Here is a 130,621-nt window from a genome sequence, read left to right as displayed (position 1 = left end):
ATTCGAATAAACTGCGTAGTAGAAATTTACGTTACAATTCAAATTCTTAAATTAACGGATTTCATCTAAATTAACTTAAATCTAAATTCGTAACATTGCCCCCCGCTTAAGCCTGTTCGTCCCGAATAGGCACAGTTCCCGTTCCGTAGGGGGTCAGCCGCTCCAAATGTACAACTTTCATCTTCGACCTGGGACTGTCGCTCCTCTCAATGCGATAAACCACATCATTTATTTTCGTGACAATCTTGTAGGGTCCTTCCCAGTGCGTTTGCAATTTGGGGCATAGTCCTTTCTTTCGTTGTGGGTTAAACAATAGTACCAGTTGCCCTTCTTGAAACCCATCGGTATTTGCCGCTCGATCGTACCTTGCCTTCATGCGGTTGCTAACCATTTTTATTCGATGGCGAACTGCATCGTGGACTTTACTAAAAGAGTTTTCACTGTCTTCTTCTTGGTTCACATCGTCGTTTGGGGTAGCACCGAATATCAAATCGCCAGGTAGCTTTAATTCATTTCCGAACAGAACTTTGGCTGGGGTCCGGGATGTGGAATCATGAATGGCCGATCTATAAGCCAGTAAAAACTTTGGAATATGCTCATCCCAGTCTCGTTGGCCACTGTCCACCACTTTCCGTAGATGTTCTTCCAGGGTGCGATTGAATCTTTCCACCATGCCATCTGATTGCGGATGTAGGGGCGTCGTTCTGGTTTTCTTGATTCCGTAGGAGTCACACATTTCCTTCAAGATCGCTGATTCAAAATTGCCATCTGATTGTGGATGTAGGGGCGTCGTTCTGGTTTTCTTCATTCCGTAGGAGTCACACATTTCCTTGAAGATCGCTGATTCAAAATCGGAATGAACCTCCGATGGAACACCATAGCGACAAATCCAATTTTTGCTGAACACATCCACAATTGTCCTGGCTTCTTGATTTGGGATAGCATAGACATACCGGTTCCCAGAGTCGCTTGTTGGGAACGGTCCAGCTACATCCATTGCGATTCTTTCAAAAGGGGCTCCTGAATTATACTGCTGCATGTAGCCTCGACTCTTCCGTCTTGGACCTTTAGCTCTTATGCACCTTTCACAATTGGCGATCCAGTCGGCAATGGATTTTTGACAGCCGACCCAGTAGAATCTCTGCTTTACCTTTTCAGCGGTTTTTGGTAAAGCTGAAATTTAAATGAAAGAAATTTACGTTACAATTCAAATTCTTAAATTAACGGAATTCATCTAAATTAACTTAAATCTAAATTCGTAACAGTATAATATGGAAGGTAGTCTCGTGCACTCATATGTTCAATTTTTTTTCTTATTGCACTTTCATTCTCAAAAATTATAATTTTGATTTCCTCCTTAGTTAGGTAAAAAATGTATAAGTGAAAATGTATAAAAGATCGAAAAAGCGGAAAATTAATTATATGGGGTGTTGGTATTTGTTAAGACCCAGGAGGGAAACCGATCATGACTAAATCGTAGTTGTGGATTATGCTAATATTAAATAAATGATGGACATTAAATCGGAATGACACGATTTACATATCCAGAATCTTCAATCGGTGGCTTGACGTGAAAAGGCAAGAAGTCCACCTTTTCTAAACATTGAAATTTTCTTATAGACATTTTCAGTAAATAAAAATACACGATTTAATTATTGCTGTTATTTAGTTGTGATGACCCGAATTTTTGTTCGCTAAGTCGAATTTATTATATGTCTCTCCTATAAAATTATAAAATATGGTCTTATTGCATTGACATGTTAAGTCAGTGATATGGGTTCATACTTAAAATTATTACCTTTTTTACCTCCTGGGAACAATATCCCCAACAAAAACTAAGGGAGCTGATGAGGATTAGTGGCGAAATCCGAATCCCTGCCTTACCCCTTGGTGGACAATGACATTTTTCCCCAGTAATAATTATTTTTTTTTTTTATATAAAAACACCATACTGGGATGCAAAACCAAAATACGAAGTTAATGAATAACATTAACTTTCCTGCCTCTCAATGAAAACTTCAAAAAGAACAGAGGCAAATTACCAAATATAAAGAAAGGGTTATTTAGAATAAGACTTTATATGAATATTCAAATATGCCACTCGTCGTACGTAAATGGTTACGATTTCAAATACAAATTTTATTTGAAAATTACAAAATCAAGTATAGAGTTTTTGGGGTTGCCATCATCGATTTAGCAAATGAGATTACCTTTAATAATTATACCATACCGCACTTAATTTTTCAGATATTTTATAATATCGATAGTATGAACATGTGAGACAAGTTTTTCATATAAGAAAAAATCTCATATAAGAAACAATCACATATAAGAAAGATTATCAAAAACTCCGAGTTTATACTTTCTTATATGCTATAATTCCATATAAGAAAAAACGCATATAAGAAAGAAATCTCCCGTTTTTTTCTTTTTGAGTTTCTTATATCCGATATCCACTGTAGTTTGTGTTTTTGGGAATAAGAAAAAAGTCCTTAAAATCTGATTCGTATTTCTTTCCCAACATTAAATCGACATAACTCAAATATTTAATGAATGGCAAATTTGTTCGACATTTCTGGTAATTTAATACAATTGTAAAAAATAAAACTTGTTTATTTTTAATAATTTTTCATGTTTTTGTAAATGTGTGACTTATTTGAAATGAAAATATCATATGTCTATTATAAATAAGTTTATTAGCATTTCCAAGAACATGTTGCGTACAATTATACCTGTGAAGGATACAATTAAGTGTTAATCTATCATTAAACAAAAGATTAACAAACAACAAAGCACACAAACTAAATAAAAATCACATAAAACGAAAAAAACAAATATTTTCTCCTTGGTAGATAAGAAAATTCAATAAAAATGCCGAAAAGAAACTTAAATAACTTCTTCTATAAAAACTGACAAATTTTATGCGTTATAATCATTCGTCACAAGAAATCGGAGATACTAAATCACATTGACGTGTGGACTTCTTGGGTGTTAACATTATGACACAATTATATAAAATTTTGGTAAGTAAATTAAATAGTTTTTTACGAATAATATTCATACATGTCCCCCTTAGCCTTTGATGGCAGTGTTGGCCTTTGTCCTGATTGCCCAACAGATTGATGCCAAATGTGATACATGTGGCAGCAACGGTATTGCCTGTATCAATGAAACATCGTTCCACATGTGTTATGGCTCTCTTCCGGATACCAGTAGTGTTCTAACTTGCCCCGAAGGACGCATCTGCGTACGTAACGGCTTGAAGTGTGTTGTACCTGGTACTGGTGCCGAGCCTGATTGCATTCGTGAGAAGAGCTGTGGGGAATGCGATGGCTCAAAGTTATTTACCTGTACTAGTCGCAGGACATACGCCATGTGCAATGGAACGAAAATTGTCGAAAACGGAGGTGGAGTATGCCCGAAAAATTTAATTTGCAATTCGTCCGGTAGAGAAATGTGCGTTACTGAATGTGATTTAAATGGAGCAATTGAATGTGATCGTGATCCATAGAAGTTTAAGTTTTGTTTTATTCTTCTGAATGTAAAATTGGCAATAAAACTCGGAAGAACTAAAGTAAGAAATGGCTTTAAATAATGCAAGTCAAAATAAAAGTATTTTGGATCTGACGTAATTGTATGAATAATTGTACAATTTATATACAGGATTTTCATCATTGTTATAAGTAATCTCTATGAAAAATTAACTGTCGTGTATTTCGAGGATGTATTGAGACATTGAGAACACAAAATGTCATTTACTACCAATTCGGTTGAACAAATTAGTCGTTCATAATAAATATCATCGGTATTAGATGCTTATATACATATATTTGTGTGTATATGTATAAACAAATCGAAAAATTTCAACGCGATCAGCACAAGTACATGCTCAGGCATGTGGTGTGAACTAGGAATATTTACTTCGTACGAAAAGACAAAGGGATAGAAAAACCTTTACTTGATTATTTGAAATTAGTCCTAGGAATAGGTTGATTATTAGTGGGTTTTAATATATATATATATATATATATATACATATATGTTAAAATCATCTCAGTCATTTATTTTGAACAATCTGCATTTGTTTTAGATGACAATTGGCTGCTCGATACCAAACGGGCGATGCATATGTAAGACAAGGCCTGATAACGCATTTGAAAATCAAATTTTTATTTTGCAAGCTTAAAAATTGAGCGCGTGTTCAGGAAAGCGATTTCATAGTTTTCTCGCAGGTTGTTTGAATGAGTTTTTGGTCTAGTATTACTCCGAAATATTTGACATCTTTTTCATAATATTTTTTCCAAATTTAGCTCAAGTTCGAAGATGGGGATTATCGTTCCACTCCCTCTGGTACTTCCCCCACAAAATGGTCAAAATTTTGCTTAAATTAATTTTATAATATCATGTGAAAAGACTATCCGATTTAAACCAAATATTAGACAACCAATTATTATGTTTACCAAGCCTAGATCAAGTCCATTCTTCTGGTACCACCCACACAAATGGTCAACATTTTCAATATAATTAAATCCAATATCAAGCCAATGGAATATCCGAGTAGAACCAAATATTGCACAACTTATTATCAAATATTTGGTCAGGAGCGAATAATCTTGGAACATATCAGAAGTAGACCTACGTCGACTATGTTTTCCAAGGATATTTTACAAGCTATAGGCCACGAGGAATAGTAAATTACAGCCATTTATAAAGACAAATTTTGGGGCAACAAGAAACATAGAACCTAAAATATCAAATTGCAGCCAATGTAATAATTGATAATTTTTCAGGGTTTAGAAAATAAATATAAAACAGATAATTCGGTTGGAAAATATGTCAAAAAATCCTGAAAATACCTAAAATGTGGGCAGTATATGGTTTTTCCTGCTAAAATTCGGACCTGTTTTTTAAATATTTCACTGAAATTTCACAAATATTCATTTATTAATTTACAAATATTAATATTGACCAAGGTTTAAAATATATAGATGACAATGATGACAGATTATAGAAATAGATGACAAATAGAGGGCACATGTCAGTTAGTTAAAATAGATGATTATTCTCTTAAAAAGGGGTCACCTTATGATAGGACACACATGTCTAGATCGACTCAGCTAGTCGAGATATTATGTGATATGATCGATATACTAAAAGGTAGATCTAGGATTTTGCGGGGTTACAAACTCTTGGGGCCACACAAAACTATAATACCCTGACAAAATAGTTATGTAGAGTGTAATTAGAAAATGGAAAGTAGAGGATGTAAAGAAAGCTGGGAAAACAAAATATATATTATATGTTTCTGCATCACTGATGGATGAAATGGTAAAACATTTAATTGAAATGCCGTACTACATTGTATACTTAATCTAATAATTTCTTTTATTCTACGTTCACCTAAATACACAAAAGTAAGGACCAAATGTACCACCAATTCAAAAACTTCTAAAAAACAATAAATATTTCATAAAACATATGAAAATTTGAAATGAAAACTCCAAAGTTGGAAATTCGCCTAAAAAACGTTTCGATTTCAAAAGGCTTTAATAAAGAGATCCAGTATTTCTGCCGTTTTTGAGGTAAGATCGATTTATATGGAATCTATAAAATCAGCTGTTTAAACTAGTATTGTCAACAATATTACTTAGCTGGCTTGTGACAGAACTTTTGTTCCATAAGCCGAGCTTAAAAAGGATTTCCAGGCTCGTCCGTCTTTTGCGCAGACTCTCCAGTTTGAAAGATCACATTCGTCCTCCACTTGTTCTTTCCATCTTATTCGCGGCCTTCCACTTCTGCGTGAGCCATCAGCTGGTTCGCCTTTATATGCCTTTTGGGCTGGGTCATCTTCATCCATTCCCACAACAAGACCTAACCAAAGTAGTCGCTGCAGCTCAATACGTCTAACAATGCTGATGTCCGAGAATAGCTGGTACAGCTCATGGTTCATTCGACGGCGATATTCACCGTCAACGCATATCGGCCCATAGATCTTTCGGAGAATTTTTCTCTCAAACACTCCAAGAGCTGCCTCATCTGCTTGCGTAAGTACCCATGCTTCAGATCCATATAATATCACGGGTAGTATCAGCGTCTTGTAGAGTGTGAGTTTGGTCTAGCGGCAGGTGGCCTTGCTTTTGAGTTGCTTACTCAGACCATAGTAGCATCTGTTGGCCAACACTATTCTTCTCCGAATTTCAAAACTGTTGTTATTAGTTTTATTTATTGCGGTACCAAGGTATATAAAATCCTTGACTACCTCGAAGCTGTAGTTCTCAAGTTCCACTGTTGGTACGAGTCTACTGGACGTCATGCGCGTTGATACCATCAGCTTGGTCTTCTCGCCGTTTACTGCCAGACCCACTTTAGCAGACTCCTTCTTGATTTATTCAAAGGTGGCTGCTACCGCTCTCAGTGTTCGACCCATTATTTCGATGTCATCGGCGTAGGCGAGTAACATGTGTTGTTTGGTGTACAAATTGTCATTTCTGTTCACCTTTGCCACTCGTATGACCTTTTCCAGCAGGATGTTAAAAAGGTCACACGACAAACTGTCATCTTGTCTGAATCCTCGTTAGGTATTAAAGGGCTCCGAGAGGTCCTGTCCGACTTTAACTGCTGATCTTGCGCCAGTTAAAGTTATCCTGTATAGCCGAATTAATTTTGCAGAAATGCCAAAAGCAGACATGGCTTTAAACACCTCTGAACGAATGCGGCTTTATAGTCGACGAATTGGTGGAATGTGTCGATGTGTTTTTTGCGCAGAGTGAAAATCTGGTCAATGGTGGACTTGCCAGTTCTGAAGCCGCATTGGTATGGTCCAATAATGTCATTGACCATTGATTTCAGTCGTTCACACATCACGCTGGATAGCACTTTATATGCGATGGAAAGGATACTTATTCCTCTATAATTGGCACATATAGTCTTGTCTCCTTTTTTATGCACGAGATACAGGTTGCTGAGGTTCCAATCATTGGGCATGCATTCCTCTAGGAAAATTGTACTAATCAGCTGGTGCATGCTCCTTACTAGCATCTGACCACCAGTCTTGAATAGTTCGGCTCCTGCTGCTTTATTATTCCTCAGCCTATTGAGTGCTATTCTGACCTCATCTTGGCTAGGTGGTATACACTCTATACCGTCCTCTTTTATTGTTTCTGGGGTATATTCTTCATCGCCACTACTTGATACCAGAAGCTTTTCAAAATGCTCCTTCCAGATCCTCAACACGCTGTCTGTATCTGTCACCAGATTTCCTTCTTCATCTCTACAGGAGGATGTGCCTGCAACAAAGCCTTCGGTTTTGTGTTTTACTCGTTGGTAAAATTTCCCGACTTCATTCTGACTCCTGTACATCTCGATTTGCTCACGTTTAGGTTTTTTTCTGTCTTCTCTTTTCTGAAAATACGTTTCTCCTCTTTCCTTTTCTCCCGATAATTCTCCATCGCATTACGTGATGCTACTGTCAGCAGGGTTGCTCTATACGCTGCGTTTTTCACATCAGTAGCATTACGACACTCCTGATCGTACCATGGGTTTCTTGGTGGTGGTTTTTGGTACTGCTTTTGCTGCAGTATGTAGGGAGTGGGCAATTCTTTGCCATTGTGCTTCTATACTATTATCGGGACAAGAAGTGCTTTCGTCAAGCAGGTGGGTAAGTTTATCGGTGTAGGTGTCTGCTACCTGTTGTGTTTGCAACTTTTCAACGTCAAGTTTCCGTGTTACATTATAGGAGGTGATGCAAATGTGGTATACCCATTTGTGTTTAGATTGCCAAATTTTTATTTTTTATGCTAAATGTGTTGTCTTTCCATGTATCAATTTGAAAATAATATTATTCTAACAATTTAAGAGATATTTGAGAAAATATTTGAAATCCCATAAAAAGTGATTTTAAAAAAAAGTGCAGGTAATGTGGTATACCACATGATGTTAATGTGGTATAGTATAATTTTCACTTCCAATTGATATCTTATATAATTTATTGTTTTTAATGAATGCGAATTAGCTCGAGATTTATGTCTGTTAAGATTTTTAACGGATACGTTGAGTGCAACTTTAATCTTTATTAATTAATAATGTCTACACATGGCAATATTTAATTTTTGTATGGAGAAGTTGTTAAAACTCATAGCCTTTGTTTTTCATCCTTGTGATTCATGGTAGACTCTCGTAGAGTACAAATGTTTCACATAGTAATGAGATTTTGTCTAGTGCTGGCCTTTTTTCATGCAGAATCAAGGTATACCACATTACCTACACTTGTGTTTACTGAAGAAATGTCTAGTTTTTTTCAAATTGGTGATTATGTGGTGCAATCGCGCATATTATTAGATTTTTAGTTCATACTGATTATTTTAATGCTTTAGTAATAAAGATTAAAGTACATCCGTAAAACAAAAAAATATTTTTAAACTTCAACCGAAAAAAGTCAAATTCATGAAAAATTTTATTTTTGGTACTGATTCTCAACGTGATTTAAAAAAATTATACAGGTCATTGCTATCTTATTTTTTTGAGAACAGCAAACTATAGAACATGTCTGAGTTATTCTAAAATTTTCAGTTTACAAAAAAAGTGACTATACCACATTTCCAACCTGTACCACATTTGCATCATTTCCACTATATCGTACCTTTGCTGCTACATTAAGACGGGTGCGAAACTTGGCTGCCACAAGGTAAAATATATCTATGAGCTATATCCAAATTTTATACGATATCGAAAAAATCTAAACCACAATGCGCTATGCAAAATTAAATCGAACAAACATAGGGCCATTTACATGAAATCGGACTCAGAAATTGGGTAACGGGCGTATTATTTCTGTTTCAATAAGACGAAGAACGTGCCCTATTATAAATTTTAATAAGCCTGACTAAATTTGTACTTTTTTACATTCTGAAATATGCTATTTTAATTAATATATCATTAATAATCATGTAACCGATTAAAAGGCCTTGTAACTCCTATTAAAATAAATGATACGCAACTTTAGAAAAAAATCATTTCACAATTTATTGTAATTGATGTTATTTTCATTCCCGTGAACAGGTAACCTTAACCTAGTTACAAACAATTCTGTGCCTCATTACAGGTTAGTTTGGGGAGATTTGACGACAAAATAGTTGGTATAAATGTCATGCGTACATTAACGATGTGTTGACATATCTGAATTAACCAATTTGTACGTAATTATGGCTATTCAACAACATTAAATATAAACAAAATTCCCCCGTGCTGGAGTTAATGAAATGATTTAAAAATGAGTTTAGCAAATATTATCTAACGCCTGAATTATTTCCAACAGATTTGTCACCAGATTTCTCACTTTTTGTGTTTATTGTTTGTTTTCTGTTTTTTGCAGATTTTACATTTGATATTGTTACTCGTAGTTTAAAGTTGGTTGTACTCTTGAAATAATTATTCATGTAATGTTGTGTTTAGCAGCCATGTGCACCAGGAAGTCACTTGTCACCCAGAATCACCCACGATGATGTTGGCGGTGCTTGCAAATATTTATTTATAACTCGACTTTTGTGTGGCCGAAAAGTTTTTTGTTTTTATTTTTAATGAACATTTCAGAGTTAAAAATGTGAAAGTCGCATGCAAAATAATTCAATGAGAAATGCATTTTTAGATGTTATCTTGTATTAATATTTTGTCGAGTTTATAAATCTCACAAAGAGTTTTATGGTCGCAGCGATTTTTTGAAAGTACACAAGTCGATTTAAAATTTTATGAAACACAATAAAAATTTAATGTTTTTTTTTTTTTTTTTTTTTTTTTTGATACTATGGATATGTAGGAATAAGAACCTAAATACCATGGATCGGTTTGTGAAATCGGCAATATGCATTCAATAGAGAAAGAATTATAAGGGATGATCTGAAAAGACGACAAGCAACCATTGGTTAACAAGAAAATAACAAGTGATTTAATTTATTTGTCTATTAAACGGATTCTTTAATTACTGTCACTTGTAGACAACCAGTTTAGATTTTAACGATTCCTTTATGTTGTTGGCTTTGTTTCGGAGTTTAGGGTTTCAGATCTTTTACCAATTTGTTTTAATTTTGCACAACTTTTAAAACATCCTTCATGACCACAATTTTACATAAAACCAACTCCCTACCTCGAACAATTAAGACAAAAAAAATACACCACCACCACCAACACACTTCACGCATTTAATTGTTCGTTTGGAGCTGAACTAATTGCTGTCGACATTGTTAACACCCTGAACACTGTGTTGGAGCCATATGCAAGACACTGGGGTGGAATGCATGAAATGTAAGTAAAATAAACCTATTTACGAAAATATATATATATATATATATATATAGATTCCATGGTTTTTTAAAGAAAGTATTACGGATTTCTTCTCTCCTCAAAGATAATAAAAATCAATTTTATACCCTACGAAATTAACTTTGTATTCTATTTTGAACTACTTGGCATGATAATATTAGACCCATAGTATATATATATATATATAAATCGTTATTGTTTTGCTTATAGTCCCCTACAATGTCACGTCCTTATTTTGAAGGTAGTATTACCAAAAATTCTAAATATTTCTTTATGTTTCGGTGTAGCCCCCATATTACGGACTTTTTGAGGATTTTAAAAATATTTTTTTCAAAGCATGTTTTCAACATTACTCCGTGGAAACCGTAAAGACTCTACAAAATGAATTTTGTCAAAATAGTGTATGAAAACATATCCAGGGGGAATCAGGCATAACAGAGGCATGTTAAGAATAAAAACGCCAATACGCGAAAATGTCTGTATAAGATGTAAATAAAATCACAGGTCTGCACTCAAAATATATGTTTTCATTTTATAAGCTTAAGATATAGCACTAAAAACGTTTAACAGTGATCGCTCTGTTGTTATGATGAGGAAAAACCATCTGTTGGGAATTGTTTACGTATCGAGTGTTCTATCATTATACTTTTATGTCTTTGCATTACTGTCCCTATTATTAGGTTGGGGAAAAATAAATCCATTATTTTTATATGAACTATAGGACTTTATTTAACATGCCTCCGAATGTCCGATTTGTCCAAATATGCACCGCTTTGTTGTATGATTTGTTGCCATTTAAAGGTAACTAGTAGTCGATTTTCACAATGTTCCCTTGATACCAATTTTTTATCATGAAAGAAGTTTGCAATACATGGAAAAGATGATAATTTATTGGTGCCAAGTTCGGACTGTATGGCGGATACATTAAAAATTCCTAACCAAGCTCCAGAAGTTTCTGACAAATCACTGTAGATGTGTATGGCATAGCGTTGTCCTGGTGGAACACGACACCTCTCCTGTTTGCCGTTTCTGGTCAATTGTAAATGGTTTAAAACAGTTTTATGGTCGATTTTTAGCACCTGGGCGATGTTACGACTTATCGACATTTTTGACGACCGGCCTAGCTGTGCGAGGTGCATCTTTAACATGAACGGAATCTAAGAAACCAAAATTGCACATAATTGGCTGTTACAGTATCGGAACCACAAACACCATTCACAATTTTAGCCGCTTGGCTTGCGTTTTCGCCTTTGTCAAAGAAAAACGGTAAAATGTACCGATTTTTCTCTTTGTTCATTTCCATTTTTAACACCCTTTAACTCACATCTGAATGTACCAAACAAAAAACAGCAAATTATTTTTTTTACTGCGAAATGTCACCCTTCCAGTGAGCATTAATCTGAAATTGTTTGATCGATACTTTACGAGAAATCTATAAGTACAGCCATTTGCCGAAAAATAATTGATTTCTTTTACCCCAACCTATTATTGTCCTATCCTATTATATTTTCGATAATTTTGGATTTGTGTAAATACATACAGGTTTCACGTTTAGTTCTTTTCAGCATTTTTGAAAAGGTAAGTACACATTTTCAAGACTACCTGGATATCTCAATTCTATGCTCCAACAGCAATCAATATTGCAAATTTTAGGTTTCAAGCTCTATACGTAAAATCCAAATTGTACTAAATTTAGTATAACATAAGTACGAAATTCTTAAACTATCGCAATCCTGCACTCTAGCTCCAACAGGAGTCCAGCTCTATCTGTTCATATAAAATCTAATTGTATCAAACATTAGTGCACATAAGTACTATACTTCCATACCCCAATTCTACTCTCCAACAGCAACCGTTTTCCCAAATTTGTTGGCTTCCAGCTATCTCTCCGTTCGCCCACATAAATAAAAACGAATTTCAACAGTAATCTGAATTCCAAATTGCTCTATGCTTTAATCAAAATACAAATTGTTCTAAAATTAGTACCATTTAGTACATTTCGTACCCATAAGTACGAATTTCATTTTAGTTCCCAAATTCAAGACTCCATCTCTATCTAAATCCAACTTTTAGCAAATTTAATACCATTTAGTACTTCTTGTACACATAATTACGATTTTTACAACTACCTCAATCCTGTACTCCAATAGTAATTCAAATTCCAATTAGAATTAAATTTAGTAATGTTTAGTACTTTTCCTACACATTTAGGTCAAAATATCAAGCGTCAGCCATTTGGTCTGGGCGATCTCAAAGAGGTCTTCATCAAATTGCTTATTCAATTCGCTTCAGATTAAATGTACAATTTTAAAAAAATATTGACCCTTTGTGGGGTAGCTACCAGAAGGCGCCAATCTTCCAACTTGTTCTAGGATTGGTAAAGATAATCCATTCGCCAGATATGGGATTTATAAATATTGAAAACGCTGACCCTTTGTGAGGAAGGTACCAGAAGGATTGGACCGCTCGGTCCTCAGAGTTGATCTAATTAAGATAATAAGCTGTGCAAAGTTTGGTTAAAATCGGATTCGCCTGATACTGGAGTTATAAATATTGGCATTGTAAACCCTTTGTACGGGAGGTACCAGAAGGAGTGGACCGATGGGTCCCATCTGTATACTTGATGTAGCATTTTTAAAGATAATAGTTTGTACAAAGTTTGGATCAAATAGGATAGTCCGTTCGCATATTTTAAATTAATTTTCTGCAAAATGTTTATCATTTTGTCGGGGAGGTACCAGAAGGTGTGGACCTATATTCCCCACTTTCGAACTTGAACTAAATTTGGAAGAAATATTATGATGTGCAAAGTTTGGATGAAATAGGTTATTTCTTTCGAGATTTATCGTGAGCACCAGACAGACGGACATTTGTAAATCGACTCCAAATTGTCTGAAACAGATAAAATGAAGCATTAGGTCCAAAAAATATTTCGATGAGGCACATGTTTGCGATATGAATATGTATATACACTCATGAGCCATAAAAATGAGGGTATAAACATCATTACTATCGTTTTTCGGATAGCTCTCATATAACGTTACCCTCACACACTATGGTCAGATTTGAATGTATATATAATGTATATGCTTTATCAAAGTGTTGTCCAACAGGAGAAGTTACTCTTTAGACCCTATCTTAGGATTAATGTAGATGGTAAATTTTGAATAGAATTTTCACAAAATAAATAATTTTTACCAAACAATAAAAATCCTGGTTCAATAATGGCCGCCGTGTACTCATCGAAGTGAGTCATAATGTATATATTCCAATGGGTCCGAAAGAAAACTGCAATCGCCGGGCCTGTAATGAACAATCTGATCAACTGGAAGTTTCCCAGCGAGGGTAGGGGAAATTCCGGTCACATTAGAAATCGATTTCTGCACCTCACAAGGACTGGGAGCCATAATGAGCTAGCTTCAGTCAGTTGGGGGGTTGGTGTCCCTGGAGGTCACAGCCACTACTCTCAACATAAACAAAATTTTTATATAGACTCCAGTTTAACATATTTCAAGAAAAATTAGATCCTTACTACAATTGCAAAAACAAAAAAAATCTTATTGTACCCCAACTGGTCTAGAAAAAAACCAAATTATCTATCGTTATTCCTCATACTGATAATTTCGGATTCCTGGTGTTCTGGAATCGATAGCCTCATAACCCATCCCATCCATGGACTTACTGGCTTACAGTTTATTTATAAGTCCCCTATTTCTGATTATTGTCGTCTACTCTCACATCCCGGCCGTAAAATCAGGAATAATTAAGCATTCATTGTGAATTATAGTGATTCAAAAACAAAATAAATTCATTTATTCAACAACATGTCAACAAATTAAATAAAATGGAGAAATCGAACTTCAAAAAAAAAATTTTTTGATGGTTTTTAGTGTTTAGAAAAGAATCTGCAATTTAGGAATACAGAGCAGAATAAATTTATGAAAATATAATTTAATTACTAATAATTTTAATTCTTAGAAAAATAGAGTAGGAGTATATTGTTTCATTATTAGATTATTGCAAAACTAGGATGTTTAAATATTATTTCATTACTAGGTGTGTACAAAAGAAAAGGGAAAACCGTAGGCATTTGGGTATATCTGACGGAATTCTGTTTTAAATGATTTTGAGGTGCACAAATTACAATACCGTTTGGCATAGATATAGCAAAATTTGATTATAAATTGAAACATAATATATTGTGAACTTACCACGGTAATGTATCGTCTTTTAACAGCACGTCGAGGCCTCGAAGAACTTGTTGGTGACGTCAGTGGCTAGATTAATTTAATATACAAATTTGCTGTATATACGCCATGTTAATAGATAATTGCTTTATGTAACACCTGATTTTACCAATATACTCCTGCTTTACTTATTCTAATCCCGGAATATGAGAATCCTTAGGGTTAAATCCGGGAGGGTGTTTTATATCAGGAATTGTTGCGGATATAAACAGGTCAAGGTATAGTGCTTGCTCGTGTGATGTAATACGGCTAATAATAGCATGTGGTTTCTTCTATATATTTTTCAGTCAAGGTTATGTCACTTGTATAAATGTTAGGTCACGTACAAAATAGCTGGAATGCGGCTGATTTGTACAGCCCTCCAGGAATAGTTACACAGAGCACGGGTTTTCCTTGAAATGTGGATTTTCGTAGGCAAGTGCTCTGAATATAAAAATAATAATCCAATTACTCCGACTATCGACGGAACTATATATTTATATATAAATTACCTGTGTATAACTTTCTAAAAAGCTTAGACGGTGGTATACGATTCGATCGGGAGATATAATTTACAAGGATTGTTCACAAATGGAAACTGTGATTTATTTATACCAGACCCTGCTGACAAAAATCCTTGTTCCACGACAAAAATCGAAAATTGATCAAAATAAGGGTACAATTTGATGGGTATTGTTGGGCTTATTAGCTGATTTAAATTGTTATTTTATTTGAAATCTGATGTTTCAGAAAAATATTGATGTAATTTTACACTTGATCCCTTGATCAGTATCACTCCACGTTGTTAAAATTTATTCAATCGTAATTAGAAATTGCTTAAGCCAAAAACTTGTTGATTGATCCAGTACAGCAGACAGAAAGATCGATCAGTATTTGCAGAGAAACCACTTAGGCTTTCTGTTAATCATGTAAAAAAAATAAAATTCACCACCCTACTGACTTACAAAACTGCAAGATTTTGCTTTGCATACCGTATATAATTTACAGACCTACCGTAAGGCAAGGGGGGTGGAGGTGTAGCGGATCGACCTGCGCTACAATGAAGAATAAAAGAACAAAGAGTATGTTGAAAGAGAGGGTAGTGCGAAATAACATCCGAGAACTAGAAAGATGTGGTGTGGGGCGAGGGTGTGTGTGTGCGAGTACTTAAATACTGTTGTTGTGTACTGCACGTAAATGTAAAAATAAAGAGTAACAATGAAAGAGGGAAGGTTAAAGCATAACAGCGAAATTGAGTGAGTTGATGATCTGTATATTACCCAGCAAACTATTGCAGCAAGTAAAAACAAACAACTTATTTGGGGGTTCTGTATGTATGTCCATCATTACAGGCCAAACCCAATGAAAGTTCTTTGTTGAAAAACACTTCAAGCAATGGATTCCGAATAACCAACATATTACGGTCATTTCTATGTCGTACACCACTATTTGTTTGCCTGATATCTTCCCAGATTATACACCATGACTATACGAGCTCTCACACATCAGTTCAAATCACCTTTGTACAAAGGTCAGGTCGTGTTATACTTTTATAGAGTGTAAAATATCAGATCTATATCAAAACACACATCTGTATTGACAGTTTTTAGCAATAACAGTATCTATTGATAAACAACAATCAATGCGGTAGCAAGTATACATATTTTTAAACATCACACCCCAATACACCCATATGTGTATTTTTATTATGAATTTGAAAATGTAAACAGACAACAAAATGCTTCAGTACACCCACACATATATGTGTTGTTGTATCTTAATTTGTCACAGCGAGCTGGCATTGCATGTAATAACCATTCTTTTTTTCTGCTATTATTTGTGTGTGTCTAAAAATGTTTAAATATTCGTGTTGATAACGGTCATTAAACTCTATTTTTCAAATGAAATTTTCATTAAAACAAATTTTTAACTCTTGGATAATATCGCACATTTTGCTGTGTAATTTCTCCTCATTGTATAAAAATATTTGTTTTATTGCGCAGGCCTAACAGTTTGTCGCGTTACGTCGTCGGTTGCTCATCGTACTTGAAAAAACGGATCGGTTCGTTGGATTACATTTTGTTATATAAACCGTGCTATTCATATCCTGTTGAGGATGTTTCTGGCCAAGAGTACCGTATTTTTATTTTATATGACATTATTTGCATTCAGTGCTGCCTCAAAAGTGGAAAATACTTCGTGGAAAGATTTCCTATTCGGTACAAAATGGAAATCATCATCAAGCCCTTCATCGAGAGATTCAAGATGTATGTGTGAATTTAAAGGATTGTGTTTTTTTATTTTAAGCATATTGCTAAAAAAAGTTTATCTAAATGAAAATTGAGATAACACGAAATTTTATAATAATAAATTAACGAACAAATGATAAGATGTTGTTGTGGAATTGTGAAATTTATAAGCAAATTATAACGAATTGCACTAAATAAATCTGTCAAAATGGACTGAAACCGTAAATGAATGGAACATTCAAAGCATACACTAAACTCAAAAGTAACTGAAATATACAGTGGTTATCACCTACACCTGAAGGAGATAAGTGTTTTGATTAACCCTCGATTCGATTGGAATATTTTGAAATAATTTTTATATTCAAAACATTTATGTGTACTGTACTATAGCGATTAAGTGTGAAAATATAAAAATAATCACGAGAAATTTGTAACATAAAACGGTATTTAGAAAACAAGTCAGGTTTTGGAAGGGACACGTTATTGGCACACCGTTGATATTAAACAAAAAACTTCGTGCAATGCAAGCGATTAAAAATGTGAATGGTATTTTTGGTTCCGATAATGTAACAGCCGTTTAGGAATTTTTGATGTTAAAGATGCACCTCGCACAGGTAGGCCGGTAGTCGAAAATGTCGATAAAATCGAAGTTGACCGGCATGTTAGCAGTCGTAACAAAGCCATAGAAACCGTAAAGATTGGGTTTTATTTTCCCAAATCTAACATGTTTTTCTTTTGGTTTAATATTAAATAACCAAGAACCATCCGAGTTAACATTTGATAAAATAATCGATTTTATGATACCCTTCCAAAGACATAGAAGTATAAAGATACGACAATTAGACATGGCTCTGAACATTCTAACTTTCAGTAGGACGTGAGCCAGAAGGGAGAAGAGTTAAGAGGAGCCCCCACCCCCCCCCCCCTTTCACGGTGTCAAAAATTTTTCTGATTTAATTCGAATCTAGAGTAATTCAAGAATATCCCTACAAAATTTCAAGTGAAAATCTCAAGAACTCTTGAAGATATAGCAGATTTATTGTGTCAGCATCAAGTGACGGCTAAAGGGCTTCTTGAACTTTAAACGCGTTTTTCTCCAAACATTGATTTTGCGAATGGCGGGCACGATAACTCAAAAACTAATAACCCAATCGATTCCAAATTTTTACACGTTTCTCTGTGAGTGTATAGATATCGTATGAACTAGGATAAAGCCAATCGGTGAAGATCTTCCTTATTTTTTAATTTCGTTTTTGATCAAAAATTTTCAATTTTCCAAAAATATTTTTTCAAAGGTCCGCCATTTTGTTAATTTTAGAGCGAAGTCAATAATCCTAGTTCATACGAGAGCCAGACATGTACTCTTTCTAACACCGTTGGAATTTTCGGATTCCGATGCTCCAGTGAGGAGTTATCATGCCCGCCATCAAAAATAATGACTTTTCTTTGATCACAAAAAACAACAACAAAAAATGTTTACTAATTATTTTTCTTCCTTTTTAAATCTTCAAATATATATGTACAAAGTTACAAACCTTAACAAGCATTGGTGTTGATTTACCAGCTCATTGAAATTTTTGAACAAAATAAAATCGTGAATGGGGGGTGGGGGGTTCCCTTAATAAGGAAAAAAGATGCGACAATTGATACGTAAGTTAAATTAGCATAAAGTCGGTCGAAAATATATATCGGTCATTTGCTGCAAGACAAGCATAACTCATACCAGTAAGGAAAGTAGTAAAGTCGGATGGCGCCGACTATATGATACCCCTAACCACTTTGGGTATATTTAACTGATGAATCCTAACAGACGTCTCATTTTTGAAGGACCAGTAAAATAAAATTAGATCCATAAACATGTAATTCTGCAACCTATACTAAATTTTTCATTTGGTCAGATATAGAGTTGCTTCTTACAATGGGACAAAATTATGTAAATCAATTTAAAGCAAATATCAATCGGACACCCGTTGATTATTTGGATAAGTATCTGATAAACATGAGGAGTTTGGTGCACCATTTACTTAAAATCGGAAGAAAATATATATAAAATCAGTTGTTTTGGCGGGTTATTTGGGATACCATTTGTATTTTGTTTTTGCAAAATAGTCAGGCTGAATCCCAAGTTGTTGTTTTTATAAAAACAGCTATTTATTAGTGGGAAATATATGGCATTGTCTGCCGAGGGATAAGGCAGGGAAGACTATAGTTTCGAATCTCGTCACTGATCCTCATCAGTTCCCTTAGTTTTTTGTTGGGATATTCTCCCCAGAAGCTATTTATTGCTTCTTTACAAAAAACCTTTCATACCCAAATGTCTCTTGTGGCAATTCGAAGTTCTTACGTTACCTGCGATACGACCTCAATGAGAAGTTCGTTTCGTTGGCGCCTGATTTTGTGGTCAACAAGGCATTTGCAGACAACTACAATACATTTCCCACTGTTATGTGTCGTCAGTTTGTGACGAATACACATTACGTTGTTGTTGGTATTGCTAGTTTAAGGAATAAATCAAACAGTATGACCGAGCCTGCGTCCACAACTGCGTCCACAAAACTAGCAATACCAACAACAACACTATGTGCTTGTGACGAATGCACATAGCGTTGTTGTGACGACACATAGCAGTAATAAATAGCTTCTGGGGAGAATATCCCAACAAAAAACTAAGGGAACTGATGAGGATAAGTGGCGAGATCCGAAACTATAGTCTTGCCTGCCTTACCCCTCGGCGGACAATGCCATACATTCCCCACTAATAAATAGTTGTTTTTTATAAAAGCAACAAACTGGGATTCAGCCTGACTATTTTGCAAAAACAAAATGTATATAAAAGCTATATCGAAATCTGAACCGATTCCATCGAAACTTTTGACAGGTTAGGTTATACTAATTTCTTCATTACGTTGTGCAAAATTTTGTGTAAAACCGGACGAAAATATATATGTACAAGCTATATCTAAATCTGAACCGATTTCAACGAGACTTGCCAGAGCTTAATTTATATTAACTAGAGTTCATTGTACAAACTTGTGTGGCAATGGGACAAACTTTAGGGTCTTTAGTGCACAATTTACATAAAATCGAAAGAAAAAATATATATAGGAGCTACATTAAATCCGAAGAAAATATATATGGGAACTATATATATCTGAACCGATTTTCACGAAACTTAACACACATAATTCTGGACTTTATTCAGTACGCTATGCCAAATTTCGTGCAAATAGAACGATATATGTGGACTTTGGTTCACCAATTACATTAAATCGGACGAAAATATATATGGGAGCTATATCTAAATCTAAACCGATTTTCGGGAAACTTTACACACATCATTCTAGACTTAATTCAGTACCCCATGCAAAATTTCGTGCAAATCGAAATATATATAGGGACTTTGGTATACCATTTACTTTAAATCGGACGAAAATATATATGGGAAAATATATATGGGAGCTATATCTAAATCGGGACCGACTTTTACGATAAACAATGCATTTTGTTTAATTATACTAACAGTTTATACAAAAATATTACAAGCGATGAATTTTTCCAAATCTGTCGCTACAAAATAAACAAAAAATCTAGCGTTTAATTTAATTTTCGAGTCTCTGTCTATATTATTCGTCCTTATGTCATGTCACTCATAAATTCTTAATATACTCCCAAGAACATTTGTCCAGCTCGATTTTGTCGCGTAGTGTATTATAGCCAGCAATTTTTTTTAAATAATTCTGTCTATGACTGGGTATTCCTATTTAGATATAGGATATAATTCGCCAGCATTTTCCTTCAAACCCTTCAGAAACACATTTTTTAACCAACAGCTTCTCTTTCTATTTCCTCCATCGTAGCAAAACTCTTTTTATCATCATTGTCTTTAGTTTTTGGAAGAGAAGAAGGCCGGCAAGGACAACGTCAGTTTTTTTCCCAAAATCTCACGCAAATGTTTTGATGTGAGATCTGATTTTTATCCTTCTGGAAAATCCATATTTGGTCTTTCCACAGTTCTGTGCGTTTCTTCCGATTTATTGCTCCTAACTTCAAGGTAACAAGAAATCATTGTAGTCGATGAAAACACTGTTATTCTCAATTGAATTTGTTTGCGCATTTAATATATTTTTTGCACAAATACAGTTTCTTTCATCAATTTTTTTGAATATTAAAAACTCTTAAAGCACACTAAATCACAACTAAAATTTATACACTGGTGGCCAAAACTAAAGCAATTGAAATTGCAAACTGAATAAATGGCCTGTAACTTTTATGAAAATAAAGTTATAGTGAACGTTTTTTTCAGAAATAAATAGGTAATTTATTTACTTTTAAACACAAATAATATAAATGCCAAATTTATTTTGAAATAAAAAATACGCAATGGAAAACTAAATGGACCCAATTTTTGCTTGGTGAAAAGTTTTTTCTTATAAATAAGCAAATTTTGTTGGTAATCGACATCATAAACATTATTTTTCATTACGGCAGAATACCTACGAGACATTGAACCAATAAAATGCTCAAGTTGATCCTTGGGTATACTATTCCTTGGATCCTAAAATTTTGGGAAGAGGTTATGTTTGTTTGTTAGTAAATCCCTATTGATTTTGCAATCTATTATGCTCCAAAGATTTTTCTATAGGGTGAAGACCTTATGATTGTGTTTGGCCATTTTAAAACGCTGGTTGTTCACTCCTGTTATTGTCAAGCTGAAACAACCAAATAGGCGGTATATGTTCATCAGGGAAGGAAACTATAACGTCTTCCGACAAATTTGTATAAACAATTCGATCCCTTAATTCATAAATCTCGTAATAATATCCAACTCCAAAGAAAAGCAGCCCACTAACATTAATGACCCTCCTCCAAGCTTCCCAGTACCCTAGCAATACTTTGGCACGAGCCTTTCATTTTTGGACTTTCTCACAGTATTGTTTTTTATGACTGAGTGTTTAATATTAAACATTAATTTATCCGAGAGCATCATATTTCTCCACTGAGTCGGATTCCAATTAATATGACCTTTTACGAAAGACAATCTGGCTTTCCGATTCTTCTCAGAAATTAAAGAACCTTCTTGATACTTTCCGGTCATGTAGGCCTGTTACCATAGGTCGTCCACGCTCTGTTTTTGAGGTTATATCCAACAATAACCGTATCACAAATTTCCTTGAACTCTTAAATGGGTATTTTTACAGCTATGACAATTTTTTTTATCAGTACGAACTGATGTTCTTTTGCAGCCTTCCACCATGCCGAACTGTCACTACAGATATAGATGCATAAAACGCACTTATAATTTGAGAAATAATGGAGAAATTCATGGAATATTTCTCCGAAATAATTTTCTGTGATAACTCATTTTCACAATCACAGGTAATTAGCTGTTTTATCGGAGTACTGTATTTATTTCTACCCAATTTTATATTTTTTGGCAGTTTTGGCCACCAGTGTATGTGTCAAAAAGAATATGAAAATCTAAAATGGTTGATATTGCCAACACATACAACATAACAAAAAGACGAAAATCGAACATAAGTAACTCGCGAAACGATGGAAATTATTTTTTTTATCAGACCTGAACACCATTTTTATTCTAGTTACTCAAATCGTGTCGATTTAGAAAGCATAGTCTAAACTGGATTTAATGGTTGACTACGGTATTTGTCTAAGTTTATATTGGGTTGAATTCACGAACCACTGTTGTCTCATATTTTGTGTGTATCTTCCAAAAACCTATGCTAAGTGATGCAATTCTGTATTACATGTAGCATACTTTTAGGCATTTAATAAAATTTCTATAATTTTATTATAATAAAGGGTTTTTTTCTAATATGCGCTGCATTTGCTTTCAGTTTTACCAATATTTAACGTAATACCCATTGGGCCGTCGTTATGTTTGGCACCGTCCGGCGAAGTTGGAAATTGTTTGCCAAACAAAGATTGCATACTACGAGCTGGAATTCCGGCTGGTCCCTGCGGTGGTGGTTATGGACTTTGTTGTGTTTGTAAGTGTGCTAGGTGTGGAAATATAGAAATTGAAAAATAATAATAAATAATTCACAACTGAAATAGTTTTACAGACCTGTGGTGGCGTTATTAGAGAAAATTCTACATATTTCGTTAATCCCAATCATCCGGATACATATGATGGCACGGGCAGCTGCCAGGTTACGGTACAAAAAATGCATCCAGATATATGTCAATTGAGGTAATAAAATTTGATTTTCAAATATTATGACAACATTTCAAACAGAGATGTACACATATATTTTATTTAGATTAGATTTGGATATGTTTTCCATAGCACCACCTGAGTCGGTAAATCATTTGTGTACTCAAGATCAGTTGTTAATCTCTGGCAGCAGTCCAGTTCCCACGATTTGCGGCATTTCATCAGGTGATCACAGTAAGTATTGAATCTGTTCTTATTATTCGATTTATCGATTACCTCGAATTTATTCCAGTGTACATTGATGCTGGTCTGGGACAAAGTAATCCCATTGTTATTTCTGTCATCACAAGTGGAACATTCCCGCGCATCTGGCGCATACGAGTAACGCAAATTCATTGCGGTAGCATAGCTCGTGCTGAACAAGGTTGTTTGCAATATTATACTGGAATTAGTGGTCGTGTAAGGAGTTTCAACTTTAACACTGTCTCCGGCAGACAATTATCAAATCAGGATTATAGTATTTGTATACGAACTGAGAGAAATTTTTGTGGCATACAATATAATGCATGCCCAGATTTGGGTGAGTTCCCAATCTAATTGTATTTGATAATAGACGTAATAAAATATTTCAACATTTCAGAAAACAATCGTTCCAGATCATTCACCTTATCGGGAAATTCAAATAACCCGACGGGAACCATGGTTGGTGGCGGTACTCAAGTAACACAAAATGCTTGTATCCAAGATTGGCTACTAATTGGCTGTATGCGTTCCGCTGATCGTATTCCACCACAAAGTGCCTGTGAAGATCGAGTTTGTGGCGGAACATTTAGTGCCGAAGTTGGCATGGTACAAAAAACCGTACAATGTAAGTTTCACAGGTGTCTTATCAAATTATTAACAATTAACAACTTATCGCATTTTTGTTGTTCTATTTAGCAAGCGTTAGACCCTTCCGTCTTTACTTCCACACAGATGGTATCGAAGCGCCGACAGATATAGATAATCGTGGCTTTTGTCTAGATTATGTACAACAACCGTGTACAAATGGGTTTTAAGTATACATTTTATTTGAGTTATTGTCCTATCATATTTTATTATATATAATTTATGATTGTTTATCTGTTAAGAGTTATTATTTATTGCAATAATTTTAAGGTTTTTTGTAGCTTTTTGTATTTTGATAGTTTTTTAATAAAATTGCGAAGTGAAAACCATATATGCAACTAAGTTACAAATAGATAGCTATCATAAACATTTTCCCCATACTCGATTTAAATTTTCGATGAATTTTAACCGACTGGCAAATGAGCATAACTTATATTAAAGACTTGTAACTTTGCATACATGTATTTAAAAACTTTAGGGAACCTCCCCATTCTCCATTTTAAATGTTCAAGTGAAATGAGTGAAATTGCTAATATTATGGGCATCTCAAATGATCGAGTCCATTTAATTTTGCATGAAGAACTACAGATGATCGATCAAAAATGCAAAAGAATGAACATTTCTTAAGCTTGTTTAGATCGTTTTAAGCGAAATAAAACAGTTGATGAGACATAGATCCACCACTATACTCCAGAGACAAACGAACAAGCCAAACAATGGACTGACGCTGGAGAAGTGACCCAAAGAAGGCAAAAAAATTCAATGGGTTGGTAAGGTTATGGCAACGGGTTTTTGGGACTTCAAAGGTATTTTATCGATGTACTATCTGCAAAAGGGCAAAACAATAAATTCAGAGTACTATTGCATCTATTTGGATCAATTAAATGTACAAATTTGAGAAAAATGTCCTGGTTTACAACACAAAAATATTAATTTTTCATCAATACAACACACCAGAGCACAAGAGTGTTTTAACAATAGCTAAAATCACCGAATTAAGGTACGAGTTGCTCGACAAACCACCTTATTTTCCTAATTTAGCTCCCAAAGACTTTAACTTGTTCCCAAATCTGAACAAAAATCTTTGTTGCAAGAGTTTTACCTCAAATGAAGATGCAATTACAGTTGTAAACTACTATTTTAAAGACCTTGAGGAAAACTATTTTAATCAAGGGATAGTATTGCTAGAAAAGCGTTAGACAAAGTGTATTGAAGTTTCAGGAGATTATATTGAAAAATAAAAATATTTTTGAAAAATTAACTATTCTCTTTCATTGATAGGCTAAGAAGTTTCATTGATAGGCTAAGAAGGTACTAAAATCCCCAAAATATTGAATATTCGGTGGTAACGTTAATTGGGGACCGACATAATACTAATTCTACTATATTTGATATTTATTTGTGATTGATCATAATTGTTTGCTGCATCAAGAGTACAATAAAAATTTTTGTATATACCCCCCCCCCCCCATTTTCGATTTTAATTTTTCAAGATTTTCAATGGGCTGGTAAATCGATACCAATGCTTGTTAAGGTTTGTAACTTTACACACATATAATTGAAGATTTAAAATAGAAGAAAAATAATTTACAACAAATTTTTGTTGTTGTTTTGTTGTTGTTTTTTGTAATTAAAGAAAAGTCCTTATTTTTGATGGCGGACATGATAACTCCTCACTGGAACATCGGAATCCGAAAATTCCAACGGTGTTAGAAAGAGTGCATGTCTGGCTCTCGTATGAACTAGGATTATTGACTTCGCTCTATAATTAACAAAATGGCGGACCTTTGAAAAAATATTTTTGGAAAATCGCCAATTTTTTACCAAAACCAAAGTTAAAAAATAAGGAAGATGTCCACCGATTGGCTTTATCCTAGTTCATACGATAGCTATACACTCACAGAGAAACGTGTAAAAATTTGGAATCGATTGGGTTATTAGTTTTTGAGTTATCGTGCCCGCCATTCGCAAAAAAATGTTTAGAGAAAAACGCGTTTAAAGTTTGAGAAGCCCTTCAGCCGTCACTTGATGCTGACACAATAAATCTGCTATATCTTCAAGAGTTCTTGAGATTTTCATTTGAAAATTTGTAGGGACATTTTTTAATTAGTGTAGATTCAAATTATATGAACAAAATTTTTGACCCCGAGAAAACTGCATATGTAAGAAAAATTAAACAATCCACACATTAGTATGGACCATAAATTGAATTTGAATACCATGATTCGTCATTCGTTTGAATATCATGATTCGAGCTCTAAAGTTCCATTTAGCACACATTATTTCCATAAGTACCCTCCACAACCATCCAACAAAACTTCCTGCATACCCCGATCCTACACAATGATTCCAAATTCAAATTTCAGGATTTCTACTCTATTTGTTCACCCACAATTCAAATTGTACTAAATATAGAATTAAGTAAGTATTAATTAAATATAGAACTTCCAAACCTTCCTACTTATCCCAAAACTACACGCCCACAGTGATCCTCAATCCAAGTTTTAGGATTCCAACTCTATCGGTTCACCCACAATTCAAATTGTACCAAATTTAGTACACAGTAATACGAATTTCTAAAACATCCTTCTTATCACAAACCTACACCGCCATAGTGATCCTAAATCCAAGTTTCAGGAATCTAACTCTATCGATTAACTCACAATTCGAATTGTACCAAATTTTAGGATTCCAACTCCATCGCTTCACCTTAAATTGAATTGTACCAAATTTAGTACACATTAGTACAAATGTCTAAAACTTCCTACATATCCCAATCTTACACTCCAACAGTTATGCTGTCTCCAAATTTCATGATTCTAGCTCATTTATCTATTCATCTAGCTAATGGTTCATCTAAAATTCCATAAGTAAAAACTCATAAGTATTAATTTCTTAAACTGAATCCTGACCCCAATTCTACAGTTATCCTGACTCCAAATTTCATTGTTCCCGCTCCATCGGTTCACCCTAATCCAAATTGTACCAATTATAGTACGATTTAGTACTTTTCGTACACATAAGTACAAAAATTCCATAACTACGTACATATTCTAATCCTACTCTCCGGCGGTAATGTTAATTTTAAATTTCAGGTTTATTTGTACCTCCAAATAATTGTACATTCCAAATTTGAAGTTTTTAGCTCTATCCATTCACATTTTACGTACAAATGTAGTACATTTTAGTACTTTACGCATACTTATAGTTCGAAAGTCCAAAAAACCCATTGCTATATATATTCTACACTCCATCAGTGACCCTCATTTAAATTGTAAGAGTTCTAGCTCTACCGGTTCGCCAAATACAAATGGTATCACATTTAGTACTTTCCGTACCGTTCTAGTACGAACTTCCAAAAACCCAGCCTTATCTGTCACCTTTGAACCAATAATGGCCCTCACCCAAAATTTCAAGATTCTAGCTTCAGCCATTTTGTCTGGGCGTTGATGTATCGTTAAATCAGTCAGTCAATCACTTTACTCTTTTATTAGTATAGATACCGTTAGTTTTGTGTGTTCTATTGGTGACAACATTTGTAAAAACTATTGTACCTTGAAATAAAGTAGGATTAAACCAGTAAGGAAAGTAGTAAAGTCGGGAATCGGAGGAAAATATATATGGGAGTTATATCTAAATCTGGACCGATTTTCAGGAAACTTAACACACATCATTCAAGACCTAATTCAGTACGCTGTGCCAAATTTCGTGCAAATCGAAAGATATATGGGGACATTGGTACACCATTTACATTAAATCGGACGAAAATGGATATGGGAGCTATGTCTAAATCTGGATCGATTTTCAGGAGACTTAACACACATCATTCTAGTCCTAATTCAGTACGCTGTACCAAATTTCGTGCAGATCGAAAGATATATAGGGACTTTGGTACACCATTTACCCTAAATCGAACGAAAATATATATGGGAGCTCTATCTAAATCTGAACTGATTTCTCAATTTTAATAGAGTTCGTCCTTGGGCCAAATAAGTGCCCTATGCCAAATTTCATCTAATTCGGATTATAAATGCGACCTGTACTTTGTTTACAATTTAACATGGATAGACGGACGGACATGCGTAAATCGACTCAGAAAATGATTCTATGCATATTCTCAAAAGGACCCATGTGTCTATCTCGTTTCCTTTTGTCTGTTACAAACATATGCACACTGTATCACAGTGTGGTGAAGGGTATAAAAATGATAGGTTAAAGGTTATCCTATTGTGAAATTCAGTTGATATATTACAACCTCCAATTAGGGAAAGGTGTGATCGAAGATAAGGTTGTAGTTGAAGCGAGAAGGTGGTCCGAAGCCCAAAGTTAATATACGTACTGAACGCAATTACAGAACAAAACTCTCAATTTTTTTTTTGATTTCATTCGAATCTACACTAATTCAAGAACGTCCCTAAAAAATTTCCAGTGAAAATCTCAAGAACCCTTGAAGATATAGCCGATTTATTGTGTCAACATCAAGTGACGGCTAAAGGGCTTCTCAAACTTTAAACGCGTTTTTATCTTTTGCGAATGGCGGGCACGATAACTCAAAAACTAATAATCCAATCGTTTCCAAATTTTGACACGTTTCTCTGGGAGTGTATATCTCTCGATATTCGGCGAAGAACTTCCTTATTTCAAAAAAAGATTTTCCAAAAAAAACATCAAGAGCAGCACGCAACCCTTACTACCTGGGCCAAATATAGAGAATATGTACATTTCACACTCGAATGAATATTGGGAAGACGTTATAAGTGACTGACTGATCATCATCGCCCAGCCGAAACGGCTAAAGCTAGAAAATTGAAATTTGTCGGATTTGGTCCGTAGGCTTGTGATAAGACGGGGTTTTTGGAAATTCGTACTAAAAACTGTATTACGCGGGAACGGTTACATGTAGAACTGTGAAAAAATTTTGGAAGAGGTACTATAAAGTACTAAATATTATATTTGAATGGAATCGGTAGAGATAGAACTCTACAATTTGGTATACAGATTTGTCAATAATAAGAGTGTGAAATGTACAAAAAAATCCATTTATTATTTAATACAAACAGTTAAATGCCCCTATAATAAAAAAACTTAATTTTTTTTAGTTTTATTCTTTTTTATTTTGTTTTTATTATTGAAATATTACTAGGTTTTCGTTATTTTATTATTAATTTAAAAACTACAATTTAGATTTTGTAAGTTTATCTAAGAAATAAGTTATACATGTGTTTGTTTGATTTTATTATCATCAATTTTTTAAAACATTTTTTATGGTTATTTAAATTTTTTGGTTTAGGAAAAATACATTATTTGTTTTATATAATTACACAATTACAAAATAAATGATAAATAATCAACAAAAATAAAAACTGGATATTTAACAAATTCATAAATTACACACTAATATTACATGTTTTTCTTTTTTAGAAATTGGTGTTGTAAATCAACGAAAACAAAACATTTGATTGGTCTATATAATTAGGCATAGATTCTATATATAGATCAATCAAAAGTTTGTATCTCACTTACAATAGAAACTATGTGAAAGTTTATAAAATAAAACTAAATAAAAATACATCTATGTGATGTATTCGAAATATTTTACATATTATATATATTGATGTTGTTCTGATGTTTGTAAATCGTTTAAAGTCGTTTGTTTTTATTACAATAAAAATACCCGCAGTTTTATTCGTTTGTTTTACTGGTTTCTAATGTTCTTCACAATGCCATATGCGCGCTTTTCTCTTTTTATTTTATATCGAGCACATTCGTTTTCCAAATTCGGCCATTCTGCACCTTTTAACTTTGCAATTACAAGTACTTTCGTTCTTGAGATCGTCTTTTATACAAAATAGTATTTTTTTTTTTTAATAAAAGTGTTATGGTTTTTTCACGATTCCATATTCAGTCTACTACGAAGAAATTCTATATGTCAATTATTTTTTTTCAGCATCTAGAGACCAGCTATTGTTAAGCTGGCCTAAGTTTTAGTAAGTCTTTATTAGAGCTGCAACCTGAAGTTTCTCCTCTTCGGTTAAACCGTTTTTCAGAGTACGGCGCACTGGAATTAGAGTAAAATTAAGATATATTTTATATTAGAATGGTTTATTTATGAATGTGCTTAAACATGCAGCATTCTGTTAGTATTAAAAATGAAATTTTGAATTTGACGAATTATTAAAAGGTATTCAAATTAATACTACAAAATCAATAACAACGTTTTTTTTTAATTAAAAATAAAAAACAGAAACACGAATGAAGAACATGTATATAGGACGACTTAGGTTGAAAGTATAGATTAGTATCCTCATCTTACCGAAAATATAGTGGTAGCTTGGTATTGGGGATATGTAAAATCATAGATCTGTATTAAACATTTTCTGTTATTTTTTATTCGTCAGAATTCCCACTTTGGCGGAAAATGTAGCTAAACATTCAAAATACCAAAAATAAATCGGGATCTTTATATGGAAGCTATGTCTACATAAAAATCGGACTACCAAATTACATCCAATATTTAGGACATATGCGGGAAAGTTCGCCATAACACCCAAAAAATATGGGGTATCATAATCATACCCTATTTTCTATAAAAACATGAACCTAAATCGATTTTTTTCAAAAATGTTTTTTTAACGTTCAAAAATTCAACGTTCCAAATTACACTTCGACTGCCAATATGGCTAGAAACCTAAAAATACCCTTTAGTCTTGATTTAGATTAGGCGAGTTTACTTGCGGCAAGTCTTTGTTTGTTGGAGAGAGGGGCAAGAGGTATGGAAATGAAAAATAATTGCTCGTACCGACATATTTCTGGCAATTCGTTTTGTGTATTTCGTATTTGTTGACATTTTATATATATTTAAATGTGAAAAAACAACAAATGAAAAAAATTTTGGAAACCGAATTGCCTTGTATAGACGCATGGAGCAAGTTCAAAAGAGAACGATAAAAATTGCCGCAAGTAAACTCGCCTAATATAAATCAGGACTTATATAGAACCTACGTAAAAACTTATACCCATAACGAAATTTTTCAACTATATTTGCCCCCTTCAAGAGGACAAAATGCCAAATTAAAGCCGCTTTGGAGGTTCGTCTATAAAGGCTATTTTCAGGTCGTCTAAATTATTGTCTATGAATAGTTCATATAGCTCGTCTATAAAACTCCCTTCAGCTCTTTTATAAAGACTCCCTTTTAGCAGGTTTATAAAGATACCCTATTATCTATAAAAACATGAACCTAAATCGATTTTTTTCAAAAATGTTTTTTTTCAACTTTCAAAAATTTAACGTTCCAAATTACACCGCGACTGCCAATATGGCTAAAAACCTAAAAATACCCTTTATATAGAACCTACGTAAAAACTTATACCCATATCGAAATTTTTCAACTATATGTGCCCCCTTCAAGAGGACAAAATGCCAAATTAAAGCCGCTTTGGAGGTTCGTCTATAAAGGCTATTTGCAGGTCGTCTAAATGATTGTCTATGAATAGTTCATATAGCTCGTCTATAAAGACTCCCTTCAGCAGGTTTATAAAGATTCCCTACAGCTCCTTTATAAATACTCCATTCATATCTATAAAACCACTCATTAGATCCCTTAAAATACTTCAATTCATCTATAAAGATATTTTTGAGTTTGCATCTTCAGACTTTCTAGTGCTCATCAATTATGTCTCTTCTGAGTCCGCGTACAGAAGCCCCTTTACAATGATAAGAAAAAGGAAGCCCGAACCTTAGTAATAGTGGAAACCAAATGATATAGAATATAAGAAAAGGCTGACAAATAATTCTGAATATGGCCTTCCAGTAGTTTCTTACCGAATACTGGAATTGACATTTGACTACTTTAAACATAATTATTAGCACTCTGCTGCTAAGGGAATCCTTAATAATGGCTATTAACTGGTCATATCATATTATCAACCATAGATAATAAATTGAAAGAAAAAAAATTACCCTCCCGGCTATACAAAACCATGGGTATTTCTTAGCTAACATTATTATCAGACCTCACTGTTTTTATGATCTATTATATTGTATATTTTTATTGCATTTCATCGATATCTAAGACAAACACACAGTGTATTTGGAGAAAAGTTTCCAAGACTACTCGGCACATGCAACGATAAGCTTTGGTTGGTAATAAACGATGGCCAATAAGGTTAGTCATGGTATAAAATGAGCAATGGCAAGCAAATCAACTAGCATTAACAGCTTGTTATTCAATACAACTGGTAAGCATAACAAATTAAAATTCTTTACAAAGAAACAAATTTTAATTTAATTTTATATTTTTTCTTTAATTTTTTGTTTAACATTAGATCTAAAGCCCCTTGATCAAACATGGATGTAAGTTAAATGATCGCGAAGTTTATTCAAATTGGTTGCTAATGAATATTACAATCTTTACAGTTCGAAACCGCCACCCAAAAAGCCAAATCCTTCACCAAGACTCCCCCAGATAATGTATTCTTGGAATTCTACGGTCTCTTCAAACAAGCCACCGTTGGCGATTGCAACGTTGCCCAACCCGGTGCTTTGGACTTGAAGGGTAAGGCTAAATGGAATGCCTGGAACTCCAACAAGGGCATGAGCCAAGATGCTGCCAAGGCTGCTTATATTGCTGCCTACGAAAAGTACGCTCCCCAATATGCTTAAATTAGTGTTTGTGATAACCGGCTATGATATTTGAACAATAAAGATTTAAATTATTGAAAAAAAGAACATCTTGTGTATTTATTGGTTTCGTGAAAAATTGGGAAACATACTGGCGACAATCCATTCTTTGTAATACCGATAAGTCACCTTTAACAACTCTTTCGCTTCATATTCAGACTATAAAGACTTCGTCTATAAATATTTCCTATAGTCTTTCTATAATGAATCCGTTTTAACCCATTAATAAAGTTTCAGAGTCATTTCGTCTATAAAGACACATTTTCAGCTAATCTATAAAGATATACTTTCAAATTATTTTCAAATCTTCTAAAAAGACACCCTTCAACTGGCCTAAAAAGACTCCATTCAACACCTCTAAAATTACTCCCTTCAGCTTGTCTAAGTCAACCATTAAGCTCGACTATAAAGACTCCCTTCAGCTCGTCCATAAAATCTCCCTTCAGCTCATCTATAAAGACTGCCTTTAGCTCGTCCATAAATAATCCCTGCAGCTCGTCCATAAAGACTTTTTTCAGCTCGCCATTTAGACTACGTTTTATCTCATAAATATAAAGTTCCTTTAACCTATATAAATTCTGTTTATTTAGATGTTATTTCTCCCGATCGTACCTAATGTTATTATTGTGAAGACTTCCATGACTTATACTTGTCTAAGTTCGTGCGAACTTGGATTTCTGCATATTAACAATTTTAAAAACAATAATACAAGCAAACTTTAAAAACAACAATAAAATCAAAATCAACACATGCACTTTTGAACCAATTAATTTAAATCAAACAAAAGCAAAAAAATTTAAAACTTATAAATTAAAATTCGAACGGAACCAAAATAAAAAAAATATATAAAAATAAAATGATGCACACTAACCATTATAACCAAAACTAAAAAATGGCTGTGATAGAGCAACGCAATAACTATGCCGTTGTAATTCTTTCAACTGTGAATCCTTCGCGGGTACGTGAACGCTTCACTTCATTTAAATGAATTTTCCATTTGGTTTCAAAACAACAAACATGAAGGCATTTAATGAATGAAAGGATGGGTGTATGTGTGGGTGTGTGTGATTGAATGAAATATCAGTATTCAACAAAATGTCCATTGGATTATGAATGAATGGGGAAAATGTTGTGAAGGGAAATAGGTGGTATTGTGTGTTAGAAACAATGTACAGTTTTTTACATCAAAGGATAAGCACCCCAGGAGATTATTATTGAATAAAAAAAAAACGTTACACCAATGCCATTATGAAGAGATATGGTGATGATGGTGAAGATGTATGAATGAATATATGAGAAAATGAAAACAAAAATAAATTTGTATTAGAAAACAAAAAAATACACCAATAGTTTAAACATAAAACACTAACATAAATAATTTGAAATATTTTATACATTTTTTTAAAAGAAAACTAGACTGTGAAAGCTACAAAAAGGATCAACTCTATAATTAAATAGCTGGTATTGTTGGCATACTTAAAGTATGCTATTAATGTTTTTATATATTCAATCAATACAGCAATTAAATACATAGTTTATCAATTGATTTGATAAAAATTAATAAATTTACAATTTATCTCTTAATGGAACTTTCACAAGCTAATATCAATGATATGTCAATTGAACAAATATACATTTAACTACTAGGAATAACGAGTATAAAATAAAAAGTATGAATGTGAACATATTTCTGTTGAAATTATTAATAATGTTCATGTTCATCATGATAGGTATCAAAACAGAAACCTAAATATTATGATTTCAAAGAAATAAAACCAAGAATATGTTTGTAATAATAATTGAAGAATTCTGAATAACATTTTATGACAAAGTTTCCAGAATACGCATTAATAGGAATGCAAATAAAATGTTTACTTTTACAAAAATAAATTGAAATGTCCCAACATCAGCTCGCCGATAAATACGACCCTCAGTCAGTCTATAAAGACTCCCTTTCAGCTCTTCTATAAAGAAACCGTTTGTATTCATTTGTATTCATTTCGTCTATAAAGAATCCCTTTAAGATCGTCAATAAAATCTACCTTTCAGTTCTTCTATAGATTCTACCTCGGAGTTCGTTTATAAATGAAAAGAATTGTTCCTTTTCTTTTTTTAAGACACCCTCGAGATCTTCTATAAAAAAAAGACGCCTCCTGCTACGGCTTTATCCAATGAGATCCTCCGCAGTCCTATGTTAAAATTTCTTCCTGTTAACTTTGATATATTACTTTCTACTCTTCTCATCTATAAAGATAACCACATGCTCGCCTTACAGACTCCTTCCAACTCGCCTTATTAGACTCCTTCCAGCACGTTTGGTAAAACCCTTCATACTCTTCTATAGAGAAACTCCATGCTCGTCTGTCATATTTTATTCTCATCGTTCAATATACCTCCTGTCTTAGAGACCCTTTCCAGCTCGTTTATTTAAGCTCCTTCCTGTTCGTATATTAAGCCTTCTATTAAAACTCCATCGTACTTGTCTACAAAAACTCAGTCCTGTTCTTCAATAAAGACTCACTTCTATTGATTTATTTTTCTCCCTTCTATTTGTTTATGAAATCTCCCGCTTCGTCTATAAAGACTGTTCACTGTATATTAAGACGCCTTCCAGATGGTCTATTGGATTCCCTTCCGGTCGACTTCATAGACTTCTTCCTATGTATTTTTATATATTCTCTCATGCTTGTTTATTATTCCTTCCTCCTGTACGTTTATACATTTCATTTGTACTCATTTCATAATACTACATCCTGTTCGACTACTAGAACTCCATTCTGATTTTATATACAGTTCTTTTTTAAATATAATTATTTAAACGAATTACCTAACGAATTCTGGAAACGTGTCTCTACTTAAAGTACTAGAAATGTTTGAGATATTAAATAGTAAATAAAATAATACTTACATGATTTTCTATCAGCGTGTCGGGTACGTTTACGTTCTCTTGGCGTTGTTCTATTGCCTGGAGCTTTTGTGGCAGTCTTGACCAGCGATTCTAATATCTCATCATCACCATCGGTGAAGTTCTCTTCACTTTGGCGCATTTGGGGTGAGCGTAGATTTTCGGCACGACGACGTCGCCATGTTAACGTGCCATCGGCATTATCTGAACTGGGGGTGCCCAAAAGTTCTCTGTAGAAAAAACAGTAGACAATTAATAAATGTTTTGAAAAAAAAAAAACATTTTGATGATTTACTTCAATTCAGCATCCTGTTTATCTTCTTTGGTCTTAAATTTGGCAATATCAACTATCAATTTGCCTCGGGTCTTGTTGCGTTCACGATGATTGGCTTTCTTTTCGATTTGTTGTTGGACACGTTCACGTGTCGTACGATACTCTAGGGCGAATTCAGAAAGAATACGACAGAATTCATTGGGTTTGGAATCGGCAACACTGTGTTGTGGTACACCCAACCATAAAAGGAATTTGCGGTAACTATAAAGAAAGGATATTTAAATAAATATTAAATAAATAAATTATTTTTGTTGTTTATAAATATTCTACCGATTCATAACACGCCGATGCACAATTTGCAAAATAATTATCCTCTCTGCACAGTCGGCCAAAAAGTCCACCAATTTCTGTTGCAGCTGGGGTGGGCAATCATGTTTACACATTAATTTCAAACGATCCCATGATGCTTTACATTCATTTTCCAACTGGGAGAGATTGTAGGCCAGCTCATTGAAATCAGCCTTTGAGGCACGGGTGATGGGACCAATTTCGGAATACAAATCGGTGGTTTCCATACCCGATTCCATGACAATGTGACACAGGTGATGAAGCAATGAATGCTTGTGGACGGTGTCTTTTACCTCAGGAACCTGCAAATAGGATTACAAATTTATTAGAACCTAGAAATATTTTTATTTTTCTCTGTTTGAACTTACCTTAGCTAAATACTCGATTTGGAAACCTTTGACAGGGGCACCATTCAAGAATATGCCCACCGATAACAATGTGGATAGAATACATTTAAATGTACGATTATTTCTCAATATTTCTATGCCATGTTTCAAATCCATCAAAGGTTCAGCAATTTCTCTCTGTAACATAAATTGTAAAGATTTTTGTAAATAATTTTCTGTGAATGAAAGTTCCAGACTACAATAACTTACCTCACTATTATCAAAATCTAAACGGAATGCCCATAATCTTAATCTAGCTGGTAATTCTGAGATAGATGCCAATGTCAGTAGAAACTGTTCGGCGCTGCCTAAGGGTAATTCGGGGTTTGCCATCTAGAAAAATTAACAAAAATTAGTATTTTGATTTTGAAAAATATTCAGGTATTAGTATTTTTATGAACAAATGTGGAATATAGATCTTTCGGGACTATGTAGATATATTCCCTCCATAGTTGTATATGAAAAAAATAGCCTTCACTTACCTGTGCCTCTTGAATTTTACCCTTCTCCTCGTCGGTTGGCAACATATTCAATAGTTTATCAATACCCTCCCGGGTAACCACTGTTGCATCCATTTTCAAAATGGCCGCCTTAATAGCACGAGGCGGTGGTAATTTGGTCATGGCGATATTAATGGCATTCGATCTCTTGTGATCGAGAACAATGACCTCCTTGCTTTTGTTCATTTCTTGTTGTTTCTGTAACACAACCAGTGGGGAATTAGTAAAACTGATAACTCAGAAAAAATAATTTTTTATTATGATGTTTAGCGTAAATAATAAAAAGCTCAACTATTGTGACAATATGTAAATTATTTTGCATGAAGTGACCATCACCATTTTTAAGAATAAATTGTATTCAACATATTTTTATTATTATTTTATTAATAGTTTTTATTTTATTAATATTTTCATTACTGGTTTACTACTCTAAAATTATTATTGATAATTTTTTGAGTGATAATTGTTGCGCATTATTTTATTATTACAATATAACAACGACACTTGACTCACAAACACACAAAATTATTTGTTTGCTACTTAAATTAATGTTAAATATTTAGTAATTCGTTGTATTTGTGTTGCTGAAATAATATTTTGGTTTCTATATTTTATTTTTTCTGAGGACATATGGGCATTTTGAAATATTTAAACCAGAGTACTAGCACACTTTGTTTTGGAGGAATAAAATATTGTGTAAAATATATTGTGAATATTTTCAATTCTTAAGGGTGTAAACAAATTTAAGTAAACCCGTGCAAAAAATGTAAAAGTTCATTTCGGTTGGTTGTACCATGAAATAAAAAATAAACTTTTCCCAATAAGTCATTATTAACATGACAAAATTTATATTTTACAACAACGTGGGACCCTTTAAGCATGTCTCTAAGCAAAAATGTCACCATACCGAATTGGTGGTTCATACCTTACAAATAACAAAAATGGGTGGTGCAGTTTATGGGGTATATTTCAAACAGTAGATAAACAGTTTTTATCGAGAATTTTCCTTACGCACTGGTTACAGTTAATTAAAAATATCATAAAAATCTGAAAGTACCACTGAAATTTCAAAAGTTTATACAATTTGACACCGGATTACGATATATGGGAGAAATTATAATATTCTTTCCATCAAAATAATATGTAGAATTTTGAATTTGAAAATTAAGTTACGAATGGTATAAAGCATGGTACAATCAATCAAGGTGGACTATAGCAACTTATAAATTAAAATTTTGTCATATTTTGGCTTGTTATGCCAAAGTCGTATGCAAAATGTGTAACTGTGTATGTGATGTTTTGAAAAATATATTCTAAAATACATTTGTTTAAAGAAGAATTTTGCAACATCGGTAAGAAGAAATTTATGATTTACGAATGAATAAAAAAATCTATATGTTCTCTGGAACAAGGGTCGTTTTTGAAACGACTTTGCCTTTGAGCAAGCTTCGGTCACGATTGAATGCATTAAACTACTTTATAATACATAATAAACATTTTATATTAGGGTTATGACGTTTTTGCAACCTCGTATGCCAGTATCATATCATAGATTAGATAAAGTTTTAATAATAAAAAAAGTTTACTCTCAAAATAATAGGCAACATTTTTTTTCATTTCTACTATTTAAAATCTTTCTAATGAAAAAGTCGAAAATACACAAATTGAAGTTCATCGATTTATCGTGATTTATCTACGTAGAAAGTTGTGAAAAATTGTCCCACGAAAACGTTCATGAGTTAATTTCATTTTTTGGCATATTGACTGTAAACAACCATATGGGTATGTTCTCCAAAATATGGTGTGTTTTTTACATTTCACACATCGACTTCCCCTCAGAAGTTACTTCCTATTTTACTTCTCACGTGAATTGAATTTTTCGAACTTCTGCACAACAAAACCTTTATACTATAAAGAAAGACATGGTACTTTGCAGAAATAGTGTTGACATAGAATATTAATTGCATTAATTTTTAACATTGTGTCTGTCATTTTTTGAAATTTCGTTAATTCTAACGATAATTTCATTATTATTTTTTAATATTTTATTATTCACAACATGAATAAGATGTATGAAAGACTCTGTAATATAATTAATTTGTTGATTGATTTAAGAGGAACATTTGGTAACCATATCTTGTACGATCTTATTTCAAATCATCTGTTTGTGTCAAGCGAGAGATCCATTCGGAAAAAATTGTATACAAACCTAGTGTCGATTTGTAATGGGTTTTTAATGGCGTTTCATCTTAATTTTGTGATTTTAAACAAATTATTCGCAATAATAACATAAATAATAATCTTTTATATAGAATAACATGAATACACCCGACTCTCACTATGAAAATGTAGTGTAAAGAATTCACTTCAAAAAGGTGTAAAGTGTGTTACAGAACAGCTTGACGTGTGTTCGATACACCTCTAGCGTTGAAGTGAATGCCAGGACATGCCTGATAATGAGTTCGCTTCTGGAAATGTCATATGGCACCAGAAATATATTTTTACCGTCATTGTGAAGCCGATTTCGATCAATTGTCGCCATAACTTTATAGACACAGCTGTTTCGTGTGTTTTTCGCTATTTTTTAACTCGTATGCTGTACTTAAACATAAAATGATATATGTATATAAAATGTACCATAAATATTAAATACATACATATAAAAAATATTTTTAAAATAAATAAATGCTAGCACAATTGATGCTTAATGTTAAACCATTAACCAAAGCAGATGAAGTTGTATATTATAAAAATATTTCCAAAACCAATAGGTTGTTCGCTGCGTGGAACCTTATTGACTCAATTTTTTACCCAACTTATTTGAATTTATCTTAGCTATAGGATTTTGTGTAGAATTAGAATTAATTGAAAGTTAAATAAATTAATATAAAAATTACATTACAGAACCGATCACAAAGAACATAGACATATTCCATGGAATATAACTTTTTTTGATAACTATGCCAATAACACTTACAACAAGTGCTGTGAATGTAACAAAAACAAAATTAATAAAAGTGCTCTGTGAAAATGAAAGCTACTACAAAGAAAAGTTGGGGACATAACAAGTGAGAAGACCAACACCACTATCTACGACTACCCATAAACTTTTTGTTTTTTAATTTATTCGACATTAGATTACGTTTGGCAATTGGCCAGCAATCTAAAGTCATTACAAAAAAAATGGACTCACCTCCTATAGGAGTTTAAATTGGATATATATGGAAACAAAGGAACATGAATTGTTTGGTTTTTTAAATTCATTTTAAAGAGAAACATATTTTTTTGGTATACAAAATAGAAGGCACAAAGAAAAAAGAAAAATAAATTTTATTAAATATCTTTTTGGCAATTTTTTTTTTAAGTGGCAATAATAAATTTGCCATTTTCCACCCCCACGTACCTTGGTCATTAAATCTTTTGCTCTTGATTCAAATAAATGTTCCAATTTCTGGGTATCCACTGTGGCTGGTGGTAATTCATCCCAAATGGTTTTGCCCACCGATACGGGTATTAGATCTTCGCGTACCTCTTTCCAAAATAGTTTCACCTAAATTTTACCACAAAATAATAATTAAATTTGAAATTATTAAATTAAAAGAAAACATTTAGTTCTTACCGTTTTCTTGCTTTTCCGTATGGTATCACCATTAATAGAACCATTCAGTGAACTATTGAGGCTATTGGTTAAACTGGAATTGGCATAGCCACTGTTACTCAACATGGGTGGTGGTATAACACCGCTGCCATTGCTGGTATTTGACTGTGACATCATTGGTGGTGGTAGAACAATATGCTGGGGCATCATTGGTGGCGGTAGAGCCACACCAACCATGGGTGGTGGTGGTGGGGGCACCCCACGTCCTGGACCTCTAGGCGCCAATATATCTTTATCATCATCGGAATTGAGGTCAGTAAAATCGAGATCACAGAGTTGTAATGGCCGTACCATATTGCGTACCAGCTCTTCCCATTGTAATTCATTTTCGGATTTTTTCGGTTCGGGTTTTTTAATTTCCTGGTCGACACTGGAAGCTCTGAAAGAAATTGAAATTATTATATAGAATGTGAAATAAATATTATATATTATATATATTATAAATATTATAAATGGCTATATTAGATTATACAGAGGAACTTCTGAAAATGGAAGACTTCTTGTGTAAACAGTAGAACAAAAGTCTTCTTGAGTCCTTATATAAATTTTTCTTTATGTTTTAAACCATGTGTTAAACCATATGTTTTAAACCAAAATCGTCTTTGTATAGACTTGCTGAAGATTTTTTTCAATAGATTATAGGATTATCTGTTTATAGAATATTTTCCGGCGATATTGTCGCATTTTTTTCAGTCGGTTAGACTATATCAAAAACGATCTTTATCACAAATGCAAAAAGTTTATAAAGATTTTGTGAACACAAAAAAAAAACGATAAAAAAATAAAAGTAACAACAAATTCCCAAAAAAATTCTAATCATTTTGTTTCGCACCAAATATTATCGCAAATTGTGAATTTCGTATAAATTGCGGTTATTGTGTACTAAGCAACATCAGTTTATTTCAAAACTTTTGAGAAGTAATACCAATCAGTTAAACATGGATGTAAGTATTAAAGTTTGAGCAAACGATTTTTCAAAATATAAATTCAATATATTCTTTTTTCATTAATTTGTAGTTCGAAACCGCCACCCAAAAAGCCAAATCCTTCACCAAGACTCCCCCAAATGATGTCTTCTTGGAATTCTACGGTCTCTTCAAGCAAGCCACCGCTGGTGATTGCAACGTCGACAAGCCCAGCGCTATTGATGTTAAGGGTTCAGCCAAATGGAATGCCTGGAACGCCAACAAGGGCATGAGCCAAGATGCCGCCAAGGCTGCCTATGTTGCTGCCTACGAAAAGTACGCTCCCCTCTATGCTTAAATCATTGCTAAACTGTTGAATCTGTCCGTGCCCCTTTTTTCTTTGTTAATTAATTATTTATTTTTGTTAATAAATTAAACATTTTCTAAAGTAATATAAAGAAATCGTTGTTAATTGTGAAGTAGGGATGAAATTTTAATATTGTAAATATTTTAACAAAAATTTTTGGTAGGAATTTTGTATACCTTTCAAAGCGTTTTTAAGGGAAAATGAAATTCTAAGTGATGTAGGAAGTAATACACTTCAAAATAAACAAAGGGTTTTGTACGATTTCTACTATATCGCTGGCTTAACATAAATAGGCAATAAATCCACTTTTTCTAGAAATTCAGATTTTTATACAGATATATTTTTACTTATTGAAAACTACAGTTATCTCATTTGTTGTTTTTGTAGTGATGAATAAAAGTCAGAGACTGCTACATATAGACAATCTGAAAGCCTAAGAAATTCTTGCGAACGAAGCCCTTCCAAAGGAAGGACATATAAGGTTATTTCTACGTAAGAATGTCTACTAAGGATTTCCAAAAAAAGACAATCTTAAAGGGATGTTCTATAAATAGGAGGCATTATTAAAGATAAAAGACCTTCGAAAGGTATATCTTACACAGAAAATCAATCATAGGCCTTCTAGACAAAAACAAATACCCTTTGTAAACTAAAGACTTGCAAGTCTGAAGTCTCTCTAAATATCTTTTAAAAGTGACAGGCAACTACACATCAAAAATATCATGTATATGTCCTACACTTTCCATATTTTTCATGTAAAAAATTGTTATAATCATGAGAAAGTCACTATTTTTCCAAAAAAAATTAAACATTTCATTAATACCACAACTATTTTCCTAATTTGCTCTACTTTATTGCTATTTGCGCTCACTTTCCTCTCTCTCCTTTTTTAACAAACACCATTCACAGTTCGCCTGTGTTTTGTTTTGGTCTCATTCTCTGCCTCTCTCCTTAATTGGTGTTTGTTATCTTTGCAACCGTTTATTTGACTGCTGTTTGTGTGGCTAAGCGCCGACTTTCCACTCTTACCGACCTCGGCATTGGTGTTACAAAATTCGCATATGTATTTTCCAAATTATTTCGATATAAATGCTAAATACAATATATTAAACAAGTGTTGATACTAACAACAAGCCCAACCGAATGTTCAAAATTGAATATGCTTGTTCTAATGACGCGCAGAATATGAACATGTAATCAAAAATAAAAAAAAATCAAAATAGAAAAATTAAAACGACAAAGAAACGGTGACGGGGTTCTATGGCACCACAAAACACATACACTTCAAAGTTGTTTTTTCACTCTCTCAGCATTTAAAGTTTTATGAATTGCTTTCATAAAATGCAAAAATCCCGACATCAGCAACACTTTCTGAACACTATTCATATAATATACCATTTTTTTCTTTGTAGAGTCTGTCTATATAGTGTCTTTATATGGGAAATCATATGCATACGTTTTTTGAATTCATTATATAACCAGAAGATCACCTAATTCTAATTGCCTTGTGTGGAAAGTCACCAATATACCCTCTGTAGCCAAATGTGTTTCTAAAGTTCATCTACAAATTAAGGTCGTCAAATGACTCTGAATGTCATCTAAATGTCATCTATAGAAAAATAAATTTTGAGAAGATTCTGTAAACGTTTTTAGATGCAGATTTACAATCACTATCCAAATGACTCACATCATTCCCGAAACCTACTTCGAATCTCTCCTATGTGCATATAATCAATTAGAATTTGTTGTTAAACATAAAAGAAAATTATAAAACTACTGTCAATTAATTACTCCCAATTAGTCGACTTATCGGAATTCTTATCAAGTATCTGGGTACAATGTTTATTTTATTGCCGACAAGAGCGGTAGTTCTAAAGGCGTGTATGCCTCCTGAATAACACGTATGCCGAAGAGGTCTTTTATATATAAATGTTCTTATCGCGGTATGGTTAATTTCTTTGCTAGGGTAAAAGGCTAATAAATGTTGTCATCGATCGATTACCAATAATTGTGACGATAGGTTGTGGGTAAGCGGCAATAAAAATAAAATGTATAATACAAAAACAACCACGGCAATACCATATAAGTACATGCAGCCGGCGATATTGCTGCAAGTTTATCAATCGGTTAAACCATATCAAAAACGATCTTTATCACAAATACAAGAAAAGTTTATAAAGATTTTCTAAACACAAAAAATCGATAAAATAAAATAAAAGTAAAAACAAATTCTTAACAAATTCTAATCATTTCGATTCCCACAAATATTATCGCAAATTGTGAATTTCGTATAAATTTCGGTTATTGTATACTAAACAACATCAGTTTATTTCCAAACATTTGAGAAGTAATACCAATCAGTTAAACATGGATGTAAGTAATAACATTTGGTAAACATTTTGATTTGAATGGAAAGTTTATAATTTGTTCTTTAATTTTTTAGTTCGAAACCGCCACCCAAAAAGCCAAATCCTTCACCAAGACTCCCCCAAATGATGTGTTCTTGGAATTCTACGGTCTCTTCAAGCAAGCCACCGCTGGCGATTGCAACGTCGACAAGCCCAGCGCTATTGATGTTAAGGGTTCAGCCAAATGGAATGCCTGGAACGCCAACAAGGGCATGAGCCAAGATGCCGCCAAGGCTGCTTATATTGCTGCCTATGAAAAATACGCTCCCCTCTATGCTTAAATCATTGTTAAACTGCTGAATCTGCCCGTCCCCCTTTTTCCTTTGTTAATTAATTATTTATTTTTGTTAATAAATTAAAAATTTTCTAAACTAATATATACAAATTTGGTTGTTATTTGCAAATTTTTGTGTCGGTTAAAAATCTATATTGGAAATCTATATTAAAAATGGAAATCTATATTAAAAAAAATCTATATTAAAAATGTTTGTAGCTTCAAAAAACATTTGCAAAAATTGTATAAAAATTGTTTCCTGGTCAAGTGGATCAGACCATTCTGAAATGGTATCCAAGTGGACTTGTACCAAACACGAAGTGATTTTTGATCGAAATTGAGCACTTAAAAAACTTAACCAATATTTAAAATGTTTGACCTTGATATTGTTTGAAAACAGACCGTGTACATAAGCACTTCGGCCACAAAATTTTCTGTTAATTTGATTTTTTTTACATCCGACCACAAAATTAAAATTAACCCATGTGATAAGTTTTCACAACATTCGACGTGAATTGCCACGATGAATCTATAACCTTAAATTTTTTATGACGAGGAAGTATCACAAAACTGAGCGGACGCAGATTGAAAATGTTGTATGACATCCGAATGATTTACTTTCGAACATTGTTTATCATTCATTATTCATTTTGAAAATCGAAACCCGTCGCATAATGGTGGGAATGTAGTATCTCTCTAACTTCCCTTTTAATTACAACATCGATCGTGTAGCTTCTCTCGAAAGAGAAATAAATAAAAACACATTTCACAATAAAAAGGCATAATACTAAAAAGTTCATTTTGATGCCGGCTGGGGTTTGATATCCTTACAATTTCATGTCAATGTTCCCTTGAATGAGGGAATCGGGCAGAGTTGGAGTCGTCTGCGTACCATGGAACAAATTTATGGAAAACGATTTATAGCTAAATTGATACAAGCTATTCGGTACGCCGCACTGTTAAAAATTTAATCAGGCACCCCTACGAAATACATATGGAAGCTTTGGCTTCCATTCAAGTCTCAATTTGATACGTTGTGCAAAATTTCGTTTTAATCGGACAAACATTAAGAGTTTGGTGCACCATTTATGTAAAATCGGGCTAATATATATTTATATGTGGGCGCTATATCGAAATCTGAACCGATTTTTCCGAAACTTATCACACATCATTATAGACTCCATTCAGTACGCTATGCAAAATTTCGTGCAAATCGAAGGATACACAGGGACTTTGGTGAACCAATTACATAAAATCGGACGAAAATATATATGGGAGCTATATCTAAATGTTAACCGATTTTTCCGAAACTTACCACACATCACTCTAGACTTAATTCAGTACGCTATGCCAAATTTCGATCAAATCGAAGGATATATATTTCAATAGGATTCGTCCTTGAGCCAAATAAATGAGCTGTGCCAAATTTCATCCGATTCGAATCAAAAATGCTACCTGTACTTTGTTTACAATTTAACATTGACATACAGACGGACAGACATGTAATAATCTGCTTAAAAAGTGATTCTATGCATATTCTCAAAAGTAACCGCCTACGGGGAGCAGAGCTGAATGCTAACAGACGCGTCCACAGGTTGCGGATAGTGGGAAGCCCAACGCCATTCGTTGGGCAATTGTGAATAACCAATAAATAGTCGCGGACAATCAGGGGGAGAGTCTCGGAGGAAATGACCGAGTGTCTATGATCCCTGGGCTGACGATAATATCCATTTAAAAAGGTTTGGGACACTACCTTCTTAAAGTGTCTCCCCTAACGCTGTGGTGTCATGCGACCTCGTGCCTATCAGCGTTCCACGGTTTGCAGTCAGGGTACCGACTGTATTAGAACGGAGCCTTGTTGATGCCTCAACAAGTGTTTTCAGGCTTAGTTGCCAAGTCCTTGCCATGGTAAAAGGCTATGCCATGGTCGACCTCAAACCCTCACACACAGCACTTACTATGGAGCCGTATTTTAATAACCGACCCCCCCCCCCAAAAAAAACAAAAACAACGCATGCGATTTGTCGACTGATGCTGGTGTGGCTGTCTTGGCACCCTCAGTCTCGAATTCTACAAGGTCAGATATCAATGAATCCCCCAAGTGTTGACGACCCAAGCAATCCCCCTGGACCTCTCTTTAGCCAATTGTCCCTCTCTCGACGACGTTAATGCAAGCCTGGAGAGGCAGTCGGATCTTCTCCTCAATCTTCTAGAGGAAACCGGCTCCTTCCGCCTTAGTCAGGAGAGCATCCCGAATCAGCTCTGGGATGACTCGCCCTTGTCGGACGAGAATGACATCATGGAAACTACGGTGATTAGAACTACGGTGATAAACACAGTAGCAACCATGGTGTCTCCTCTGAAGCAAGGAGGGTCATCCCAGTTGCTGACTAGGAAAGTAAGAAATGTCATTCAATTGTTATATTTTGAGTAATATTGTCCGGCTATAAAACCGGAGATCTCCAGTGCGAGGTTCAGTATCAGAAAACAAAACTGGTTGAATAAAAACTTGGTTATGTGTGCTCGTACCACAACTTTTAATATCCACCATTATAAGGTTGGCTTTAAAAATATCGGTATCTAATAAAGAGTTATGCCATAGAAATTTACTATGAGGAGGTTGTATATACTCTGAGGAAACGATATAAGAAATTATCGGCTTTAATTGCAAAATTCGGTTACATATATTGATAATTTCATCCCAATTTACAGTCACTTCGGATAGAAAATGCAATGAGGCCATCAAAATACCTAAAATGGAGTGCGATATTTATATGAGAGTTATTTCGAATCATAAACATATATAAAAAAAAATAAACGGTGATGTTTTGCGTCGTCGAGAGATCCGATATATCCGATTCTGTCTCCTATCGGTTGGAAAATGCGACTACAACCTTCCAACATTTGGGTAGTGACAATGTGATTAATTTTTTCTAACACATATATTGAAAATATAAAAACCCATTTCAAGATTTATTGATTAGGAGATAATCGCCCTTCTGAAAAAAAATACAATCTCTCTTCAGAAATCCAATAAATCAAAGAAGTGCAATAAAAAGATTATTTACAACAGAAAATCTACTACTGATAAGATGTTAGTTACAGTTAAACTAACATCTTATCAGTAGAAATTTACTATGAGGAGGTTGTATATACTCTGAGGAAACGATACAAGAAATTATCGGCTTTAATTGCAAAATTCGGTTACATATATTGATAATTTCATCCCAATTTACAGTCACTTCGGATAGAAAATGCAATGAGGCCATCAAAATACCTAAAATGGAGTGCGATATTTATATGAGAGTTATTTCGAATCATAAACATATATAAAAAAATAAACGGTGATGTTTTGCGTCGTCGAGAGATCCGATATATCCGATTCTGTCTCCTATCGGTTGGAAAATGCGACTACAACCTCATTTTTTTCTCACACATATATTGAAAATATAAAAACCCATTTCAAGATTTATTGATTAGGAGATAATCGCCCTTCTGAAAAAATACAATCTCACTTCAGAAATCCAATAAATCAAAGAAGTGCTATAAAAAGATAATTTACAACAGAAAATCTACTACTGATAATATGTTAGTTACAGTTAAAATAAATCGCAATGACAATATAAAAGGCAAGCGAAAAAAGTAATCGTTAACATTAACACCTGGAAATATAACCGACTGAAGTGCCTATAAAATGGATGTAAGTCCTATAAATATTAATTTCAAAATAACAATTAAAAATACTTAAATGTCCTTTCAGTTTAACACCGCCTGTGAAAAAGCCAAAGCCTTTACGAAGAAACCCACCAATGATGAGTTTTTGGAATTCTATGGTCTCTACAAACAGGCCACCGTGGGTGATTGTAATATTGCCAAACCGGGTGTAACGGATGTCGTAGCAAAAGCTAAATACGAGGCATGGAACAGGCACAAGGGCATGTCCCAAGATGCAGCCAAACAGGCATATATTGCAACCTATCAAAAATATGCACCCAAATATGCTTAAGGTCAAAAGACACGTGTCCAATAAAAATTGAAAGTTGATAAAGAACTAGTGTACTGTTTTATGTTGGGCCACTAATAGGTATCTATTGGTAATATGGATCTGATAAAAAATCCAACATGACAACCATACATTAGTCATTATTAAATTGAGTACTGATAAGTGTCAACGTAACTTTTATTGTGGGAGGTGGTTGGTTATCTGCACTTCAAGAAGTGAAACACACAACAAAGTATAGAAAGTTTCAAAGTCCGTATTGAATTGTCATAAAATGGCATGAAAGTGAAAGATAAGCCTTTTAAGATAGTAAAATGACCATCATATCAGTACTATGCGATTTTCGGTATAAATTAAACAAGCGACATTAAGGTAAACACTCACTCACATTTCTGTCTTCAGTACAAGTGGTAAGGAAGAAATACTTTGAAATCCTTTAGCTAGGAAATTAATTCGTACATTTTGTTGTACTTTTTTCCTTTTTAACAGATCCCAAAAATACAAAAAAACAAACATGGATGTAAGTTGTAGAAAATAAAATTATTCTCAAATTGAAACTAAGTGCTAATTTATTTGTAATTCTTTAGTTCGAAACCGCCACCCAAAAAGCCAAATCCTTTACCAAGACTCCTCCAAATGATGTCTTCTTGGAATTCTACGGTCTCTTCAAGCAAGCCACCGCTGGCGATTGCAACGTCGACAAGCCCAGCGCTATTGATGTTAAGGGTTCAGCCAAATGGAATGCCTGGAACGCCAACAAGGGCATGAGCCAAGATGCCGCTAAGGCTGCCTATGTTGCTGCCTACGAAAAGTACGCTCCCCTCTATGCTTAAATTCGATATTTGTGATAATCGGCTAGGAACTTAGGACAATAAAGATTTAAATTATTAAAAAGGAAAAAATAACACTTGGTGTATTTCTTAATTTATTTAAAAAAAAAAAACAAAGAATATGCACTTCATCCAATCCATGTTTTGCATTACTTGTAAGCTAACAAATAATGAATTCTGTATTTGAGATTTGAACCATGGATTAAGATACCTTCTAAATATGGTTTTGAACATTTCAAATTTTAGGGAACAAAATCGTTGACTATGTCTTTTTTCTTATAGTGCGAGAATAAAGTGAAGTTATTGGGTGCCAGCTTCGGTCGATATCAAGAAAGTTTTACGCCCTCACTATTTAAACCCAGAATTTATCGGGAATATTGAAAATTGAACCGGAAATTCAAATAATAATACCGATAATAGTCCGGTTCAATATATTTAGCACAATTGTTTACTAGCTACCTAATTATAAGTATATAAGGTAATGAAACCGGTTTTATTACCTGAATATCCGGTTCAAAAATTCCGGTTCTTTTTTAAATAATTGGGACGAATCAGATAGTTCTACATAATATGGTATGTATACTGAATTTATTGAAATACATTCATATATCGTTTTAGCGACAAGAAACGGGTAAAATTGGGAATATAAAATTCAAACGTTAAAATATCGATTTCTCGTCTTTGATGACCCCACCTAAAATATTATGAGCAACATTTTGTAGAATATTGTGGGAATGAAAAATTGCATATTGGGATAATTGAATAATAAATTGAATAATTGAGTCTGGTTGAATAAATTAAGGACGCCAAAGGACACACATGGACGAAATGTTCTTCAAAAAAATTCCTCATTGGTTTTTACTGAAGAAATGTAATCGCAAACCAGTAAGGAGAGTAGTAAAGTTAGACGACTGGGACGACTATATGATACCCTTCACCACTCTGGGTATATTCTACATATGTATCCTTACAGACGTCGCCCTTTCAAAGGATAATTTATATGAAATTTAACGCACTCAAATATGTGATCTTTATCTATAAGTGAACCAACTAATATCAATCCATACATATCTCAGATTTAGAGTCGTTTGCGTACAATGGGACAAATTTATGTAAATTGTTTGCTATAAATCTGAACCGATTTTCATGAAACTTAACACACATAATTCAGTGCGTTCTGTCATACATTAAATCGAAAGAATATATATATGGGAAATATATCTAAATCTTAACCGATTTTCCCCAATTTCAATAGGGTTTGTCCTTGGGTCAAATAAATGAGCTGTGCCAAATTTCATCCAATTCGGATCATAAATGCTACCTGGGCGGACATGCATAAATCGATTCAGAAAGTGATTCTATACATATTCTCAGAAGGAATCATGGGCCTATCTCGTTTCCTTTTGGCTGTTACAAACATATGCACAAAGACATAATATACTGTACTACAGTGTGGTGAATGGTATAAAAATACATACAATAGCTACAAATCAAGATATGAAGCTATCTCTTCAGCAAAAAAAAAAAAAATAAATTAATAAAATTCACGCCATATCTCCGATTTTTTAAATAGGACTAATTTTTCTTTCCTGGGTTTTCATATAACCATCAAGGTCTTTCAACGCCAATTGGAATTTTCCAACTCCTACACCATATCCTCGATTTTGTCGCACAGTGTAACTATTCACTTGATAAATTCCTAACACGGACCTTCTCAACATCTCAACATCATTGTATATTAGAATTATATATTTGAGAATATCATATTCAACAAAAGTATTTAAAATATTAAAATTATTAAATATAAATAACATTTTAATTTTTTTCACAAAACTTACCTTGAAACTTCACCTTTACTTTTGCTCTTGGCCAAACCCTCTTTGGCTTTCGATATTAAACCCGACATATCGCCAACAATACGATTTTGTAATTTATCCTCATGCGTGGGACTGGTGGGTAAATTACTTAATTTTTGGGTTAAATCTTTGACAGTATGATCACGTTTCAGCTGTGGCAAACGTTTTTTGTCCTCGCTGTCGGACTCTAAAATGTTGGGTGGGAAAATGGAAAATTATTAATAATTTGTTATTAATTGTTAATGTGCGTTATTTTGTTAAATACATTATAATACTTAATTAAATAATAGTAATACAAAATAATATATTTAGAATTGAAATAGAAAAAATAGCAGTGTATACAGCGCTCGATGAATGTTTGAGAATGGATTTGTTTTTTGTTTTTCAATTGCAATTAATTTAGATTTACGACTTCATAACTTGTCTGTATATGAACAATTTAAATTTCGCCTAAAAGTATGCTACATTGCATAATTTTCTTTTAAACGCAAAGGCATGCCTGCTCTGCAGTTCAACAGGCTTTTGACCAACATAAAAGTAATAAGGTTCATTTGAATAGGATTTTGAGTCCGACATTAAAAAACTTTTGTGTTTGGATAGCCCTCCTGTCAGGATAGGTCTCCTGTCAATAAATATTAATATACACTTAAATAAAGTTTAAAAGATGATGACGGATATGAGTCACTATAAATACCAATGACCCGATAAATAATACAAGTATTCTGATAAATTACTCATTGGCAAATAATGCCATCTCATTAACAAAATATGTTGATCAATTATTTTCAGTGGTGGCCATAAAAACCTCAAATCCTCGTTGGGATTAAGCTTGATTGAAATTTCACTTCCTCTTAAATTGTCAGAAAATCACAAATCCATTCTCATATATTGTTATTTCTATGACAAGACAAGTGTCGGGTTTAATTATAAATTTGATGATTTGAAGAAAAACAAAAACGAACTTACCATTAATTTTCAAAAAATCAACAGCATCGGTTGCAGTGTTACTGTTATTATTATTGTTATTATTATTTGTATAGTTATTAGTGGTTGTTGTACTGGAGGATGTCTGATTGTAAAAGTTCATGGGACGCATATGTAAAAATCCCAATAAATCTGGTGGTGGAGGAGGTGGAGGTGGTGGTGGCGGCACCACCGATGTATTCGATATGGTATTGTAAGCAATCGATGTCGGTGGATAATCTCCCGGTGAGGTTTGTGGACTTGTAAAAGCCGTTGTAGAAGCCGAAGCACAGCCGCTAGTTGTGGAAGAGGTAGTGTAAGCGGAGGCATGAGGTGATTGCGGAACATCTTCAAATAGCTGTTTAGCAGCCGTTGTGGCTGTTACCGGGCCCGAAGCTATGGGTGTAGAGGTTTTAGGTGTAAAATCAAAACCAGCTGATGTAGGACTTGAACAATTTAGGGGTTTCTTTGGACTTAGAATCGCAGCCGACAAGCAATGACCTGTCGCTGGCGAACTCTTTTGCGGGGTAGTGGGAATATTTACTAATGTAAGTGGTGTTGTATTTGGTGTCGTGGGTGTTGTGGTGGTGACTGTGGGAGACAGGGGTGACATCACTTGATTGTTTGTGTGCAGATGTAATTTATTGGGACTTTCATTCTTTGGTGTCGAGCTGTTGTTCATTTGATTGTAATACGAATTCAGGCGATTTGTATTGTTCTCAAACTTCTTATAGTTCAATAGATTACTTTCCCCTCCATTGGGCTGATAGTTTTCAGCATTTGGCTCAGCATTGTTGCTATTGCTGCGATGAATATTTTTCATAATACCATTGATGGCATTGCGTTCCATGAATATGTTCTTCTTGTTGTTGGCATTGACATTGTGTTGTTGCAACTTGTTTGTGTTCGACTTGTCAAAGGAATTGTTGATAATGGAAATGGTGTTGGTGCCCAACAATTGCTTGGTGGGACTCAACAAATTGATGTGATGCTGGTGGTTGTTACTGCTGCCATTCAGGCTGTTGTTGGGTGGTGTCGTGTTTGTCGTCGCATTCAGGGCGGAGGTATTGATGAGCAGAGCATTGTTATGGGGGTTAGCAGTTGCATTAGCACTGTTATTATGATGATTATTATATGGAAGTTTTTGATTACTGCCGTTGATACTGCTGTTTACATGCTGATGCTGTTGATGATACGGGCTGCCGCCATTGTTTTCTGGGATAATTGTCAACGATTCGGGTGGACTATCGCCACTTTTAACCGTGGCCGGTATGGCTGTTACCAATTGGCCTTTGGAGTCCAAAATTCCATTCGATTTTGATTTGTTCGCCAATTTTTTTTCATTTTTTTCATTTATATTTGGTAAGGTTGTATGAAGATGATGATCGTTTGTTTTTGTAACAAAATGAAGTCAAAAACACAAATGGTTTGGTTTCGAATGATGGCACAGAACAGAAAATAGGGTTTTTGTTAATTGTTTCGACAAAGAAATTAGAAAACACATAAAATGGTTAATTGTAAGGTAAAGAAAATGTAACAAATAAACACTCTTTGGATATATTTGGAAACGAAAAAAAAGAATGTAGAGAAACATTAACGGGGACCTTGCGTACTTACCTAGCTCCTCACGTTTTTCCAGACCATTTAGATAACCATTTGCCGCCGCTGCGGCAGCAACAGCAGCTGCAGCAGCCTCTTGTTGTTCCTTCAAGAAACTTCTGTGTCGTTCTGCCCGTTCACGTCTTCTGCGCAGGCCAAGTGTTACACCAGCACCATCACGATCTGGAAAAATATGCAATAACAATAAAAATATAAATAAATAAATCTTACGAATAAATAATTTTGGACTAGTTAATTTTAATTTTGAATATGTTGCTTGGGAGAGATATTCTTGTTTTTAAAAAGAACTCCAAATACTGATAGTTTGTTGTTGATGAGTCATTTAGAATTAAATTAATCATGGAAATTTGTTTGCAAAGTAAATGGGATGTAACCTTTATATGGGCGCTATAACAAAATATCGACCTATGTATATCGAAAATTCAAATGCGACTAAATCCATATACGAAAAATGAGTCATTACGATGCAGGAAATCATAGAGTAAGCCCCGCCCATGTTTGATCTTTCCTTGCTGATATTGTTTATTATTTGATAAATCGCAGTACTTTTAAGTTCCATACTTACGTTGCTTATCGACAAACACCCCATTTGCATATTCCACCGAATTCGTTGAACTCGAACTGTCCTCATCCAAAATGGTTTGTGGTGGTGTCAAGCGGGAATTTGTTGGCAAAACTTTATTAATATTACCCGGACTGGTGCCGGTACTATGACGTCTCGACTTGCGGCGTTCTGCTGTATCTGTGGAATTACGAAAACGTTGAGTTTTACGCAATGTATTATCGGGCAGGCGCAAACCATCCGATTCACCATCTTCAAATCTAAGTCAAAGAAAATAAAAATAAATTTAATAAAATATATTGAAAACATTATTATATTTGCCACTCACTTCAATACTGCCTCATACAGTTGCAATTGATTGATTAAATCAATATCTGTCCCCGGTCTAGACAAATAATGTTGTATCACAGATTCCATGCCTTGCTGTTCCAATAAATCACTTTCATCATAAAAGCTATCCTGATCACTTAAACCACCCAGGGTTTTATTAATTAAGGAGGCAGCATAAATAACTAATTCAGCATCGGCATTATCGTAGTCTTTTAAAAGTCTGAAAAAGGATAAAAGCAATGGGAATTAAAAGAAGAGTTAACTAATTAAAGAAAATTGGAACAGAATCAAACACAATATGAGTAAAATGTTTTAGAATAATTTTTTAATGAAATGCAACGAAAACTAAGAGAAAGGTGCTTATAATAAACAAGACTATCAAAATATGTACAATTAGCTCGTTTCGCCTAAAAGTATACTTCGATATTTCGAAATGACATTAAAGTACTGTACCTTCTATATTTTGTACACAGTAAATATGATGATAGCGTGTATTTTGTAAAAGGTGTTGTATATTGAAATTCGACGCATACCGTCAACTCTGCATTGTTGAAACAATGAGTTTGAGTAAATATTTTTTTGGCCAGCAGAACAGGAAAAATTGTAAGATGGAATATTATATTTTCATCTGCTTCCATTTAAATTCTACGGTATTTTGGTAGCTGTCACTTTTGAAAATTGCATTAATTGATATTTGACAACTATAATGCAATTACAATTGAGTACCACATGGTGAATATCTTGCATTCACAATTCGACAACGGAAAAGCAGACATGGATGGAAAAATTCGAGCTGTTGGGACAAGTTTGTTAGAAAGCTCAGGTTTGTCAATTCATTGTCGTTCTTTGGAATCCAAATACGTTTTGCATAAAGACTTGGATTTAAGACTTATAAGATTCAGTTAACACGAGATCTAGGCAGATCCATTACACTGTGCGACAAAATCGAGGTCATGGTTTGGTCGACAATTAGCTTCAAAGTGTTTCTCCCACTACTACTACTTTAGAATATCCAAAGGGTCGATTGCTGTTATTTTCGATCTCATTCGAAAATTGACACAAGTCTTGAATAGTTCGGTTGGTAAACCATCGGCCCTGCTGCTTTATTATTCATGAAGCGATTAATTGCTATTCTGACCTCATCTTGGCTAGTTGGTATACCATATATACCGTAATCTCTTATTGGTTCTGGGGTATCTTCTTCACCGCCACTATTTGATACCAGAAGCTTTGCAAGATGATCATTCCAGATCGTCAACACGCTATCTGTACCTGTCACAAGGTTCCAATCTTCATATCTACAGGAGGATGCGTCTGCACCAAAGCCTTCGGTTTTGTCAAATTTCCGGACTTCGTTCTGACTCCGGTACATCTCGATTTGCTCACGCTCTTCTTTTATTGAAAATACGTGTCTCCTCCCTCCTCTTCTCCCGATAATTCTAGGCTTCTGCTATCTGTTGTGTTTGCAGCTTTTCGATGCACCTTTACTGCTACATTAAGACGAGTGCAAACCTTGGCTGCCACAAGGTAATGTTCCGAATCAGGAGAAATCCTATCTGTTGTGTTTGCAGCTTTTCGATGCACCTTTACTGCTACATTAAGACGAGTGCAAACCTTGGCTGCCACAAGGTAATGTTCCGAATCGATATTTGCTCCTCGTAACGATCAAACGTCTAAAACACTAGACGAATGCCGTCCGTCTATCACAACATGATCAATTTGATTTCTCGTTGCTTGATCAGGAGAAATTCAGTTGGCCTTGTGTATATCGAAATACTTGATGTTTGTCGGATGTTTCATCATGGAGGCTTAATTTTCCAACGGTGGCACCAAATATATTTTTCCTTCCAACAGAATTTGAATGCCATGACCAGGGCAGCGCTCATATGCTGTTTCTAGGCCCTCGTAAAATATGTCCTTAGTCTGTTCATCATTGTCTTCCGTCGAAGCATGGGCGCAAGTAAGACTGATGTAGAAGAACTTCGCTTTTCGATTATAATCAGTAGATGACCGAATTCATCTACTGGAGTGAATTTGGTGATTATTCTATTAACCATAAACCCGCAGCCAAATTCAAGTCTCGTTTCATGGTAGCTATAATACAGGGCGTAATTATCTGATTTACTTACTCCTGTCCCTTCCCATTGCATTTCCTGTATGTCATCAATATCGGCTTTGGACCTGTTGAGTTCATCCGCCAAAGCGAACACTGCGCCTGTTCTGTACAACATGCTCAAATTCCAAGTGCAAATTGGCAGATCGTGGTCCATTATACAATATTGGAAGTCGTTTGGTTTTCATTTTCGTCTAAAATGAAGTGTCTTATTTTTATTGAACTCATCTCAGATTTATATACAGCTCTTATATATTATACTAGCAAAGTGCCCGCAACTTTGTATTCGGAAAGGGAATACAAAAAGTGTTTGTTTTTGCAAAATAGTTCAGTAGGAGTTATTACCAAAAACTTCTTTCCACAATTGTACCAAATTTTGTGCTTTTCGTACCCATAAGTATGAATTTCCTCTCATGCACTCTCATAATAATCTTAAGTCCACATTTAAGGATTCCAGCTCTATCCGTTCACCAACATTCAAATTGCACAAAATGTTGTACCATTATTACGTAAGTACGAGTTTTAGTCATAAATTTCAGGATCCCAGCCCTATCCGTTCATATAAATCCAAATTGTACCGTATTTAGTACTTTTCGTACTTATGAGTTCGAATTGCCAACACTGTGTCAATCCTGTATTCTAACAATAACTTTGTTTTCAAATATAAGTTTTCCATCTCTATAATTTCACTCAAATCTAAATTGTACTAAACTTACAGCCTGTTTATGTATTTCGAAAGAAAGGTTTCTTTCGCTTTCAATGCGAATGAAAATCAATTTTGGTTCATATAAAAACTTTTTACAGACAAAAAAAGTCGAACGATAATCAACCCGCAAGAAAACGTAAACGTATATTTTTTCTTTACAAATTGGGTTTATGTATGACGAAAAAGCTGTCATCATGCGAACGAGAATGTCAAATTCACTCACTTGCTTTATAGCTTTCGAATGAATTGCAAAATCGCGAACTATGTACCAAAATTTGAAGCACTTTCACACAACACAATTTCTATACAAAATAAAAATTTTTGGAACATGTTTTATAGGTATCGCTTGGATTTTTCATTCATGTTTTTAGAAAATAAAATTTTACAAAATTCTTACAAATACTGACAGCCTGTTTATGTATTTCGAAAGAAAGGTTTCTTTCGTTTTCAATGCGAATGAAAATCAATTTTGGTTCATATAAAAACTTTTTACAGGCAAAAGAAGTCGAACGATAAACAACTCGAAAGAAAACGTAAACGTATATTTTTTCTTTACAAATTGGGTTTATGTATGACGAAAAAGCTGTCATCATGCGAACGAGAATGTCATATTCACTCACTTGCTTTATAGCTTTCGAATGAATTACAAAATCGCGAATTATGTACCAAAATTTGAAGCTTTTTCACACAACACAATCTCTATACAAAATAAAAAATGTTGGAACATGTTTTATAGGTATCGCTTGGATTTTTCATTCATGTTTTTAGAAAATAAAATTGTACAAATACTGAAAATTTTCATTTGACAATTTTTTTTTGTTCAAATATGTGATTGTATTTGTGTAGTTTGTTCTCACTTCCCATTTGACTCTCATTTATTGAACATTGTTGTAAAACATTACATTTAATTTAGTAGTTTTTCGAATGGTATACGTAACGGCAAACGAACGATAGCTTTCGAAATACATGAACGCTTTTTTAAACGAAAGTGAGTGAGTTACTTTCTTTCGCATTGATTTTCGTTCGAAATAGAAAAACAGGCTGTGAAAATTTCCATTTAACATTTTTTTATATTCAAATGCTTGATTGTATTTGTGTAGTTCGTTCTCATTTCCCATTTGAATCTCATTTATTGAACATTGTTGTAAAATTTTACATTTAATTTAGTAGTTTTTCGAATGGTATACGTAACGCCAAACGAACGGTAGCTTTCGAAATACATGAACGCTTTTTTAAACGAAAGTGAGTGAGTTACTTTCTTTCGCATTGATTTTCGTTCGAAATAGAAAAACAGGCTGTTAGTACCATTTAGTACACATACGCATGTTCAAAACTACCTACTTGTCTGATCCTACATTTCAACCTTAATTTAAATTCCAATTTTTACGATTCACGCACACAGAAAACGAATTGTACAATATTTAGTACCATTTAGTGCTTCTCGTATTCATAAGTACGAAATTCCAAACATTTTCATTCTAAATTTAAGTTTTCCGTCTCTATCCGTTCACTCAAATCTAAATTGTACAAAATTTAGGACCAAATAATGACGAAATTTCAAAACAACCGACATATCTTAATCATGTACTCCAACTGCAATTTTAATTCAAAATTTCAGGATTTCAGTCCTATCCGGTCACTCAAAAACAATTTGTAAACTATTTGGTACAATTTAGTACTTTTTGTTTCTAGTACACATATAAGTATTATACTTCCATATGTTAATTCTATACTCCAACAGCAACCGTTATTCGAAATTTTAGGTTTCCAGCTCTCTCCATTCACCCAAATTGTAGCAAATCTTGTGCCGTTTAGTACTTTTTGTACACATATATACGAGTTTCCAATGATGTCTCTATAGTTTAATCGTCAACGTTAATCTGAATTCCAAATTTTATGTTTTCAGCTCTATCCGTTCAAGCAAAATCCAAATTGTACTAAGTTTTGTACCATTTAGTACTTTTCGTACCAATAAGTACGAATTTCCAAAACTACCTCAATCCTACACTGCAACAGTCATTTAATTCCCAATTTCAAGACTCCAGCTCTATTTGTGACCCGAAATCCAACTTGCACTAAATTTAGTACCAATAAGTACTTTTCGTACACATAAGCACAATTTTTTAAATCTACCTCATATCTGTAGTCCTAATTCCGATTTTCAAGATTTCATTTCTATACACTCAACTAAATGCAAATAGTACTAAATTTAGTACCATTTTGTACTTTTTATACACAGAAGTACACATTTCATAAACCATTTCCATACATCAACACCACTTCCCAACGTGTATCCCATATAAAATGTCAATATTTTAGCTATATATGTTCAATATATATATATACAATTAGAACTAAATTTAGTAAAGTTTAGTACTTTTCATACACTTATAGATCGAATTTCCAAAACCGAATCTGTCAGGCACTCACTCACTTAACAATAAGCTCTTTTATATATATAGATCAGTGTTGGGCAAAATTAAATTGAGAGCAAGTGTGTGCGAGTGTAACTGAGAATTCACCATTACAAACGACTAACGTAAAGAGAAAGAGAGAGAAAATATTTATATATATATATATATATATATATAGATATTTTGGAATGATTTTTTGCAAATTCTGTCCGATTGCGTCGAAGCTTTGCATATCGTAAAATGTCAGATCACACCAGCCATCAGTAAGAAATATATATAGTAGTCCTCGTATTATGTATTAAGTGTCCGATATTATCGATCTTTGAATATTATCGGAATTTGGACGAGCGGACATAGCAAAATAAACTTTAAATTGTCTGCAACGGATTATTAAGTTACTTGGATGGGACTTAATTTGATAGTATTTTAAGGCTAAGTGTGCAACAACGAAAATTTTCAAATAAAATGCAAAAACAATGGTTAGCCCTTTTAAAGAAACATTAACAAAAAAAACGTGACCCCTTCAAAAACCCCTCAATTTGGCGTAATTAATATTTATACCCATTATTTTCTATATTATTGCATATGAAGTGAAATCAATTTGTTATAAACGACAATTTTCAATATTTTCTGCCCTTGCATGTGTGTGTGCGTCATTATGTGGATTTCAATTTCTGCATTTAACGACCACGCACTGACATAATGAACCCCAAATTAATGATAATTAAATATTTTTGGTGGCATTTTTAAAACTTAAATGTTGTTGTTGTTGTTCTTCGTTAGCATTAAATTAAAAGTTTACGTCTAACGTATTTTATACACACCTCATAATGTTCGACCATGGCAGTGTGCCTTGCTGCTTGTCCACACTGTGTATGGCACTGACCAATACATGGCAATTGGATTCGGCATATTCGACGAAGACCAATAACAATTTCAGTGCAGTCTTAACCACGGAACGATAATTGGATGCGATTAATGAGTATAGCCACTGCATTGTGGGCTCGTGTTTCATAACGCCATTCATGCCGTCAACGTACAGCATAACCTGCGGATAAGAAAACAAGATGAAGAAAAAAAAATGACGCCAACAACAATAACAATTAAAACAATTATTAAAACAGCATTTACAAAAAACAATGATTCATATCACAAGTTAGTACGACTATTTAGTTGATCATAATTTTTGTTAAGAGGTTTTGGTCTGGGCCTGGTCCATGAGCAGGGCTTTTGATGGCCTGCCTTCAGATTACACGAAGTAGAGGCGTAGAACACTTAACATTTAACATCTAATTAATTATAGTGATGAACTCGTCCCCATGGCACCAAAGAGCAAAAACAACAACAACAGCGGCAAGACGTAGCGAAGCGACACAATGTCTCGTTTTGATTAAATCTATCAATTGTTTCATTGTTGTTTTTGCTTTGTTTCTAGTTTCGTTTGTTGTTGCTGTTGGTTTATTTTAACTAGATTTAGTTGGACACGCAACACTTTTTTCCAAATCCCATCATCGCCACATCACGCAGAGGTACACTTGTCTGGAGACTTTTACATTGTTGCTTCGGTTGATGCCACAACAACGTCCATCTGTTGTTTTTGGCTCTTGGTGTGCGCATGTGTGTGAGTGAGTTCCAAGCACAATAACAAAAAGGGAGAAGAGATCAATAGCTGAACTGATCGTTTAACATACCTGACCCAATGCACGCAATATATAATTTTGATAGTTTTGATCAGCACCATTACCGACACGCACCAAACAGTTGAGTCCACCTAATGCCACAAAGGCATGTACAAGATCCTTATCCTCTTGAAAAACTTGTTTCAAGGAAAATAAGGCACGTCGCAGATCACTTCCTTCGGCAGATAAAAGTTTCTCTGGAAATAGACAAAGACATAGAAAATTTAATGAAAACAGAACATGAAGAAAATCAGGAGATTAGAAGAACATTTTCACGAGCCAATGGACTGATATTTCATTTAAAGCCTATTTTCATGTTTTTTTTTTTTATTTCAGATTTTATCTTTAGTTATTAGAAATATTGATAAAAAAACGAATTCTAATATCATTTTACTATTTGGTGAAAATAATTATTGCAAGAAATAAATTCTTAGAAGCTGAATAAAAAGTTAATCAAAAATGGAAAACTCTCCGGCCTGTATAGTAAACCGCATTAAACCTGATTTTTTGCGTCGATGTATGACAACCATTTACTACTCAACGTAATTAAATTTGAAACGGCTAATTAATTTAATGGGGATAGGTTCAAATCTATATTATATTATATTAAAATTTTGATTTTAGCCCACTTGTGATCAGGGTTATATGTTGCTTAACAAAATTCTGTATGAAATGATAAAATTTTACGAGAGAGTACCTGTAGTTAATACATAATTTTCCAATTAATGTCAGTATTTCATTTAAATAATGTAAAAATTTGCATTGATGAAGAACATTGATTACATTAATGAAAGTTTTATTTCATTAATGTTTAAATTTCAGTGCAATCATGAAAATTGTTAATTTCATTAATGCAAGTTTTTTATTTCATTAATGAATATTTTTCACCACATTAATGTATGTTTTTCATAACATCAATGAAAAAGTCGCATTGCATTCATTAACGTTTTTCAATGCATTAATGAAGAATATGTATTCCATTTATGTAAGTTTGTCATTTTATTAATGTAGACATTTCATTGCATTAATTAATGTTTTTCATAGCATTGATGAAGAAGTTTCATTGCATTAATGAATGAGTTTCACTGCATCAATGAAGACGTTTCATTCAAGGAACTAAATGAAAAATTTTCATTAATTTAATGACAAATTCAAAATGCTTGACAAATTTAATTGATAGAACGTAATGCATTTTATTAATGAAGAGTTTTTATTGTATTAATGAATGTTTTTCATAACATCAACGTAAATGTTTCATTGCATTCATGACCGTTATTCATTGCATCCATGAACGTTTTTCACTCCATTAATGAAGAAGATGAATTTCATAAATATAAGTTTTTCATTTTATTAATGTAGAAGTTTCATTGCGTTAATTAATTTGTTTCACTGCATCAATGAAGAAGTTTCAATGTTTTAATGAATCATTTCGTTAATTTTACATGAATGAAAGTTAATGAAACTTTTTTTATTAAATCAATCACAAATTCAAAATCCATGACAAATTTCATTGATGGAATCATTTCGTCAATTTCATATTAATGAAACTTTTTTCATTAATTCAATGACAAAATCCATGACAAATTTCAATATAAACGTCTAACCCAATTTTAGGTATTTTGAAAGTCCCAGCCGCTTCTTTTAAACTATGTGAATGTAATTTGCTATGTATTTCGTCCACCATAATGTGGAGAATATATTTAATTTGTCATTCCGTTCGCAACACATTGAAATAATCGTAGGAGATCCCATAAATTATGTAAATTCTTGATCAATATAGAATTCTATGTCGATTTAGCCATGTCCGTCTGTCTGTTGAAATCATGATAGTGATCGCAATATTTAAGATAGAGCTCTGAAATTTTGCACAAACATTGCTAGGACTTCTAGAATGCTTGTTATTGCAAATGGGATATATTGGTTGGAATAGCTCCCAATCAAGGGTACCCCCGATATTCAGTATTTATGGGATTTTTGACATGTTTCGTTGTTATTTAGTATTTTGAGTACTTATTATTGTATATCGAATGTCCCTACCAACAGTTATCAATATTTGCCGTAGCACCGGAGAACCTCCATATAATGGTACTCCGCTATTATTTGGTCTTTTTCGGATTTTGGGCTCGTTTTTCAACCGAAGTGGCTGTAATTTTTTTATGTTGGGTTCTAATTGGATAGTAAATCTCCCTATCGACACTATATACACAAAATATATACCGCCAACGTTGGTGCAACGCAATGGAAAAAATCTCCAATCCTGTCAGAATGCAACAGGGTATCTCCTCATGACTCCAATATACCACATACATGAGAATACGAAAATCCTTCCTGTGCGTCAACACACCAAGATGTCGATGCAATATCTTTTTGGATGTTATAGAAGCAGCCTTTTAAACCTCCTCTTAGGAATGTAATGAAGGATCTTCAACATGTGGAGAGAGAGAGGTGCTGCGGTACAAAAGGGATCCTCTAGATCTACCGGACTAACAAGCAGGATTGAACTGTATTCACACGGATGCACAAAGGAGATCTGGATGGTGTAGCCGCGTCAATTCATATTGGGCACGAATTGATGACGTGGTAGACAATATCTGCCCGATATGTGGTAATGGTCCACATGACACGCTACACCCACTCAACTGCTCAGAGAGAGAGAGATGTGCGAGGTACAAAAGCGATATCTGGAGAGAGATCTGGATGGTGTAGCCGCCTCAATTCATATTGGGCACGAAAATCTGCCCGATATGTGGTAACGGTCCACATGACACACTACACCCATTTAACTGCCCAACCAAACCCAATCATCTAACTCCATCTTCACAGTGGATACAACCGGTAGAGGTCGCATCCTTTTTACTTCTACAATTTTGGTATTTGGCTGTTATTTCATATGTGGGATTCTCATTGGATGTCAAATCTAAAAAATACACCCCTTTGGTTTCATGTTTGGGCAACATAAGTTCGCTTACAAGACCATATATTTATCGTGAAATTTAGCATAAAGAATCGAGTAGTTCTTGACCTGTATTTGAGGTCTTGAATCGACGATGGGGGCAAATTTCTAATATAGGGTGTCCCGCTCCATTCTGAATGCCATCACTGATTTTCCAACCTAAGAGGAGGGGAGAATCAGTTAAGATTTTGATATAGCTCCAATATATATTGTCTTTTAGTTCCACCATAGTGCACCAAAGACACAATGGTTGTCCGATTGAGTTGAAATTTTGCATATTTTATTGAATTGGGCCTAGAATGACGAGTGTTATGTTGTGTTGAAGTCGGTTTCATTTTAATATACCTCACCTACCTATAACAAGATTTGATAAAATCGTTTCAGATGTACCTATACTTTTGTCCGATTCGTAATAGAACTTGTGTACCTTCGTGACTGTACTGAAGTAGAAAAATTTATATCCAATATAATCTTGAGACCCCTACAATAACTTCCAGAAAAATCCATTAATATCTGCACATGGGCTCATATGAAGATTTTTGTTAGAGAACATACATTGCATAACCATATTTCTTTTATTGGACTATAAATTTATGATCAATGATTTTGATACTAAACTAAATTTCATAAAAAAATAATATATTTCGATAAACATTAACCTTGATGTAGCTTTGAATGCATGTTTTCAGTTCATTTCGAAAAATATGGCATGAAAACAATTTATTGACTCTCCCTCCTCTTTGGCACATCAAAGACATAATTATCGACCTCATCATCATCATCGACGGCGTTGCAGTCGTCATTAGCATTTAACGGTGTTCAAGACTTTGATGATTTATTTTTGTTGTTGTTATTATTTTTTGCGAATACAACCGATTTAATGCAAGTCAAATCAATTCATTTGTTTAAATAATATTTTTTGTAGATAATTTTTATTATTTTGTATATTTATTTGTCTGGCTCTCTCCGTTTTTATTATGATATCACCGCGTTGCAAATGCTAATTCCATGTTATTTCAATAAACACCAAATGTTTATAGATATTTTGATAGTGATTAATAATTTATTTTATTTTTTGTTTTTGTTTTTTGATTTTCTAGAAGGCAATTAAAAAAATCAGAGGTCTTTAACGGCGAACGCGTAACTAAAAATGATTTCATTTGTAACGGTCATTGAATGCAGTCAATGGCGTCAAACAATTATTAGTCATTGAACGATAGGTGAAAATACATAGTTTTTAACCTTGAAGAATGCCGAAATGAGATGCAATTATATTGGAGGAAATCAACACTGTGCTCGGTAGGGGTGGAGACAATAAAATTTGCTTGCGAATATCGATTTGAAAATACATTTCATTGAAAAATATAAAATTTTCAAATATGGTATTGAAAGGTGTATGGTATTGTTTTCAAATTTCCAAAATTATGATTCTTTGGAAACGATTCTTTTTGTAATACGATGTCTGATCAAAAATAACACAACTATGTTGTCAGGGTATTATAGCTTTGTACAGTCCCAAAAGTTTGTAACGCCGCGAAATATTGGTCCTAGACCCACCTTTAAGTATACCGATTGTCATATCTCGACTAGCTGAGTCGATCTAGACATGTGTGTCCGTCCGTCCGTCTGTCCATTATAATTTGTAAACACGATACAGGCAACAGTTATGGACCAATCTTCACGAAATTTTACATGTAGGGTGGGTTATGACCAATGAAGACCCCTATTGTTTTTGGAAAAGATCGGTTAATATTTAGGGGATGAAATGGACCAAAAACTTTATTTTTGTATGATTTTCTGGTCGCTCCAGACGCCGCAATTATGGCCCATTTAGCGGGTCAAATGGACTTTAACTTTTGTGTGAAAAATTACAAAATTTGTATTCTATAGCGTATATATTTACCACTGAAGGACATATACCCGAGAAGTTGATAGTATGTCCGAGAGGAGTGGTTGACCTTTAAATTGATACCAATTATGTTGTCGTAGGTACTCGGATGCGGGAGTTACACTTAAATATTTACAAGTGCTTACGTATTCATATATTATTTAGTAACCTATTACCACACTGGAGGGCGGAAATATAGCGCTGACCGCTTTGAAATGTTCCATGAGGTTCCAGTTATGGTCAAGGACAACGCCTAAAATGTTAGGTGATGATCAGATAATAACTTCTCGGATGTAGTGGACCGAAAATTTAATTATTTGTACTTTTCGAGTCGAAAGCCGAACATCACAACACAAACCAAGGTGAAGGTAATCTGGACAAGTAATTAGAGGGGTGTACTGATTATAAGTAACATTTTCTGGCCTCTAGCCAGTCAAAAGTGTGCAAAGATCGCGAAATATTGCTCAATCTCAGAATATAGAACTACAAAATGTTAGATTTTCATGGAAGTTGTGTAGGGTATTGTATGGTCGGCCCCGTCCGACTATACTGCTCCGCTCACTGGTTTTTAAATTTCGTTAGTTAAGTAATTCGATTTCCGATTTGAGCCTCTAAAAACATTGTATTATAAATTTGATATTGATATTTTGAAAACTACAGTTGATATCGCGCATTTTAAATTCTTCGAGTGCAACAAATTTCAAATACAATTCACTAAATCGATACAATTTTCAAATATGAGATCGAAATGTAGGGTAAGTGCACCAATAGTCGGCACTTTAAGAATTTTCACTTTTTAAACGTTTCACCATTCCAAGTGCATATTTTCCACGATATTATATTTAGGTTCATCTGTTTCGAAATTTTGTTTACTCCCCGATGGAATACAAATTTGTTTAATTAATTTGTATTAAAGTAGATTAAATTAATAATTATGTAAAATAGTGTATTTGTGCCAATAGGCGGCACTTTTTCCAAATTGTCGGTATGTTATGTTCCAATAATCGGCAAAAATTATATATTTAATCGATTTTTCTGCTATTTGCAATAATAAATTATTGCAATGGAGCGTTTCCATCAGTGTCGTATTAAAATACTTACATAAAATAATTTTATTTATTAAAATATTACAATTATTAAACATGGTGCCGACTTCGGAAACCTTTTATGCAATTGTCGGCATGGCTAAATAAGGCATTTCAGAGATTAAAAGAATTAAAGATTAAAACCAAGTCTTCCATTATGTAAAACAACTCAAAACTTATTTTTTATAAGTTAATCGTTATTTAGAGAATTTATTTAATCTTTTTTTTTTTTTTTGCAATTTTGAGCCAAAATTATCGAAAAGGTGTCGACTTTAGAAAAAACATAAAAATGTTTCCTGAGGGTGACATCGATAAAAATAAAATAATTACCAATATTTTTTAATGATTTTAAATTCTAAAGTATTCTCCTCTATGTTCTTTACAATTACGAAGAAGATCCTTGTTAAAAATATTAAATTTGTATATAGTTACAAGTCTTTTTAAATCGACGTGCCAACTAATTTTTTCTTAGAAACACGAATTATCGCTAGTGTTGATAAACCTCATTGACAAAATGCCAAATTTTGGCTGAAAAAATGTACTTAGCTCGATGAAATTTTACACAGAGATAGGTTGCAGTATTATTGACGATTATTCAAGGTATTTTTCATATCTGGATATAGGATTTTTTAGTTATTTGAAGTTATATAAAACCGATGCTGACTATTGGTACATGTCGGAATTAGGTGCGTTTACCCTATAAAGTCAAAAACAAGTGAAAAAGCGTTAAGTTCGGCCGGGCCGAACTTTGGATACCCTCCACCATAGATATACTGACAGGTACTTGAAATGAAAATATAGGGAACATACCAAAAAATGGACCTATATCGACATTTCTACAATCCGATTATGTAAACAATAATTTTTAATAGAAAATTATACCCTCTGCCTTATGGCTAATTAGTGTGTATACACTTTCACACGGTGAAAATGTGCCTCATCGAAATATTGGTTCTAGATCCCATGTTTCTTGGGACCAAATCCGTTTCAGGAAAAATTTGATTTCATCCCATCTTATTATGTCTTCCAAACTTAGTTCAAGTCCGAATTTGGGGAATATCAGTCCATGCCTTCTGGTACCTTCCACACTGGGGCTACGGCTAAGCCTAAATGCGGGTTATAGTTCATTATCGAACCGTACGTTCTAGTTTTTTATCTCGAAATCCTTCGTAGGTGAAATGATTACAACAGAGTGTTAGAATCAAACTTAAAACGCGGAAAAATCAGATAATTATATTAATATAAAAAATGGGGTTATATGGGGACTACGCCTAAAAGGGGTTGGCTATTAATAATTTTTCAGTGATTTCGGTTGAAAAACGCGCTCAAGAACCTCCAAATGCCGAAATTTGGGGTACCTTTATATGGGGGCTACCAGAAAAAATGAACTTATATTTATAGTTTTTAGTGGAGATATTTGGTACCCAATAAGAACCCAATGTACCAAATTTCAGCGAATTCGGCTGAAAAACGCGCTCAAGAACCCCAAAATACCGAAAATTGGGTGTACCCTTATATGGGGGGCTACCAGAAAAAATGGACCTATATTCATAATTTTTTGTGGAGTGATTTGGAACATATTTAGAACTCAGAGTACTAAATTACAGCCAATTCGGTGGAAAATACGACCAAAACCCCCAAAATACTGAACATTAGGAGGTACCGTTATATGGGGGCTACTAGAAAAAGTGGGCCTATATTTATAATTTTTTGTGGCGACATTTAGTACCCAATAAGAACCCAATGTACCCAATTTCAGCGAATTCGGTTGAAAAACGCGCTCAAGAACCCCAAAATACCGAAAATTTGGGGGTACCTGCCTGCAGACAAAAGACAACCCTATGCAAATTTTCAGCACCCTATCTAAATTCCTTCGGAAGATAGCGTGATTACAACAGACGGACAGGCGGACGGACATGGCTAGATCGTCTTAGAATTTTACCCTGATGAAGAATATATATATATATATATATATATATATACTTTATAGGATCGGAAATGAATATTTCGGTGAGTTACAAACGGAATGACAAAATTAATATACCCTCCAACTATGGTGGAGGGTATAATAACCATTAATTTCAAATATTGTAAGTTAGGTAATTCGATTTCCAGTTTGATCCGCTAAAAACATTATAATAAAAAATTGATTTTGATATTTTGAAAACTTTAGTTGATATCGCGCATTTAAAATCCTTTAAGTGCAACAATTCCGCAATAGACCTCTTTTCCACATATTCTAATAACGTAAATATCTATAAAGGGTACAATTATTTCATCAATATTTTCCCATACTTCCAACAACAACAAAATAGCAATATATAATTGGATTTATTATCATTAATGTCATTATCATTATTCTCGTTGTTATTGTGTTTATTTTTATTGTTTATCGTAATTACTTACCAATAATCGCATGTACTCTAACACTCAACTGGGTGCGTACGACCAATGAATTTTTGCGACTAAAAAGAGAACAGAAAAAAGAAAGAAAATAACAAAAAAATTAAAATTACACAATAAAAGAATAGACAATAAAATCGCATTAAAATAGACAAAAAAGAAAAAGTAAACAAAAAAACAGCAGAGAAAAAAGAAAAAAAAACATTTCAATGTTAAAGATTTCAGAATGTAACTGAATAAAAAACGGCGGGTTCAATAATACCAATAACAACAAAATACGGTTGAATGGATCGATGAATAAATGGATGAAATGAACAAACGAACGAACGGCAAAGAGATGGTGGCAACAAAGTCATCACCATCATTATTTTTTACGTGTATTTTTATAATTCTATAGGTTCGATGGTTTTGATTTAATGTCTATTGATTCTGCTACACCTCAAATAACTACAGATTTGCAATGTTTGCCATTGTTATTAGTATTTTTCGCCCGCTTTGAGTTCAATGAACCATAATTTAAGAACAAATTGAAGATTTGCCATTTCATGATTACGACTGCCAGACATCAGTCCATGATTAAATGTTACCAATCACCTATCCACCTATCAATTGTTCGGAACAATAAGAAGCTTAAATGTTTTAATTTTGAACTTCAATGGTTAGGGTTAGCTTCTTTTGTATTTGAAACGCATTGAATTTATTTTCAGAAAAATACAAAGAAATTTCTATTGATATTGTTAATATAGATCAAGTTAATTAGTGGCAATATTAAAAAATATATAATTAGTTTTCCAAAGAAAAAAAAATTTACCATAGAAAATATATTCATTTAAATGGATTCTAGTGTTTTAAAAATAGTTAATAGCGGCCAATTTACTGTAATGTTAACACCCGCCAATGGGTTAACATAAAAATTCAGTTATATAATTATACCCTTCACAACTACAGTGGTGGTCACAGAATTAAAACATTTACTGTGGTAAAAATTTTTTGATCAGCCCTCGATTCGTTTGAAGTATTTTTGAAAATTTTTTAATTCAGAACACTTCGATATACTGCACTCAAGAGATTTAGTGTGAAAATGGAAAATTATTTCATGCAATTTTTCCATAAATAACGGTTTTTATGAAAATGCATCGACTTTGAAGTGGCCATATAATTAAAACATTGTGTGATTTTTTACTTGACTGCATTTTTTGAAAATATTTTTTAAAAAAGCTCTTTAATTTAGTTAAATTATGTAAACTAAGCACCGATAAAATCATTTACTGATAAAATTTTTTGAAAAAATCTGTAAAATCTATCAAAAATGCCAAAAATGTGTTCAGTACACCTTACATTCAGAAGACCCCTTTGTTTTTGGTAAAATAACCCTTATTATAGAAAATAAAGTTCCGAATGCACCAGAAATTGCTAGAATTAGTAGAAAACAATAAATAATTCTCAAAATAAATAAATATTTGAAATAGAAACTCAAAAAATTGGAATTAACCTAAAAGAACGATTCAATTTCGATAGCCTTTATTGAAGAAGGCCGGAATATTTTTGCAGTATTTGAGGAAATATCGATTGATATTGGCATTTATTATATCAAATCGATTGTTCGAGTAGTACAGAATATATTTTATCAAAAAATATACCAGTCACAACAGAAAGAACAGAGATCAACGCCTATGTCGACGAGAAAACGTTTCTGGTACACAGCAGCATGTTTGATGGTTCACTCTTGACCCTTAAAATCTATTGAACATGACAATATTTTTCCAAAATAATATTTTTTGAATAGAATAACGCCCATTTCATCTATTTTAGCCTAAAAGAAAGAAAAATTTTACAATTTGACAAATATATAAAGTCTTGAGTTGAGCATCGAAAATGCTGCTGTGTGGCAGAAACTTTTACTCGTCAACATAGGCGTTAATCTCTGTTCTTTCTGTTGTGACTGGTATATTTTTTGATAAAATATATTCTGTACTACTCGAACAATCGATTTGATATAATAAATGCCAATATCAATCGATATTTCCTCGCATACTGCAAAAATATTCCGGCCTTCTTCAATAAAGGCTATCGAAATTGAATCGTTCTTTTAGGTTAATTCCAATTTTTTGAGTTTCTATTTCAAATATTTATTTATTTTGAGAATTATTTATTGTTTTCTACTAATTCTAGCAATTTCTGGTGCATTCGGAACTTTATTTTCTATAATAAGGGTTATTTTCTGAATGTAAGGTGTACTGAACACATTTTTGGCATTTTTGATAGATTTTACAGATTTTTTCAAAAAATTTTATCAGTAAATGATTTTATTGGTGCTTAGTTTACATAATTTAACTAAATTAAAGAGCTTTTTTAAAAAATTTTCAAAAAATGCAGTCAAGTAAAAAATCACACAATGTTTTAATTATATGGCCACTTCAAAGTCGATTCATTTTCATAAAAACCGTTATTTATGGAAAAATTGCATGAAATAATTTTCCATTTTCACACTAAATCTCTTGAGTGAAGTATATCGAAGTGTTCTGAATTAAAAAATTTTCAAAAATACTTCAAACTAATCGAGGGCTGATCAAAAAATTTTTACCACAGTAAATGTTTTAATTCTGTGACCACCACTGTATGTTATCAGGGTATTATAGCTGTGTGCAGCCCCAAGAGTTTGTAACGCCGCGAAATATTGGTCCTAGACCCACATTTTTGTATACCGATCATATCTCGACTAGCTGAGTCGATCTAGACATGTGTATCTGTCCGTCCGTCTGTCCATTATACTTTGTAAACACGATACAGGCCACAGTTATGGACCAATCTTCACCAAATTTTTCATGTAGGATGGGTTCTGGCCAATGAAGACCCCTATTGTTTTTGGTAAATTTTACATGGAGAAGGGGATCGGGCCAAAGCATAAGCTTGCCAATTTTTTATAAAGATCGGTTAAATGGACCCTGACTTTTATGTGAAAAATTCCAAATTTGTATTCTATGGTGTATGTATTTACACCTGAAGGACATAGACCCGAGAAGTTGACAGATCGACCTTTAAATTGATACCAATTATATTGTCGTATGTAGTCGGTTGTGGGAGTTAAACTTAAATATTTATATGTGGCCACGTCCGAATATACTGCTCCGCTCACTGGTTATATATAAAATTTAAGTTTCACGAAAACCCACAGATTTTGTAGACTTCTTCCAAATGCAGTAAATCATACTATTCGGGAGTCCTGAAGACCAGGATAGAAAAAGTTAATTGAGAATGGGCAGGAATCTGAGAATAGAAAGATTACATATCTGCCTCTGGTATAAACCAGCATTATTGACTTCGGTCAAAAATTAGCAAAATGGCGGACCTAGGAAAAATGTTTTTTTTTTTTTTTTTGGGAAATCGCCTATTTTCGGACAAAACCCAAGCTGGAAAATATAGAAGATCTTGGCCGTTTACATTTTCCTAGTTCATACGATAGCTATGTAGCTTCAGAATAATATGGTAAAATTTGTAACCGATTGGTTTATTAGTTTGTGAGTTATCGTGCCCGTCATTCATCTTTTTCTCTTGAAATTAAAAAAGGCGTATCGTGGCCCCTCTTTCATCTTAATTGTGACATTGACATCACCGCGGTGTCACCCGATTTGTGTCGCGAGTTCACCACACACGCAAAACCCACGCTACTGCGAAAAAAGAAAACCAAACTCCAATAATGTCGACGACCGCCGCAAACGTATAAAGGACCACGATCTGAGAATCTGCATTTGGAATGTGTGCAGTCGCAGTATTCGCTTTGGCGGACTCTAGAAGTACAAAGCTGATATTATTGCCTTACAGGAAATGCGATGGAAGTAAGTAAATCAGATGATTACGCACTGTATTATAGCTGGAACGAGACATGAATTTGGCTGCTGATTTATGGTTAACAGGAGAATAAAAGACCTGCTCTCTAGATTCACCCTAGTATATGAGTCGGTTGCTACAATCCGTATAAAAAAGAAATTCTATTATAGTTAATAGCACCAGATTCAGGCACCTCGATATAAGCAAGGCCACCTGGATTTCTCCTGATCAATCAATGAGAAATCAAACTGATCATGTTGTGATAGACGGAAGGCATTTATCCATCGATCAAGGCATATAAAAGCGACTGACTATTTCAGATCATGGTCTTTCAAATTGGAAGAGTTGCGCACAGGACCGGTGCGCCTGGAAATCTTTTTAAAGCTCAACTAATGGAACAAAAGTTCTGTCAAAAGGTCCACTTTTTGAATAGATTCTATATAAGGGTGCTACATAATTTCCTAAATTTAAAGGCTATATAAACGTTTTCCCACCACTGTGGTTTTAATTTAATACTACACGTTCTTCTGAAGGTATAAGCCGCATTTCATCATTGAAGTGGCATTCCGGGTTTGAAGGAAAATTTTTCATACAAGATGATCCTTTAAGGTTGTAAATGAAATATATTTTGCCAAATTCAAAATTCCTATTGGGGTTGATTGGGGATTTTTTGAAAATTATTTTTGTGAAGTATTTGGCATATATATATATATATATATATAACTGGTAGAATTGAAAATATACCAATAAAATATTGATTTCTCGACTTTGAGGACCCCACCTAAAATCTTTTGTATAAAGTATAATAGGGACGCTAACAAAATAATGATTACGCCCTATGTCCGAACTTTGACCTATGGTGAATTTTTCCTTCTGGTGTTTTCATATACTTACTAATGTCTTTCATCCCCAATAGGAATTCTTCACCCCCTCAGACCATGGCCTCAATTTTATCGCTCAATGTAATATATCGGGTTCATGTTCATTATGACCTAATGCGTTCAATGCACAGCATATAGTAGTCAGTAAAATAAGTTACGCTATTTTTTTTAACAACAGAGTCACTCCATCAATTTATTTGTTTCTATAATCGATTAATTCACAAATAATTGTGATTCTTAAATGACAGATGTAAAATGTCCCCACAAATTTTTCTGCAACATTGTAATTCCTAAACACCACATCGAAGATCTCTCATTGGTACCATTTCAATGAAATTTTTCAACTTTTATAAAATATTTTCGCAACATTGTATTGCATGGATCGGATGTAAGTACTCACGTACACATGTAATGCCTGTCACCTTTTAACCAAAACCATTAATTTACATTTAGCTTTTAACTGCAGATTTAAATAGAATGTTAATTTATCTGTGGACCAACAAAAAGGAGAACCCTTTGCTCCAAACTGTCATTGATTGAGACAAGAAGGAAGGAAAGAAAGAAACCCGTGTAATGGGATTAAGACAGGGCAGCATCAGTTACGATGCAATGACTTTTTAGAGCGAATTGTAGATTCAAATATAAGAGAAAAAAATAAAACAAATAATATGTAAATCCTGAAAGTACGTGTTCCTGTCTATTCATTGGGCAATAAAATGAAATAAAATATTTTAATTTTTCCTTTCCGTTTTTTTTTTTGGTTTTTTTCGAAAGGGCTTTTGTGGTGGACAGCATTTTCTGTACATACGAGGTGCATACACAGTTATTGCATATTTCATGACATCACGTTTCAGTTTACATTTTTTTTGAGTTGCTCCTGCTGCAACAATGTATAACTTTAATTTAGATTTGCCTTGGATGTAAAAGTGGAGAAAAAGAACAACTACAACACCATCTCGCATGCGTTTAATAAAGGAATGAGATTTACCTGCAATAATAAATGGGTATTGGGAGATTCTACTATAAAACTACCACTCAGATTATTTTGTAGTCTGTTTTGTTTTTTTTCTTTTAGATTTTTTATAAATAATTTGCAGATGGTCACATTGAACAAAACTGACAGCTGTAGAAAAAAAGATATCCGACAATAACAACAAAAACGAATCAGCTTAAATGCAAATTAAACAACATTATGCGCATACAAAGTGACCAAATGAACGAATGATTGAGCGAATGAAGATTATGCACAAGGCGCATGTGTACGAGGTCGGTTGGGGGAACTGTTGGGATTGTATTCGTATGGAATTGAAATGGAAGGTATTATGCTCTACATTTTGCATTTTCCATTAGATGTTCTCATAAGGCAGAATACATTCTCGGAAAATCTATACTAATAAATAAGTAAAGTGATTGACTGACTTAACGGTTCATCAACGCTCAGACGAAACGTATGAAGCTAGAATTTTGAAATTTGGTGTGAGGGTCACTCTTAGTTCAGTTAGTTCTTAGTTCAGATAAGGCTGGGTTTTTGGAAATTCCTACTAGAACGGCACGAAAAGTACTAAAGGTTTTACCATTTGTATTTGGTGAACCGGTAGAGCTAGAACTCTTATATTTGAAATGAGGTCTACTGACGGAGTGTAGAATAGATGTAACAAAGGGTTTTTTGGACATTCGAATTATAAGTATCCGAAAAGTAAGTAAATCTTGAAATTTGGAAATCAAATTAAGGTTGAGAAATATGGTCGATATAAGCAAGTGATTTTGAAAGTACTAAACTGTACTACATTTGGTACAATTTGAATTTGGAGGAACGGATGAACTGGATTCCTGAAATTTGAAATAATCAATACCGTCGGAGTGTATGATCGGGATATGTAGGTACTTTTAGAAATGTGTACATATACGTACGAAAGGTACTAGTACTACTAGGGTCACTGTTAAGGTGTAGGATTGGGATATGTAGGAAGTTTTAGAAAGTTGTGCTAATGTGTACTAATTGGTACCAAACGCGGATTTAGGTAAACGGATTGAGCTGGAATTTTTAAATTTGTAGTTATGTTTAAGGTTGGGGTGTAGGATTGGGCTACGTAGGAAATATTGTAAATTCATACTTATGTGTACCAAATTAAAACCAACGAAGTAACAATTTACAGACAAAAAATTTCGAAAAAAAAACATCCAGAAAGATAAATTTTAATTTCTGGACAAGCCGAAAAATCGGAGCCCTCTAATTTGTAGCGTTAAACGTATTCGATTCCACTGTTCCAATTCCAGGGGAACCCTTCAAATCGAAGACATCTTCGCATATTCGATTTCACAATCCAATGAAACCAAAAATATGCACCTATAAATTTATGGTGATTTCGCTGAGATCTTTTGGAGGTAGAACTTCAAAGAAAATCTTGCCGACAAACATATAATGTCCGTTTCATAATGTAGGATTCTTCAACCATTTCTCAGCCCATGAGAAAAAGAATGAACTCTGAAGAGGAAAATACTTCCACACAGACGACATTGACTAACCTGCTGCGAAGATATCGAAGTTATCCAACGCTCTCTTCGATAGCGGCAGGTAGGGAGAGTGGACATGTTAGAGAACTTCGCAGAAAACAGACCCTAAACAGTATGATTACATATGATACCAGATGTTCTAAGTTTAGCGACAAATTGATGGCAGGTTGATGGACCCTTCAGGGCCTATTTCTTTTAGATGAAATTGAATAGCAAAAAATACTAAAGAGAATCGATGTAGATTTCCACAAGAGTGTCGAAAGTTGCCCCTAGTGCGAAAATCTCTCAAAAAACCGACCCATAGCAGGTTGACTGGAGTCAAGACATATCATCCCGTATGTTCTTTTAGATGAAATTGAATAGCAAAAAATACTAAAGAGAATCGATGTAGATTTCCACAAGAGTGTCGAAAGTTGCCCCTAGTGCGAAAATCTCTCAAAAAACCGACCCATAGCAGGTTGACTGGAGTCAAGACATATCATCCCGTATGTTCTAAGAGAAGTGGAAAATAGTAAACTTTCCACCATAAAAGAGTAAACTGAGTAAAAATATCCTACATATGATCTCGGTTCATTCAAGATTAGAGATCAATTGGGTGCTGGTCTATGGACTCTTTAAAGCATATTTAGATTATATCGAAGAGCAAAAATCCACTGCAAAGAAGCCAACATACGGTCCATTCAAACTACAATTAAAGTGAGTAGATGACCACTAGAGTGATAAAAGATTCCCCTAGTGAAAAAACTTCGCAAAAAAACTCTCCTCCATCCCAAATTCGTATACACTGTGTGATTTCCGAACATCTATTATAGGCTACCTTATCCCATAATATAATGTGACAGAAAACGTCAGATAATTATTCATCATAAAGTTGGGCTGTTATTGGTACTTACCAAATCGGGGACATATTTTGCAGCTGAATGCAGACAGAGAGGGTAAACGCTTATTCAGGGACAAAGAAGGAGTAATGACTCTTTGATGTAATTTCTTAAAAATAGGTCACAGTTTCGCGAAAACCTCTTCTTTGGACAAAAAGATCTTCCCAGAGTGCAGGAAGACGTTAGGACGTCTGAATAAGAAGTTTAAATCCCGATGAATAAGATTTTTGCCATATAATGCTCATGGTGCACTATATTGCTTTTGTGAATGAGAAGCTCCTTTTATTTAAACGCTATAGTTTCCCGGAAATTAAGTTTTTCAAAGTATCCAATAATGCTATAGAATTTTTGCTCTTAATAGTTCATCGAAGACGAAATTCGGATTTATTGTGATTTCAAATCATTGAGCTTTTTGGACAAAAATAAGATCGCGGGGTAACCACATTAAATAGAGCGTTGTCGTGTCCAAATATTGGTAAATGGTATGAGTACATGCATAGAGATCTCCGGTCTATGAAATACCTGTGAAGCGATTCTCTGTCTACAGAACCGTCAATATTCCTGCTATTTATATTCATTGAGTACAGAAACTTTTACACTGGCATATTTCCCTGCCCTCGTATATGTTAACTTATAAGTAACTTTACTATTGCAGCTCACTCACATCGCATAGAGACGATGTGATGCTTAACATTTGTCGTTGGTTTAGGGTGAGCTATTTTGCAGCGGCTGGTCGGCCAGTCATGCCTTTAGCATAAAAATTGATATGAAAATATTTCATTGCCAAACGGTCATTAAATACCACTGAAATCGAATCGAAACCTTTTTAAACATTACAACAAATAAAAAACATTCTCTTTTTTTTGTCGGTTTCGCCAAATGAGATGAACCAGCCAACAAAGAAAACACAGCAGAAGAAAAGACAAATAAAGCCGCCAATTGCTGGCTGGCATGGTATCCCGTAAATTTTCTTTTCAGCCATCCAGCCAGCAAACGGTGGGTTTATTGCAGCTTCAATTTCATGTTGCAGGCAAAACTCACATGCACACACTCACACTTGAACATTTTAACAAATTAGCCAACCGACAATAATCGTTAATAAATTATCAAGTGAAAGGCATTTTGCAACTTGTTACTTTTCTTTACGACAGACGTCTAAGCGACCGGACAAATGATACCATGAATTTGGTCGCGGCGGCCACTGGTAGTCTGTCTGGATGGATGGACGGACGGATGAAACCAAAAATAACTCCCACATAAACGAAGGCCACCAAAATACCAGCCGCAGCAACAACTGAAAAGTTGGCGGTGTCCAGATGTCCACTGCAACGGGAGAAAATAACTTCGAAAAACAACGGACACTATCTGCGCATGCTCAACTCCAGCTGTCCGTCCATGTTGATGAGATGATGGTGTTTAAGAGTTTTATTTTTGGAACTGGCATCAGTGAAACAAACAGGAAGCATAGCCAGTGAATGGTATGGCATATCGAAAACAACATTTTCATTTTTGTGTTTTGGTTTTTTCCTCCTGGGTTTTCAAGTTTTTTTCTTTTTTGGAACGAATGTGGTGTAAGGTTGTGGTGGGTTTTTGTAGTTGTTGCTGTTTATTCATTTTTTTGTTTCGTTGGCCCAGAAACCCAGTGAAATTTTGTCCACATATCTTTATTGATGTGGTTGTTGTTGCGCTAAATGTAGTGCCTACATCAAAATTGTCAACCTACAAACGTCATTGCAATACGGCATCCATACATTTTGTTTTTGCCGTTCGACATGGGTCTCAATATCACTGTTAAATGTTTGATAATGATGTTGATGGTTTTAAATCAGAGATGCCAAAATGAAAGGAGTTTGATTGTGAAATTCATGCAAAAGGGAAAACGTTTTTTCGTAGTGCATCCATTATTGAGAATTGGTCCAGATTTTTATATAGTCACCATTTTCGTCATATTTCTCACAATTGAACCGTAAATTTTAAAATTAAAAAAACCAAACTTCCGTAAAATTTATCTATAACTTCGAAACAATTTCGGACGTAGCGAATAGTCTGACTCTTTAATGTGGGAAATGTTATTAGAGCCTACACGGGCTGAAGTTTATGTCAAATATGGAGAGAGGGCATGGAAAGTGAGTCGGCAAATATTGGCTCGTTTAATTTCCTATTTCCTTCAATGAAACACTAAATTGTAAAAAAATAAATCCGGTAAAACTTCTCCATAAGTTCGAGAAGGAGGTCTCATATAATTGACCTTAATAAAGGCCCGGACTGCACTCTTTAATGTAAGACAAGTTATTAGAGTCTTGTAGTGCTGTAATTGATACCCGCAAGGTATTTTGAAACAAACTGCAACCACTTATATGGAGGACAGGGCAAGAGAAGTGAACCAATCATGTATTGGAAAAGAAATGCAACTATCACAGAAGACAAGGGACGACCAAAAAGGTATTTTGAAATTAGCATTTATAATTACCCGAGTTTAACGTTGATATTTAGGTCTTATTCCGAACAAACCCCAACAATCGACTGACAAGATATTGACACCTTCACCTTGGGATTCGCATGAAATACTTTCTGTAACTATTTCGAAATTCAAAGGCGCATTAACAATATTTTTAATGTTTTTCTATGTATTCTCAAGCCAATTTTAGAAATACTTTTTTGTCCACTTCGATGGAGACAACTCCAAAATATAATTTACGCATAAACAGCATCTGTTGGCGACGAAATCCATTTCTTATGTGCAGGAATAGGAATGAGTGATTGTGCACCAAATCAGGGTTAAACGGCGGATGACAGATCAATACCGATCGTGATACCTCGATTAGCTGCGTCCACCTAGACATGTATGTCCGCCCATTCGTTCGTCTGTCTATTATAATTTGTAAAAACGCTACAGGCCACAATTATGAACCAATCGTCACGAAATTATAGTATGACCGATTCTGGCCAATGATTTGGTAATGAAAATTAAATGGACCAACAAATTTATTTTTGTCTGGTCGCTCCAGAGGTCGCAGTTATTACCCGAACATCACGAAATTATGCAAGGGGATGGGAATATTCCCAAAGAATTAGCATGACTTTGATATCAATTATATTGGTGTATGTCCTCTGATGTAGGAGTTATATGTAAATATTACAGGGGTGTACCTAGTCTGATATTGTTTAGTATTACTGTTACCACAATAGAGGGCGGAAATATAGCTCTGATGACATTTTGTATTACGGTTCCGATTATGATCAAGATCGACGCCGGAGATGGAATGGGCCGAAAACTTTATTTTTATCTGGTTTTCTAGTCGCACTAGACGCGACAATTATCAGCCGAACATTAGAAATTTTCTACAGGGAAGGTGATCTGGCCATCTAATTCGAATGACTTCATGATAATGAACGGTTGATATTTAGCGATTCAAATGAATTTTTTTACACCGAGAAAACATCAACTCGGCCAAAATAGTGCAAATTAGGGATTAATAAATCGACTTTTGATCTTTGAAGAAATCACAAAGTCGACTTTTTAATGTCGACTTTTGAATTTCTTCATAAATACGTGGTTTATCATCACAAAGTCCAAATTGCCCAGAAATTACACATTGCAGAACTTTATTTTATCTGTAAACAAAAATCAACGTTTTGGTGGATTTTGAATTAGTCGATTTTGAGCAGGTTTGATAAAATCCAAAGATCGAAAAGTCGTCGTTTTAGTCAAATGCAAAAATCGAAAAGTTGACTTTTGTGGTCGACTACGTATCCCTAGTGCAAATATTGTGAAATATTACCCAAGCTCGGAATATAGATCCGCAGAAACGTAGAGATGGATAGTAGTTGTGTAGGGTATCATATTGTCCGTCCCGTCCGCTCACTGTCAAAACAATGCCAAAATTTGATCAAAGTGCTTGAACCCGAAAGGTAAAATTACAACTATTTCGGTGGGATAATTCGGCTAAATCCTTCAAAATACCAAAACCTGAAGCTGTATTGAAAACGTTTTGAGAAGAAGTTTTATTCATCAATAACCTGGAATGCCATTTCACATATATCTTCGAATATATCTTGAGAATTTTCGCATATATATTTTCACCCACGATGAAGCCAGAATGTGAAATTACAGCTACTCCGATTGGAAAATTTCGTCTGAAACCTTCAAAGTATATAAAACAAATCGTGTGCCGTTATCGCAATTAAAGCAGAGGAATATAAATAGATCGACATCGAGTCGTATTCATATTCGGTTAATATTTCGAGGTGCAATGTGTGTATAATAAACAAAAAAAATGTTTTTCAAAAAAAAAAAAAAAAAAAAAAAAAACAAGAGAATTGGAATGTAACTCTCCAGCATCCAATTTGTTCCGATTCTGGTGCCGAATTCCCACGAATTCTGAAATTTTTGTCGGAAGGAACGTTTGAGTTTTGAGTTTACGAATTCGTAAAAAATCAGATAAAAATGGGAACTTTCGATTTTCTGCATAATATCGCAAAAACTCTAAAGAAACAATAGAGAATTGACTAAAAAGGGTGGCAATTGTTTTTGTAAACAAAACGAAAATAAATCTGATATCAGAGCATGCGACAAAAATTTTTAGCTGGGTCGTTCATTCCATTTCGTTCATTTTGAATTTAAAACAATTGGTCTGAAGAAAATAAATTCGTTGAATAACTCACCTAGAATTAAGACCTTCAATTTCTTCAGCCTGTTCGGCCAATGATGACTCCAGATCCAGATAGGCTCCAAAATCACCATCTTTATAGACTTGTAGGGCGGCATCGTCGATCTGCAAGAAACAAAATTAAAATTTTCGAATATATAAAATGAAATTGTGACAAAAAGTTCATATCAGAAATATTTTTTTTTTATTTCAAAATCAGTGGGTCGATTCACTATCAAATTTAAACAATTCTCAAATCGATAAACTATTATAACGACAAAATAAACAATATTTCAATTCTATAACAGTTTTTTAACACCAATTGTTAAAAATGTTGTTAATAAACAACACCAAAATATTCGAAGTTAATTTATCGACAAATATTTTTCAATATTGAACATGCCTTGTTTTGCTCTGAATTTGTATGTATTTTGTTTTCAAAATGTTCAAAATTAAAAGCTTTTTGAAAGTTTATCGACAATTTGTCTACATTTTTACTGAATAAGATTTTCGTTACTGCAAACGATTTTTTGTGTAGACAAAATTGTCGATTGTCGGATCGTTATAAGTTACTGAATCGACCTACAGGATAATTAAAAATCACAAAGTGAAAAATACTTTAGATAACACTGCTTTTGGAGTTCTTAATTTTCTAGTTCTGCCATTTTTATGGAACATTGTTCTTCTGAAAATTTCCTTATCATCTGGAGGTAGGACATATTTTTAGAAGAGTATAATGAATGTTGATTAATTACAATCGAACTTCCATAAGTCGAGTAGAATTAATGAGGTAATTACACTTTTTAACACAAAAAATATTCGGGAAATTTCAGAAAATAATGATTGAAAGGCTAAAATAAGAAGACACGTGTATCGGTATGATATATACCGATTTCTCTTGTTCGGCGACTTATACTAAAATGTTATGGAGAATATTTTTGTTCCTTATACCATTCTTTTAAAACGACATCTAGTGGGGGAAATTGGCACAAACTCGTAATAAAATCGGTTTTATCCCTAAGATTGATTTTAACCCTATTTTACGATTTTTGTCAGTCAGACTGATTTAATAATTTAGATCTATTCCGAGATTTGTAGTAAAACTTTATGGCGTACATTTTTGTAGAATATTCTGACCTGCCAAAATTTAAATGAGTTTTCAATGATTTCTGGACCGAAAAGAGCGTTTCAGAGAGTCGAGAGTCACATTTATATATGTAATATTGCCAAAGACACCATATATCTAAAATGCAACGATTTTGGGAAATCTTAATCCCAATACATCTTCTATTTTTATTTTATATATTTATTATAATTTCTTTTAAATTTCCCCATAATTACAATTATTAAAAAAATTGAAATTTGTTGCACAGTGTTATAATGAATTCCATAACTCCCTACAGGTCTAAGTTATTTTTCGGTATTATGAAAGTTTTGCTGTATATATTTTAGTAAAGTGAATCTAAACAATAAGTATATCATAATTAAACATTTTTTTCTTGTCTCTCCGAAAGAAAAGAAATTGAACACCACTTTCTATTAAAGATATATATTTTTTCAAGAATTATAACCATTTAAAATGTATGGGACATTTATCAACAACAACCACGACCACGTTGACAAAAAAAAAACATACAAATGTGTTGCATGGCTTGCGGATGCACTTTTCTTTAGAAAGGCCATTTCAAGCTTTCGCTTTAAGAAGTTTGCCTTTGTTGCAGGCGACCGGCGAACCACTTCGCTCTGGACCAACCAACGATGACACATAACTAAGAATTATTGCCATTTTTGCAAACTCATCTACAATAAACTGAAAGTTATTTTCTAGCCAACTAAAAAAGTTGAGAAAAGTAGTAAATGTTGTTGTTTGGTTTGCACAGACCATTACAAATCAGACTCCTGTTTTTTTGCGTTGCATCTACCCGGATTAGGAGCCACGTAATGGGAGATGCTTTGAAAATGAAAGCCACACAACAAACAGCAACCGAAAGAGAAGAAGAAGAAAAAAACGCAAATTCATATTCTTGTATTTAGTTAAAGTCCAAATGGCAAAGAATTTATTTTGTTCACACATTAAAGAATAAAAGAAATGATTGCTGGTTAGCAATTGTGTACGTCTAGTCTAGATGGTGTCCAACCAACCACCAAACCAACTCTCAATGAGAATTGTTGTCCACATTGGATGGCATGTTTTGATGTGTTTTATTGTTCCTATTGTCGTTTGTCAGTTCGTTTACATTTAGCAGCAATCTGCAACTTCATCTTTGGTTCTTTCTTTTTCAGATTTCTCATCGGCCATCAGCAGCTGCTGCATCATCAAATGGGGAATGAAAATAACAATAGCAACAACTTCATCATCATGTCCATGGCCACTTATTAGTAGCACATTAAACACAAAGAGAAGCTGCACCATAATTACTTTCATTCAATTTGCCAATTTAATAATGTTTTGATGCACAGCTTCAATCATCAGCTTGGGAAGAGGTTTGTCTTCACCATCAAATCATCATTGGTAATAAAAGAGAAGAATAATTACCCTAGCTTACTTTCCAATTTATTTTTTATTAATAAATAATCGACAATTTAAATGGAATGGATTTTTAGAAAACAAAATGATTATTAGGTTGCAGAGATTGCAAGTAAATTAAAATTAAAGTGAAATAAAAGATGCGAAATTGGCGTTAAGTTCGGCCGAGACGAACTTTTATGCACTCCAATTTTTTGATAAACGAACAGTTTTCAGTTGAATTTAGTAGCTGCTGAATATTCTAATAAATAGAAATTATTGAAAGTCAATTTTTCCCATTTTTGTACAATTTTCAATATTTTTATCCATTAACAAATCAACGATGTCCTATCTAGGAGTCGGAATATATGGAGTAAAGAAACTAGTTCGTTTTTATAAAATGAACGAGCAAGATCGTTCCCAACTATACTGCTCTTTGTGGTATATAATTTGTGAAACGAGGTGTTATTTTGGTATGCTAAGAAAAAGTTTTGTAGGTGTGGGGAATACGCACACAGAAAAAAATGGGCATAAATAATTTGTCGCGATTTCTGCATTTTATGAAAGCAATTCATAAAACCTTAAATACAGGTTTCTTGTCAGAGAGAGAGAGAAAACAACATTGGAGTGTTTTTATTAGTGGTGGTGGGCTTCTTTGACAGAGAAATTCATTTTAATTTTTCTATTTTGATTTTATGTTTTTTTTCTTCTTCTTTTACTTACATGATCCCCTTTGCGCCTTAATATATTGCATTTAGCATTTATATCGGAATAACACATATGCGAATTTCGTAACGCAAATGTAGAAGTCCGTTGTTAGCAACGGAAATAAAAGGTTGCAAAAATACCTTTTAATTGTAAGAATTTTTATTTGTACTCTAAGGGCGGTACATATACAATTGATAAGAAAAAATGATAAAAAAAGGTTTTTAATAAATTTAGTACAAGGATCATAATGGCGTGAAAAATACTTCTCAAAAAATTTTGTTTTCTTTTATGTGCTCAAACCAATTGTCGAAGTATTTTTTCCAATATGATTGACGTACCTCCAAAACCTGTTTTTTGAACTAAGCAACAGCAATTTCTTGTGACGAAATTCGTTGACCACTTGAAGTGCGAGAAAAAGTCCTGTATGATGAAATACCTATTAATTCCACGTTTTTGCCGTAGAAAAAGGCGCTGGCTTGAGCGTACGTGTGAGAGCTCGTTTCAAAGACTTTAGGGAAACAAATTCCGGTGTGTCACTCAGAATTGAAAAATTAACGTTTGTTATACATCTTGAAAAAATATTCATTAAAAATTCACGCTTGCTGTGGAAAACAAATTCAAATTCATCCATTGACAAAAAAACATTAAAAATGTTTGAAAAGATATTCACTACAAAATCCTTGAAAAAATGTTTCCATGCCTATTGTGAGGCTTGGAAAATATTCTTCCAAAAAATTCACGTCCGATGTGTTACAAAATTAATTTTTTAAAGAATCCACGATTGCTCTTGAAAAAAATATTCATTAAAAAATCGTGGCTTGTTATGGCCATTGAAAAATATTCAATAAAAAATCCACGCTTGTTGTGCTCCTTGAAAAAAGATTCTTCAAAAAAATCCACGCCAAAATCATTGAAAAAATATTCTTTAAAAATCCACGATTTTTGTAGTCTTTGAAAATATTTTTAAGAAAATCCAAACTAGAATGCACCAGAGATCTCTTAGATATATATACCATGGGTTCCTCTTTTTCGTTTTTCGAAAACTTTAGGCTAAGAAATTCTGGTGTACGATTAAGAATTGACTGCCCTACGTTGCTCAAAGTACTTTTAAGTCGTTGTTGCCAAGTCCGCCAGGATGTACGTTAAAGCCACTATAGCACCCATACAGCACCGAAAAATTGTTGTGAAGATCTTACACACATTTCCCGGAACAGAATTAAATATTAATTCGATGGATGAAAAAAATCGAATTCACAAAATATGTTCAATGTTGTTGACATACAGCACATCCTGGAGTAAATATATTATATATCCTTTCCATTGTCCTAATGGAGAATGGTGTATAATGTTCATCTCCATTGGACATAAAATCATTTCTACTTATTTTATTTCACCTTGGCCATAATTGCGTGTTCCAATTAATTTTGGACAGGTAAATGCAATCCACACCCTTACTCCTTTTTTCTCCTTATGATGTGTGTGACCTTTCCCTTTGATTATGTATTCCACAACGATAACGAGATTTTTGTTTTTGGGGATCACTTTGATGCCAACAGCAGCAGCAAGTGTTTATATTTTTTGCACATGCCGAAAACATGTTCCGATTGGTCAGTGAATGTTCTGACTGCTCCAGTTGTTGTTAATTTGAACATCTGTCAATCTCCGGTCACCGTCAGTCTGCTAGCCAGCCAGCATGTGAAAATCTGTGCACACATAAAAAAAACGTTGACACAGTGAATGGAGAAACCGACCGAGGAAACCAGCATGGTACCAGCAGACATCACCAACAACAGCACCATCAGCAACAACTGGAGCAACAACGGCAGCAGCCATCATGACAAATAAAAGAGAGCTTGTTGAAAGCTCCACCATGCTGTGCGTTTGAAAGGAAATGCAAAAAATACACATTCGTCGTATATTACTTTTCTTTTTCAACACATTCATATGGGAGACAAAAGTGTTGATGTCTTTTAGTGTTTTGCCGTACACGAATAAATGAAAAAATGAAATGAAATTCTAAGGAATGAAATTTTAGCATTTATTTCTAGGTAAGAAGATTGAATGTATGGATGCAGAACAAGATGATTTTTGTGATGCAATGGAGATAACAATATGATTTTTTTAAGTACCGTAAATGTTCCCTAGTCCCAATTCGAATCAGTTTTCATGCTCTTCTGTATTTGACGCTTGAAATATTTTCATTAAAAAATCCACGCTTTTTGTGGTCCTTGGAAAACCATTCTTTAAGAAATCCACCCTAGTTGTGGTTCTTGAAAAAATATTCTTTAAAAAAATCCTACTTTGTTGTGGTCGTGCAAAAAAATTTAGTTAAAAACAATGAAAATTTGCTGTGGTCTTTAAAAAAATCTTTAATCTAAATCTTTGTTGCACTTGTAAAAATTATCCTTAAAAAATCCACGCTTTTTGTGGCCCTTAAAAAAATATTCATTAGAAATCTACCCTAGTTGTGGGCCTTTAAAAAGTATTCATTAAAAAATGCAAGCCTATTGTAGTCCTGGAAAAAATATTCTTTTATAAATCCAGGCTTGTTGTAGTCCTCGAAAAAAAATCCCACACCACATGTGGTCCTTGACGCCCATTATTAAAAAATCCTGTTTTATTGTGGTCCTTGAAAAATATTCTTAAAAAAATCTAGGATTGTTGTGGTCCTTGAAAAAACATTCTTAAAAAATGATTCTTGTCTTGGTCCGTGAAAAAAAACAAAATTCTTTAAAAAATCTACGCTTTTTGTAGTCCTTGAAAACGTACCCTTTAAAAAGCCAGGTCTATGGAAAAATATTCTTTAAAAATTCCATGCTTGTTTTAGTCCTTTAAAACATATACCTTAAAAAATTCGCCCTTGGAGTAGTCCTTGAAAAAATATTCATTAAAAATTTATGCGTGTTATAGTCCTTGTAAAAATATTTTTTAACAAATCCACCCTTGGAGTAGTCCTTGAACAAATGTCTCTAAAAAATCCAGCCTTGGAGTACTTCTTAATAAAATAGTCTTTAAAAATCCACGATTGTTGTGATCCTTGAAAAAATATTCTTTAAAAAATTTAAGTTTTGTTATGGTCCTTCAAAAAACTTTCTTAAATGAATCCATGCTTGTTGTGGCCCTTGAAAAAATATATAATACTTTAAAAAATCCATGTCAACTTATTCTCAAGTTTTATTCTTATTTACATCCTTAAGAAATAAAAACTATTTACATATTCCCCAGGTATCGTCGAACAAATTAAAATTGCCTTAAAATTTTCTGAATTTTCATTGGATCGCGTAAAATTTTTGGCAAACCGAAATAAAATTAAAGACGAAAATCCCTTTAAACCTTTGTACAACCAAATACGTAAAATAGGCATTGCAACAACAATCGCTGATAATGTTGCTGCTGATGATGGCGATGAGTGGATTCTGATATCGAAAATGTGTTACAACATAAACAAAGGGAAACCCCTCCGAAAGTGCTTAGCCTTGTTGACTGGTGCCGTCAAATCTGATTCAAGTTTTATTCGATTTTTCTTTTCTCCCAATTCATTGTTAAAACTCCAAGGAGTTGGATTTATGTAACAACAATAGGGCTAACGTTAAAGGGGATAGCTGGCTGGCGGGCTGGTGGTACGCTATTATTATGTTGTGCCTTTGGATTCAATGGGGGATTAGAGTTTTCCATTTTCCAGCCACCATCTAGAGAGATTCGGAAGAATGCGCCAAAAAACACTGGGCAAGTCAACGAAAGGTTTGAAATTTATTGTTAACAATAAACAGCAGCAACAACAACACCAGAAAAAGGAACAATATACATCCAGAGAAAAGACAACGACAACAACATATTGTTGGTTTGTCTGTTTTTTTGGATTCGATGTCGCGCGGCAATTGTTTGTATTATTTGCGTAAATGATGTATTACACAATAACAACACAAAAACGACAAGAACAACAACAACACACCATTTTGCCATTGTAATCCAAAACCATTGAGAGTTTGAAAAATCCAGCAATTTGTTGCTGTTGTTACCTATTGCCTATTGATGATGTTGACTAAATATGGTGGTGGCCTGTTGATCTTTGTTTGGGTCCATGGCGGTGTAGTTGTTGTTTTTTTGGGAGACAGTGGGATACGGTACGTTTGAAAGGATAATTTGGATAAGGAAAACCCTAATGATGTTTAAAAAAGAAGCCAAACATAAGGTGCTCCTTCGATATACCTAAAATTGCCCGGAATCCTTAAATGGGGACAATTATATTAAACATACGATTTGCATTCAAAAAACTTAAATTCACACTTTTTTAAAACATTCATGCCCTTGAAAAAATATTCTTTAAAAAATCGACTCTTGTTGTGGTATTTGAAAATTTTTTTTTGTGGTCCTTGCAAAAAACTATTATTTAAAGAATCAAAACTGTTGTGGTCCGTGAAAAATATTTTTTTTTTTTTAAATATTCACAATATACTTTTAAAAAATCTAAATTTCACTTGGAGTTTTGAAATGTCGGGAATTTTACGTACATTGAAACTTTTCACCGAAGAAGATTTTACACTCCATAAAGCCCGTGTGCCAAACTTCTGCCGATGAGAATATGCTCTTTAAAATTCCGAAAATATGGTGGTATCCTTAATGTTGGGTTCAGTCGGGCCCAACTGGGGTGTGCGTTAAAATATGTCGGAAACTTTATATGGGGACTATGACTACTAGGTACTTATGCTCTGAGAAAATTAAATAGAAAATTGCAGATAATCAGGTTGAAAAACTGGGCTACGAACTTCTTTTAACAATCAAGAAGCTATATTAACATTTTATAGGAAAAGGTTTTTTCTTCACCTGCCAAATTGCAATTACTTCGGTGGGACTATGCGGCAAAACCCTAAAAATATCGAACATGACGTTTGACCTTTAAATGGAAGTTATGCCAAAGCATGGACCTATATTGATAATATTTGGCCTTTTGGAATTCCAAATTATTACACCAAAAATTGACCTCGAACTTTAAATAGGGCTATGGGGCTATGTCAAAACATGGACCTTCCAGCTATAGACTAAAAAAAAAAAAAATAAATTGAAATTTTTATTTTCTGCATAGATGTATGTCACCCCCTCCGAACCCGCAATGGAATATTACAGCCACTTCGATGCAAAAATGCGATTAAAAACTTCAAAATATCGACAATGGGACGGGATAGTTATTAAGGGGCTATGCCAAAACATAGACTTGTAATCTAAACTTTTCTATAAAAATGTTTTTTCGATCTTCCTGAATCCCAAAATGAACATTTACAGCGTAATTTTATATGAGAGCTATATGAAAACATGGAAAATGTTTACCGTGTTTACCGGTCCAAAGAATTGTATCTTGCAGGACTCACTGTAATGAACACACACATAGACACAAAAATTAAGGTAGGGCTTTTTATGTTGCCCCAGAGCTTGTAAATCACCAGGCAACAGACAGGCGACTGCAACAAATTGCCAATGAGATGAGTGCAGGAAAAAAACATCAATACTGTTTGCTGTTGCAAACAAATGTATTTCCTTAAGCCAATAGCTAGCTAAGCTAAGCCCTTCATTCGTTCCATTTCAGGAGTACACACAGATAGACAATGACGAGTTGTGGTGTTTGTGTTGTATTACTGAACTTATCTAAGAATTTTATCTATTAGGAAAAGTTAAACAAAAAAAGTAAATTACATTTTCTTTTTGTTGTTGTTGTATGTTTTACTTTCAACATCCTCAAAGGTAAATAGTTAGTTTTGCTGGTTTAGCGTTTTACTTAAAGAGAGATGTAATGATTAGTTAATGTTTTCCCATTTTTTTGCTTATAGCTGTTTAGCCTAAGGGAACTACCACAAAGGCACAAAAGGGCTTTAAATGATGAGAAGTCTTTTAGGACTAAACTATTTTTGGTTCTTTGAAAAATTCGAGAGGAATTTGATATTAACATTTTATTCTAAATGGAAAATAAATGTTCAATTTTTTAAATGGGATTTATTGGATAAGTAGTTTGCTAATAACTCATGGTCAGGCAATCATAGCCGTGAGATATATTTTTGAAAAAAAACTTTTTAGGAGTTTAGATTAATATTTTAAAACACATATGGAAACAAAAAATAATGCCATTTATATTCCATTGACTACATTCTAAGAAACAAACATCAGTCGCGAACCTGTTTAAGCTATCTTGAAACATGGAATTACTTTGTAACTTCCTAACAGAAAGCATTTTTCTACGAAACAAAAAAGATAATTATTTTAAGGTTTACTGTCTACCCAAGACCCTTTAAAGTGACACTTTTAAAGGCCCACTTGATTCTCTTTTTTAAGACTTTATCCTTCCTTAGCTAGAAATTCTTGTAAAGTTTTCCTCTTAGGAATTTTTCATCTAATTACTCAGTACTCTTGATTGTCGTTTTTAGAAAACCTTATGTAGGAAGCCTCCTGAAGATTTCCTATATATGCTTCCGTGGCTAGATAATTCTGCGAAGATCTCCTATAGAAAATCTGGAAAATCTTTATCCTAGGCCGACTTGATGATCTTCTTTTTATAAGACCCTAGGAAAACTCCATAAGATTTCTTCTGATTTCTTCCATCTAATGATCCAGTACTCCTTATGATATAGGAATCCTTCTTGGATTTGCTACAAAATTCTGCGGAGATCTATTCTATAAAACCTTTATCCTAGAGTCTAGCTCTCTTGTAGGTCCACTTAATGATCTTCTTTTTAGAAGAAGTAGGAAAGGATTTGAACCAAACTTTGCACAATATATTACCGAATTTAAGACTACTTGGTCCACTCCTTCCCTACAAATGGTCAAAACTTTTCATATTTATAAATCCAATATCAGGCGAAAGGAACGCAAGATTTGAACCAAATCGACTAATAAAACCTATATGTAATTCCGAAGAACTTCCCAAACTATAGACTGAGGATATATATGTTTCGGCTACACTACTTTTTTACTTGTTTATCTTCATAGCACTTCCTGAACTTCTTCTTTTCTAACCATGCAAGCCCTTTTAAAGGCCTTCTATCTGTAAAAGACTCATATGTGTTCTATGGACATATGGACAATATTTCGCGATATTTACACCCTCTTGAACGCATATTACTAATATTCACCCTTCTATTTACATATCCAGATTCCCTTCTCCATGGGTTGTGTTGTGATGTTCGGATTTCAATTGTGGCATCGACTAGAAAAAACACAAAAAACTACGTTTTCGGTTCATTTCATCCCAATATTATTGTTTGATCATCACCGAAGCGTTGTCTTTGATCATTACTGGAACCTCACGGAAAATTTCAAAGCGATTAGCACTATACATACGACAATATAATTGGTATCAATTTGAAGACCAACCACCCCTCTTGGATATACTATAAACTTTTCGGTGGTAGCTTCTTCAGAGGTAAATCTATCGGCTATAGAATGCAAAATTTTCACACAAAAGTCAGGGTCCATTGACCCGCTAAATATTAACCGATCTTTATTAAAACAGGCATGCTTATTTCTTGGCCCGACTCCCTTCTCCGTGTATTTGCGGCCCCTGGATCGACCAGAAAAAACGACAAAAATTTAGTAATTGGTCCATTTCAACCCCTAAATATTAACCGATCTTTACTAAAAACAATAGGGGTCTTCATTGCCCAGAACCCATCCTACATGCAGAATTTCGTGAAGATTGGTCCATAACTGTGGCCTGTATCGTGTTTACAAATTATAATGGACGGACGAAGGGACACACATGTCTAGATCTACTCAGCTAGTCGAGATATGACGATCGGTATGCTTAAAGGTGGGTCTAGGACCAATATTTCGGGTATAGGGTAGGGTATAAAAATACCCGATAAGGAATACTTCCTTAAGGCTATTCTATCTGCAGAAGACTTGTTGAGGGTCTTCAATATAGAGAATGTCGCTTGAGAGTAATTTTTTTCTAGGCGATTTGTTGAGGGTCTAATCTCTCTTGATGACCACTTGAGAGTATTCTATCTACAGTAGTTCCCTTAAAGGTATTTTATACATCCCCAAGTGCAAAATCCCCAATAGGACCCTCAAGAGGACGACATTGAGGGTCCATTTGGGGGTTTTCAAATTTGGGTTATATTATGATATTCTTGGTATAAACGATCGCTTGAGAATTTTCTATGAAACCGAAGTTCTCTCAAAAGTATTTCATTTATATACCACCGCTTCCAGGGTTCATAGCTTTCCATATGGTATTTAATCCATAGAAAATCACAATAAGACATCCTGATCTTATTTTTATCAACGTCTAGTAATTATAAAAATGTACTTAAACATTTTAGAGTCGGTTACCGAACTCAATTGTTTGTCGTAATTCTCGTCTCAGTAGATAGGCAATAATAATCTGCTTCATGTTGCCGTGACAAAGGGTTGGTCGAATTGTCGAGAATATCGCTTTAATCCCTTTAACCAAAAAAAAAAAAAAAAATGGTATCGTCCAGATTACTTAATGTCGACTTTTCCTATATACAGATGATCTACATGGGGTCTTCATTTTCCGAAATTGTCTTTAATGTATCTTAGTGTATCCCATGTACCTTTTTCAACTATGAATTGCTATACAAATCTGTCAGGCTACATATACTCGTTGAAAGCTATAATAAATCTACTCATACACACTGAGCTTTTCTGCTTTGCATTCAAAGATCTGGCCTCTTTTACTTTTTCTTGCGGACAGAATATTGCAGTTGGAGAACCGGAAACATAAATAAATGCAACGCAGCCAATCAAAAACTGAGAATCTAACAAACAATAGAAAACAATTATTTGTTTCCTTATCCCTTTTGCCACAACAACAACAATAACACCGACAGAGCAATAGATTAGCCATAAAAGTGAATTGAAATCACCTGTTTTCGAAGAAAGCACCTGGTTCCTCTTTCTAACCCCCTTAGGACACTTAGAATACTGACAACAACAAATGCCAATCAATTTCCATAAATTTAATAAGATTTAGTTAAGACTTGAGGCTTGCAGCAGCACTATTGAATTACCAGTGCTATGACAATGAACAAGATGAAGAAAAAGAAGAAGCACAAGCAAAATCAATTGCGGTAGCATCAGCGGTTTGGAAGCTGGAAGGAAAAGCAACCCAACGCATATGCAAAAATAATATAACCGAATTGTGGTTGATTATCGCAAGTCATGTTATTGACGTTGTTTAGATTTTGTTACAATATTTGGTGGTGGTGTTGTTGGTTTTCAAATTGTAAACTGTCAAAGGTATTCGAATTTCCATTGGTAATTGGTATCAAAATCATGTGGTAATTAAATTATAAAAACATTTGCGACGAACATCACCATTATTAGTTAAAACAACAAAAATTATCGGCAAATAACCGAAAACATTGTGTCAAATTGCGTTTTAATTCAAATAAGTGATTAAATTTTATTGCAGGGAAAAATTTAAATACAGTAGAACCTTTCATAAATGAATGGCCAATGAAGTTTTATTAACTTCATTGGCCAAACAAAAAAGCTTTAATTTCCGCAGTATGTCCGTTTAAATATTTTTTGTTAAAACGATAGTTTGTGTGTGGCATAATGAAAGGTCCCACTGTATTTAATGTCTATTATTTTATTTAATTTATACGCATTTGCGTATTTAATTTAAAATACAGTTATTCTATTTTTTGAAAAAAAAAAATTGATTGAATTAATGAAGCAATTAGAAAAATAATGTTTCCAATACCAGTTGGGGCAAAGTACAAAGACCACACCTCAACAACGATTCGGTCAAACCTCAAATATTATGAATTACCAACACCAGTCAGTTTGTCAGTCGGACAATGAATTTCAATTTCAATTACATGGAAAGTGTCAAAGTGATCGACTAATCAAATTGAAGCGACAATCTTCTGACAGTCAGTGAGAGAAGCCGCCTCAATTAGAGCATTGTGGATGTGAAAATATGTGTATTCAAATTCAAAGCATTTATATTGAGATGTATTCTCTGCCAATTTGGTATGTTCGGACCCACCCTTTTCATCGCACATTATCTTAGCATATTATACTCAGAATCATCCCTGAAGAGATAGGGGAAAGGGTTAATTTAAATTAATCAATTTAGATTTCACAATAATTATTATTTATATTAGGTTTTTTCAATGGAAATGGTGCGATTTAATTTGAATAGGGAATAGGGTATAGCTTCACCATAAAATTGTGATTGTGATGCATATATTGTTGATCAGTATCAAAAAGTATATTTATTCTGGATAATAATAAAATTCTATGTGGATATAGTCATGTCCGTCACGGTATTTGGTATTTTGGGTTCTAATTGGGTAGCAAATTTTCTTATCAAGGTTACCTAAACAAGGATCGAGTACGATTGCAAAAGGACAATGAAAACATAGGGATATCGATTTTCCGTCTTTGGGAACCTATACAAAATCTTATGAGCAAATTTTTTTTTAGAATATTTGGAGGTCAAACAATTTCGTCATCCAAGAAAATAAGGACGAAAAATATGACTCGAGGACTAGAGTCATAATTAGGATATATTAATTTTGGGAAAAGAAATTCATTATTATTATTTTTTTTTTTTGTAAATGGTTTAAAACAGATTTTAGCTACTGGGCGTTGTTACGACTACTAACATCCCGGTCAACTTCTATAATTTCTCCGATTTTATCGACATTTTGACGATCGTCCGAGGTGCATCTTTAACATGAAAAATTTCTGAACGGAATCTACAAAATCAAAATTAGAGTATCGGAACCATAAAAACCATTCGCAATTTTAGCCGCTTGGCTTGTATTTTCGCCTTTGTCAAAGAAAAACTGTAAAATGTACCGAATTTTCTCTTTGTTCTCTTCCATTTTAAACACCCTGTAACTCACAACTGAATGCACCAAACAAAAAAAGCAAAATATATTTTTACTGGGAAATGTCACCCTTATTTGATCGATACTTTACGAGAAATCTATCAGTACAACGATCTGCCGAAAAAAATAATGGATTTCATTTTCCCCCAACCTAATATTATACAAAAATAATCTCATTCGATTCGATGACATCTCAAAAATAATCTGTAATGACCGCATCCAAAATATCAAGGATTTTTTCCATAACTTAAATACATAACCTATGGCGAATTTGTTCTTCTGGATTCTTAACCCTTTCAGTGTTTTTGTCGAATATATTCGACATTTAAAATTACTCTCTTCCTTTGCAAATTTTCGGTTATCCTATGTACCGTTACAATTGATGTCTTTATTTTTGCTGAAAGACAGACAAAAATGTCCGATGGTTAAAATAAGAATTGTTTTTTTTATAAACTCTATGGTTCATATGATTTTATGCACAAAATTTTAGATTTTTATTCCGACAATTTTTTTTTTTTGACACTGAAAGGGTTAATATGCTCGCCAAGGCATCAAGACAATGAACTTGGTTTTTTCTGTTATCAAGATCCAAACCGAGTTTTTGAAAATATGTCGTTCTAGTCTCAAGTCAATAAGTACTTGATAGACGAATTTTTCGTGAGCGATTTATATGAAATCGAATGAATCGGTTCAGATTTAGATATAGCTTATATACATAAAGTGTTCTGAAAGTGCTGTCAATGTACGGATTTCAACATTTTATGAATGCAATTCATAAATCTTTAAATACTGGTTTCTTGTCAGAGAGAGAGAGAAAGGTACAAGTTTGGAATGTTAATGGATGGTGTTGGTTTTTCTATGGAACAAAAAATGTTTACCGTTTGTTCTCTACTATGTCTTGTCCCGTTGTCTTATTGACATCCATGTTCGCTTGTTAAGTGACAATTAGAAAAATCATAATGTTGCTCGTATCAACACTTGATTGGTATATTATATTTGGTATATATATCGAAATAATTTGGAAAAAACATGTGAGAATTTTTGTAATAGCAATTCTGTGCCTGAAATAAACCAACAATAAAATGCTAAACCAACCACAATCGAGTAAACGGAGAACGAAGTTTGTTAGCAAGAAGAAAAATAGCCAAACACATGGTTACAGAACTAAAAACACAGCTGAACAATGAAAGTTGATTTTTTTCTAAAGGGAATAACAAATGAGCGCAAATAGTAGTAAAGTAAGACGAAGAAAGCAAATAGTTTTGAAAATAATGAAACTTTTACATATTTTTGAAAAAATAGATATTTTACTCATATTCTTAGTGAGGTACATGAAAAAAAATTAAAAAAAATGTAAAAGTACGAATGGAAATATGAATATATTCAGTAACCCTTTATGGCCCGAATTTTTTTCTTGATTACAGAACTATTTTCTTTGCAATTGCTTTCTGAAAAATAATACAGAACTATTTTCTTTGCAATTGCTTTCTAAAAACTAAAAGTCCAATGTCAAGAAAAAATCTATTTTAATTATTACATTAGGTTCTTTTTTACAAGAATCAAAAATAATTTGGAGGGCACAACACGTACATTTCGAATACGAAGCTATTAAAATAATTTGGACTGTATACACATGTTGGTACTGTACACATTTGTGGCACTAAACTATATATTGAAAACCACATAACTTCACCAAAAATTTGATTTTTTTAGATTTTTCTCTTGATATGTGTCCTCCATAATCAGATCTTAACATGTGTTATGCAAAAAATATATATTTTCTTGCTGAGTTTTAAATACAATATTTAAAACATTTTGTTGCCTGTGTGCAACATTGGGACATAAAGGTTTAAATAAATAAATGAAGGTGTAAACTGAGTCGTTTATTTTGATAATAACAACTATCATGCTATTTTATGGTATTAGGTGGCGGATACTTTGTGGCAGTACTAATACGCAACGTAGTACCACAGAAAACCTAGAATAGGTTTATAGAAAGCTTTTTGAAAGCAATCTGTTAATTTTTAAAATAAAATCGTAAATATGAACAAAATATAAGAGTCAATTTAAACTTATGTATAACTGAAACAAAATTCCAAATATTTAAAGTAAAGTAAATTATTCCCATAATATGTCAAATAGTATTGGGTGGCGGATACTTTGTGACATCACTAATACTCACTAGTGCTGTCACAAAGTTCTACGCACCGAGAATGCCTTTTCTAATAAAAATTTTGTGAAAATTCCAGTCCAAAATAACGCATCTCCAAAAAAGTTTCTTTATAATGTATGCAATGTAATTATATTGTAAGACTACTGGTCTTCGTTCTATAGAAAGTCGGTTTAATGAATATTTTATAATTCCAGTAATCATTTAAAGGTGCAAAAAATTAATAATATGTAATGACAGTCTCTCTGCTATCACATTCCATCATTTACTATAAAATATAAACATATCGTCCATCCTCATTTAGTCTCCTGAGAATGCAGGCCACATTTGTATTGAGAACCTTATATATACAATTATTTATATACCCATAACCCTGATTAAATATTTTCATGTCAAAATGTCAACAATTTGAAATGACAAACTATCCGCTGACACACATTCCATAATTACGCCCCATCATATTTCCAAAATTTCTTTCTTTCCAGTTAGCGCCATTTAAAACTGGGTCAAATCATATCCAAACTACTTCTACCAAAACTAAACAACAAATCTTCTTTTCTCCACTAAAAGTGAAAACTGTCAATATCCAAAATCAATTAAAAACAGCTTCATCAACATTGAAAATGGTTGTGAACTGTTCGATTTTTATATTTTTGTCAACTATTCGTATTTTACTATTCATGGCATGTTGAGTTCGTTTTCATGGTTATGGTCAAAAAATACAAACAGTTAGCAGTTTTGTGAAGATGATTTCGTTTTTGTTTTCATAACCTACTCCCTCGATAATTTGCGGTCATTAACGCCGTCACATGCTGTTCGTATGACATTTGCAAAACAAGAAATACAAAACGTTCACATCAATTAACATAAAAATGGTCAAGACATATACAAACAACGAATGAAAAAAAATGAAGATTTGTGTTACTCGATGAAAGCGAAAATTTGAATAAGTAAATTTTGTGAGAGGGCAAGGTATGTAATATTTGAGAACTCTGTATATATGGTGTAATATTGAATTATTGCAATGATTTATAAACTGTTAAGTACTTTTTTTATCCAAATAAATAGTATACAAAACAACAAACTGGGATTAAGCCTGACTATTTTGCAAAAACAAAATACAAATGGTATCCCAAATAACCCGCCAACACTACTGAGTATACAAAGATCCTTAAAATGGGGATAAAAAGAATATATCTTAGGAGCATCTCTTATGGGTACCCACAGTGGTGAAGGGTAATTCACTGTCGGCGGCCCCATCCGACTTTGTTACTGACAAAATTCGATGTATTTGAGTACATTATTAAAATTATTCAATAATCTCAAATTAATCATCCGTTTTATTCCATTAAACTCAGATATAACCAGTAAGGAAAGTAGTAAAGTCGGGCTGGGCCGACTATATGATACCCTTCACCACTTTGGGTATATTCTACATATGTATCCGAAAAGACGTCGCCTTTTTGAAGGCATTTTGACATGAAATTCAACGAAATTAAAATGTGATTTTTATGTCTTTCTGGAACCAATGCAAAATTTCTCTTCGTTTGGGCAAGTTTAGAGTCGTTTGCGCACAGTGGGACAGATTTGTGTAAATCGATTTAAAGCAAACTTGACACACACTATTCGCTGTGCCAAATTTCGTGCAAATCGAAAAATATATAGGGACTTTGGTAGACCATTTACCTAAAATCGGGGGAAAATATATATGGGAGCTATATCTAAATCTGAACCGATTTTCACGAAACGTAGCACACATCATTATAGACCTTATTTATTACGCTGTGCCAAAATGCGTGCAAATCAAGAGATTTCCAGGGACTTTAGGGACTATTTACCTAAAATCGGGCAAAGCTATATATGGGAGCTATATTTAAATCTGAAACTATTTTAACGAAACTTAGCACACATCATTGTAGACCTAATTCAGTAGGCTATGCCACATTTCGTGCAAATCGAAAGAAGGGACTTTGGTAAATCTTTTACTTTAAATCGGGCGAAACTATGTATAGGAGCTATATCTAAATCTGAACCGATTTTCACGAAACTTAGCACACGTCATTCTAGGCCTAATTCAATACGCTATGCCAAAATTCGTGCAAATCAAATGATTTTCAGGGACTTGGGTGCACCATTTACCTAAAAATCGGACGAAACTATATATGGGAGCTATATCTAAATCTGAACCGATTTTCACGAAACTTATCACACGTCATTATAGACCTAATTCAGTAGGCTATACCAAATTTCGTGCAAATCGAAAGATATATAGGGACTTTGATACGCCATTTACCTTAAATCGGACGAAAATATATATGGGAGCTATATCTAAATCTGAACCGATTTTTCCCAATTTCAATAGGGTTCGTCCTTTGCCAAACAAATGAGCTGTGCCCAATTTCATCCAATTCGGATCATAATTGCGACCTGTACTTTGTTTACAATTTAACATGGACAGACTGACAGACGGGCGGACGGGCATGCATAAATCGACTCAGAAAGTGATTCTATGCATATATCAAAAGGAACCATGGACATAATACCCTGTACCACAGTGTGGTGAAGGGTATAAATATGCATGAATCAATTATCTAATTGCATTATAAAATCCACAATAACCTAAAAATAATTTGCAATATTCAACAAATGTTTGTTTTTTGCTGCGTTTGTGGTCAATTTATCTCCAATAACCTCAGAAAAATCACATTGTTGTTATTATTATTTTGGTTTGCTTTATTAATTTCCTATATTCGATTAGACTATTTTTCTGTTATCATTAATTTAACCGCATTTTATTTTGCATAATTTTTGCATTAAGAACTTGATTTTGTTTTTAAAACCAACAACAACGACAACAACAACCGGCTTCTATGCGGCAAAAACAAAGTCCAATAACCGGCTGCCCAGAAATTTATAACAAACAAAGTGGTAAAAAAAAGAAACGAAAAAAACGCCTAAAATGATTGAGAGCGAATTAATGAATAATTAAAGAAAAATAACGATCACAAATATCGCCCCAAGGCGGTACAATACGCTATCCATTCAAATATATAATTAAATTTAAATGTAATTTGTCTTATTTCGTCATATGTTTGGAATAAACGACATGTGAAATCGTAAACCAGTTTTTTGATATGCTATTGATTTGGTGGTGAAATTATATTGGCATATACACGATACTGAGGATTTATTTCTTATTTGGGCAAAAGATATTGAAATATTATTTGAATTATTTTACACTGCCTTGTAGCTTCGGCACAGGAGTTTATATATACACTTATGACATATATTTTTTTGATCTTGCTCAGCTCTTCCTTTCCATTATTGAGGGCAAAACAGGTACATGAGGACTACAGTTTCGAACGAAATTAAAAAAAACTAGCTGTCAGAATATATAAGCATTAGAATCTGTCATTAAGAATTTTTGCACATAGACATAAATTTCCATCTGCAAAATAGAAAATTTATCATTTCTATCCACTTTGAATTACACTTCAAATCCGTAATATCTCAATTATTATATCCAATCGTAATAAAAAACTTCAATTTCCATTACAAATGAACTCATACACAATCATTAGCACGATTGTGTATGAGTTCATTTGATAAAATATTCTTATACATATTCTTAACTGACACACAGTGTCTTTTAACATATATTTTGAATGTATGTATTCTAATTAGCATCTATTCACGTCAACTATATCATTATAGTTCCTATACGCAAAATAAAACTATTAATTTTTTATTTTGCAGATAAGGCTTGAAGCAAGTTTTATCAATTAGTATGTGAAGATCTAAGGAATGCAAAACCAAAATGATGTCAAAATTAATCAAAAATATTGAACGATATTAAGTTCGTCTTGATTGTTCATTTAAAAATAACATATATATATATAAAAATAAAAAAAAAAAATAAAACTAAACCGTCGAAAAACGTGTCCGACGTCCCAAAAAAAGTGGAACCCCATTCTCGATTTTTTATTTTTAAGATTTTAAATGGGCCGATAAATAAATACCAATGCATGTTAAGGTTTGTAATTTTGCACATATATATTTGAAAATTTAAAAAGGAAGAAAAATAACACTGTGCGACACGAAAATTTTTCAGGGGTTCTAATGTACCAATTCTGTTAAGTTGGAGTCCCTGGACCACGAAAATATCTTTGGATTTTCTGAGTCACTTCGAAAATAATTTTAAAACGGTAAATATAGAGAAAAACATGGTTTCATGGATTTTCAATATGAAAGTCGAATAACTTATTTACTTTTTAACAGACTTATATTATCCTTTTTTTTTTCTTTCGAAGAGTACAATTTTTCCTTTCAAAGATATATATTTGGTAAATCGGTTGAGGATTGGCTGAATTACAGCGGTTGAAATGTGAAAAATACGCATAAAATGGCATAATTTATTATTCTTCGGACTGTACGACGAAATTATGATATCAAGCCATATAAGTTTTATTATATTACGGGGAAGAAAATTAAATTAGATTTCGAAAATGATACAAATCAAAAAAATCGGTTAAAAATGGATGACTTATACACATTTTTGTATTGATTTTGTGCATATTCTCTAAAGAAACTATGTGTCTATCTAGTTTCCTTTTGCCTGTTGCAAACATAATGGTTTGTAACAGGAAACGACACAGACCCATATTTCCTTTTTTATGCATAGAATCAATACAAAAATGTGTATAAGTCATCCATTTTTTAAACGAATTTGTAATCAATCGGATTATTAGTTTTTGAGTTATCGTGCCCGCCATTCGCAAAAACGATGTTTGGAGAAAAATGCGTTTTTAGTTTGAGAAGCCCTCTTGCCGTCACTTAATGCTAATACAATAAATCGGCTATATCTTAAAAATTGTTGAGATTTTCACTTGAAAATTTATAGGGACATTCTTGAATTAGTGTAGGTTCGAATTAAATCAAAATACAAAATTATTTCTTTTTTTTTACCGAGAATGGGGGGGATCCCCTTAAGTAACCAAAATACTACCCCGAGATTTATTAGCCAATGAGAATCCAAAGTCCAATAACCGGACTATGGACCAATTCAGTTGTAAAACTGGTTGATTGTTTTCAGTATAAAGATAAGGTTTACAAATTGTACCCAAAATCTTCCAAATACCGCATAATGGGCTAACCTAAAATACCAAACATCCTAGGAGCAGTAGAAAAAATATATGTTCAAAATTTCTAAGCTCTGTCTTTAATATTGCGAGCTCTATCGTTATTTAAACAGACAGAGGGATATTAAGAAAAAAAAGAGGTCTCAGGTGAATACTTCTACCATTTTGGCAACTCTGGTCACATGTGCAATGTGAGATACTAATATATCAGCCTGCCTGAAATTATACTATCTGCCAACATTATTTTAGGAAATTCTGAGGAAATAATTTTTGGGTCCTATCCATGCGTATTCTGTGATTGAGAAAGTGTATTTCCCTTCCATTGCCGCCAATACATGTCATGCATACACTATTATCCGAACATATTATTATATATACACTATTATACGAACCACGCTTACCGAAGTGACCGGTTATTTTCATGAGTTCAAAACTGAGCGATATTGTTTAAGAATTGTAACTGTACTTGGGCTTAGAAAGTACGCTCTGTGATTGCTCCATCTCTGAATTGAGAAGACAAGGTAAAATATTGTATTGAAGCATTTCAAGAGAGGCGGTATTATTGCCATGGTTTCATTATATCATACAACGTTCTCAGGCCTTCAGGCTGATTCCCCCATATCAATATGAATGAACTTTCGGTGTAGATTTTGGTATAACCCACATAAACAGAAAAAAATGTTAAGGAATATTTCCATAATTTCATTCATAGTTAATTTTTTCATATCAGAATAAAAGTAAAAATTCTTATAATCAGAAGACAGCCACTATTACTTCCAAAAAAAGTACAGTTTTCATTAATATCAAGATTATTTTCTCTCTCTCTTTCTCCTCACTTCCAACATTCATTGTTTTGTTTTGGTATCATCCTCCGTCCTCCCCTCAATTGCTTATTGTTAGTTTGCAGCCGTTTGAGTACTTTCTCATTGGCTAACAACCACCCACTCTTCACTCATTCGATTGTGCTTAGTTTTACATTGCATTGTTTATTTTAAAGCCTGTTACAGGCCTCTGTATTGTGTTATAAAATTCACATATGTATTTTCCAAATTATTTCGATATAAATGTCAAGTACAATATATCAGACAAGTGTTAATACAAGCAATTAGCCCAACCGAATGTTTAACATTGTATAAGATCGTTCCATGATCCAAGTCAAGATCATGTACGGTAAATAAAAATAAGCGAGGCGAGACTTATCGAAGAAGAAAGCATAAAACCCAAATAAAAAAATTAAACGGTAAAGAGTTTCTGTGCTATTGAAAACCGGCCACCAAACATACTCAAAATTTGTTTTTCCCCTCTCTCTTACAAGAAACCATTATTGAAGTTTTATGAATTGATTTCATAAAATGCAGAAATGGAACATTTGCAAAACTTTCTGAACACGATACATATAACATACGATAATAATAAATAAATTGCATTGCTCAGGAAATGTTGACCTCATTGCAAAACTTAATCATTGGCAATGGATGCTGTGTCAGGTCCTATGTTATGGTTTTGCTCCCAGTTTTCTATCATTCCATGGGATGCCAATTATGGAAAAGCTATCCGCCAGAAAAATCTGCTTTTTTACAATAACCAAGTGCATGAATACCTCCATGTTACGATAGTGCAGTTTAAATCATGAGGAGGTGAACATAATCCCCGAAAAAAGATTTTGTTATTGCTTTAAGGATTAGAAGACCAAAATGGAAATGAATTTTGCATTTGCAAGTGTTAAAAGACCTCTTAGCAAAAAAAAAAATCCAATATTGGCAGATAATGAGATTTAGCCGTCATATATATATGAGTCATTTTTTCAAACGTTTGATCAGCTGTGTGGTTTAAAAAATTATATAAGTTTCTTATTACATTCATTGGTCTAACATTAGCAAATTTATTATGCTAACTTAGAATAATATACGATAATATAATATTATAATATAAGATAATATATATCACATTTGTGATAACGTTGCCATCGGTTTGTAACGGTTGCCATCACCAGCTTATTTTTGTATTCTTGAAATTTTAATTGATTATGTATTTATTTATTTTTTAATAAAACAAACTATATTTATCACCTTAATTCCATATAGTTAAATTATTATTATTTTTTTAATTTTTTTATTTCATCACTTCTCTTACCCTTTGCGGTGCATTAAGGATGCGCAGTATGGTGCCCAATTGTGTTGCCAATGGCATGGTACTGGCAAAGGCGTAGGTCGGTGCTCGTGTCGGTATCGGATACATTGATGTACAATCGAGTGGATCTGTATCGACAAGATACTGCACCCGCAGAGTAATCATTTCATCAGGATCCATTTTAACAATCATTTTGATGTCCGGGATTTAGACAAATTCTCTTGTAAACGAAAAAAAATCCGGTTAACCGGATGGATTTATTTTCAAAATAAATAAAGTATTTATTTTGTTTTCCTTTTTTATTGATATTCCAAAATTATGTACTTTATCGAAAGGTTGTAGATTGATTGTTACAATTTTTTGGTTTTATTATACGCCAATACATATTTCCTAGTGGATGTTGTTGTTATCTCAGGGTTTGGCCGGCAAAAATGCCTAAAGGCTATAGCTATACAAATTAGAAAGATAAACAAGAAAAAAATGTTGTAAAATTAGTTTTAAATATCCCTAAGTGTTTTTGTGCAACGAATGAAATCCTTTAAATTGTGTTACCATCATCATCAACATTTCTTTTTTGATTTGTTTATTTTACAACAACAAAACAAATTACATAACTCGTTGTTACCAAATTCCGTTTTTGGTATTCCAGTCTTGTTGTTCGGCAGCAAATTATTATTGTGTGTATTTCTGAAGAAACGCCTTTAGACTTTGTTTATATTATTTTCTTTCTTTCTTTATTCAAAACATGACCCACAGCCAGCGATGTAATGTGAGCGGCGGCTATAACAGCCGTGGCAGTGACTGGGTACTGACAGGAAAAATACATAAAAATATTTGGTATTTTATTGGTGCTGAGCCGTTAACACGCCCAGCTAAAACGACATAATTACAATTCATCACATCGTGTGACCAGTGATTACTTGCTGTTGTTGTCCATTCCATTGTTATTGTTGTTAACCTGGTCATAGACGTTTCATTAATTTTTGACTGGTAAATGTTGCTGTCAGTCACTCAGTCTGTATTTCTATCCATTTATCTATTTTGTTTTGTTTTAAGACTCTCTTTCCTTTGTTAGCTGGTAGCTTAGCTCTTTTGCTGGCCGTCTTATTGCAATTGTATAACTTTCAATTCAATGCCAAGTGAAATTAACCTTTAATTCCGAAAACACAAAACCAAATTTAAGACCTGACAAAACCACTAAATTTCAAAATATCATAAAATTGTTGTAATTTGAGTTGCGTTTTTTGAATGCTAAAATTGTGAAAAAAATAAAATCAAAACAAAGCCTTGAGTTGGGTTTGTGGTTTAGATTATCTTGTATTGGTGGTATTTTTTGCAATGGAAAGATTATTGAGGTTTAAGCGTACAATATTTGCAGATTATGAATTTAAAACCTTAAGGCCAATATAAGTCCCCGTTCTTCTGAAAAAATATACTTTGAAGGACTTTTATTTTTATAAGGCCTTTTGAGGTACAAAAAACACATGAAGTGATTCGAAGACTATCATTCTACCTAAACAATAGAGAAATCAAATATATCTAGAGGTATCATGAAGGAACAGTCTTCTCGAAATTTTGCATGTAGGTTCCGTTCTGGCCAAAAAGGGCGCCACCTTGATTTGTTGGTAATAATAGAAGAACTTTACCGAAGATTCAATGCCTTTGAATATATAAAGACCTTTCCATTAATATAGCTCAGTACCTTTAAAAGATCGTCTAAAATATGAAGACATTGTGCCAAAGACCAGAATTTTCCATGATTCCATTCCATTGTGGAAGACCTTTAAATTCTTGCTTCTTTTATGTGCACTCGACCTTTAAATATTGTATAGAAGATACGAAGAAGAGCTTCTAACAAATATATCAGTGGGATCTTTGATCAATAGCAGAAGTCTTAAATTCTAGAAAAACTTCTGATTTTACATTTCTTAAATTGTAGAAAATCATAAGGGATCTTAATTTTTTAAAGAACACTCCATCTATTGGATCTTTTATAGAGTAAAGATCCGGAGACAGCCTTGAATAATGAGAAGGCCTGCTGTAGGTCTTCTGGACATCTGGAAGGCATTTATGAAATCAGATATTTTTTATCGAATAGCTTCTATCAAAAGACGACTCTTGAAAGTCCTCTAATATCTCTGTGAAATCTTCGATCAATATCAGATTCATTGAAGGTCTACCAGGATTACAGGACCTCTCCGAAGAATTCAAAGATGTTCTTTTCAATAGATTTAATGCCTTGCAATATGTAAAGATCTTTACATAAATATTCGCCAATACCAAAAAAGTTCGTCAAAAATATTAAGACTCGAGATCGAGATCGTATAATTTCAGAAGACCTCCATGACCTTTGCCGGATGTTTTATAAGATCTTCGATATATAAAAGACAAATACCTTCTATAATTTAAGAAATATAGAATCGGAAATGTTCATGGAGGTCTTCTATCTATAGCAATCTCAAATTTTAAAATATTTTTGTGGGATATTCGATAAACGACAGACGTCTTAAATAAAACTCCTTCCCAGAAAATTGTCATTGTAGATCCATGCTTTTACATGGATCCCATGCAAAGGCCCCTCTTTACTATCGGTACATTGATGTACCTCAGTTTTCAAGCCTGCACACCACATTGTGGGGGGCATACAAATTTGATCGAATTGTACGACTTTTCTACATATTTATATCTAAAACCGATATTCAAAGGTTATGTTTACAATATTGTAACCTAGAACTTTATTTTAACGGCAAATGGTGGCTGGAGGAATCTCCCACGAATATCAAGAATAATTAATTAAATTAATAATTACCCGGGATCATTACAATTATTCTCAAAAGCAATATACCTCTAACAGAAATCCCCAAATGGCATTTTCAAAAAAATGCACACTTGCCTTAAAGCGCATTTAACTGCATTGCGAAATTCACCTTCCAACTGTTTCAATAAGGTAAAGTCAGAACGAACACCTGCTTCTTTATTGCATTTCTCTTTTGTTTTGTTCGGACATTCCGACTTTGTCTGCAGCGGTCCTCTTCATTCATAACGAAGGAGGTAAAAAAGTGCCGTTTTTTACTTGTTCTTATTTTTCTTTTTCTTAGCAGCAAAACTTAAGTTGAATACAACATTAGCAAGGTGGGTTCTTATTGTGAAAAAAAAAAAAACAAAAATAAAATAAAATACAAAATTAGGCATCAGTGATGTAAAGAAGTAATTTCATTAAATGGCTTAAGGGAATCCTCAATTCACAATTATTATTACAAAATGTACCTTGACGTTTTCAAGCGAAATTATAGGCCCAGGTCGAAACAAACTCATATAAAGTTATTTTGGCAGTTTAATAGTCGTAGCCGCAATTTCCAATTGATGTGGCCAAAATTCGGCATTATGGGTAGTACGGTACGGTAGACAATTATTCAAGGTAGGTCCACATACTCCCCAAATAAAGGTCCATCGTTATTTTAGCTACTTTACAATCTCTTGTAATTCGAAATTTCCCATTTTGCAAGTAAAATATGGAACTAAATCACATATCCACAAATTGTATACCCTACACCCACTGTGGTACAGAATTCTACGTTTTCATGCATATTCATTTTTAAGGATATAACTGGACTTACTTATTAATTCGATTTACGCATATCCGCCTGACTATCTACATACGTCCAGGTCTGATTCTTTATATAAAAAAAATAAAATTTGGCTCAAGGAAATATAAATTGGTTAGAAATCGTTCAGGTTTACTACTTTTTACAGATTCCTCCGATTTCATGTAAATTTTGATAATCTTAGCATAAACCTACTCATTCGAAGAATTGACGTACCACCATGTGTTGTGTTGCTCATAGCGACTTAAATCGATGAAATTAGATATTTGTGTGGCGTATTCAAACTAGGGACGACCGAAATTCGTGAATTCTCCTATTCACCATTCATTAAAAAATCAGACACTTCACATTCATGATTTCATTCTTTCACATCGCATCTTTCTTAATTTCCTTTCTGTTTAATACCTTTTTAGTGTCAAGGGTTCTTAAAGTCCCTCTTATGCACTTCGCAGTGCTATCCAACTGGTAAATAAAATACCACCGGAAAAAAATACCTTTAAGAATTTGTTGATTTTTGTGTTGTACCTTCCATTTCGTTCAACAAATGAAAAAATAAAACACAAAACTGGATAAAATTGAATTTCATTCTTTGCGTCCACTATGTTCGGTTTGCGACAGAAGGTTGGATGGCTGGTCTCCATATTTTGTATTTTTGTCATTCCCACGCATTTCTCAGAAATAAGTAAAGTGCAAGACGAACACAAAGCCATAAAAAGAGAAACACAGAGGACAAATGCGATGTTGTATAGCGTTTTTTCTGTTTTTGTTCATTTAAAGCTCACAGCTGTTCTGGCGGACCATGTTTGCAAAAAACGAAACAAAACAAAAGAAAATTAAAGGGAATGAGAACATAGTTGTATAATTTATTGCAATTAAACGTTCATTCTTAAAGCTGATGGCGGGCGGTTTCTTTTTATACCTTCTGTCGTAAGGTTTAGTGCATATTAAATTTGTCATTCCGTTTGTAACACCTCGAAATATATCCCAGAGTCTCTATAATGAATATTTATTCTTGATCGGAATACAATTCTGTGCACCCTATTGCTTTTACACAATGGGCTGAGGTGACAGAAGTTGGCCGAGTGAGACTCGGGACGTCTCGAATCGTGGACACCTCTATCCTGGAAACGACAATTCTGTGTCGATTCTATGTTTAAGGAAATATCAAAAAAAATATCAATCAATATAAGGTAGACCATTGAAATTTTGAACCTACAGTACTTCTGCACTAGAATGTTTGGTTTTATAAAACAAATATATTGGTACACGTTTTTAGTATATCCCAATATAAGGGTACCCCAAAATACCCCCAAAATATGCGACATGTTTTTAACCAAATTAACTGTACTTTGGTACTGGTGTTTCTAAAAATTATCAATATTAGTCCAATGTTTAGGATAGCCAAGTTCTGTAGTTTAGAAAAGTTTTCATTTGAATTGACTATGATTTCATATTATGGTTTCTGATTGGGTGCCCAATATTCCACTTTTATGATCGACTTCCAATTTCGGTATGTTGGGGAGTTCAGTCACATTCTTTGCCCAAATTTTCTGTAATGTAGTATTTTCGGTTGTTATTGGATAGTACACCCTACCGAAAATTAAAGATATTGGTCCAAATTTCAAGGTAGCTCCCATATATCGGTTTCGTATTTTAGGTTATCTATGGGTAGCAAATCTTCCTACGAAAAATTATCAATAACGGTATAAGTTTTGGGATTGTCCTGGTATAACTGGACCACCTAATATTCCGTATTTGGAAACGTTTTTTAAGCAAATTGTCTGTAGTTTTTTATTTTGGATTCTCAAAAGCTAAAAAATCTGCCGACAAAAAATCAATATAGACCAGAGCTCCGATTTGCTCGATTTTACTCGCGAGTGAAAAATACTCCCGAGTGGGAGTACGAGGAGAGTACGAGTTTTTTAAGGAGTATACTCTTCACTCTTTTATTTTGTTTGGGAGTGCTCACGAGTACTCTAAGAGTGAAATCGAGTGGACAATTAAATTTGATTTTTTGATTGTTTGTATATGCGTAGTAGCAAACTGTTAATGTTGTTGATCATTTGTGTGATGTGGGGAGATAGATCATATACATCATTACACATGTGACGAGTTGCAAACCAAACATCACAAAAAAAAAAACGAAGAACACAAACAACATCAAACGGAACAACGGTATCAAAAAAAATAAATAATAATAAAAGAGTACTCGACAAGAGTGGAATCTGCTCGATTTCGAGCGAATTTCACTCCCAGTCGAATACGAGCGAAGCACTTGCGCTCTTATTTGAGTGGAAGAGAAAAATAGAGTATACTCGTTTTACTTTTTATACTCGCAGGAGTACTCCCGCTCGAATTCGAGCAAGTTTCACTCTTTACTCGAATTCGAGCGAACATTTCGGAGCTCTGATATAGACTTATATTTCGGTGTAACCCCCATATAACGTTCCCACATTGTTCGATATTTTATTTTAGGCTTAAAATTTGTCCATATCCACCTCATCGTAGAGGGTATAAAAATTTCGACCCGACCAAACTTAACCACGTTTTTATTTATTCTTCTTTTAATCACTAAAACCTGTTTCCATTTCCCCTTTTGTATCTCTTTCAGAAGTTCACATTTTACCCTAAAGCTAAATTTTAATTGTTTGGCAGGTAGATGCCGATGAGGGTTGGTTGATCTTAGCCCAGTTTTAACGTTTTGCAACATTCAAGGAAACAATTAAAAATATTTTGTGGATTTTATCCAAAAGCAGATCCCTCAGATTGTCAAAAAAAAAAAAAAAATAAACACAGACACAATTTATTGATAAACATTTCTGTTTTTTGCTTTGCAATGAGGAAATAATTCCTAGCAAACAAAAATGGGAGAGAAAAAGATAAAACCTATCTTTTGTCTTTCATTGTTAAACTACCACTTTTATGGTATTATGTATAAAAAATTGTCACAAGAAAAGAAACATGTTTTGTTTTCGGTTTATCATTTCCTTCATTCATTTACTTGGCAAACAAAACTGTCAATTAGTTAAACCATTGTTAGGCAAAGCCACCACCATTGATTTAACCCGGCAATAAACTGGGTTTGGTTATATACCCCAAAGACAAAGACGACTTCGACGACAGTCCATTGTTGTGTTTGATAGGCCTCCGACAAAGTCATCCGCATTATTTTGCATAATTAATGTTATGAGCCAAGTTTAATAACCAAATAAACAAAATTATGGCAAATGCCAAAAGAAAAAACCCTCCGAACCATCAATATTTTTGCACGATATTTCAGTAATAATTCCAAATGGTGATAGAGAGCGAAAGAGAAGTAAGCCATGTTTCATGCATGGCCCAAAACCATCAAACAACACCAAACTAAAATAATGCCTGACTCCCCAAAAGTGGTATCTTGCAAAAAGAAAAAACATCATCGCCGTCGCATTGGCGCATCTTCCAACCAACCAACTGGATGCACTTTTGTTTTGGTTCCACCACCACCACCACCAAAAAATCAATGAAAGTGGAAGTTTAATAATAGCCTGTCGGACGCATCTTTTTACCAAAAACTGCACAACAACAACAACGTAAATTTGCAATTACTCTCGGTTGTTTCACAATTCAATTTAAACTTTATTTCCCAAAGACTTGCACGTTTTGTGATTTGTTCGCTGAACCCCTGCGGCTATGAACCGGGTAATTTCACCTAAAAGCAGCAACCGATTTGTGTCACACAAATTGGTGTTATGACAAGAAAAAAAATGTTTAATAATTTATAATTATAGTTAATAGGTTATGTGAGGAGGCAGGAAAACACAGTAGGTTTGGAAGATAGATGCGACATTACACCTATACGGTATGGAAAAAAAATTTTTTTGAGGATTACTTCAAAATATAAGTTATTTTAATGTTATGTAATTTTATACCCTCCACCAAACCTAAAAAAAATCTACACCCAATGAGAATGTGAAATATCAAATTAATACGAATTATACATATCCAACAATACCGAATAGTTAGAGGCTTCGAAACTTGGGTCAATATTTATAATTTTTAGTAGAGAGTTTGTATAATTAGTTCTATATTGACGTCTTTATATTCGGTATATTTTTTATATATGTACCGATTTTTCTTGCTCAGTGACTTATATTAAAATTTGATGTAGAATATTTTTATCCTTTATACCATCCTTCTAAAACGACACCTAGTGGAGAATATTGGTACAAACTCGCAACAATATCGGTTTTAAACCTAAAATGACTTTTCATATTGTTGACGTTTAGGCTGATTTTTGAGTTTTGGTCTATTCTGAGACTTGCTTTGTGTCAAACATTTTTGTAGAATATTCTGATCTGCTATAACCCCATTTTAAATGAGGGGGGAAAAGTGGACCGATAAGACCCTATAAGAGAGTCGACTGAGGTTTAATGTATTAGACAAAATATTCCTCACATATGAGTAATATCGTCAAAGATACCATATACCTAAAATGCAAGGATGACAAAAAATCTTAATTCGAAAAGTCTTTGAAAAAATACAAGAACATTTTGAATGTTTTGTTCAAAATGTATAACTATATATATGGATCCCGGGTTCAAATCCCAGATGAGGAGGAAAAATTATTTCTCGCTAATAACCTAATTCGACAGCAACATTAGTACCATTGAAATCGCTGGACCACTAAGTCAGTCAATGCCAGAAATGCATTAGCAAGGACCCCAACCACTTCACAACATTCAAGGGGACGTTGTTTCTAGTCAACAATAGATGACGCAGCCCCACTATATATACTTAAATTTAAGACACTTTAAAGCATGCTTAACAAACGTTATTATGGGATTATTTCTGAAGTCTATGCTAAATTTTATGATACGTGGTTTATAAAAATCTTCGTTGTTTCTAGTCAACAATAGATGACGCAGCCCCACTATATATACTTAAATTTAAGACACTTTAAAGCATGCTTACAAACGTTATTATGGGATTATTTCTGAAGTCTATGCTAAATTTTATGATACGTGGTTTATAAAAATCTTCGATTTTTATTTAGGGCTTCTATAGACCATCAAATAATCTTTATTTTTAGAAAAAAAACTGAGTTATTGAGATTTTTATAGAAAAAGCAATTATTTTTATAGTAAATAATCAATATTGAAGAACTGGGTGAAAAATTGTATTTAATCAGAATTTTTTCTATAGGATCTTTTTCAAATAAAAATATTGAAAAAAACGGACTCAAAATACCGAAAACTCGGAGGTAATATTATATGGGGGCAATCTTTATGTTTTTCAAGGTTTACAGAATCTATAAGCGTGGATTTTTAAATATTTTTCAAGATTATACGATTTTTGAAACCTTTAGGGAAATTTGTGTCATAAGCGGGGAAGAACCAATGAAATATATTTATTAAAAAGGGGATTTTTTATTAAGGGGATTTTTTATTAAATATTTTTTATACCATTGGGTGCAGTGGACAGTAGTGTGTAAATAAAGACTACCAGTCCAATTTTAAAATATACGTTCGATCATCTTAGTTAATAAATTATATTTTTCTTTCCAAATTAGCACTTCCTAATGGAAAATACTGTACTAGGAAATAATATTGTACTAGGAAATCCAGAAAATGAAGGCCTCTATTCCATTCTATACTATAAATATCTTCTAAAAACTATTCAAAAATCTAAATATTATGATTGACAGTTTTCTTTCCATAACCTACTTATCCCTTACAGTTACATATTATTCATTGTCGACGTTATATTATTATCCACCATCAGGTGTATTTGCGATCTGGATATGGAAGATATAAAAATTGAACTAATTAAACAAAATCACTAAAATGAAAAAGCAAAATAAACCATTAATTCGCCCAAATACGACAAAATCAAATAAAGTTTTCATTTTCAGGAAAAAGAGAGAAGAAAAGAGTTTCCTCAAACTCAATAAACATCAAACTTGTTTTTCCTAAAGTTAAAGTTACAAAATTAAGATTTCCCCGAGTCCTCAGACCATAGATGGGGGGCGGGAGTTTTGCATTCATTTAACTAAAACGATTTTCATTGTTTAATAAACAATTTGCCACAATAGAGTTGCTACTGTTTATAAATAAACTTAAATAAACTTATTTCCTTATAAAAAGGGGGCACCAAATGGAATGATAAAATTTGCTACATAATTTAAAACTACATAACTTTTGATTAGCAGCGATTAAAGGAGATTTTATTTAAAATTACTAAAATAGATGTGTTTTCATTTCCTATCATCCCAAATGGTATGAGACTATCTGCCATGCAACACAATTTACTATTTGCATTATCTATTTTTCCCATTAAATCTTTGAAAAAAAAAAACTTTCTAGGCATTTACAATTTCGAGCCAGACAAATGGAATTTTAACACGTTCAATCAATTTTCACAAACGTTTCTTTAACAAATTGAAATAGAAAAAAATAACAACAACAGCAACAACAATTGGAAATAGTTTTTCCTCATTTTTGTTTTCATTAATTTGGAAATTCCCAACCTTAAAGCAACAAAAAAAATGATTTTTAAAGAAAAACACAAACTCAGGCTTTTGCCAAAGGAAGACCATCCATCCACAATTTGTGCAGCCATGGAGGTTTTCAAATTCAAATATTCCAGGTTTGACGATGTCGATGTAGTTATGGTTGTCGTGGTTGTTGTTGCGGTTATCAAATCAATTTGTATGCGTGAAAGTACATCAAAAAAGAAGGTTTGTTGTAATTTGTGCCTAGTGGCATAGCCCCAGTGACGATGATAAGGTTTCGATCGTTCGAATGGTTAAATTAAATTCAAACACGTCCTATCAATAAAAATCGTTATTATGAAGCCATATAGGTGTACGTGTGATGAGGACTTCCTTTTGAACTTTTTTTATATTTTTATAGTGGAGTGTATGCGTTAGTTATATGGGAAATACAGGAAGAAGATTAACTAAATTTGTTTGAAATTGATGACCTAATAACTTGTAAAAGTGGTGCTCAGAGTGTGGTATAAAAATAAGTCACTAAACATGAGACTCAGTTTTTGTTAATCCTAGGATAATAAGAAATCACTTTCTTCGGAAACCATGAATTTTAATAAAAGATATTTATTAAAATAGATTTATAAGTGTTATAAAATTGATAAGTTAAAAAATTTTAAGAATATATTTCAGTGAATATTTCAAGAGTAGGGGAGAGGGGGGCACCTTTGAACGTGGGGCACCTTTGAACAGCGCTCATAAAATCTTGGTTTAATATTTTTCCGACCCGCAACCACATTTTTGTATATGGCAATCTTGTTCTCTATATGCGTAAACCACTTTGGCTTGCTTTTTCAGTTGTCGAAAAATTGTGCATGGGTGACCATGTTTTCTCAGTGTCATTGTAAACTTTTATTCATTTGGTTGTAAGGGCGCAGGAAGAATTCTGTGATAGTTTTCTTTCGTCAAACAAATTTTTTGCATTCCAACAATCATTTCAAACATAAATAATGTAATTTCTTTCATATATATTTATTACAAGAAAAGTTATTTTAAATTTCCGTAAAATGCCATGGGTGGGGCACCTTTGAACATGCCCATTAAACTCGAGTAAAAAAAGGAGTTTTTAACTTTTGGCTTCGATTTCTCAAAATTTCAAATGGGCTAATAAGATTACGAAATTAACTGTATTTTTCACCATATTAATTTGTATTTTTAAGACATTTTATGTTTTAATAATTTTTGATCTAAATTTTTTAAATTTTGAACATGTTTTATATATTTTTTAATGAATTAATGCATTTCTGATATGTATGAATAAAATACATACATATTTGAACATAAACACTGTAAAAAACCATGTCGTTCAAAAATGCCAACCCCTGTTAAAAGGTGCTCCCCTGGGGGGGCAGTTTTGAACACTTTGAGTTCGTCCATTAAAACAGTAATAAAATATATTTATCAAGCTTATAGTATGTCATATGTATATTCATTTTAAAGGTTACATATGTACCTATTAGTTAAAATTTATAAGAAACCAAAAATGATAAAATAAAAAAATTTATAAGGCTTGAAAGCAAAAAGTGTTCAAAGGTGCCCCCCTCTCCCCTATATTTTTAAATAAAAAATTGTTTGTGAATTATTTAACCCTTACTCGTGCATTGTGCCTGAAATGTTTCAAAGAAAGTTTAAATTATAAGCGAACAAATTTTAATTATTTCTTTTCAAGGACTATTAGATTTGTAAGCATAATTTTTTCACTTTTTTATATAAAATATCTTCAAAGAATACCCAACCTATAAGTGTATATTTTTAAATAATATGTTGTCTATTTTGAATTTTCATTTAAAAAACATTTTATTAAAAACCGATCTTTAGGAGAATTTGTGTCATACGCGAATTTTCACAATTATTTTAAAGACAATTAAGGTTTACAAAATATTTATTAAGAAGTAAATAGATAGCAGATGAAATGGCAACACTAAATAAGCAAGGACACCAACCAATACACAAAATTCATGGATACATTATTTCTAGGCGACAATAGATGGCGCAGCTCCTATCACCTTCTTGGCTGGATTAAAATTTAAATTAACGAAATTAACTCAAGGATTAATAGTGTAATATGGCGGTGTTTTGAGGAAGCCCTATGTTCCCAAGTGGATTAACAGAAAATTTTAAGACAGCTATTGTGGACTATTGAACCCTTAAACACATTAAAGGATTGTTATGTCCATATAATTAAGAGCGAATTTTTTATGATGTATTCCCTCTAGGTCAATTAAAGAATTATGAAGCCGCTCTTTAGGACAATTTATCTCATAAGCGAAGAGTTAAAAAAATCAAAACTATTGAAATATATTTATAACGTGTCAGACTAAAAACCGATGGATCCCAGGTTCGATTCCCTGTGAATGAGAAAAAAGGCTTTCAAAGTGATTTTTGAATATTAGTAAAGAGATGCTTACATCCCCGTCCAGATGAAATGATCCGAAGTCTCATGATAGTCTAATAATCAACCTCGGCATCAACATTAACACATGAGCATAATATAAACTAGAAATGACAGGATTAGCGCCACCAAGTGAAAATGTCAAAGACCATCAACCAATGCACAAAATTAATCGATACGTTATTTATAGGCAATAATAGATGGCGCAGCCCCATTAGGTAGGACGGGCTTCTTGGCTGGAATAAATATTAAATTAAAAACACTAACACAAGGACTAATCTAATAAACGAATATATAGTGTGTCAGACTACAAAACAATGGCTCTCGGATTCAAATACCAGCGGAGATGGAAAACGGGTATCTAAGTGGTTTTCTAATATTTGCAAAAAAGAGAAATGCCTTCCAGATGAAATGAATTCGAAGCTCCCCTAACACTCTAATAACCAACTTCGACATCAACATTATCAGTTGAGCATAAGGATGAGTTTGCGCCAACCAAATAAAAGTGGCATCATGAAATAAGCAATGACCCCAACCACTGCACAAAATTCAAAGAGGTGTTGTTTCTAGACGACTATAGATGTCGCAGCGCCCCCTCATAGGACAGACTACAGCAGACCAATTATCAACTTAGCTGGAATAAAAAACAATGATTAACGAAACTCACACAAGGACTATTCGAGTAAAATGACAGGTTTTTGTGGAAGCCATATGCTCCCAAGCGTGGATTTTTTTTTAACAATTTTTATGGACTACTGAATGCATTTTAATATTGCTAAGTTCATAAACACAGATTTTTTTAAACCGAAAATCGAACTTCAAAAAAGCTGAAAATCAGCGAGAAAAAGATATTCAATATAAGAGATGAAAGTAGTTGCTCCGACAAGTAGCCGATAATCCAAAGCTAAGTGCACCTAAATGTAGCACAGAAACAATTCGAAGAACTTTGCGTAAGAATGGTCTTCATGGTAGACTTGCAATAAAAAATTCATAAGCTCCAAAAACCGGAAGGATTTTGCATTTTAGAAATATATTATTTTTGCTGATAAAAAAAAAACTTGTTTGGGTCGGATGAACCAAGTAAGGTATGGCGCAGGGCGAATAAGGCAGTGGATCTTCAGTACACAATTCCTATCATAAAGCACGTAGGAGGCTCCGTAATTGTATGAGATTGTATGAGTGCTGCGCAGTAGGAAATCGCATTTTTATACCATACCATTTTCATACCAATTATGTTGTCAGAGTATTATAGCTTTGTGTAGCCCCTAGAGTTTGTACCACCACGAAATATTGGTCCACCTTTCAGTATACCGATCGTCATATCTCGACTAGTTGAGTCGACCTAGATATGTGTGTCCGTCCGTCTGTCCATTATAATTTGTAAACACGATACAGGCCACAGTTATGGACCAATCTTCATATCTCGACTAGTTGAGTCGACCTAGATATGTGTGTCCGTCCGTCTGTCCATTATAATTTGTAAACACGATACAGGCCACAGTTATGGACCAATCTTCACGAAATTTAGCATGTAGAAAGGGTTCTGGCCAATGAAGACCATTATTGTTTTTGGTAAAGATATATTAATATTTAGCGGATGAAATGGACCAAATACTTAATTTTTGTCGGTTTTTCTGATCCATCCAGAGGCCGCAATTATGGCTCAAACATCGCGAATTTTTACATGGAGAAGGGGATCAGGCCAAAGAATAAGCATGCCTATTTTCATAAAGATCGGGTCAAATGAACCCTGACTTTTGTGTGAGAAATGACAAAATTAGTATATATATACTCCTGAAGGACATAGGCCCAAGAAGTTGATAGTATATTCAATAGGAGTGGTTGACCTTTAAATTGATACCAAATATATTGTCGTATGTACTCGGATGTGGGAGTTATACAGGAATGTCAGTCTAAGGAATAGGTGCTGTTGACCTCTAATCGGGCTAGAGGGAGCAAATATCACGAAATATTGTGTAGGGTATCGCTCACTGGTTATTGATAAGATTTGGGGACAACATTTTAATTTCACAAATCCCAGATCGTTCAAGAATGGATGCTGTATAATTGTCCAAGAGTGATTCAAATACTTTCTAAGTCCCCGGATTCGAATCCTTATGGAGTATTTTGGAGATAAATATTAGAAGCCATAACATCTCCAGCATACCAAGTCTGAAAAATGCTTTACGAGTAGAATGGGGAAAATTACAAACATCTTACACGGTAAAATCTATGCCTGCAAGGTTGAATGCTGTACAATTTTTTATTTTATTGAATTAATTTTAAGTTAAGATGATCACATTTGCATATAAAAAAATAAAATGTAATTCATTGATAAATGCATGTTAATTGATTATAATTTTTTAATTATAAAATAAATTATTATATTTTTATTATAAAAAAACAAATGGATACTTTGGTTGTGAAAAACTCAAACTCAGCTATTTTTTCAATAAAACCCCATAGACATTGATTTGTTCTACTAAATAGCATAGGAAAATATAAATTTCAATTTCTTACTATAGAAAAAAATAAAGCCAGATTTTTTCATAAAAAAACAAATCCTCAGATTCTACTCAGCTTGATTTACATAAACAACATCATCATAGTGCCGGAAATTACCAAAAGGGGGATTAATTTTTTGGCTGTGCAGGGGGTGCTTTTATGTTTCGCGCGCTCTACTAATGCCGTAAGGTATTCACATTTCTTTTTGTCCACGTTTTGTGCTTATTTTTTCATATCTGTTGTTCTTTTTTTAATAATCAACATAATTTCGACTTCCGTTCGTTCGTTGGTTGGTTCAGTCATTCTTTTGACTGTCATCCGTTCATTCATTTATATGATAGCCAACCACAGACAGACAAACAAACAATTCCATAAACGACAAACTACAATTGTCACATTCAACGTCTTACAAGTTTTAGTCTCAGGAATCTCTTACAAAAATGCGACCTGAAATCTAATGAGCTGATTTTTTTTCCACACCGTGTGAGAAAGTGTTGAAAGGGGAGTGATGCGGGGGATGGAGAGGGGGACGGGACACACACACAATTTGTACATTCTCATACAAGAATAATGTTATAATTGTTGTACATACTCGTATTTATGCCTCTTTTTCTATTACAAAGAAAACCAAAACCCGAACTGAGAAGATGTCATTCGTTTTATGTTCAGGTCTCTGCAATTTAATGTCCATCATAAATGCATGAGCAGGTAAATGCTAACTAGCAAAGCCTGAAATACAATGTGCTGCAGCAAAGTAAACGAACGATGGATGAACGTTGCGGAGAAAGAGTAGATGGCAAAAATAGGTTAGATGATTGCCGTCGTCGTCGTAAGTAAGTGAATATTTTACGCATTCATAAAAGCACTTGAATGAATAAAGTGAGTCAGTCATGTTTGAGAACTGTAACAAAACTAACAGCATATTCTGGTTTGGTGTGATTTTCATTCCTTCTTTTCTTGTTTCCCCTATCAAATGAAAGAAATCTTTTGCAATAATAACACGGATGCTGTTTTTAATCACATCATCATCATCATCGTCGTCATTATTCGTTCGTAATGACTGCGAAATAGCAGTCATCACTATCATCTGACAACATGCAATGATATTTCAAACATTTCGAGAGTTCAATGAACTGGTTGTGTGGTGTTATAATTGAATTTTTATGTACAAAACTGGCTTTTAAAATATTAGCACAAATTTGAAAGAGTTTTGTCCATCTGAAATTGCCTTTGGAAAGTTTGATATTATTAGCTTCAACGTACGATCATGTGTTTTTATACCCTTCACCACACTGTGGTGCAGGGTATTATGTCTTTGTGCATATGTTTGTAACAGGCAAAAGGAATCGAGGTAGACCCATGGTTTGAGAATATGCATAGAATCGCTTTCTAAGTCGATTTACGTTAAATTATAAACAAAGTACAGGTTTAAGGTAAATGGTGCAGCAAAGTCCCTAAATAACTTTCGATTTGCACGAAATTTTGCACAACGTACTGAATTAGGCCTAGAATGATGTGTGCCAAGTTTTAGATATAGTTCCCATATATAGTTTCGTCCGATTTCATGTAAATGGTGCACCAAAGTCCCTATATATCTTTCGATTTGCACGAAATTTGACATATCGTACTGAATTGAGCCTAGAATGACGTCTGCCAAGTTTCGTGAAAATCGGTCCAGATTTAGATATAGCTCCCATATATAGTTTCGTCCGATTTCATATAAATGGTGCACCAAAGTCCCTACATATCCTTCGATTTGCACCAAATTTGGCATAGCGTACTGAATTGAGCCTAGAGTGATGTCTGCCAAGTTTAGAGAAAATCGGTCCAGATTTAGATATAGCTCCCATATATATTTTCGTCCGATTTAATGTAAATGGTGTACCAAAGTCCCTATATATCTTTCGATTTGCACGAAATTTGGCATAACTTACCCATATATATCTTTCGATTTGCACGAAATTCGGCACAGCGTACTGAATTGAGCCTGCAATGATGTGTGTTGAGTTTCCTGAAAATCAGTTCAGATTTAGATATAGCTTCCAGCCTTCCATATATATTTTCGTCCGATTTAATGTAAATGGTGTACCAAAGTCCCTATATATCTTTCGATTTTGGCATAACGTACTGTCATCTTTTACTGCTTTCCGCCTTGCCGGCATATATTTTATCAAGTTTTCCTTGAAAAATATCTGAATTTTTTCCCATTCTATTTGTAAAGCATTTTTCCGACTTGATATGCTTGAAATATTATGTCTTCTAATATTTTCCCCCAAAAATACTCCATAAGTTCTCTAAAGGATTCAAATCCGGGGAGTTTTTCGAACGATCTGGGACTTGTGCTTGGGGTCATTATCTTGATTGAATTGAAAATTTTCAGCACTACATTTCAAATTATCTTTTCGAATCTTTAAATAATAAATCTTATAGTACGTTTACATTTAACCGGATTTCGTTAACCCAGTGGGTTTCAATTGTCAATACCTTTGCATATATGTCAAATAAATCCACATAAAGTAGGTTAACCCGGTAAAAAGTTCTAATGTACAAGCAGTTTTATCCACAATTCCTTGAAAAAAAAAACGAGATTTCCTGCACCGGCAGCACTCATACAACCACATACCATTATAGAGCCTCCTCCATGCTTTACGGTCGGAATTATGTGCTTAAGGTCCGCGGCTTTATTTGCACTGTGCCATATCCTACTTGGTTCATCCGACCCAAACGTGTTAAATTTGTTTTCATCAGCAAATATAACAAATTTCCAAAATGCAAAATCTTTTTTTTTCGTGTTCCTGAACGAACCGCAATCGAACTCCAAAATTGTAAATTTTATCTAATTGGGGGCTTTAGCTGATTGTGCTGCAAAAAATGCATTTGTAGAAACCAAAATAATTCACCTGAAGTTCAAAGCTTTCCGCAGGGAGTGAACAATTATTTAACATTTTTTTCCAAATTCCGCCTATCTACTTTATAGTTAAATCGTGATGAATTCAAAACCCCGACCACAACGAAAACCCTTAGTTGGTCTAACAACTTCTTTATCTTATATGCCAGTTATTTTTCAAAGGGAAAATTAATTACTTAACTAGTTGAAATATTTCTATTTTTGTTTTACATTCCTTAAATATTTTCTCTTAATTAAAACCTAATCTCACTGAAACATTCCAGTGCAAATAGTTTTGTAAACACACAGTCTTCATAGCTTACATAAAATTTGTTTCTATTAAAATTTATTGCTTAATAAGCGAGCGAACAGCTCCTCCCTTTATTTGTAGAAAATACAAATAATTTTCATAATATTGGATTTTTTTTTTCAACAATAAAAATTGTTTAAAATTCATTAACCATGAACAAGGTCAAGTCAATAGAAATCATAAAGAGTTCATTGCCTATTAATGGACGGGTAGAAAGAAATTTGCATAGTCTGTTCATGCCCTCATATGTTTTTTCTCCATCTAATAATTTGTGTAGTAACGCGGATGATAATCAATCTTGTTTGCTTACACACATAATATGTCTTTAATCAAAAATTTTTATCGATAAAAGTCCAAATTTCCAAATAACCAAATGGTGGGAAGGGGTGGAGGTGTCTAGACATAATTAACTAACCCATGGTTTATCTTTAGTTAAGAAATCAATGGTAGGGAAATTTTTGATTTGAAATTTGTTAAAACATTTGTGGACTAATCATCGCAGGGCATTGGTGTCAGTGCCACCTTTTCGGCAGCTACCGTGTTGCTAGTCCGCCAGCCAGTTCTTCAATTCAAGGAATTCAATTAATGCAGCTATTCAGCTTGTTTGTGGCCCGTAGCTGTGAACAAAAACCCTTGGCTGCAATGGTCTGCATTTTTTTTCGGGGGGGGCTTAAGCCGCACAGTGTGCATTCCATTACAATTCGTCACACATTTAACCAAAATATGTTTCTTTTGTTTGGCCGGTTGGTTGCTCGGATAGATGATGACGGTGGTGCTTGGCGTGGTGGTGGCATTGTCCAAAATGTATTATTACCTCAATCACAAAATAGTTACCAAATGGCAAAAGAAAACCAGTAAGGAAAGTAGTAAAGTCGGGCTGGGCCGACTATATGATACCCTTCACCACTTTAGGTATATTCTACATATGTATCCAACTTAGCAACATCATTTTAGACTTAATTCAGTACTTCAGTAGTGTTGGCGGTTTATTTGGGATACCATTTGTATTTTGTTTTTATAAAAAAGAACTATTTATTAGTGAGGAATGTATGGCATTGATTGCCGAGGGGTAAGGCAGGGAAGACTATAGTTTCGGATCACGCCACTGATCCTCATAAGTTCCCTTAGTTTTCTGTTGGGATATTCTCCCCAGAAGCTATTGCTTCTATACAAAAAACCTTTCAAACCCAAATGTCTCTTGTAACAACGCGAAGTACTTAGCTGACCAACGTACCCTATACCAAAATTCGTGCAAATCGAAAGATATATAAGGACTTTGGTGCACCAATTACATAAAATCGGACGAAAATATATATGGGAGCTATATCTAAATCTGAACCGATTTTCACGAAACTTTGCAACATCATTCTAGACTTAATTCAGTACGCTATGCCAAAATTCGTGCAAATGAAAAGATTTCCAGGGACTTTGGTGCACCAATTACCTACAATCGGGCGAAAATATATATGGGAGCTATATCTAAATCTAAACCGATTTTCATGAAACTTAGCACAAATTATTACAGTTTCAAATGTCAGTACACTATGCCAAATTTCGTGCAAATCGAATAGGGTCTTTGGTACACAATTTACCTTAAATCGGATGAAAATATATATGGGAGCTATATCTAAATCTGGACCGATTGTCACGAAACTTTGCACACATCATTCTAGACTTAATTCAGAACGCTATACCAAAAGATTTCCAGGGACTTTAGTGGACTATTTACCTAAAATCGGGCGAAGCTATATATGGGAGCTAAATCCAAATTTGTACTGATTGCCACGAAACTTTGCACACATCATTCTAAACTTAATTTAGTACGCTATGCCAAATTTCTAAATCTAAACCGATTTTCATGAAACTTAGCACAAATTATTACAGTTTAAAATGTCAGTACACTATGCCCAATTTCGTGCAAATCGAAAGATATATAGGGTCTTTGGTAAACAATTTACCTTAAATCGGATGAAAATATATATGGGAGCTATATCTAAATCTGGACCGATTGTCACGAAACTTTGCACACATCATTCTAGACTTAATTCAGTACGCTATACCAAAAGATTTCCAGGGACTTTAGTGGACTATTTACCTAAAATCGGGCGAAGCTATATATGGGAGCTAAATCTAAATTTGTACTGATTGCCACGAAACTTTGCACACATCATTCTAAACTTAATTTAGTACGCTATGCCAAATTTCGTGCAAATCGAAAGATATATAGGGACTTTTGTACGCAATTTACCTTAAATCGGACGAAAATATATATGGAAGCTATATCTGAATCTGAACCGATTTTCACGAAACTTGGCATACATCATTCTAGACCTTATTCATTACGCTGTGCCAAATTTCGTGCAAATCGAAAGATATATAGGGGCTTTGGTACACAATTTACCTTAAATCGGACGAAGATATATATGGGAGCTATATCTAAATCTGAACCGATTTTTATGAAATTTTACACACATCATTCTAGACCTAATTCATTACGCTGTGCCAAATTTCGTGCAAATCGAAAGATATATAGGGGCTTTGGTACACAATTTACCTTAAATCGGACGAAGATATATATGGGAGCTATATCTAAATCTGAACCGATTTTCACGAAACTTGGCATACATCATTCTAGACCTTATTCATTACGCTGTGCCAAATTTCGTGCAAATCGAAAGATATATAGGGGCTTTGGTACACAATTTACCTTAAATCGGACGAAGATATATATGGGAGCTATATCTAAATCTGAACCGATTTTATGAAATTTTACACACATCATTCTAGACCTAATTCATTACGCTGTGCCAATTTTCGTGCAAATCGAATGGTATATAGGGACTTTGGTACACCATTTACCTTAAATCGGACGAAGATATATATATGGGAGCTATATCTAAATCTGAACCGATTTTCACGAAACTTGGCATACATCAGTCTAGACCTTATTCATTACGCTGTGCCAAATTTCGTGCAAATCGAAAGATATATAGGGACTTTGGTACACAATTTGCCTTAAATCGGACGAAGATATATATGGGAGCTATATCTAAATCTGAACCGATTTTTATGAAATTTTACACACATCATTCTAGACCTAATTCATTACGCTGTGCCAATTTTCGTGCAAATCGAATGGTATATAGGGACTTTGGTACACCATTTACCTTAAATCGGACGAAGATATATATGGGAGCTATATCTAAATCTGAACCGATTTTCACGAAACTTGGCATACATCATTCCAGACCTTATTCATTACGCTGTGCCAAATTTCGTGCAAATCCAAAGATATATAGGGACTTTGGTACACAATTTACCTTAAATCGGACGAAGATATATATGGGAGCTATATCTAAATCTGAACCGATTTTTATGAAATTTTACACACATCATTCTAGACCTAATTCATTACGCTGTGCCAATTTTCGTGCAAATCGAAAGATATATAGGGACCGTTTACATTAAATCGGACGAAAATATATATGGGAGCTATATCTAAATCTGAACCGATTTTTCCCAATTTCAATAGGGTTCGTCCTTGGGCAAAACAAATGAGCTGTGCCAAATTTCATCCAATTCGGATCATAAATGCGACCTGTACTTTGTTTACAATTTTACATCTACAGACGGACAGACGGACAGACGGACAGACGGACGGACGGACGGACATGCATAAATCGACTCAGAAAGTGATTCTATGCATATTCTCAAAAGGAACCATGGGTCTATCTCGATTATTTTTGCCTGTTACAAACATATGCACAAAGACATAATACCCTGTATCACAGTGTGGTGAAGGGTATAAAAAACGAAAAATAAAACCCCAACTTAGACACAAATTGTGATCACAGCAACAGAATGTGTGCATGACTGTCCGTCTGTGTGACGTTGTGAGTGGCATTTGTCTAAGCGCGTCAAGCGTAAGTGATGGATTGTCTTAGGTGTTTGAAGCTTTTCACATTACTCGTCGTCGTCGTTGTTATGCTTAAAAAGAGAGACATGCGACGCCGGACGGACAGACAAACATTTAGTATCACATTCTCTGTTCGTATGTATGTTTGATCGTCTAAACATAATACCATTTAACAGATTGACGAACGTCGACTCGAGTCACACACACACACACACATAAAGTCAAAGGCATTCTTTAAATGCATTCAAACTCTCAGCTTTTTTGTTAATTCTAGAAAAAAAAAACAAAAAATGTTGACCAACTTTTTCTTAACTTGGTTCTTTTTTCTTCTTCTTGTTCTGGTACATTTCTTACCATAGTTGTTTGACCTTTTTGATTGTGGGTTTCATTCTCGTTTTTTTTTTTTTGTATCTTTGAAATCTATAAATTGTAATGGAAAACAAGCTTTCCCATTGTTATTTGACACTATTGAGCGTTTTTTAAAGATAATTGTATGAATTATGATGGCATGATTGATCATGGTTCATAGTTGATGGGCGTGAAAATAACTATTTGTGGAGGGAGAGGGGAAATAACGGTTATAATGGCGGGTAAGTTTGTTGCTGGGTTGCACATATACAAAATAGGGGTCTATATAGTATTTTTAAGTTCGTCAAATGTATGTTATGGTGTATTAGAGATATATTTTTGAATAGTTAGGAATTTTTATTTTGCGCTGTGGCATTTCTTGGTAGTGTACCCCTAGAGTGCACCTTTAAAGAATATACAATTTTTGAAGTCGACCTATGTCAGTTCAGGCTTATATTGCAATGGCCTTTCCTTGTAAAAAAAAGGACTTCGTCTAAAAACCTAATAAGTTCGATGGGGCCGAGCTTTTCATATATTTAAAATCGATGACGACTTTTAATGGGATAAATTGTTAGAATAAATTATAGACACTCAGCTTCGAAAATTCAGCTTAAATAAAGCAAATTTGAGGATCCTAAAACATGAACCTACCTTGAGAATTTTTATTAGGAATTAGCACCCAAATTCAATATTGATAATTTTTGGCAGGAGGGAGTGAAAAATATAAAATTAAGTTAAGTTTCAAACTATTGAAAACTGAACTGGGCCCTCAAACTTGGGCCATTGGAAAATGTTTGTCAGCAGGTTTTTCATTTATTGAGAAAACGATAAAGTCTGAACACAAAATACCATATTTGATCAAAATCGGATCAATGCTTGGAATATTCCAAAACGGGTTTTCAATTCTAGGAGTATTTTAATAAATACTCTTTAATAAATCCATGTTTATTTGGGTCTTGAAAAAATATTCTGAAAAACCAGGCTTATTATGGATATTGAAAAAATTTTTTTTAATCTTATATAGGTCTTGATGAATTATGTTTTATTATTGTTTAATAAATCCACGCTTATTTGGATCTTTTAAAAAAATATTTTTTGATAAATCCATGCTTAAAAAAATATTTTTTGATAAATCCACATTTGAAAAAATGTTTTTAATAAATCCACGCTTGAATTTTTTTTTATAAATCTACGCTTGAAAAAATATTTTTTAATAATTCCACGATTGATTTTTTTATAAATCTACGCTTGAAAAATATTTTTTAATAATTCCACGCTTGAAACAAATATTTTTTAATAAATCCAGGCTTGAAAAAATATTTTTTAATAAATCCAGGCTTGAAAAAATATATTTTAATAATCCAGGCTTGAAAGAAATATTTTTTAATAAATCCAGGCTTGAAAAAATAGGTTTTAATAAATCCAGGCTTGAAAAAAATATTTTTTAATAAATAGACGCCTGTATTGGCCCATGAAAAATATTCTTTAATAAATCCACGCCTCAGTTGGCCCTTGAAAAATATTTTTTAATAAATAGACGCTTGAAAAAATATTCTTTAATAAATCCACGCTTGAAAAAATATTTTTTAATAAATCCACGTCTGAAAAAATATTTTTTAATAAATCCAGGCTTGAAGAAATATTTTTTCTAATAAATCCATGTTTGAAAAAATATTTTTTAATAAGTCAAGGCTTGAAAAGATCTTTCTTAATAAGTCAAGGCTTGAAAAAATCTTTTTTAATAAATCCAGGCTTGAAAAAAATCTTTTTTTGAATAAATCCACCTTTTTTAACTTTAAAAAATATTCTTTAATAAATCCACGCTTATTAGGGCCCTGAAAAAACATTTTTTAATAAATCCACGCTTATTAGGTCCGAGAAAAAACATTCTTTAATAAATCCACGCTTATTA

At 33.5% G+C, this 130,621-nt stretch overlaps 7 protein-coding genes and 1 pseudogene across 7 annotated transcripts; 7 read left to right on the top strand and 1 right to left on the bottom strand.

Moving 5' to 3' along the window:
• The first annotated feature begins 2,999 nt into the window (after positions 1-2,999).
• LOC133329556 (uncharacterized) lies at positions 3,000-3,511 on the top strand. The gene is made up of 2 exons (XM_061538032.1): positions 3,000-3,023; positions 3,077-3,511. Exons 1-2 carry the CDS (start codon positions 3,000-3,002, stop codon positions 3,509-3,511), a joined length of 459 nt encoding a protein of 152 aa, XP_061394016.1.
• A 10,027-nt stretch (positions 3,512-13,538) lies between these two features.
• LOC133329555 (uncharacterized) lies at positions 13,539-24,022 on the top strand. Its single transcript, XM_061538031.1, has 8 exons — positions 13,539-13,561; positions 16,713-16,807; positions 22,645-22,797; positions 22,865-23,000; positions 23,071-23,198; positions 23,257-23,544; positions 23,605-23,832; positions 23,904-24,022. The coding sequence occupies exons 1-8, from the start codon at positions 13,539-13,541 to the stop codon at positions 24,020-24,022; spliced, it is 1,170 nt and encodes a 389-aa protein (XP_061394015.1).
• Positions 24,023-29,793: 5,771 nt separating this feature from the next.
• Positions 29,794-106,421, bottom strand: LOC133329561 (FH1/FH2 domain-containing protein 3). The gene is made up of 18 exons (XM_061538038.1): positions 106,221-106,421; positions 82,726-82,835; positions 69,963-70,021; positions 61,643-61,827; positions 60,776-60,999; positions 54,717-54,938; positions 54,392-54,648; positions 53,824-53,988; positions 51,226-51,430; positions 40,565-40,982; positions 40,349-40,495; positions 36,928-37,143; positions 36,656-36,778; positions 36,428-36,583; positions 36,042-36,361; positions 35,733-35,972; positions 35,441-35,667; positions 29,794-29,910 (listed from the first exon to the last, which is right to left on the bottom strand). Exons 1-18 carry the CDS (start codon positions 106,407-106,409, stop codon positions 29,837-29,839), a joined length of 3,537 nt encoding a protein of 1,178 aa, XP_061394022.1. The 5' UTR covers positions 106,410-106,421; the 3' UTR covers positions 29,794-29,836.
• LOC133329551 (acyl-CoA-binding protein homolog) lies at positions 32,042-32,525 on the top strand. The gene is made up of 3 exons (XM_061538027.1): positions 32,042-32,090; positions 32,178-32,205; positions 32,253-32,525. Exons 1-3 carry the CDS (start codon positions 32,042-32,044, stop codon positions 32,512-32,514), a joined length of 339 nt encoding a protein of 112 aa, XP_061394011.1. The 3' UTR covers positions 32,515-32,525.
• On the top strand, positions 41,542-41,868 carry LOC133329550 (acyl-CoA-binding protein-like). Its single transcript, XM_061538026.1, has 2 exons — positions 41,542-41,547; positions 41,621-41,868. The coding sequence occupies exons 1-2, from the start codon at positions 41,542-41,544 to the stop codon at positions 41,864-41,866; spliced, it is 252 nt and encodes an 83-aa protein (XP_061394010.1). The 3' UTR covers positions 41,867-41,868.
• On the top strand, positions 44,243-44,594 carry LOC133329563 (acyl-CoA-binding protein-like; annotated as a pseudogene).
• On the top strand, positions 48,306-48,565 carry LOC133329559 (acyl-CoA-binding protein-like). The gene has a single exon (XM_061538035.1). The coding sequence runs from the start codon at positions 48,306-48,308 to the stop codon at positions 48,561-48,563; it is 258 nt and encodes an 85-aa protein (XP_061394019.1). The 3' UTR covers positions 48,564-48,565.
• LOC133329560 (acyl-CoA-binding protein-like) lies at positions 49,070-49,406 on the top strand. Its single transcript, XM_061538037.1, has 2 exons — positions 49,070-49,077; positions 49,145-49,406. Exons 1-2 carry the CDS (start codon positions 49,072-49,074, stop codon positions 49,388-49,390), a joined length of 252 nt encoding a protein of 83 aa, XP_061394021.1. The 5' UTR covers positions 49,070-49,071; the 3' UTR covers positions 49,391-49,406.
• Positions 106,422-130,621: the final 24,200 nt, after the last annotated feature.

This window comes from Musca vetustissima, unplaced genomic scaffold, assembly GCF_032173495.1.
Source record: "Musca vetustissima isolate MV318-11 ecotype Yass unplaced genomic scaffold, APGP_CSIRO_Mvet_v1 utg1266, whole genome shotgun sequence".
NCBI classification, from domain to species: Eukaryota; Metazoa; Arthropoda; class Insecta; order Diptera; family Muscidae; genus Musca; species Musca vetustissima.
This window is presented reverse-complemented; position numbering and strand designations above follow the sequence as displayed.

What these genes read in the sequence shown, in the direction of transcription:
- LOC133329559 (XM_061538035.1), top strand. Translation starts at nt 48,306, where the DNA reads ATGTCCTTTCAGTTTAACACCGCCTGTGAAAAAGCCAAAGCCTTTACG.
- LOC133329556 (XM_061538032.1), top strand. Translation starts at nt 3,000, where the DNA reads ATGACACAATTATATAAAATTTTG. An exon ending in CACAATTATATAAAATTTTG is followed by an intron (nt 3,024 to 3,076) that starts GTAAGTAAATTA and finishes TGTCCCCCTTAG; the next exon opens with CCTTTGATGGCAGTGTTGGC.
- LOC133329551 (XM_061538027.1), top strand. Translation starts at nt 32,042, where the DNA reads ATGGCAAGCAAATCAACTAGCATTAACAGCTTGTTATTCAATACAACT. An exon ending in CTTGTTATTCAATACAACTG is followed by an intron (nt 32,091 to 32,177) that starts GTAAGCATAACA and finishes GTTTAACATTAG; the next exon opens with ATCTAAAGCCCCTTGATCAA. An exon ending in CCCCTTGATCAAACATGGAT is followed by an intron (nt 32,206 to 32,252) that starts GTAAGTTAAATG and finishes TTGCTAATGAAT; the next exon opens with ATTACAATCTTTACAGTTCG.
- LOC133329555 (XM_061538031.1), top strand. Translation starts at nt 13,539, where the DNA reads ATGGCCGCCGTGTACTCATCGAA. An exon ending in CCAGATATATGTCAATTGAG is followed by an intron (nt 23,001 to 23,070) that starts GTAATAAAATTT and finishes TATTTTATTTAG; the next exon opens with ATTAGATTTGGATATGTTTT. An exon ending in CATTTCATCAGGTGATCACA is followed by an intron (nt 23,199 to 23,256) that starts GTAAGTATTGAA and finishes AATTTATTCCAG; the next exon opens with TGTACATTGATGCTGGTCTG.
- LOC133329561 (XM_061538038.1), bottom strand. Translation starts at nt 106,409, where the DNA reads ATGATTGTTAAAATGGATCCTGATGAAATGATTACTCTGCGGGTGCAG. An exon ending in TAGAGTACATGCGATTATTG is followed by an intron (nt 61,828 to 69,962) that starts GTAAGTAATTAC and finishes GTCTATTTCCAG; the next exon opens with AGAAACTTTTATCTGCCGAA. An exon ending in AGTAAAGGTGAAGTTTCAAG is followed by an intron (nt 40,983 to 51,225) that starts GTAAGTTTTGTG and finishes AATTTCTTTCAG; the next exon opens with AGCTTCCAGTGTCGACCAGG.